Source organism: Diuraphis noxia, unplaced genomic scaffold (assembly GCF_037042655.1).
Source record: "Diuraphis noxia isolate RWA-SAM2 unplaced genomic scaffold, SU_Dnox_SAM2 contig0002, whole genome shotgun sequence".
NCBI lineage: Eukaryota > Metazoa > Arthropoda > Insecta > Hemiptera > Aphididae > Diuraphis > Diuraphis noxia.
Genome location: NW_028301712.1, coordinates 66,782,118 through 66,911,339, shown reverse-complemented (window position 1 = coordinate 66,911,339; position 129,222 = coordinate 66,782,118). Strand labels below are relative to the sequence as shown.

General features: G+C 30.7%; 2 protein-coding genes and 2 long non-coding RNA genes across 5 annotated transcripts; 1 reads left to right on the top strand and 3 right to left on the bottom strand.

Moving 5' to 3' along the window:
• Positions 1-8,408: 8,408 nt before the first annotated feature.
• LOC149058818 (uncharacterized) lies at positions 8,409-16,228 on the bottom strand. The gene is made up of 3 exons (XM_089218480.1): positions 16,223-16,228; positions 13,307-13,513; positions 8,409-8,544 (listed from the first exon to the last, which is right to left on the bottom strand). The coding sequence occupies exons 1-3, from the start codon at positions 16,226-16,228 to the stop codon at positions 8,431-8,433; spliced, it is 327 nt and encodes a 108-aa protein (XP_089074606.1). The 3' UTR covers positions 8,409-8,430.
• Positions 16,229-49,932: 33,704 nt separating this feature from the next.
• Positions 49,933-101,925, bottom strand: LOC149058816 (uncharacterized). Of its 2 annotated transcripts, XR_016190109.1 has the most exons (3): positions 101,408-101,892; positions 81,964-82,049; positions 49,949-51,750 (listed from the first exon to the last, which is right to left on the bottom strand). It is a non-coding gene; the product is annotated as an uncharacterized LOC149058816 (long non-coding RNA). The 2 variants fall into 2 exon arrangements; XR_016190108.1 differs by lacking the exon at positions 81,964-82,049 and having other exon boundaries at positions 49,933-51,750; positions 101,408-101,925.
• LOC149058817 (uncharacterized) lies at positions 65,879-70,876 on the top strand. Its single transcript, XM_089220046.1, has 11 exons — positions 65,879-66,325; positions 67,568-67,636; positions 68,017-68,208; positions 68,330-68,404; positions 68,544-68,672; positions 68,779-68,967; positions 69,176-69,376; positions 69,523-69,683; positions 69,844-70,009; positions 70,178-70,335; positions 70,454-70,876. Exons 2-11 carry the CDS (start codon positions 67,570-67,572, stop codon positions 70,787-70,789), a joined length of 1,674 nt encoding a protein of 557 aa, XP_089076172.1. The 5' UTR covers positions 65,879-66,325; positions 67,568-67,569; the 3' UTR covers positions 70,790-70,876.
• Positions 101,926-108,508: 6,583 nt separating the features above from the next.
• Positions 108,509-114,028, bottom strand: LOC107162303 (uncharacterized). Its single transcript, XR_001505980.2, has 3 exons — positions 113,876-114,028; positions 110,336-110,603; positions 108,509-108,659 (listed from the first exon to the last, which is right to left on the bottom strand). It is a non-coding gene; the product is annotated as an uncharacterized LOC107162303 (long non-coding RNA).
• Between the last annotated feature and the right edge of the window lie 15,194 nt (positions 114,029-129,222).

Below are 129,222 nucleotides of genomic sequence, written 5' to 3'. Positions count from 1 at the left end.
TAATATTTTAGCCTTTAGGTTTTTTCTACCATTTAAGAAACGTTCTGTAGATATCATAAACATATAAACTGGTTACTAGTATATAGGTCTGCGGTAGACCAGTATAAAGATGCAAAATACTGTTTTTAAAACCAAAAAAATCGTAATTTTTACTGTAAATTATTTAGTGGATAATTTTTTTGAAAATATTGAACGTATCTAAACCGAAATTAGAACGAGTAGATTTGAGTAACATAACTTTAAATAGGTACTAAGGATAACGGGCCCGTGATAATCTGGGTTTAAAAAGATACTAGATAGGTTATAGTCAATTACTAGGCTATGATGAATTGTAAATTTTAGTAATTAATATAATTTATCAACGTTTATAATTTGTGAAAAATATGATCCCAATAGTATAAAAATAACCATTATAGAACTAAATATCTTATGTTAAAAAGTTAAAGTTATAAAACCGTTTTTAAAATCTTTAATCCTTAGTATATTATTTAAACATTTTAATAGCTAAAAGACCAACCGTTCAAATTTTCAATGTGGTAGGTAGGAGATATTAAAATCTAAATATTTAAAAAAGTTATCCACTGAATAATGTACAGTTAAATTACGACATTCTCATTTGGAAACAGAAGTTTGTAACTCCACAAGACTTTATTTTAAAGTAGATGAAAAATCTAAAAATTTTGAAAACATGGTTAGAACATTTGAATAAGAATGTTATTAAACGACAAAATTTGCATGTGTTTGGTGAATCACTCTATCTGACATAACTTATCTTGAGTCAACAATATTTTTTCTCAGACGTATAAAGTAAAAAAAAAAACAATATTAACATCAAATCTAAAAATATTTAACTTCTACGCGTATAATATATTCTAATATTTAAATTATTAATGATGTTTAAATTATACCTTGCATATATTGACAACTTGTGATAGAAGTTTTGTGTATTATACGAAATTAGTTCCTCACTTCAATTAATACTTGTTGCGTGAACATTTGATTTTTTCGCTAACTCCATCACTGGGTTTATAATATAAAACGGACTAAACACTTAACAATGGTCTTGTGATTTTGGTGAAAAAAATAGATTCTTTAACGCAAAGCTAACTTAATAAATCAACACATATATTATTTTCGTTTCGCTATACGCAATTTTCTCGATAATCGATAATTGATTGATTGAAAAACGTTTTTCTTTCAAAATAAATTTCGTTGAATTCTCAAGCTATAGGTGGTGGGTATAAATATGGTATATATAATGTATTATAGACATAATAATTTCATTTATTACTTTTGCAAAAAAATGACAAACTTTAGCGACCCTCGTTTACACAGTGGGCCTAACCCGTTTTAAAACATGCAACAATAAAAGTCGGCACCGCTAAAAACATAATATTATATTGTCCAATGCTTTTTAGGGGTGTGTTAGCGACGTCAACCACATAGTGTAAATACTACCCTTCAGCCGAATCAATCGCAATCCCTGATCCCTACGCGATAAATATAATGCTCGGTTCACCTCCAATGAACATATAGCGTCCTCTATCGACACGTTGAATGCATTGAACGCCGCCACGAGAACCTTAGCCTAGATGGCGTTGCGGTCGGATCAGGACGACCGTTTTTTTTTTTCTCCGCGGTCGTCAGGACCGTACACTGTTCTCCTTTCATTCAATCTCACTCGGTCACTCTCTCTCTCTCTCCCTTTATCGTCTTTTCCTTGCTCTTCGAGGAATATCATTCCGTTTTATTATTTTTTTTTTCACGTCCATCGTTTTTCTATATGGCTGCGGCATCTATCGGTCGACGACGATAGTTACCAATTCCGGACCGATTAATTACAGATTAAAACGCTAGGCATTACTCCTGTTCTATGATTTTTAAATATTTCAATTAAATAGGCGGGCAGGTATCTGTTTAGAACTACACTAAGTTACGTTTATCTTTAAGCGGTGATAAAGACGATATTTCACGTCGGTTTTTGGTCTTTCCGGACTTTAGACATTTTCCGATCGATAAATGATTACCAAAACGCATTTCAAAGGCTCCATGTAGAAAAAAAAAAGTAAAACATAATTTTGTATTCCAACCATAGTTAAAGATCATGGGATATAAAATAGATTCTTATAAATTTTATTCTTACTACAATACGCTTACGTTTTCATTTCGAGTTGATATTTTCAAAGGAAATTATTTGATTTTCTATTCAAGTGTATAAAGTTAAACACATTATATACGCAAGTGATCGATTGTTCATTGAAGTTATGTAAATATTTTCATTGTGATTGTGTTAGCTCATGTTTTCATATTATTTAGCTCAATACAAATAGTTTTTCATTCGTACGAAATATTATTAGTTTTGTTTTTTTGAATTTCTATTAATTGCATAACCGTTGGGCGTTGAGTATTTATTTCACATATTATTATACAATACCTACTCAATGGTACAACGAATTAACTATTTTATAACATCAAAAGTCGCGATCGTCTGAACTGTTCGTATAATCTGCTCAAACCGTTAAGTTTATATCATCATTTATAAATATAATTGTACTATAGTCTATACATGGCCATACACGTATTATGCCTAAGAGCTATAGCTATTACTTAATCGAAAACGCTTCTAAAAACAATCTATATCGGTAACAACACTGTATATTATATAGTTATTTACAATTTACCTATCTATTGGTATATCAGTAGTCGTCTTATTGACGTCAATCTACAGGATGTATAGTCGTATGAGGAACTTACCGAGAAAAAAATATGTAAAGCTATTATATTGAAGGCGTCATACGCACAACATCATGATCCGTATAGGTATTTTTGGGAGAGTAAACGAACGAGTTTGACACAAAATTCAAAATGTTATAATTTCCATCTTTTACGTATAGCATAATATTATAGTGGTGCAAGTTTTGTGTGGTTTTTCGAAGCGTTTTCACGCGCTCAGTCTATGCTATATTACATTATTATTATTATAGTATTGATTATAATTCGTCGTCTCGCCAGCACGACAACAGACCGTTACGCTGTACACCATTATGCAGGTTGTACTGTTATAGACATATTATAGCATACAACGTGACCGTATAGCATAGTATATTATAAACACTCGTCTATTTTATTATTATTATTATTATTATTATTTACTAGCTATTATAATATTATTGAAACGCGTGGCGGTAAATATATACTTTTGGCGGCTCATTTTTCAGGCTCACGGAATTCCGTCGCCACACGTAAGCTGCAGTGCATAATATTATTATTATTGTAAATTACCATTATAATATTTAGAACCGACGCTCGCACACACACAAAGTTTATATTTTATGACGTTTCACGTGCTGGAGTATTATGCCTATCTGGACGTTTAATGATAATAATAATATACAATATTATAATAATTATTAATAATCTCATGGCACCGCGCCGGATCGTCGGCTTATAAACACTGAACTGAACACATGGAATGCGTATTGTGCATAATTCTAACGTATGTAAAATGATCCTATACCGTGGTAGCCGCCATATGTATTCCGATTTGATTTTTAACATGAATAATGACGACTACTGTAAAAATTTTCGTTGATAACGTAATATTTAATTATGTTTTCCAATACAATTCGTGATGCACGTGGCGACTTCTTATGTGCAGGCTTGGTGGCGGATGTCTTTTCGTTTGCTTTTGAAAAAAATATTTTGTATTACCGCGCAGTGTTGGATCTGCACAGATATGTTAGAAATGTGTAGTCGTCGAACGTCGTTTTTTTGGGGTTTCTAAAATAATATGTTTTCTCCTCTCTTAATTGGCACAAACGTTAATTGGGACGACGGCCGCGCGAGTGATGGTCGCGGTGATTTATGCTTGTATATTTTAATATATATGTATTATAAATATATATATATAAACAGTTTTAGAAATGAAACTTTTCGAACACGTCAACCTTCGCTGTGACGACAACTCTCGGTATATTATGTACGTGTAATATATGGATCTCATATATTTTATCGCTAATGCGCGCATATGTATTAATAGCCACACACACATGCGCGAGTCAAATATTTTACCGCCTTGTGATGCGCACGAAAAATAACCGAAATGGTTGCCAGTTCTTATGAAGAAAAAATTTTAAAGAATACGCAGCCGAGAGGCTATACAGCGCAGGATGACGAGGCGAAACTAAATCATTAAAAAGCGGAACAACACATGTCGTCGTGTGTTCTGTCGCTCACATATTATTATAATATTATGAGCGTCGTTGCAGCCGCGGTGTACAATATTTTAATGTGTGCAGCGCAGTTGAAAACGGAAAAATAATCGTTTAATATTATAACACTGTCGTTTGCTGTAGAACCTTCGGCGGCAATGATATTTTGCGCGAAAATTCGACAAAAATAAACGTCGTTCGCATACGACGGGCGATCGTAATTTTCATCTAAATATTCTTAAAAGGTTTTTTACGCGTCGAAATTGACACCTGCCGAGGGTGGTGATCTCAAAAGACTGTGCATAAAAAAAAATGTCACTCATCTGATATCGAGCCGTTATCCGCAGTATTGCTGTTATTACCGATAAATTTATTATAAACCTCTACATAAATAATATAATATTATATACATATACCTAACATAGGTACTTACAGCAATTTGAAAATGGGGAAAACTTGTCGGTTCGGTGGCTGGTCTTGGAAGCCCCCCCCCCCCACACACACACTCCCAAGTCCCAGGAGTCGAGTAAAAAAATAATAACATCAGGATAATATATTGTACTGTATTATAATATATTATATTATGGCATATTGTACACGTCATAGCTAGAGCAGCGCGCGGAAGTCCGTTTTTAGCAGTCTTCCGCGGGAAAAAAATTGGCGGCGCTCGCGGATCAACAATGTAATAATATTATGCAAGCAGGTACCCATACAATAATACCGGAGATTCTTATAATATAATGTATAGACGTACAATGTAAGCATATGTAGTATTATTATTTTATTATCACCTTTATTGTGTCATATTATTATTATGGTGCATATGGTCGCGGGACACGGTGCACCAGACTTTGCGACGACGCGGAAGTTTATGATCGTATAAACGGACATAACGCATATTATATTATACATATACATATAGTACCTATAAACATATATATATATATATATATATATATACACATCATACAGCCGTATAAAACGACGATACCATATAATACATTGCCGGGATGCGTTATTTTTACGCGATGGTCGACCGCGCGGTTATAACGGTTTCGACCGCACATACCTACCCTGCTGCAGCGGTGAAAGAATGCGCCTCCTATTTATATACTATAATATGGAGATATAAATATATACAAATAATATAGTATGATGTTTTGTGCACGTCTTTATATGGTTTTTCGATTTTTTTATTACGACGTATTTATTTATTTCGTATATAATATTATAATAATATACGGAGAGTGTAATATAAATAATATATTATAATGTACAATAATGATATGTTTATAATGACGTGTATTATTATAATATAATAAAGTATAGGTATTAATATAGATTTATTTCGACGTATATAGTTATTTTAAAATAAATAATTTTATAGTAGTAAACCCACGAAAATATTGTGAACAGAGTTCTGCAACCGCACGCGTGACGTCTCTTTTGGCTGTAAAACCATATAAGACGGAGGTATGCCAGCAGACATAAAATTATACAGCGTATATTTGCAAAGGGTCGTTTTTGGCGAATCGGTGACTTATTATATTATAGGCGGATGCAACCGCCGCGATTTAAATCTTTAAAAGTACATAGGGTCGTACATAATAATAATATACTCAAACCAAGTTTATATAATATATATACACGATTTTGCTTATTGTATTCCCGTTTTCTGCAGCGTTTGAAAACGTTGTGAAGACAAAAATATAAGTGATTATAGTTATTGCAGACAGTGGCTCAACCAGGCTTAGGTTTAAAAAATAATACATAAACAAAAGTTTTTTACACGCTTGTTGTACGTAACTGCAGAACAATTGGATGCCATATCATAATATCATATTAATCTATAGTCGTATACAGAATGATACAATAAACACTTAACATTTGTCACATAATGTTGTCAGTTCTTCACTGATTTATTATTAAAATATTAATAAAATATTAACTTGAAAAAGTATTACGAAATATCTGTATATCGACTGTTCCGGTTATAATTATTGTTCTAAAAAATAATGCTTTTCATTCCTCAATAGCTGGTAATCTTAATTATATGTATATATATATATATTTAAACAATGAAGTACTGCCACTGGACGCCCCTTTCCATCAGGTCATGGAGCCATTATTATAATTATCACGCACTGATTTACTCATTGTTTTTGTGTTCTTTTTTATATAAATAATTGTAAATTATTTGCAATTAGTACTTCATTTTTGTTTTTGGTTTATTAACTTTATTAATGTTGATACTTGATACCATAATAGTCAATTTTTTTTCGTTCCATCTTTAAACAGTATTAAACGGTGTTTAGGGAACTGTACAGTGTCATGCGAAAGGCTAGAGTAAAAAAAATGATCATAGATAGTATAATAAATGATGAAGACTTTTATATGTGCTTTAGGGATTTAATAATTTAAGACGGTCTTATTAATTGTTTACGACAACAGAGTAGATGTTACGTTTCTCTTCGATAACATTTTGACCGTAGAAGGTTAAGAAAAATATTTTATGTCAGTACAGAAGTCACCAACTTCAATGTTTTAAGTGTTGTAATATGTAATATGTTGTATTACTATAACAAAATATATCGATATCATTTGGTGGGTTATTCTGTTCAATTTGATCGTTCAAAAGTTTGGCGTATTTCTCGTATTTAACATTTATTGTTCGAAAAAAATACTACAGTATAAAAATAAATATTTTAACGTTAGATTTGAATTTATTATCTGACAAAATCGACGCGCAACGGCCATAGTGGATGTTGATAGATCTATGGGCACATAGGTGTTACTCGCGGTCTCTGAATTCAAGAGTGCTATATACGACGTTGGTACCGGACTGGTGGGAGCCACGTGCATTTAATGTTTAAAGACCGTCGCACGTAACAGGTTTCACGACCGATCGCTCGAGATGAAACCGAATGACAATAATTAATGTAAATACGACAGTCATCATTAGGCGGAGCCAATGGGATGGATGAGAGACGTGTGTCGAATCAAAGATTATAAAAATATCTTAATATTACGTTAATTGTTAGCCAACGGGGTTTCATCGCCGTGATGAGATAATAAACATAATTCATTATTAATCTCGTAGTATACCTGTATACCTACATAACAATAAAATACAATGATTATAGCGACAATAACATTGCATATTTTTCAAACTTTAAAGTTTGAAGTTTGAAGTTCGAAATTTTCATATTTTAATCATTATTGAACATTTTTTACGTATTTATCAAAAAATAAACTTTCACATTGTATATAATTGTATAAAGGTATCAAGTAGTTACAATTGATATACATAATATTATTAGTTTTAATTATTAACATTATTAAGATTTTTGTAGAAGTTTTAGAAAATAAAATATATAGATGTACGTACACTTCATACTGATTGGTGGATCTAAGATATTATTTAATTGTGAAGGAAGGGTTCTATACTAGATGTTATTCGTCGTACTTATAATGTCCTTTTTCATACTAAAATAATTTGTATTTATTTATTTTTGTAATATTCTGATTAGACGATAATGAGAATATATACCTAGTTAAATAAAAATGATCAACATGCATGTATCCTTCCCCATACCAAATAGGTGATATAATAATATCAATGATATTTACGTAGATAATTACCCCCTTCAAAATTAATATTGTGGGTGGTTAGAAAATAATTTATAAATTATATTGGTCATGGATTAAACAAATAAAAATTTAAATTATTATACAACTTATGAGTTATATTGAGATAAAAACTAATATATATATATAGGAATATTGAAATTATAATATACCTATTCAAGCAAAAATCCTATTTTCAAGTAATAAATTATTACTTATAATCATTCATAATTTATTATGATATTAAAAGGACCTAGCATTAATGTTTCCGTCTTACAAGTGCGTTAAATAGTATACCCAGTGCTCGAATTGGAAATATAATAGAAGGGGTGCTAAAGGACTTATAAAAATGTAGCGTTCCACTCAATGATTTAAACCAAACTAACCCGTGGGGGGCTTCGCCCCCCACACCCCCCATGTAGTATTTTCAACACAAGTCAAACAATCATTAAAATTAAACAAAGGTTACACTACAACAATAAATAAATGTTATTAAATTACAAACAAATCTTTTATTTTATTTTAACATATTTTATACATTATTTAAATTTTTAAATTTTTAATATATTCCATAGCTCTACATATGAATGGTTCACTTCAATATTTTGTCGTTTAGGGCAGTTAACTTCATCAGCACATCGTTTGCCTTTCTGTATCCATGATGCTGCAACATAAGGCTCAGGTACAAACATGTGCACTGGTGGCCCTACACAATTAATCAACATGAGAGAAGAAATACTTGTCGGGTTCAAAGCATTTCTTTTAGTAGTAACTATATTGTTCATTGAACTGAAAGCTCTTTCGCATTCACTGGATGATATTGCTACAGTTTTAATTGCAGTTAATAATGGTCTTAAATCTAAAACTGTTGAACTATCCTTGAGATCTTTAAACTCCCGAAATCCATTTATCGCAGATCTTTCATCAACTTGAAACACATTGGCTAATCTTCTTACTGCAGAGTCGCCATACTGTATATCAAATTGATCTGGCCAATTTTTTGGGTCCAATACATCTAAGTCATTAAGTAATTGAGTGTATATATTTTTAAACTCATTACCTTGCATAGATACGTTTGATGATTGTGTTGTGAACAATCTACTTCGTAAGTTATTAGATAGACTTCTAAAAAACTGCAATGGATTTATCTTTGGTATAGCTTTGTTAGTAATGAGTGGAATGTCTTTAAATAATTACTTTAAAATAAGAGTAAATACCGGATTTGCAAAGCTTTTTTGGTTTAGAAGCCATTTTTACTTTTTACTTATTAGTTACTAGTAAGTATACAGTATACTATAGTAAGTACAATAATTTATTAAACACATGTCATAAATTAACCAACGTTTATTATCTTGTGGATGGCAGTGCAGTCATAGATTTTATCATGAATACAAGAATATTCTAGTCTTCGTAGATCTTATATATTATACAATTGATAAGCAGTACTGCAGTAGTGTACAAAAAGAAATGTTATAATTAAACAATAATCGATAAACACCGACCTCAACTCATGAGCATAACAATAATGCTATAATTATTATTAGACATAGATATTATGAACTACATAGGTACTGTTTACAGTGTTACCGACCATCCGATAACATGAATTTTTAATCTTAATCTCGATATATTATACATTATTTATACACATTATTAGTATATCAGTATATGTAAGCCTGTATTATAATAACTGACTAAGATTTATAGTCTGTGGTCCGTGATTATAATAATAAATTATCTTTTTTTTTTGATTTTTATCATTAATGAATTTTACAATTTATCGCATATTTTTTTCAAATTGATAATACAAGTTTTTCAATAATAATTTACACGGGAGACGTACCGTCCCCCCGTTCAAATTAAAAATATAAGAAGGGGTACGCTAAAAAAAATTAAAATTTGAAGGGGAGCTCCGTCCCCCTGCGTCCCCCCCAATTCGAGCACTGAGTATACCTAAATTTATTTTTACGCTCAGCGCATCACCGCGTGTAACTTCGTTAGTTTAAAAATTAGAATCAATTGACTTCTCAAGAACCTTAAAAGAAAGAACATTATCTGTGTTTAAATGCGTGTTTTTTACAATAATCCCGTTTTTGGCGTTTTTAAGTGTGTTATGAGCTTTTTTAATTTCCAATACATTTTATACGTAAAACTTACTAAAAAATTGAACTATCGTAAAAACCAATATAAGCACAGATATTTTTTTTATACCATATCAAGTTTTATAATTGGTTGATTAATTCTAATTTTTAAACTAACCCATTTGTAAGACGAAGACAACAAATTTCAGTGTAACGTCCTATTGCAGAAATATATTACAATAATTATAATCATAATTAAAAAGCCGTTCTTAGAATATATTAATCCATATTATTGTTTTAACGATGTATCAAATAGATAAATTTTTTATTGATATAATCAAAACACAATATTTCCTACTTTTAATAAACGAAATTAAGCCATTATATAGGATACAATATTATGTATTATATTTAATATTATTTATGTATATATATGACGTACTAAAGTGTTGCATAATGATTATAACATTTAGTTAACATTTGTATTTTTTTCAGTGATAATAAATTAAGAACATCATTATACATCATTATATTATGATCAAAGAAATAATGTCTGGAAATATTACGTTGATATTATTATAATATAATGTGTTCTCCATTATCGTTATAACTTCTAATTTAAATAAAAAACAATGACCTTACAAATAAATGATAATAATTACTATAATGATAAGCCGGTAAAAAAGTTACTTGATTTCACGCACGACGCGCATTTTGTATATCATAGCTATGCTTATTAATTTCGGGGTCCGTTTGTATAGTATTTGTCCTATTTTCCTGCATAGGTATAGTTTAGGTATTTTCGTATAGTTTAGAGATCTCTAAATGTCAAAAAATGGAGAGCGCTATTATTACTGTCATTAATATTAATATTAAAATTAATATTACTGTCATTAATACTAACACTGAACTAACACTCGTTAACTATATTAAAATTGATTATTAATTATATGACTGTGCTCGGGTACAAGAGAGAACCATAACTCACAATACGCATAATAATATGGAACTTTGGGGGTAAAATGTCGTAAAAAAAACGACAGGGATGATTTTTTCGAGATATGGAAGTGGTTTTTTCCTTATCAAAACAAACTCATCACGCTTTTAAATGTCTAAACCGGATGCCATATAGCTAAATACTATATTGTATAGTTTATCTTTCGAAGTTAATTAAATCGTTTTAGAGAAGGGTTCAAGGAAAACGGTTAAAAACGCCGTTTTGTTGTACGTCACTTACAATTTATACGGACACTAATCACATAACTCGATATATATATACAAGGTGCAGTAACAGATAGAACTGACTTTTGGGATAACTTTTTTTCACATTAATATTTTTGTTCATTAAGTGAACTTAACATACTACATGTTACTAAATGTTACTACATGCATAAAACATTTTTTTATGTTTTTATTTTTTAGTACTGAAAATAAAAATAATAATTTATATAATAATGAAATAAATGTTGGATAAATTCAAAATAGCCTATTTAAAAAGCTGATTATAAAAACGATTTTGATGGTAAAAAGATTTATCTAAGTCAAGTAGTTTATTTTTTAATTATAATTTTTTTTTAAATTCAATATTTTTTTGGTTAAATTAATTTGGAACGCAATAACTTTAAAAAAAAATATGATTTTTGAGAATTTGCTGACACGAGTGAGTATAATATTATTCTTAAATTATTTATTTATCATATAATATTAAAAATGTTTGTCATACGATGAATAGGCATAATTTTTATTTTTTTTTTATCAGGTCTTTTTGTTACACCCTGTATATATAATAAATGCGATTCGACATAGCGTTGTTAATTAAGCAGGCACATCTCATATGAAAAACCCACGCCACCGAAATGCTGTGCGCGCGTACGTAGGAACAGTGTGTTAACCTCCGATGAATAAATTAACCGTGGTTACCTACTGGAAAATCTAGTCGTAATATATTATTAGGACTCAGATACATAATTATATGTTTATACCCATACGAAATAAATCTAAATACCGCTGCACAGTTTCTCTTCCCGATAAAATATATATATATATATATATGATTTCGGCCTAAGGTACGAAGAGTTTTTTTTTATGGTGACGATATTTCTGTCATCGTCGTCCTCGTAGTCGTCGTCGAATTACCAACTATAGTCGTTATGTTATATATTATTATTATTATTATTATTATTATTATTATCATCATTATCATATTAGGTGCTGAACAAACCGGAGACGGTAATAATTATTTCGTTCATTCGTCCTGCTCCGCTGTCGAGGAGTGCATTATTTTATTATTATAAACATTCGATTTCGACAGGCCGCGTGTGGTCATCTCCACGCACACGCCTACCTATATGGGCAGCTCATATGCACGTTGCACCTAACAATATGTATTTTATATTATTATACTCATTAGATATATGTATGGTTGGAAACCGAAACTCAAATGCAAATGATGCGTCGCAATGGATGCGCATCATTTGGGAATTATTTAACATTCCGTCAAGTGAAACTAGTTTGGAGAGAAAAAAAAACAAGATTAGATTCAAAACTATACAACACGCTGCAGCTCATAATAACCGATATAGATACGGATTGTAAAATACATTATATTATTATGTGTACGCCGTTCACGGACTCGGGCGATATCCGAGTAGATGGCTATCAACAAAGATAAAGTCATATGGGATTTCTACACGACATATAATTATAATAACTCGTATTACTTCTTCTCCGTTTATACCTACCTATATTATAATGTCTCTTATATAAGTAGACGAGCAGTACTCATATACCTACTTATTATAAGTATCTGTTTACGCGTGCTAAGACGATTAGATAATTATGATTAGAGGCGGGCACCCTGGGTGACCAACAGGTGGTCAAGGGGCAAAACGATGTCCCCCTAAAATCAAAACAAGTTACAGTATTAGTCGAGCCTCAACATACACTTGTGTATTTTATCCATCGAGAACAAAATATACGGTTTATAGGTACCTATCAATATAATATTATATAATATTATTATTTGTTACATTGTAAACAATTTATAATTATATACGGTTATAAAATTACATTTGTGATTTTTAATTTAAAATTAATTTCGCGATCACCTACACTGCAGTTTTTATCTTTCATTTCCGGGATTATATTTTAATTACCAACGTACCGCCTGTTCATATATACATTATAAACCTTTACTTCAAATGCACGTCCTATACACATTATTGTTGAGTAACCGATAGAGCTTCTCGCTGAAAATTACATGGTGCGATCACCTTCCCTTCACTACCACCACAACCACGACGTAAGCACCATTTTAACGGCCGTCATTTCGATCAGCATAGTTATATTTAAACAATGATATCATAGTATAGGTATACAACGACTTACTTGGTGTGTTCGATTTTTAAACACCTGATTGAGGCACGTCGGTGACAATATGGGTGCACACGGACGTGATGTATCCTGCAGGAATGCATCCTCGTGTCCTCGACCTTCACTGGACACGGTGCGAGCGGCGAGGTCGACGTTTGTCCTTCTACGTGTAAATGAAATCACCGCATCATGCTGCGGACGACCGGACGACTGACCATTACCCTTTTGCCACGATCGAAAAGGGTATATTTACACTTTTGCTCTCGTTTTTGGTTCGGGGGTGGGGAAAATGAATATAATGTCAGACGAAAACGTTTTATTTTTTATCTCCTCAGTTTTTTTTCATGCATTTCTTATTTATTTTTTTACAAACTGTCAGTTTTTTCGTAGACGTCGATCGTGGCGGTGCGACGCATTGTGTATTATTGCAGTGTCGACCGTCCCGTGTTTTTTTTTTTTTGTCAGTGAAGTGTTTTTACTCCTTTCCGCCCGGATCGAAATGCACTTTATACCCACTACCCATAAGTATAGTGCGAGTGATTTATATAATATTATGCACTTCATCATTACATCGGCGTTTAATTACGTATAGTTATACTCATCGAAAATAATCATCTCCTCCAAACGAACCCTGCATAGTGTTTACGTGTTATATTGTTCTGTTCGTACACGCTTTTCCCACAGTACATAATAATATATCTAACCGTCGTCCTTGTATCGTTTATATCGCGGCTGCAGCAAACGTTTCTCGCACTATTATTACGCTATAATATATTATGTGCGCTCAAAGTAACAATATATTATTATAGTGTACGATTTAAATAATATAAAGGTGAGTGTTTTTGTGTATGTATAGAAACATTAATCTAATGGAACGAATCACATTTACTGCAATGTATATAATATTATTATATTAATATGCCTATTAGAATAATGCTCGTTTACTCGGTCATATATTATATCATTATAAAATAGTATATGTTACACGGCTTCAGTTGAGTGTAAACAAACGATGATTATGATGATGGCGACAATACATATATATATATATAATATCATTGTCATCGTCATTACAACAGACATAATGTAAGTACACATAATCATAATATAATATTTTTGTCGCGGTACGAAAAGCGAAACGGTTTTTTTCCACCTTTTCCGCTGGGGGAAATCAAATTCTCAGGATGATAAACGCACAAACGGGTAACGCTCTCACTGCATATAATATAAACATTGGGGGATACTTATAACATTATATATATTGCGGTTTGAGAAGTTCGCACAATAGACGCAATATAATAATGTGTGCTCGGCAAATATGGCCGACTTCCGATGAGTTCGTTATATTATTCGGTTACATACATTTAAAATGAACGCGAGTCTTCGTATCGTATCATAATGTATTATAAAAAAAAATATTAAACAATAATATAATATTATGTGTATATGGCGATGACGATCAAAATAAAATATCTAATCGTCACAATAATTAGCGAAGTCCCGCTGCGTAATTGTTCGACGTTTGTGTTATTATGACTGCTGCGATATTATACATATACATATAGGTACGTGCGGACCGCGACGAAACGGAAATAGGTTAATTCGAATTTCACCCGTTCGTATATTATAATATTATCATAATAACATGCAAATGTTATTTATGAACGTATAATATTATATATATATATATATATAAATATATTATATGCGAGTGTAGCACGGCGAAAGCTGATGGTCGGTATAAGACGATAAATCGCTGCAGCAGGGTCTCTCGTTCGTGGAACGAATTAAATCCGAGGGATCGTGTATATATGTATATGTAAGAAATACTTTCTCGCGTCCGGAAAATGCACTCAGAGACGACAAACACATATATTGTTATTGTTATTATTATCTATACGGCTGACGGGGCAATCGCGTAGAAGCAGCGCAGAGGCACCAGTCTTATTGTAATCCACCTACTTATATACTATATACATACATTATATTATACAGATTATACAGTTTTTAATCCCAGTTACAGACCGTTATATTATGCACGCGCCATTCCCTTTAATTCATCCGATCCAATGAACAAAAACGAGATAACGAACAATAATATGCCATTCGTTATATAATTAACCGACATGTTAATAGTATTTCGGGAAAAACTACGGCTATAGTATCCGTACAGATACTCTTGATTTTAATTGACCTTCCTCTATAGTAACTTAGAGTTTCCTATAATCATGGCCCATGGCGCTCCATATATTTCCAGTTTTACGTATACTGTTATCCAAAATAAGGAGTAAAAAGAAATCGTGTTGGGCCGCTCTGTATATGTTTATAACATAATAATATATCATACAATATGCCCAGTTTAAAAAATCTTATAATTACATATTAAAGTTGTATTAATGTTAAATTTTCGTTTGGTCTTACATATAACAACGTTGTCGGTTTATAAATTACGATAATAGAGACGTTAGCGGACTACATTATGTTATTATAATTTCACCAATAATATGAACATGTGGCGATAAGATAAGGCTTAAACAAAAACTTTTAATGATACCCTATAAGATTATTCATATTATATGAAATAGTTACTTTTTATTCGTAATTAATCATTAATGATATCATATAATACGTCTCAATATTATCTGAGGTTAGGACCACAAGTAAAACTATATTGTGCTGGTTTAGAACCTATCAACTATAATATCTATAATATACCGTGGAATATTGATTGTATTAAATTTCCACAGTTATTCTGAGATAAAAAATTTAAAAGTACAATATTATATTATTATTATTATTATTATTATTTTAATGATTATTATTAGTGTCAATAATGATACAGCTAATGCGCCTAGTCTATATGTATATAAATTATTTGTTTATTATTTAGGTACTTAATGTTTCTACATTAAATACTGGAACACCATTTACCGACATAACTATTTAACCATCATAGGTATACCGTTTCTCGTGCAGTTACATTTGTACGCATAGTCTAATACTTTGAAAACTAGTTGGAAATTATAGGAAAATCCTGCAGAATAAATTGAAATCTTTTTGAACGTGATACCAAAAACAACTGAAACCCACGATGTTATTTTATGCTGTTTTTGGCTATATAATATATTATTGAAGTCCAATTTATCCGGTTAACTTTACATTGTTATAATGTCATATATAATACATTACCATTTGAACAACACATTAATGCGTATATTATATAAACTGATGTAGCTAGAGATATTACAAGATGTCCTGGAAAATTATGCGGAAAATCTTAATTGTGGTATTACTTTTAGTAGGGCTGACGCAAAATAAAATTCGGCGATGGTCCAACGTTACGCTCAGAATGTTTTATACATATAGAATGTATTTATTTAAAAAAATTATTACGATACATTTTAATCGTCTTCCTACGTATATAATATATATTAATATATTATACACATTACACATACGTCGAGATGATATTATACAACCAATGAAAACGTAAAAAAAAATCATTATTAACGTTTAGGGATTTAATATCTTCATGCAAATACTAGCTATATAGTTAATAGTTATAATAATATAATATTTATAATTCATTATAATATGACTATCGCCAACTACCAAAAATATAATATATAGTAAGTATACCTACCTCCGACAGGGGGCCGTTTAAATATTTTATAACTCGCTTTACCGGGTATACACACATGTGCTCACGCATCTGTTGAAAATCCATACGTGGATATCAACAAAAAAAAACATAATTTGTGTGCAATTTATGATAATAATATACACAGTTTGGTGTAATTATGCCCAAAAAGACGTTTTGCGCGATCAGCATTTCCGTAATATATCCATTATATTATATGTATTATGTAGGTATAATAATTATTTAGAGTCGAATAGTTATTTATTTACGTCGGCAATATGCTGTTGTGCAGTGGCTGTAGATATCTAATAAATAAATATACATAGGTACATATATCCTGCTTGACATCAGAGTCGATTAAACATGCCAATTACAATTCTACAGATATATTAATTTTGTATAATATTATATAAAGTGCCTCATACGATATTATTATAGGTAATACAAATGATAAATATGATAAATACAAAATAAAATATTTATTGTGTAGGGAATACGTTTGGATGAATTTACCTAAAAACAGAATACTTTATAGAACGTAAATTCATACAAAGCTCAGACGTATTTTTACGTATGAGCACATAATATTTATTTGCAAATATTACCATATTCTGTACTAAATTTGAGCCTATTAATGTGAACCAAAAGACATCCCGATATTGTTTATGATAAAAATGTATCGAATATTTTTTTTTCAACTACTATAGAACACAATTTATTTATAAAAACTATTTGTATTAAAAATTTAAAACCACTAACGATAAAAACATATATGATGTACCTATCAATCTATCTAGCTATAAAAAAAATATCTGTATTTTAATGTTCATTACACGCCTTTATATAATATATAGGAAAATGGAAAAAACTGTGGCTTGGTTATGCTTTGGCTAAATATTTTTCTCCTTATTACTTTAAGCAGACTATTTTACTGTTTTGAATTTCTAATATCAACATGAAATAACAATCATCGATAGCACATAATGTGCATTGTAGGTACTTGTGTATTATTGAACATCAATAAATGTAATTATTATATATTCATATCAGAATTAAGTCATTTCCTTGATTTGGTAATAGCTAGGTCCGTTGCATTATCCAATAATCGCTCGTCATAAACGTGAAAACGGAAAACATATTGGTAGTTATATAATATGATCGTCGTGTCAAAATATACTGCTGAATATTATATTTTTTGTTTCGGGTACAATTTATTATAACATTATTAATAATAATGACGTTAAAAATTTATGGATTTTATGAAATAAACGAATTTCGAGAAAAATAATACGAATATGTATTTATCCGACGTACGCCATCGTCGCACAGCGTATACGAAAATATTTCTAATAATATTATGTAAAATGCGCACAACGGGGATCGTATAATATATTGTTTTTAATTATATCTCTCCCGTATATTATATGTATATATAATATTATACTCGCAGGTACCTAAAAATAAAATATGTAACCAACCGGTTCGTTGATTTTTCAAGATGTCAGCGAACGAATACATATAATACGTTCGTATACAGACTTGGATGAGATTCCCATTATTTACGAATGTTTTAAGATTAAATTAATAACGTCAAATTGAGAAAATAATAATTTTATATCTATATAATAAATTTATCATCCTAGGTTAAGACATAATATATATAGTAAGTAATATACTATACGGACGCGACGACAGAGTTGACGTTTTTTAGTTATAAGTACCTATTTATATACAATGTAGATATAATAGATGATTATAATTATAAAAATGACATTATACATAATAAACATATATCATATGACTATCGAGTGGTTTCATTGTGAATATAATCTGAAATCCGAAATAAGAAAAAACTAATAAACATTTTAATCGAATATCAAAAATAATAAACACTTTTTCGTGGTTATTACTTATTATAAAAACATAACACTAGATGTTGTGTTTTATCGATAAAATAGTTAACAGTACATACATTATAATATCATATTCGTCGATAATTTATAAATTGTGACTAATACAAATTGATTTATGTTTTTCAGGAGGTACGTTTATTGAAATTTAAAAATTTATACTAACAAAAACAAATTCAAAAAAATATAAATAAATGTGAAAAGTCGACGAAAAGTGAGTACCTAAATACTTAATGACATAATTTTATAATTACATAATTATATACATCCATAATGTATGTAGGATGTACACGTACAATAGTGAGTAAACCTATTTGATTGGGTAAATTGACTTTTATTTATAACTCATAAAATGTAATTTACGGTAATAATTTTTCAATTAATTATTGATGAATCGTTGTTTAAACATCGTTGCATAATGGTGAACTATAATTATTATTAAATCTGCTGTTATTAAAATATTATGATTCGTGTGTGGACGCTGGTTTGCGGGTCGGGTCAGGTCGGGTCCAATCATATCATTCGTATAGGAATATAATATAATATTTATTTATTTCATAAAAACAAAAAAGACTGTTTAAAAACCAAGATAATATTGTTATATTGTAACGATTGGTAATCGACGTGTTTGAGCATGCACGTGCTCTTTTGGACGGACTGATTTCGTTTCTCTTCGGGACTTATTACAGCGTAACAACTGCAGCGGTCTGCATAAAACGCGTTTATATAACGTATAATGTACGTCACATCGAACAGTTATTCTGTACATCATATACAATACCTACTATGATATATATAATATATATACACAATATAATATACATATCGTGACTTATCTCGTTGTGCTTTTATTCGACTTTGGTATGAACAAAACAAAACACTCTTATATTATTCTTATTATCGCCACAGCACGTGTACAGTGTATGATATAATATTGTACTATATTGTACTGTATAAATATGATATTATGTGCATAACGTTCGTCCGACACAAAGAAAACTTTTCTCCAGTTATATTATGCGCAGATCTAAATCGTCGCTCGTCCACAACAATATATAATATGATCATCATAATACATATTTATGTATATATATATATGTACATAAAAATGGTGGTTTTATCTAGGAAAATATATTATTATTATGGTCATACAAGTATATATATTGTGACGCTCTGTATATTATTATACATACTGCTGCAGTGTATTCACGTCATCATTGATTTAGTCGAAATCCATCATAAACGACCATATAGTGTGTATAATATATAACAATATATATATGTATAAAGTATATAGTCTATGCGTGTGAGTGAGCGTGTGTGTGTTCTCACAAAACTTCCATGTGCATAATATATCTATTAAACGTGCTAGTCGTCGAGCATACTGCGTATATAATATTATATGCATCTCTGTTATGGTAAACAGAAAAAGACCGTGGGCATAATATTGTATAATACGATAGCCCGATGGTGAGGTTAGCGTTTTGCCAACAAATAGTGCAATACGTATGATAACGCGTTTCGGACGTGGTCAATAATTCTATATTATGTACACAGATATATTATATATATGCACATACATACGCATATATATACACATATATGTGTGTATGTGTGTGTGAGTGTATTATATACTGTATGATGGTACAGTAATATATTATATATATTCCTCGTCTGGACGTGCAGATGTAGATATATTGTATAGAAAATTACGGAGCGGTTGGAGTTCTGATCGATTTCCGTTTTTCTCGGGCCAAATTGGTTTCCGCTCGCGACAAACGTCTCCCCGGACGCCAAGTGAAGCACACGTCCCGAAACGCCTAGCCCGCCAAGCCGCCATCATAATCGGTCCGATACAGTGGTATATATATATATAGTAAGTTCAACTGAAAATCGCCTGGGACCTATACATATATATATGCAATCGGTATATATATTATTGAGCGGAAAACGGCCAAACGCTCTTATGATTATTAAAAACCACCAGACGTCCGGTATATATATGTATATATAGCCATATAGGTAAAGTACGACGGTAATGCGTGGTCTATACCACACTGCATCTCAATGAACAAATACAACATGTATAGGTATATAATAATGGTATGTATGATCTTGAGCGGTATTACAGTATTCCTTATACCATATATGATATATATTATATCAATAGATGCTTGAATAGCCCTCTCTCGTCTGCAGTAATAATAATATCTATATTTGACGGTACAAAATTCATTTACGACTTATGTATGTGTGTGTGTAGACTTTATTATTATTTATTAATCTCGCCGACTTATTCTTCTCAGAACCAAAATATAATATAATATACAGGGCGAGTCGCGGTGAATTTCTGTGTTAACTTAACGGTAAAACAGCGACCCACCCTGTATCCGTCATGCATATAATGATGCATTATTGCTGCAGTTCGTCTGACGTGAGCTCGCTCGGATACTATAGTATAGTAGGTATATATATATTATACCTACCATTACGATTTATGAGATCCTATCTTCGCGTACTCAATCGGCACACGTACAAATACTATTCGAAAAACACGCACAATAAATAGTCATGAGCAGTTCGCATGTGGGGAGTATATATATATATAATATATAAATGTCGAACCAGCACCATTTTTCCTACATTGGTAAGGGGGGGTGGATGAATGGGTGGAGCGACCACCCGTGATTAATGAATATTTTATGTATACTTCTGTATATGAATTCAACTTTCGTACACCAATCGTCTTCATTCGTCTTTTGATATGGTACGACTTTCAGGAGGTTTTAATAAGTTATTTTCTCTGTCACTATACAGCTGCAGTTTTGTTGGCCGATCCTGAGGAAATAATATCGTTTGGAACAAACTAAAGTAATTGGCAACGATATAGTTTAATTTTAATTAAATTCATGTTTGTCCATTTTTCTGTTTGCAAACCATTTGTTTATTATTTTACTAATATTTTAAACGCTGTTGAGTTGTTGAAATTTGAAGTCCTTCATTTCGAAATAAATTGGTTCAATTGTACATTTTGTTTAAATATTTATACGAAGAAAGTCCCATATTTGTATACAATATATATGCGCGTGTATGAAATACCACACACTTTGAATTAATATACTAAACGTTTTGCTCTAAATCAATGCCATAAACAGTAAGCAGTTGCGGACGAGATTACGAGAATAAACATTTTACTGCATGCTTTTTATGTTAACGCACAAAAACTGTCAATTGAAAATAATATTTTGCGATAACTGAACATATAGACAAATAATACGTTCAATCAATGTCCTATATATTACATTATTTTTATGTTATAGTCCTTGGAAATAGAGTATGTATAACTCAATAACATCACATGTATACACGGCACCATGAAAATTGAGTTTATTAAAAGTACCTAAACCTAATTTTATATTGGTATATAATATATATACCTATAGTAATTCTTTTATCATGGATTTTACAACTTAAGCACATATTATTTCACATTATATATCTTTATACATGATCATATAAATCAGTACTAAATTATTGTATTCTAATAACTAAAAATCAATTTTTTATTCCTCGTTTCTTTCTATTGATGTCTCGTCTGCAATAAAATATCTATCCCGCTGATAATAATATGTCAAATTTAATATAATTATTGCTCTACGAGTGTTTACGATTTAAACATAAATATTATTAATTCAGATGTCAGAAATTAAGATATATATATTATTATCATTATTAATATCCATAATTCAACTATATAACAATACGGAAATATCTGTATACAAAAACATTTGATATATTTGTCAATTTATGATGGTAAATAATGTTTAAACAATATGTGCTCAAACATAAACTCGCGATCATCGATCAATATAATAAGTACTTCATATTATTATGCATTTATATGCTATTTTCACTGACTTTATGGCGTCTGTGACACGTTAGGTTCGGAAGACACGGTTGTGTGTAACGAATGGGTGTAAAATGTAAATGTGTACCCACCTTTATATACGTTAAGCAGTAATAGCTCTGGATTAAACGAAGACCCGTTTGTCTTATATTGAAATATTTTTTGTTTGATGGGCTTGGTCGATGGTTTTGGGGTAAAATAAGGGGCTTGCCATGAGGTGAACGCATATATTACTTTATAATATTTATCGTTTCAAACACGCACATAATAATATATATTATATTGCAGTAATGACGTAATAACACATAGGGGACTGGATGAGGTAAAAAATGTTTAGAATACACATGCGTACAAAAGTCTACGACAAAATAGGGAAAACGCCCCGCTCTCATGTATGATCTAAATTAAAAAACAAAAAACGAACGTAATATTTTTGAATTTTCAGGTATACGCTATAGGCAAAAGCACATATAATTTGTGATATGTAGCCATGTAGGTATAGGTATGTACAATATTTCCACTCGTCGAAAACAAAATATCATATTATATTATATTAAATAATACCGATGTATAATATTCATTAGTCATAATTAGGTATACAATAATAGGGTTATGATGTATTACGACTAGTGTATATAATATACAAAAATGTTGTTTAAAACATAGAACACTTTAAATATTATACAAGTTATACTGTAACACGTTTTGATGCTGATCAATATCTGATCATACCATTATACTCCTGGCGATTAATCGGAAATTTATGTGATTATAGCATGATGACATTATAGTTACTATCTATAGATAGGTACGTGATCTTATTGCAAGCGAAATCAATATATCGCGTCACTGTCAAAAAATACTGTTACAAAAAATATTATTTTCAACTATACTGAATAGATTAAACTTAAAACGAATTAAAACATAGGATAGGGCAGTACCTCATTAATATTTAATCAGTAATATAGATTTTTCACATTTCCTCAGGACGAAATCCAATATTTCACCATCTCATCTTAATGCTTAAATCCACAACTCAGAATATGTTACAATTATTTTCTATACATACGCTACGAGTTGCATCAACTATATTTACTTGCACAAAAGCTGGATGATTTATAAAAAAAATCGTGAAAAAGCCGAATGATAATAATATTTATTTAAAGTAGATAGCTTTTTATCGGAACGCGTTTTCCCGAATCAAAAAGATTTATCTGGCGTAACACCAGCGTATATAAAATCTGTAAATGGATGAATTCTGCAGTCTTCGAAAACAATTTTATCGTTCGAATAAAGTTTCTATGTTATATGCGAACGTGAGACGAAGGCAAATTGAACTTGTGTTTGCTGCATATACGCACATATTACGAACGTGGCCCGCAGCTTATAAACTAATTTCAAGTTTGACAAGAACCGTTTGTGTTTTATGCATATAACACAATACATATCCACTGGAAACAAACAAAAAAATAAATCCATATTACACCCGCGCCATTGTTCGGTTCCTGATCGGAATAACGCCAACAATATCATCACCTGCTGCGTTTGTAAATATATATGTATTATTTATATTCACATATATCGATATATCTAAATGCATATACATATTATGTATGTGTGTGTGTGTACGATATTGAATGCTGGTTGAAATTGCTCTTCCCGTCGCGTCTTTTGCGGAAATAGAAAATGGAAAAAACACATACATATATATCATAATATTATTATGCGTGCGTGCATTTCCGTAACGCGATCAATTCAATTCTAAGGGTGCTTGCATGTGCGCGTATATGTACACAAGTTGTCTGTTCCCGGTAAATGACTCTTGGAATAATAACAATAATAATAGGAAAAGTCAGTATTGCAGTATTCGGTTCGCCGAAAACCCGACGGGAAATAAAAGAAAACGATATCGTATATCTTATGTATTATCAGACATCTCTCTTCTGTACTTTCTCCTCTCAGCGCACGGGCGCGCCTGAGTGTGTGTGTGTCTGTGTGTGCGTAGCGTAATACGGTTTTCGATTTCGTATATTATCAAATATCTTCTATCTCTGTACACCGAAAACGGTCGGGAACACCATATGCACGTGTTTGACCTAGAATCATTTTACACAATACACCAATTCATGTTTATATATTTTCCAGCTGTATATTATATATATACATCATATACCAACTAATATAAGTCATTAAATTATTATCTCGACGTATAATACATATGATATTTTCTGGGCATAGAGTTTTCATTTTAAACCGATTCTTTACGAGTTGTATTTATGTTTGAATCTCTTATACGTATAATGCATATGTCATTATTTAACCGATTAGTTTTGAATATTAAATAGTTTTTGGTACCATAAAAAATGCTCGATGAAAATAGAAAATGAAAATAATAGAATCGAATGAAAATATAAATGGTTTGTACACTATATATTATAGTTATTATATTATAATTTCAGTCATGAGTCATCTATAGTTATGTACCATAAGTAGTAGATCGGGTGTGGTAATAAGGAATATAATAATCGTAGCTCGCGATACCGGGCCATGCACCAGGCACAGTGTTCTACAGCCCGGTAGCCACTAGCCGGTACCGAGATATAAATACCGGGGAGTTTTCCAACCAGAATTGTACATCACGCGCGTTTGGTGTCAATGATGAGTGGTGAGTGGGCGTGTGAGTGACTGCAGACGGCAGTTGTATATACTACATATATACCTAAGCTATATCATATGGTATAGGTAACACAACGAATTGGCATTTAGAGCTTTAGAATTAAATTTTTATTTTATTTTAGGGGGGGGGGGTGGAAACTCAACATTTATTACATATAATGGTACAATAGCCCCAAGGTAGTCGTATACATTGACTCGATTTGTATTATAATATATTATATACCGAATAACACGCGCGCATGAATATTTGAAAAAACTACCAATATGTGTATAGACGCGTTTTATGGCGTGGACGAATCGCTGCATATGATTCATTCTCTCCTTGGTGAATGTGTGTGTGAGTGTGTGACGTTACCTATGTTTAGACTACATCTACCTAGGTATCAATTATAATATCGTTGATATGTCGTGGACTTTGAATCGATTCTCTAGTATTAATCGTATACACATTAATTATTTATAAATAAATATTTACTTCTATTAAAGTTTTTTTAATTTTTTAATTTAAGACCCTCGGCAAAATAGACTATTGCGCTTGACACAAAATGAAACTATTGAAAGGTTAGGTTTTGCTTATTTTATTATTGCAGCTTATTCTAGATTTTTTGACTAGTTAGTCTTCTGATGAGGACATGCTTTGAAAAATGAGGTTGGCTAATTTAGTGGATTTAGCTTTTATTCTTCTATAATAGCATAGTTGCTTTATGTTTACTTACACTATCTATATAAATACAATTTTTCGTAAACGTGTAAAACTTATTTGAACATAGGTACTGATGCAATTTTTTTTAAATTAATGTAGTGCGATATTTATAATCGTTTTTTTATTTTGTTTTTCAATTGTCGACGAAATTTCACGTGCACATTTGCATAGATACATAGGAGTACAGATATTACAATAGCGAAACCCATCTACGCTTTACTATGACTTAGTCTCATACGAAATTAATGAGAAATAATATAAAAGTATTCTATAGCGAATATAGATTCATTCGAAAGCTGTATCTAGCAAGTCAGTCATCGCCGGTGTAAATCGATACCACCTGATTAATAAAAATATAATAAAAATAATAATTATTATTATTATTATACCTACTGCCCGTTCGGTTGCTAATACATAATATTAGTGTACATTCACAAATGGCATATATATGTATTATCATTATTATTATTTATAACATAACCTACAATATAATATATATCATACTTGATTAAAAAACCAATAATTTTGTTGAGTATCATAATATATGTACGCACGCATAATGTAATAATAAACATTGGAATGAAATTGAATTTAAAATACCTATATAAAAATATAATATATTTTATAGCCGTAAGTTAATTTGTGTAAATTTATAATATACGATATACCTACAATGGCTATAATATATATGCCTGTAAATAAAGAAAAACTCGTTAAGACAAGAAAAGAAAAATATATCTACCGTTCTTGCAAAGGTAATGTTATGATAAAATTATAATATTCAGCCCGAGGAGATTGCGCCAAGTCGGAGCATTATAAAAAAAAAAAATTCTCGTAAAACATTACACCATGGCTGCTTTTAATCAAATATAATCAAAACATATATTTAAAAATAATATTATATAATGGCGCTGAAGCTTCTGTGATAACGCACCGATATACCTATACTACCGAGTAGAGGCAATTCGGCTCTATAGCTCTTTCAGTATAATATTATACATATACATATAGAAGGGCAGTTCCGAACGAAAGACAATCCCTCAGGTGCGACTTGCATACGATGTGTTAACGGGTCCGGATCTTGCCTTTGAGTGGGTGATTGAGAGAGGGGGGAGAGATGGGGTCGCTGTGAATGAAATTAACTCGCCTGTATAAATCGTCACGGCGTTTCCGGTATTAAAAAAAAAAAAAAAAATAGTATTAATAATATACACAACAACGGCGCCGACGACGATAGCAAGTATACACAATACACATAATATCATATTATATACACGCGATGGTGCGCAGTGTCTGTATATGTATATTACACTCGGCGTCGCTTTTATTACGTCGCTCAATTTCCGTCCACGCTTTAGCAGCGACCCGCTGGCATATACGCTTTTAATGAAAATCCGTCGGCGGCGTAGCCGGTTTAAGACGCTTCCGGCCGCGAAATCTATGCTGCTGTTGTTGCCTGCTGCAGGTACGCCCAACGAGCTTTTCTCCATTTCCTCCCCGGGGGATGTAATATATATTATGTATATGTATATAAATACGCCGCCGTGGTGCAATGGACTCCTCACCATATATATATATTTATTTATACAAGCGGATCGTTGGTTTTCCCACCGCCTCGTCGTTTTCTTTATTGCATATATATGCACCATTATTAGTTGCGTGTTTGTTTTTCCGCGCAGCAAATAATATACGCCGCACGACTGTATAGGTATAAAATGTGTGTTATATACATATATATTATATAGGAAGACAGTTGTTGCTCGTCTACCGCTATGAGAAATACGAGTAATATAATACGCAATGCACATTGCACAGTATATACGTATACATAAATACCCATGTGCCTACATCACTATAGGCGCGTACCCGACTTTATCTCCGGATTTTATTGGCCCCGAATCCGAGTGAAAACGTAGGTACATGTTAACGCACACAATAACGACGTACCGTAGTTCGGCAAAAACGATCTTAATATTGAGTGATAGAAATTACAACATATCTATTGTCTACATAACACGTACATAAATATTTAAAACGTAGTTCTACCGTTGATGAAATACATCAAATTCATTTTAATATAAACATGTTAAACATACAAGTATGTCAATGTTCACACGAATACATGATAGAAAATAAAATCATTTTTGTCGTGAATCTAGGTAATATTATTTTTACTATTATATTTTCTCCCGATTCACCGAATATAATATGATAATAAACCTTATTATCTTCGACATTCGTGGTGTATGTACCCAATAATACATCTCCCACTACCGTTAAAAACTTGTACCTAATATATTTATTTAATTCCATATATAGATACCATTTTGACATATATGTACCTACTACCCCTAGACATTTAAAACAGTCCTGTTTTTATTCATTAGGAAAACTATCTGATCAGTAATAAACATAAATGGTACTCGTGTAAAACACAGTTTGGAAACCTCTAGCAAGTAGCAATAGTTTGATTTTCTGTTAACGTACGCATACATTACCAACTTTTAATAGTTTATTAGTATTATGTATATATAAAACCATATGAATACGTATAATTTATAAATGCATATAAGCGATTTCAGTGAACCATACAATTATCAATATGTCTATGAAATAGGTACAGATAATAAAATAAGAACGCAGTACATTCTTCCTTAATATAAACTCAAACTATCTATTGTAAATTTGTAAATAATAATAAACATTTTGTAAAATTCACACCAAAATGTAATGTACCTATATATATTTGCTTTATCTTGTTTAACTTTTGATCAAATTTAGACTAAACATTTTTGTCGTTAAAGTCTTAATAAACTTAAATATACATATGAACGATCTGATTGTAAATGTCTTTGAATTATCATCAAATAATAATTATATATAGTAACTATAGCTACTTATATTATAATATATAAATTAAACTTACATAATAGTATAACACATAAGACATATAATAATTTATAAATACGTATGTAATGTATATATAATATAATATGATACGAAATATTGAGTTAGAATAAATAATAAATGGTAAATAGTAATAGTATATTATAGATATATAATTAAATCGTTTAGCAGTTTTCAACGAAAACAATATGTAATTTTTGCATGAATTAAAACCTAAAACAGTTTAAATTTATTCAAATCAAGGGTTGAAAATATTTTCGATTGGTTGTACATTATAGAAGTTGGATTTTTGTGCGTCGCAACGCAGTTTATATACTTTTTATACCAAATATTTTTTACAGTGTTTATAGGTTTATTCCTCTTTATTTAAAACTGAACTCATTTTTACAAGGCAAAATCCTATACATGTCATACGGTTATAAAATATATAAGAATAAAGCCCTATATTTAAGCTTCAAGAATATATATATATATATATATATATATGTATATGTGTGCACAATTGTATAAGTCATCCATTTTTGTCAAATAATAATACATTATTGACCAAGATGAATTCAAAAAGTTTATTATATATATAAATATATATTTTCAAAACTTACAAATTATCATATTTAAATAGTAAAATGTATACTAGGAAAACAAATACAAAAAATCGATACCCGTTCAACATGTAAATTGAGAATTCATATTATGTACGTCAAATGTATAATAAAATACTGTATAAGGTATTATAAATTTATGTAAATTTAATTCAAAACAAAACTTACGTCGAATCAGCATATAATAATCAACATTTTATAATAAGATGGAACCAATTTCTCATGTAATATATGCTTTTAAAAATGAACACAAAAGTAAATAACATAGAACGCGCGTGGATAATACGACGATATATGTAATAACAAGTGAGGAGAAAAAACGAAAGTGTCAAAAAAAATAAACGTCTTAAAAGAATCATTATAATATATTAGACATCGCCGAGGTCAAGTCCCTTCCGTAAACAATGGTTGAAAAAATGACTGAAAAAAGGTTCAAGGTTAGTTCCGTCGACAAAAGAACGCATGGACGCCAGTCGTAATTTATTATATTCCAAGACCTCTCGCAGTGGTTTTGTTAAGTGTGGGCCCTTTTGTCGTCTTCCGACTAGATATGTGCTGTACATTGTTATTATAAATTATACGAAACCCGAACGACTAATATTTACAATGTGCAGCGCTATATGACCAGTGAAAAAAGTTTTTTTCTTATACTAACTGAATACTATATGACAGTATTATACGCACCTATATATTATTATAATAATATTTATAAATAACACTCTCGTGTTACACATAATAGGTATCTATGTAGTCACACGCGTATTTCATAGGACAGACATAATGGACGAGAGGCGAAGTGAGTGAGTAATTCAATATAATAACGTCTTCGATATTTTTAATAATATAATACCTATGCGTGTATGAACACTTCGTTAAAAGGCGACAATGATGTTCGCTGTTCTATAAAACGCTCATATGAAATAACGAAAATATCGATATAAATATTGTAATATTATTTTATTATTGGTAGGCATTACATAAAACATACTATGATAATAATAATATTAGGTAGTACACTTATGTTTAACAGCATATTCCACTATGCCCTTCCCTTTTCAGAATTAGTATAAGCTGCGATTGTATTATGCTTAGCTATGGCGATGGCAGGGCTGTCAGTGCACGTTCATTTTTGTAATTAAATATTAGAAAAGTAGTATATTTTCTGATGACGTTTTTTATAAAATACTTGATCATCATCAGCTTATATATAACAGCTTGCCAAATAAATAATAATATCAGTGAATTCTTGTTTGATCGATACGGAGTATATAGGCTATTACTTGTGTACCTATACCTACTATATGTCTATATTACTATACTAAAATACCCAGATCACCAGATCTATTCCATACAAGTTACATTATCCTACAATATGTGATAAAAACAGTCATATGTATCTCTTCTGCGCGCGAATATCGACATGACATGACATAACACACATGGATGCTTTATTGAATGGTAGAGGGCAAAGCACTTCACTGTTTGCATTTCAAATCCAAAACATTTTCACATTTTGAGTACCCAAAATTGAATAACTAAATCACCTCAAGCTATAAATATACATTAGACTGAATTCGCACTTATGCTTTTCGTCTGTTTTATGCTTAACACGAAAAATAAGAATATTATAATGTTTGTCGATGACGATTATCAGTTTTCCACTTTTATAATATTTTGAAATGCACAATTTTATTTTTTTATGTATAGAAATATGTTTAAATTTTCTTTTGTTTATTATATAAAACTATACTAAGATTTATTGTACACAGCAAGATAGGCCGGGTAGGTTAGGTCACTTAGATATATCCTATAACTAAGTATACCTACCAATAAACTGTATAAAGATACGATTGGAATGACATTCAAATATTATTAAATGTGTTTAGAACATTGATTAACATAAATTGTTCAATACATTATAAATATCAGGGTTTCAATCTAAAGTATAAAAAGCTATATGTGAAATTATTTACGGTGATAAATAAACAAAACTATGTTTCTACGAGCTAATGGACGATAATGATGTGTCATCATAGGCAATATACAACCGTATATTATGATAATCATTCGACCGGTCAGACACGTGATCAGTGTTTTTGTAAAAAAGCATTTTTAAGATTAAATATATTTTAATGCGAGATTAATCCCGCTTATTTCGTAATTAAATATGCATCTATGTAATATGTCTACTAAAATTTGAACTAACCATAGAAACTTGAGTAAAAATTTTAAAGACATTAATTTTGATTAAGAATGATCAGAACATTCGTAAAATTATGATCATTGTACCTATATTGAATAATTATGTAATTCAAACGACTCTTCTATACGTTATAGTATGAAACACACTAGAATATTATGTAGGTAGTAAGATAGTTACCTTACGATAGGTGCTTTCAAATTCAATAAATATATAGGTAGGTTCTTTGTAATTTATTTAATCATAATTTAAGTACTTAAAACTCAAAAACGATTAACTTAAATAGAATCTGGATGAAGTAAAATGAGCAATTTATGATAGGTATTTAAAATAACGTCAACAATTTGATTTAATTGCTTATTATAAGTAATAAAGTAAAATAAATTATAGTCGTTTAAATTTGTAACCCGTGCTTGTATATTGTATTAATATAGGTACTTATACAGGGTGATTCTTTTAAGTGGGTACACTAATTATCTCGAAAAGCATTTACTTTTTTCAAAATATTTTTTTACATGGTTTCAAGTTGTTAAAAAACCAATGTTTTTATTAAAAATTTATATTTTTTAAATATTTTTAATCCTTATCATTTTTTAAGTTTTTACTTTTTTGAATGACAACATAGAGTTTTAATTTCATATTGCAAAGCAGAATATTTTTCTAAGTATTTTGATTGATAAAAATCGAATTTAGGGCTAGTAGTTTTTGAGTTATAAGTATTTAAAGTTTAGATTGGCAGAGTGGTGTGGTACGGGGTTACCCCGCAAAATGTTTGTCCGCTACTCTGCTTGTCTAAACTTTAAATACATAACTCATAAACTACTTGTCCTAAATTCGATTTTTATGAATCAAAATAATTAGAAAAATATTTTGCTTTGGAATATGAAATTAAAACACTATGTTGTCATTCAAAAAAGTAAAAAACTTGAAAAACTATAAGGATAAAAAATATTTAAAAATATATTTTTTTAATAAAAACGTTGGTTTTTTAACAACTTGAAACCATGTAAAAAAAAATATTTTGAAAAAAGTAAATACTTTTCGAGATAATTAGTGTACCCATCTAAAAGAATCACCTTGTATAATACCTTCCTATACCTATACATGGGCAACATTTCGTTTTGCAGAATTATTCAATTATATAAATCATAACCATGTTATATTATACGCGCAGTTACAATAAAATTTAATTTACGACGTTAACCCCGCATAATGCATATACAATTTACTTTGCATATTAAACAGTCGCGAGATTTTTGTAAAATATACCGAATAATTAATTTCAAATAATATATCGCTGATAAAATAGTGATTTGTAATATATAATATATATGTATATACATATGTGTGAATATTTAATAAATATGTATATTATATTTATGTATAATGTTAAGGCATGCATCGTTTAAAGTATACACCTCTATAATTATATAGACACATAATTTTCATTAATAACAGTATAATAAACTTATAATTTCCGCAGAAGTTGTAACGATATAGAAATATTGTCTGTGTCTAGACTCTAGATGATACTATATGTATCTACCATACATTATAATTCAGTTGGATTTGGTTAGGTTTAACTCAAAATTCTAGGGATCGGGAAAAAATTTAAGGTCTCGATAATTTCGTGTTGACCAATAGTCGACTATATAAGTACAACAGTGACTATAATAAAATTGGTTTTTGAGAATGCGAGTTTCCAAATTTATTTTGTACGCTCCTTCTAAACAAAAATTGAATAATTTTATATAATATTTATGTTGGACCGCATGTAACAGAATTATTAATTATCATGCATATAATATGGTAAAAACCTTATACGATGTACATAAATCTCACTAATATCCTTTAATCCTTATATTGCTTGATGCAGTCTGGACGGTAGTCGGACTCATTCGTGTTCGTTTGCAATGGAAAAATATTTTTATTTTTAAATTTTATCCACAATCTATTTGCTCAAGAAGTATAGGTAAGTCAAAAATGATACAAAGACCACGGACAATGGAGATGATGGGATTATATATATATATATATAGCTACAGGCAATTCTAAAATGAGAATATAATATAAGGTTAGGTATATATATTCAAAGAGACAGAAATATGCGATATCTACCCCAGTTTCATTTCATATCCTTATTATAGGTACCTGTATAGATTTAAGTGATTGCTTAATCCTTTGTGAAATTTTTCTTACAAGTGTGAAAATCGTATATGTCAAGTGTTTATATAATTTTTCTTACAAGTGTGAAATGCGTATTATGGTCTTTGTGTTCGAAGGCTTAGCCGAGTCGAATACCGTATAGTGCCTATCACATAATATTACATACGGGTGACCCATAATGGGACTTAGAAGAGCCGTGTTGATTTTTTTTTCTAAATACCGCAGCGGAAGTTGAAAATCTTAACGGATGATCGACAAACGGACGCGTATTGGATGTCGCGGTGATTTCGAGTATGTAATACTATAATACACACACGTACATCTGGATATTGTGTTGGCGGCCATCTTAAATATCATCACGCATATATATTAGACGCCGTTCATAAGGCGGTGGGTATGGTGCCACGACGGTGGGGTCGGAGGATCGATGAACTGATGGAGACTGGATCGTTGTCGCACGTCGAATTACGTGGTAGGTATGCACCGTGGGGGAATTTATATTAGGTACATTGATGTATATTATAATCCGTTTAAATCGTTTCGACTCTTTAAACTATTCCTACATTGTACACGTTTACGTCTATACAAACTATCAATTTCATTTTTAATTAGTTATTGAATTACAAAAAAAAAAAATATTTCCAACAAGTGGCATTTAAAAATAATTTATGTAACATTTGCATATAAGAGCCGGCAAAACTTAAGTTTGCTTAGGTGTGTTTAAACGCTTGAGCCGTGCCATGCATATATTATTTAACTTTCTATAAACATTGGTGGTATAACAGAAAATTGTTTGATTACATTTTTATTGATTGGCATTGCATACAAGTATAATAGGTAAATCGAGTCAACGACATTGACTAAACGATACAAAACTATGTTCACCTGAATGCGGAATTATCGATTTAAGAGTTTAAGACTCGGAAAACGAAATCGAATCTTATGATTCATTAAGCCGATTAAATTGCACGTTAAGATGTAAAGTACATTGGCACTGCTACAATAACACGATTGAATAGGTGTACGGTCTAGACTGTTTATTAAGGCCAATAAAAAGTACCTATGCACTCCATTCATATTAATCGCGGGACACGAAGGTTTATAATATCTACAAATAACGGGTTTACACAATATAATAAATAATAATCGACATATACCTATAAAACATACTCTAAGTACAGAACACAATAAATAGGTATAAGTATCTATAGAGTATAGGCATATACATAATATATATATATGTATAATTTACCTACATTATTGGATTATCAGAGTATTAGACGGTGGTAGTTTTATATGCCGTCGACAAACGGCATATGCTTTTGTTGTACCCAAATATACATTCATTATATTTTATAATATTATCATCATCATCATAGTCTGCCATAGTCCATATAATAATAAAAAAATAAATAGTAATAATATAAGAATACACCCAATAAATATATATTATTATTGACGATACGTACGTCCTTGACCCCTCGCCGCAACGAAAATAATAAAAACGATGAGTAAGTTATTCCGCACGTTTGATATATATATATATATATATATATTATACGCACAGCTGATTGTTACGCACATAATAGTGATAATATATAAAACAAGGCAAATAAAAATGACTGGACCCGCGACACTATATTATCGATGATAAACGAGTCTTTTACACCACAGACGGCACACAATGTAAAACATTTTATGCACATTGAAGCACTCGTATATAGGTATCTAACATAATAGTCTGAGATCGACGCGACGATGAAGGTGTGATAACAACCAGCGAGTTTTATGGGTCGTCGAGTTTACCTATATCATACTCACACACAACTTGCATAAAAAAGAAGATTATATTTTTACGACTGCCACTGTGTCCCCTATATAACACAACTTATACGTAGTCGAATGGGGCTCGCACTCTCAAACCAGTTTCGAATATTTATTCGGATTATTATTATATTCTGTTCATGCGAAGCACGTCAAAATTAAAATCTACAAAATATGTGGTATAATTTTTGGATAATGTTTTTACGAGATTTGTTCGGGAAAACGTCATCATAGGATTAATTTTAGCGACGATCACAAAATATAACTTAATAATATTAGGCAAATTACACTGAATGCCAAAAAACGTGTATATTATACGCACAGCTGATTATTATGCACATAATAATATAATTTGTAGATCTGTAGGAAAAGTATCAAAACATCAAGAGTTGAATAAGGGAAATAAAAAAAGAGAATGTTACAAAACGTATGTGAGAAAAGTTAGGTACAATTTAAGGAAGAAAACGAAATCAACATGCAGCAGGACACTTGTTTAGACATAATGGCACCTACTTATAAGGAATATCTCGATGGAAGATTTTGGAGAAAAGAACTAGAAGATACCCAAAAGTGTCATACTTGAAAAAACTCAAAGAACTTACGGATTCGACATCCTTTCTATAACCGAGCAATGTGACAGATCATAGAGATATACCGTAGGTATATGTCCCAAAAATATGGTATATATACACTCTATAACTATTAGTTACTTATGATACTAGCTCTGCAGTACCCCATACATATATATTTGAATTATGTTTACGGAACGTGTAATTAGACTGCTGGATCATAAATACCTATAAATTAAAGATTTTTAACTCTTGTATTTTGTGTAACAACTAGTCATTTTTTATGAACTCTGTTTTCGAGGACACGCGGCAAATGGCTGTAATAACAAGTGGCAGAATTTAAACGATACTCATAATGAATATAATAAATAATATTATATTATAAAAGAAAGCAAATAAAAGCGACCCGATCTGCGACGTTATATTATATTATGGACACTAAACGTCAGTAATGTCTTTGACACCGCAAATGGCATAATGTTGAATATATATCATTGTAAATATGCATATTGCACTCGTATATATAATAGTCCGCGGTTGATACGACAGTGATGGGGTGATAACGACAGCGCGACCGGTCATATCGGTCGTCGCGTTTACCCATAATATATTCACACACAACTTCCGTGTAAAAAGAAGATTATATTTTTTACGACCACCACTGTGTCCCCTATAATATGGTATTCGGACGAGGCTCGTACGCTCTAACTAGATTGGTTTATTTGCTTCACTATACTTAGTTAAAATAATATTATAATATTCGGTACACACGAAGCGTTTAAAAATTAAAATACAAGAATAATATATATTATTATTGGTTACAATTTATTTCCATAATTATTCAAGAAAACGTCATGTTATGTTAATTTTATCGACAAACGCAAAATATTACTCAATATTACACCCGAAAATATACCTGTGCAAACTTTTTTTTCATCAATTTTATGCTTTAAATTAAATTATTCATACCGTAGTTTTTGGAACAATATATATTACGAGTTTAGAATACGTTTTTATAATATGCGATCAACCCCTCTTTCAAATAAAAAACACCTCACCCTATATCATAAATCTAAAATAATACGACATGTAATGCGTATACTTTTATCTACATTTGGTAACGCGAAAATTCTTTAAAGACGTACGGCATTGGTCAAGACGTACATCATAATGGAGGTTGGCCACATTATAGGCACAGAGGTCATATCAATATACCACAACATATATATATACACAATATACTATAATTCATTATGCAATTTAATATATTATAATAATATATGATACGTAGGTGGTCTGATCGAACGGGCGCGTATATTGGTTGGTATAAAACTATTATTGTTGCTATTATCGTTATTATAATAGGTACCATATCGATATACTCTTAGCATCAGTTAGTAGGTATAGGTAATATTATATACGTGTATTATAGTGAACCTATATATATGATGGACGGATCCGCCATGTTTTTGACCCATGCAAGCAACAGCTGCCGCAGTAGGCGACCATCATATAATTATTATATATGACATTATACTATAATAATAATGATGCGTGTAACGTGTGTGAATGTTCATCTTTATAATAATAATATCATCACATGACTCCATTTAGAGTTGTGAAACTTAATATTATTGTGTAAGGTTAGAGGAGGGATTTTTTTTTTTTTTGGAATATCGATTTTGATTTTAAAAATAAATAATAATAAATATAGTTTATATAGTAGGTATTATGTGTGTAATGTATTATTGTAATATATATTGCAATTTTTTTCGAAAACGTCTTAAATTAAAAATGTGCAGTGCAGTTATATTAACTTTATATTTTAAAGTTCCACGATTAGTAGTCATTCAGGCCACAAAGAGAAAGAGCTAGGTGAACGTTCGGATTATTTTCTATTAAAAAAATTTATGTTAATAAATCGGAGCTATTAAAACACGATATTATGATATTATTATTGTAATAATGGCGTTTAATTGCCATAAATAATTCAGCTGTGTAAAACCACCGCGATCGGCCACCGATGACGACGTAAGATGATCATCATAATATATTAGACACCATAGGACATTATTTTATATTATCCCTTATCATCTCCTCGCCTGCCTTACATAATTTTCATCTCGTTTGCACTTAAATTATTCAGTTTATTTTTAATTTTTATATGAAATATAACCGCGCCTCACCAAGTCACATATAGCCTAGTATTATAAGTACCAATAATATAGATACTTCTAAGTTCGAATTCTCTACTACATTATAGAATCTACAATAATTGTTTAAGCGCGAGTATTCTATTCCAGATGACTGATACCTGCAGTCGACAACAATTTTGACGGTCAAATGCGCATAGACTAAGATGACGAAACGAAATATAAATTATAATAATTTGATTATACCTAGCATATATACATGTATAAAAATGTATTAGTATATCATGATATAGGATCGATCACTTTACCGGATATTGTAGGACAATTAGAAAGTAGAAAACATATCCGCGATGATGGTGTTGTACGCTGTATAGTATCGCGCCTATACTTATTTATATATTATATACATAAAATACAATATATGTATATAATATGTTACCTTTGACGTAAATACGTATAAACCTAATAGTTTAAAAACTTATTTAATATCAGTTTATCTGGCATCTGTTATATATACAAATTATATGTTATTGTATAATAATACGCCGAATAACTATAGCTCGATATGACTCTGGCCCCCTGGGCCACGTTTTTAATGAGCTGTTTTCCGATGTGGATATAATATTATTCGTTAACATGTAATACCTATACCTAATACACCTAATATAACAGTGAGCACGTGCAGGTTGACCCTGCGCAGTATATAATATTATAATGTAATAAACCAAAAAATAAGCTTTGTTTTTTGTAACGAAATTTCGATCGCGTGCAGCAATATACTACAATATAGTATAGTAATATACGCACCGTATTTCGTATTCGATATTATTATTATTATCAAAGGTACCAGCCGTTTTCACGTAAGCATTTCACGAATTTCACCGATCGTTTTTCATTAAGAATTATGGCCCGTTCGAATTCGTAGGATATATTCTATTATTATATTAAGCACGCCTCGCCGACTACGTTATGTATAATAAATTAATATACTGACTATGTAGTTGTATATATATGTATTATTTATAGGTTAGATATATATAAATAAAAGAGCGATTCGTTTATATCATGAAACGGGAATTGTTTCTGCAGGAAATGAAAAGATTTTTTTATTGTGAAAATTAATAGGTACCTTTAGTGACAATTAAATACAAACAACAAACTACATAATATAATCGATGTATAGCTTTCACATACCTAACCTAACCATATTCAAAAACGTTAGCAAAATAATGTAAAAATTAGGCATGAGTGGGAAAAAGAGAACAGTTGCCTATAATAGAGTGGCAAATATATTTAGGATGCCCTATCTTTAAAAGTGTGTTTAAAAAAAAAAATCATCTTGGATCTATACAAAATGATTCACCAAGCATGCTCACCCCTTTTGTTCCTTTAATAATACAACTATTCAAAATATGGTTTTTATAATCTTTAAAGACCATATTTTCGAATTTTTACTACAATACGATGTAAAAAGATTAATTTGTAACAAAAGATGATTAATTACGAAAACATTTCCCAATCATCTTATATTTTAAATAACAGCTGGCAGTATGTTTTAGTTAAATCTAAACCATCTGTATCAACTGTATACGTTATTTAAAATTATATTACACACTACGGTGTGATTTTTGTACAGTGATATCTACTACAGTAGTAGTAGGCCTAATTCAAATTTTAATTATATTTACAATAATGTAATATATTATTCAAACATAATATACATGTATTACCTATTCGCTTAATTAACTTTGAAAATAATTGAATTTTTAATACTATATCATTAAAACGACATATGCCCTTTTTTCTTTGCTACCACCATTGCACCCCAGAAACGGATCATTTCCCTAAGTTGATTATATTATTATGGTCAGTGATTATTCGTACACGCTGCAACTCTATGACGCCAACTGTTTCTTTGATGTCCAAATCCAGCTTGAGGGATTTGATGTTGATGAGAGTGAGGCTGCAGCTTCATCAGTCGTCTAAATTCTGATAATTGGCATCTTTCAAGCTACAACTTAACCAGGAGAGGCCCAGACGTCAAGGAACACGTCTTTATAATATATATATATAAAACACATATTACGTGGATATTGTAAAATGGTTTTACCGACGATATGCTATAAATCTGCAGGGACTGGGCCTGAACTGAAAAAAACCGAAACCTAACAGGAACTAAATTAAAAATATTTTCAAATTACCGAAACCAAAACTGCAGGTTCTCGTAATTTTAAACAAAAAAAAAATCCGGTCTTACAATGATGATGATGTTGTGTTAATCACCATTTACTGTTCTCATTTATCTTTTCTAAGTAATAAACCGAGTACAAAAGTATATTATTCATAATATTATATTTACAAAATTTAAAGAGTTAAAAAAAAATCGTTCCATGACCTATACATGCACAGGTGCTTTTTAATATTATAGATTAATAGCGTATGCATTGCACGTATGTAATAATTATTACTGTCATAATAGTATAAATAAGTACTTCGATAAAAAATAAATAAATAGATAATTGTGTTTAATTAATTTGTTCATATTTTTTCTCGATCGTTAACTATTTCATTACTTATCATAAATACATATTATTAAACCCACTATTTAACATCTAATAAAAAAACGTATATACTCTTATTAACATATTTATAATGTCTTTAACACGCGTCTTTATAGCGTCATAAAGGCCAAGTCGCTCGTCAGCTGCCTTATGTATATGAATACTGAATAGTGCGCGAAGTCTTTTACTATACAGTCATCATATTATATGATCATTATATATATTATACACATTAACACATTTATTATAGTATAATATTATAATACACCCATTGATTGCTATTTTGCGGTACATAATGATAGTACCTAAATATAATAGCTATATAAACGGTTTTTGTTTTCCAACAACTTTGTAGTTGCTGTTCAGTGTTCGCTTCCGGATAGTAGATGATAATTTTTGCATTGTGCCTATATATAATATATTATTATGAGTGAATCAATCTAATGATTCGTTATTAATAAAATAATACACACATGATATTACTATATATATGATTATATTATAAAGATTGTGCTATTATTATCATTAAATGTATATTATATTGTAACCTTTGTTTTTGAAGTTTAATTTTAAAAAAAAATGTTATTTTACAGTTTTTTCGATTCAGATAATTATATAAAGCAGCGGACCGCGTAAACGCCTATCTATATATTATATATATAGGTATAAATATACTATAACAATATATAACGTTTATGAGGTATATGTTATATAGGTATACATGAGTGTACCTATAGATATATGTTACATATAACATATAGGTATATATTCGTTTGAAAGGTCAGTGCACGTTTTACTCTTCAACCATAAATGCTTATTACACGAATGACTGGTAAGAAATATCTAAAAAGTAACAAATCGACCTCGTCGCCTGGCACAATACTCGCTACGCTGCTGCAACGAGTTTTATCTTAAACGCGCGCGTGCATGCGCAAACATAATATATTATACATTTTAATGGTGTGCGGCTGCAGCGGCGGCGTCCTTGAGCCTCGTTTTGGAATGTGCAAATGACAGGCACACAACACGTTTACAATATTCCTACCTATACAGAGTATAATATTCTACTGATTTATGACGTAAATTTTGTGTAAATTTTTTTCTAAAAAATTTCTATGGAAACGCAAAACTTTTATTATTCGTTTTTATAAATTTTAAATTAAGTGTACTTCTATAACCTAATCTGAAATGTTAATAACTACTCATACTTAGTTAAGAAATTATAATGTTTTTATTATTGTAATACACAAATAGTCGAGTTGATACATTAAGAAATATTACTAGTGACACTAAATTTTATGCTACGAGTTACTTTTAATGGTTATTATTCTTTAAAATATTGACATTTAAAACGCATCAGATACTGCCGCGTTTATTCATTAGTAGGTATAGGACATAGGTTAGGTTAGGTATAGGCATATGATAATTAAGATTTTGATGTACCTACTAAATTTCTATGCAATATCTAAAAATATATTGGTAGGTACCTATATAATATATTTATCGATATTTCAAAGGTTTTTGTTAACTCAAGTGGAGTAAGTAAACTACTATATAATATTAAATAAGGTAAACAAATCTTAATTTTTAAAATATATAATAATGGCCTTGTAGATGCAGGACCTTGGAAGAGGTGGAGGCCAATGGTGGTAGGTACCTATACCTATTTATCAATTCTCGTTGCACTGACAGAGCATCGTTTTTGAATTAGGTTTTTGTATCTGAAAATCCGAATAATTTGAAACATTGATTCTCAACTTATTAATACTTTCTGGATAAAATAAAAATGAAATTTTAATTAATAAATAGTTTAGAAATGTTATTGGTATATTTCTGACTGAATGATATTTTATATTGTCTTCATTAACATGTTTTCAGTAAAAAACATGACGAGAAGACACATGCAGTGTGTAGAAATCTGAGGTAGTGACTTGACACAACATATAGCCATTTGGTTTAATATATATATAACAGTATGTATTTTATTATTGTAGTCTCGTTTACAGTGTGATTGAATAAAAATATACAATAAAAAACATGTTCATGAAAGTCACACCGTTATTATATATATTACTATAATAGCTGGTCAACCTGCAGCTTCAGTTGATATCAAAATAACAAAGGAATTTGAACCTATATACAGTGTTCGGATTAGATAAGTATTTTTCTATCTAGATAAAGATAAAGATGATGCAACTGAAAAGTATCTAAATAGAGATGAAAGATGACTAAACTCATATTCATCTAGATAAAGATAAAGATAGATATTTTTTTATCTAGATAAAAAAAAGATACATTTTTTTTAAAATTATTTTAAAATAGGTGTACCATAATCTGAAATAACAATATAGTTATTTTTTGTTCATTTTATTTTTTTTAGTGTGTAAAAAATATTATTATATGTTAATGGATTAACATATATAGAACAAGTAAATCACATTTTTAAATTAAATGTTAATATTAATTATGCTTTGTTATAATAATAATAATTATCATTTAACAACCGTCGATAATAACCAGACAACGGCAAGCATCTATTCCTAAAATAGACGAATTGTACATTTTTAATTTCTACAGGCTACGATATCGATATGAGTTTAACACAGTCGTTATTTTACGTTATTTGTACATATTATTATAAATTGTATTATTTATAAATAATACATTTAATAAAAATTAAAAAAAATCGTTTGACCAATTCTTACGATTTTCATCAATAAAAAAAGTATCTAGATGAATTTATTTAGATTAGTAAATTATTTATCTAAGATAAACGTTTAGATACCTTATAACTATTTATCTAGATAAGATAAAAGATGAACAAAAAACTATCTAGATAAATATCTAGATAAATTTATCTAGATAAGTCCGAACACTGCCTATATAATAGGTAACTGTTTCCTGGTTACACGCCCATAAATATATATAAGTACCTAGTACATGCCTATACACGCATTTATGTACACATCGAATATATAATTTAAATGATCACTCAAATAATATTTTTGTACTATGGTTAATGTAGATAATGTTCGGATTGTAACAACAAGGTGATAGTAAATTAACACCTAGCTATAACTTACTATATAATAGGTAATATCTGTTATGCATTGCTGTATCTCGGGGGTTGGTTTTGGGCTTAAGTCCCCCCCTCCCGAAATCTCAGGTGAGATATTTTTTTAGTAATGCGTAATGGGTTCATATCATATAGTAATAATACCTATAACGTTGACGGGTGAGCTTTTAGATTTAAAATTGTGATAATTTACATTAAATATTATGCGTAGGTATATGTTTTTAAATTATTTTCTATTTTCTTATATAGAGTTAAGTACCTATGAATCTTTAAGCCCCCCTCCTCTGAAAATAAACCCTGGATACAGCACTGCTATTGCATTATATTAGTTATTATATATTATTATAATGCATTTACGGAAAATGCGTACAATATTTCATCGGTCTGTAAAGTCTATTGCAAATGATTCAGCCGCAACTCATACACATATAATGAGTGGAATTAAATGAAAACAATTCGATAGATTCGCCGAACACTACCTATATACAGTCGTCAGAAATCGGAAGTTTTTAGGAGGACAGACGAAACAGAATCCGTCGTCCTGGCTGCAGTATATAGGTACACATATTATGACGTAATACCTAAAATTATGTATTGTTATCAATAATAAATTGCAGTGTAAAAAAATCGGGTAAAAATCAACATCACAGTCGAATTGAGCGTCGCGCGCACACAGCTCGAACAGCGTTCATTGTTGTCGTAATAATAATAATAATAATAATAATACGAGTTACCATCAAAATCATTATTATTGTTATCGCAAACGTTGTAACATCGATCCGCCTCCGGCGGGGAGGAAACATGGTCGCGAGCCCGTTGCCAGTGACGACCGGTAGCGAACATTCGCGGAGCGCGTCGGACCCGGCGCCCGGCTGTCGGAGGAGTGGCCGTCGCCACGGTTACCGCGGTAATGGCCGCCACGAGTGGGGGTCGGTGGTGGATCAGTGGTTACCAAAATGTGAGTAGAACCACGTCCATGGTTTGGTCCCGTGGCGGCGGCGGCGGCTTCGGCGGCGGCAGTATCATTGTTGCTATATTGATATAAATCCAGTCCACCGGTGGCACCACGCCCGCCTCGTCGAACCGTCGCCGTGTCCGACAGATACCGCCACTGCCACTACCAGATGCGGTGCGATCGTATTTTTTTACGGTTTCTATCGATTTCCGCCGACCTTTGCCGGCTCGCTGTTTTTTCAACGCTACTGCGCTGGTAGGAATTCGCACCGGCGGAATCGGTCGGCGGCTCCTGAAGACATCACTTCCAGTTATGCGGGTGCGAAAGAAAAATCGGAACTTATTACCTCCCCAAATGTATTCTAACCTACGGTTTTGAATAGATAGGTACTTGTGATCGAAATAAAAGCATTATTCAAAAAATTACCCCATGACATAGGATATAGGTATATAAACGCCGCAAATAAACGTACATGATATAATCATTATTACACAAAATAAAATGTCTATAATGTTTCATTACTACTGTCGGTGGGTATTAGAAAAAGAATATTAATATAAATTATCAAAATCTAATTATAAAATGTTTTAAAATTTAACTACAGTGCAGTTTAAATTGGTAATAAGGTATGTATATATGCACGTCCCTCGCAAGTGGCGGGGGAGGTCAAAAGAACCTATGGTACTGGCCATTGGGGCTCGGTGTTCATGCAAATAATTACTTCAATATATATTAGAAAAATGTTTCAAAATTAATTGTTATTTAAGAGGGACTGGGATTTAGTTCTGTACCAGGGCAAAAATATGATGTGCGCGGCTTGTATGTAGTTAATAATCGATAATTGTATAATAAATTGATAGATTAACTAAGCAATGCTGTAGAAAATGTTGTTCAATGTGCCCGTTTGTCTTATATTCATAAATATGTAGGTATATTGTTACACATGTCGCTATGTATTTTTAGTTATTCTATAACTGTTGGTACCCCGTGAACGAAATAATATCTACAATAATATTTTAAAATGATCTGTTTAATTGAGTTATAATACTTTATTATAGTATATAATATTAGTTAATTTAAAGGTAATTTATTTGACCTATTATTTAGAGTATGAGAATACTATATATATTATGAGCAATATAATATCATATACATATATCATATTTTTTAATAGCTGTTAGATATATAGGTACCATCAAAATTGACAAAATTATGTTTTTTGCTCATAAGTGTTGTAACTTACAAGTCTATAAATTGAAGGTGGTACACATATACCTAATGTAACGTGCAGGATAACTACACTTTTACCATGGGGTAGCGGCCACTGATCGTACCTGTTATATGTATTTATAGCATTCGACAAGTTTAAGTAGGTAAAAATTGTACAGTGAGCAAGCTGTATGTAATGTATACACCGGTGCATACTATTTGCGGTCAAAATCAAAAATTACGTTCTAGTTGTGTTCGCCCAACAAAAAGGTTAGGTTAGGGACGCTCGCTCAACTGCTCCACTGCCTTACGTTTAACACTGTTACTAACCTTTTGCCGTACCATTGATTAAAGAAAGTGGTCATCTGGTTCGTGATTATGTGTTGTATTCTGTTCACAAATGACACTTTTAACATCATATTTTTAGTCGAATTACATATGTTTTTTTATAACATACCCATTGTTGCACGTCATTTGCTAGAGTCCGATAAAACCAAAATTTATGATCTTTTACTACTGTTAATGTTTTTAATTTTTCACTTAACATTACTGAGCAAACTAATTTTTACCACAAACTAATTGAGGCGTAGGCACACCAAATGCAATATTCAAAATTTCACCAGCCTACACAATTTAATCTATTTTATATATAAACTTTACAGGTAAGTAGTGGTTTTTCCACATTATATTGTATACTGTGTGTATAATAAATCGAAAAATATGTTTATCGTAAAATAAAATATTCAAAACTACTATCGGACTAAACAATTTTATTTATTTTATAAATAAAGTTTACAGATAAGTAATAGGTATAATATATAGCCGCAACTAGGACATTAGCTACGATTCACGTGATCACGGCTGTGTTATAAGTGCTTATCTCAAAAATCGTCTCTGACCGCAACTCGGGTGCAGCTGTATACGACACACCATTCAAACCCAAAAATCGTCACGTCATCGGTAATCGTATAATGAACGAATGTGTAGGTTAAATTGCTGTCTGCTTGTAGGTACTTAACATGATAACGTATTACACATTTTATATATTATTATAACGCCATATAGGTTTAGATATAACGTCATGGCGGGCAGTTAATATCGACACAATAACAGCGGTTGCAGTAGATTACTATAGGTAGTATAATTATTATAAAAGCGAAAACACGTTTGGGAAACGTCTCGATGACGACGATAATAATAATAGAAGTATGTATATTATTGTATACGCACAATATGTTGAAACGAAAAATGTGTACTACAGTATTATTATACTTATAAATCGTTCTGGTTGTTCGGCGGCGACCAGTACGATACGCGATAATGTATTATAATAATTTATTATAGTAAATATCCCATTTATTCCATTTCCATCATGTCTCTCAAGAAAATAATTTAAACTCGTCTCGTTAATGGACGTTTTGGCCCGCACACTTGCGCGTAAATATATATATATATAATATCGTATATGAGTGTAGGTACATATACATAATATTTTATACACTCTTGTGTGCGTTATATAGAAGACGTCTGCGAGCCGAAGCTGCGAATGTTTACGATAATATATATTATATTATTATTATAATTATGTAACAAGAAGGAAATTCTAAAATTAAAATGCAGCGAATATTCCGCCGCCTTGTCGACAACAGACATTTTTTCTGTCCCGCTGCTCTTATTTTCTTATTTTTATTGCTCGGACCACACACCTCACAGTGAATCCTGCACGGGATTGTCTAAAATTAATCTAGGAGACGCTTATACTAAAATACTTGTTTTATTTCGTGGCAGGGAGATGGTCATAGTTATAATATACTCGTATGGCATACACGCATAGTTGGTAAGTAGGTACCTTCCTTGCGGCACACAACGGCCTCATTACAAAGTCCATAAACACGTCTGCGATACATAAAATATTTCATTAGAGCTTGATGGGTATACTTGTATCAATATACTGCAAGTCCGCAATACATGCATTCCAATGGGCCTTCACACTTCACTACATTATAATATATACATTACAATGATGGAGGCGATCGCGATATCTTATAATTAATAATAACTAATGTACCTCGTAACAGCGTTAATTCCGATCGAAATAAGTCGTTTATCAATTTTTTTTTATCATCCCGCAGTCCCCACGTATTGTCCGATCCCCGGAAATTGTATTCGTGATGTTATATTATATTATACTAACAACATACATACATAGTATATTATAATTTTTTTCTCAAAATTGATTCCCGCGCAGATGCCGAAACAACCAAACAGTTTGGTTGCATCGCTGCAACTCGACGGGTCATTTCAGCCGGATGTTATATGTTATTCATAATGTTCATAATACAAAAAATAATATGATACAATAACAAATAATAACATAGTATTTTGTAATGAATGGACCCGTACGTAAAGCTAAATTATATTCTTTAAACGTAATATAATATATTAGGGCTGACACAAAAGTCGAATCAGATATTATTTTCCACACACTGAACCGTATACGCATAAAATATAACATATAATATAATAGCTTGTACAATAAAATATTGTCAGCAATCGTTTTATTGGTTTTAAATTGAATTGACAAAGATTTTTGAAAAAGAAACAAATTATAGAATTATTATCATTAATTATTAATCGTACAGATGTGCATAATGTGACTGCTGCAATGTAGACCTAGCTATTTTCTTACTGCGTTGACATTGAGTTTAATTAAAAGTTTAAAAATTATGCCATTGAAATATGCATTTCCGCATAAGCTTAATAATATGTACGACTGTAAACGATTTCGTTTGTTTTATTTGTATATATATATATATATATATGTATAATATACATTGTAAATAGTGACTATAGCGAGAAATTTTGTTAAAATACAAGTTTTTTATGGTGGCTGTTAACGCAACTTATATAAAAAGTAAAACGTCTGATAAGAATATACATTTTAGGAAAATTGCTAAATATTTTATACTCGATTTTAAGACTTCTGCACGTTTACCGTTGCTTATTCAAAGTTTTTGAAGTTTAATTCTAATTATTCGAAAAATGCGTCAGGATTTTTCTTGGATAATATATACCTATACCTATACACACCGTATTTTATCCTAAATACAGAAGTGTAAAAATCTTATAAATAATACACCTATTATAGGACAATATAATTATCCGCATTGATGAAGTATAGTTTTATATACTTATATACATATACCTAATTGCTTTTATGAAAGTCAACTTCATAACGAATATAATCGTCCATCATAAATAAATTTGAAAAACAATTCTTCAACCAATTTTGATGTTATACCTACGTACATTTTTAGTGTATATTACACCTATATTTCAATTAGTGAATTATTGAACATTTCTTATGAAGTCAAATTTATAACTTTAGTTAAGTTTTATATTTTGATGATCACCTATAATAATTTTAGAATTGAATGTTCATATTATTTTTACTGCAAATTGCAATATTTAAATGTACTAGTAAGACGTTCCATAACACGTCATGTCATCTGGAAGAATTGCTAGTGAATCAAACTAAAAAAAAAACCACTTTACCCAACCCTGTTAGGTATTTACATATTTTAGTCTGTATGTATTCCGATCAGTATAAGCTATTGAACAATTATTATTTTTATAAAATGTGGTTTTACACTTTCATGGCATAATATATGCGTTATATATAGTGTGTTAAATATTTTTACATATTATAATAATCATAAAAAATATAAAATAATAAAATAAATAAAATAATAATATATACCTAAGTTATTGTGATTCGTGCTATTGTATTTATTCTAGACATACTATTATAATAAATTATTACGTACTGTGTTCTATGATTTTATTTTAAAATATGAAATTTTGTTATTTCATCAAACAAATAATAAATACCAAAGCACGAATCGCGTGTAATACATAAATAAAACTGTAGTTGAATCGTCATTTATTATGTTAAAATACCTATAGGACACCTATACTTTAGACTCCCATTTGTATACAGGTACAAAAAAGCGTCTGAATTGATTCGTTAATACGTGTGAGTGTAACAATTTAAATTTAAATTATGTTTTCTTATATAGACAAACAATAATAATTAGTATTTTGTATACGATGATTTTATAATTTGTAGATAATAAAATTACTGTGGTTATAAAAATATATCTAATTAATGTTTTTTGAATAGTAGTAGCCATGCATGAACAATAAAAATATTATAATGATGAATATAAAAAAATATTTATGAGCAATAAAAAATAAACAGTGGAAATTAATTGGACAAAATAAAAAACGGCAGAAAATAATAAATTAAAAAAAATAATTAATAATAGGTTGACATTTGATAAAAGTCAGATTTAAGTAGATTTCGGCGATCGCAAAACAATTATATATAGGTACCTCTATAATAATTGCTAACTGCATGGTATATTTAATGGTCTAAACCTTAGATCCATATACGCGTACTTATAACTGGAGGATTTATTTTGATACGATATTTTAATAGTAAAATCCATATAAATCAATATCAATCGTTAGTCGTATAAATATTGTTGCGCTTTTATATAATATTATATTGGTCATATTTTGATGTGTGTTTGCGTGTGTGTAGAATATTGTTTCTCGCCGTGTACATAGACGTATTATTATTATACTGTTTTAATACGTATATTATGTACACAGACATAAAAATAAAAACGCAGTAAACCGATAAACCTGTCCGTTTAAAATACAATAAAAAATATATAAAAAAATTAGTCGTATTGAAATCATTGTACGCAGGATTTATGATAGTAGTAAATATAATAATAATAATAATAATAATAAGTGCATACAACCAATAATAAAAATATATAAAAAAAAAAAAAAATATAGTAATAATCTTAAACGGTACGCTGTAAAGAAAATAATAAAGTCTAGAAATAAAAACACACATACATACACACACCAACTATTATATACGTGGTGGTGATATGTATGTGTAATAATATACTATTATGACGTTATGTATGTATGGTACAAAATGGCTCGTAATAACAACCGTTTAAACACTGATAACGCCGTCGTAAACGGGACATTTTAACAGAGCCGTTTGAACCGGTGATTTTAATTTTTATTGCTCATTGTGCGTGGCTGGTGGCTACATTATACTACTATTACTACTACTACTACTACTACTATTATTATTTTTGTTATTATTATTATTATTATAGTGGGAAAGATGACACCTTCGACTTGCAGCAAATCGGTCGCAATAATGATAGTAATAATAATTTTATTGTTATTATATTTTGATGACGATTTCCGTCGCCGTGTCATCGATGCTGCACTAGTATCCATCGTAAAGCTGCAGTTCTTAAAAATCCATGATTTTATATTATTTCTTCATTCCGGTCCAGTGTAGTCCCTGAAATCACATAAATATAATTATTATTATAGATATCTTACAAGCGCAGTACGCAGACACTAATGTGAGCTATAATGTTAAACTCAACCGATGTTGGGTATAATTTTTTTTTAAATCCATAAATAGGCTACTTATTGTATTTTTTGTTACATAAATACACAATACATAAATTTAATTTAAAAAAAAAACCAATTTTTAATTATATGATCAAAAAAGGCAATTACAAAGACAAATGAAACGTATTATAAATATTAAATACAATTAAATATTGAGTATATTATTTATATATTAGTATAATATATAATTAAATATCAGTAATAATGTAGGGAATATACGAAAAATAATATACAAATCTTACGTCGGAGATGACCCAGTAACTAATTGATTTTGGTGATACACAATATATAATTTAAATATAGATAGAATATTATTAAAATATAGATAATACGCAATGCATTTACATAAAATCTTCGTGCTACCAGTAATATTTATAATATACGAAGGTATATATATATACGTAAATATAAATAGGTATATGTTCAAATTTTGAATTTCAAAACACATAACAAGCCATTAATTGTAGGTAGGTACATAGTTTTCTTAGTTTAATTATCTCGTGCACCTAAACATTATGATACCTACCTATTATAGCTATTCTGTGTAGTAAACATATAACATATTATAGAATAAATAAATAATCTTTCGCACCGAACTGACAGTACATCATATCCTCACAGAATGCCGACAATACACAGAAGCACTCGATCAGCTGACCATGCCAACCACCCTAGACGCAGCCCTCGGTCCAAATGCAGACTCCACACTCCAAATCTTGTCTTTTTTAAGAAAATATAAATTGTACGACTTAATTTAATATTATTATATGTAAAATACCCCCCCCCCCAAAAAAAAAAAAAAAAATGTAATCTATAATGTAACGTTTACGACTAATGGCCGTTGTCGCCGATGTCTTTTGTTCAATAAAAAAAAAAAAAAATAATAATAATCTTTCGATTATCATTGTGAAAATTATCTTCTTTTTTTTAGAGTAATACAATTAAATAATAATAAAGAGTTATATAACGAGAAACGTATAAACTATATATTAATATTAGCTTAAATTTTAATTAGTATCATAATGACGATAAAACGAGAGTCCAATCCTGTCTCCCGGAAGAAGACGAATATGCTTGGTATTGGAAGAACAGGTTCTAACATGTGTCGTATATTGTGTCATCGGATAGTTGATTGCAATCAACGCATGCGGTTTCTTGCTTCGAGGTATGCATCACATATGGTAACAATATGAAATAAATATAATTGTCAAACGAGTAGTAAAAACATAATTTACGACCTTTTTTAATATAAAGAGTTTTTTTCTATTATTTGAAAAATCTTTAATTAAATAAAAAGCTCAGTTCACAAGTATACGTCATTTGTCGTGTCGATCGAATCAAATTGTGATCTTAAGTTAATTTGTTCATATCCTGTAATAACCAAGATTATGCAACCAAGTATATCAATATTTGACTACAGTTCAAATTTTAAACTATGTATTGGTTATCAGTTTATAACCATATAGTAACCACGCGTCCATGCCCATGTGCCATGCACATATATACTATATAGGTACGATATGGCACTATACACGATGTATATATATATATAGTCATATAGATGCTTTAATGTGGTTAATATAGTTATTAATAATACAAGCTAATAAAATAAAAATAAATAAATACACTTATACTAACGATTAACTATACATACAAATTATGTGGTATCCAATTCGGACCGCGGTACCTATGCATATTATACATGTATGAATGTATGATATATATTCGGTGTGCATCGTTGTAAATATTATTATATTATTATACTGAAGCATAGGACTACATGACGATTGATAATACGCACTACATATTATAGTTCCGACCGGACGTCCATTTTTACATGTTGTTTTTTTCTTTCAACACCATTTCGAGTTGGGGCACATCACGACGAGTGTGAAGAAAAAATTTTTTTTATAAGACCTAAGCCATATTGATAATATAATAGTATTCCTTGCATATATTATGATGTAGATGCACCTACACTAGTTCGCGTATTTATTTATCTTCAATTTTTATGTGAATATAGGTAATTTATATATATATAGGGTAAACTATACACATTACAACACTCAATCGGGAATCAATATAATATTATGTAGACACTTATCCATTGTCCGGAATCGAACAGTACCTGCATTATAACTTATAAGTATATGTTCCTCGTAAATTTTTAATATAAACTTAGATTTATCGTAATATATTCGATTAATTCGTTTCGCATAAAATGTACATTGCATACTAGCTATGCAATATGCATATATACTGCACAGTATAACTTCGCTCGAATTTCGTATAAGTACCTGCACCTAATTTATAGGAAAAATATCTTGTATTTAATAAATTATATACGCGTCGTTTTTTTAGTTATATCAAAAATTAATAATATTATTATAATTTTTTTATTCTACCGGATACTTGCGGCCGCGGCTGTATAACGGGTCAAAAATAGAATATTATTATACACCTAATGGCTAATATTATAATATATTCGAAAAGATAATTTTACGTCGTCTATATGTGTATACCTACGCGCATATTACCTACTGTGAATATATTTTACGAATAGGTACGTTTGAACAAACTACTATTATAATATATAGGTATTATATGTGAATATCAGTAGTTTCGTGTATAATATATAATACTATGGACGCACCTATATATATATATATATATATATATAATATATTATAAACAGTACCTATATATTATTATAATACTAGTTTCGTGAAAAACAATAACTTATAATATTTTTATTACGCCGTTCGACAGATATAACACCGTAAACCACTCGGGATAAAAATATTTGGTATGCGGAGAAATGAAAAATTCGAGATATTATTATATTTATAAACACGAGGACCTCTGCCGCGCTGCTGCAGCGGCAATAATAATGGCCGCTATATGGGTCCCGAGTCCCGCCCCGTACGCAGACACCGATGGTAATCCTACACTAGCCGCGGTATAGGTACGTATAATATATGATAATATACTCACGCACACGCACAGCTCCAAAGAAATATATAATAATCAGACTATTGTTGTGTCGTGCACGGCACGTATTGTTATTATTATTATCGGTCCTTTGTGGTCAACTCCCTCCTCCCCAACCAACGCCACATTTTAGACCCCGGACTTGTGTGTACTCGAATTGAATTTAGGTCGACTATTGTATAATATGTACCTATGCGAGCTCTTAAATTACAAACCGTCGGCATATTATCATTTAGATAATATTTATAATTCATGTACAATATACATATACAGCCATATAGATATTTCATGTAAAAACTCTTTCGAATAACTCCACGTATGGGTCCGATTTAAACAATTATTATATTATGGTTACAATATAGTAGGGGGTGAAAAATTTATTTCATTTATATTATGTATTAACTAATAAAATATTTCTAAAGAATATTTGGCGATATTGAAGCTATATCGATACTTATGAAAAAAAGGACGAAGTAGCTGTATATTATCATACCGTTTAAATATATTATGCATGTTGATATTTGGTTTTACCTGCATATTATATGTATAACCTATATAGGTATGAACGTCAAATAGCCTAAATATATTTTGAATACACCATATTTTAATCGTAATCCGTTATTACTGCAAGACACACATATATATATGACAGAAAATTATTTTATGGTCTACGAGTCGCTTAAGAATTTTTTTTTTGCTGAACCTAACCTAACGCAATAGTCATAACATACCTATAACAATGTTAAATTCGCTACAGATAAATTTTGATAAAATGTACATATAGATTTCTATATCATTTTTCTTTACAACAATATGATGTGTATATATAGTATAACACAGTAGCTCCCAACTTCATTTGGCGTAAATATATATACACATGTCGTCATCGTCGTCGTCAACGCTGCGAGGGAAACCATTTCCATTTATATATTATATGCTTAAGGCACGCAGCATAATAGGTATATATATATATATATATATATAAAAAGCAATTTTCATTATTAAACGTAGCAAATAGTAGTGCGCCGCAGTGGTGTAATAATAATAACCGTGACGAGAATTGTGCGTATATATATACAACAGGGCATCACCGGTCCTTGCCCACACATATATACACAGCGGCTGAGCTCGGGGGGAAGGGGTAGAGGTCAGAGAACGACCGGCGTCGGCAGGGTGTTGGCGGTGGCAGCGTGGGAAGGATGGGGACCGTGACTCGTGAGTGGCGGCGGCGCGAGTATACGGCGGCGAGTGGGCGCGAACGGCGGAGGGGGCGCAAACTTTGTTCAATTTCCGACGAGAGCTCTTGGGGGAAAATCCATTGGCCGGGCGCTCGCGCGAGGGATACGAGTTAGAGACCGCACATCAGCGTTAAAACCCAACCCGCCGACGCAGCCTCCACGCGAACCGACGGTGGACCATCTGCGTCCCTCTTCCGCTCGCCATACACCGCGGTCTCTCACCCCGTCTCTGCCCACCCACGCCGACGTGAGCCCTTTGAATTCGTCCCCCGAGAAATACTGCCACGCCGCCGTGCGCACATTTCCCGGTGTAGAGTTTTAGTAAATTAAACCAGCCGCGGGCCCGCTGTGTATATACTTGCGCATTTATATTATAAGAGACGGATTTTAAACGGACGCACGCGACAAACCACAACCACGGGGACACGAAACTCCGCGGAATATTTGATTTTATTATAGCCACGCTGTATATAATATAGTGCTGAATAATGTATGTGGGCTATTATAATAAATTGGTACCTGCATTGCAGCTACTGCAGCACCGTCAAATGGCACACTGCTATAGATAAGTTTCTAGTTATGTATACGTATATACATAAAACGTACTTTGCTGCTGCTGCATGTAAATTCCACCGATCGCGACCTTTTTAGAACTTTTTTCATGTACCTAAATTCCACCGGTAAATTTTTTACCTGTAAAAAAAAATGTAAATTCCATGGATACATATTTTTTACCAAAAAAAAAAAAAAAAAAATGTAAATTCCGCTGGTACCTACGTTTTTTTTTAAACTGAAACAAGAGTATCCAAATCTCAACTGATTAACTATAAGATTAGATTAGCTATACATAATATATTTAGATACTCATATCTTCTTCACCCAATATTGAAATAAAAGATATAATAATCAATAGTGATCAATAGTTAGTATATAAGTAAATTATCTGCGGTCGTTAAGATGAAGTTTAGATAAGTCAGTCAAAAGTTGATAACTGATAAGTAGCTATACTAAAAATAGTTGTAATCTATCAATTTTACCATCTGTGGAGTTTATGTTTTCAGGTCAATACGTATCGGTGGAATTTTCAATCGCCCGCTACTGTCAGCTGGCCGAAAAACTTGCCCTGGACGATTTCGTGCGCGCGGGAGTAGAGGGGGTCAAATAAAACGTCAAGTTAACGCGGTCACCACTCCTGCGGCATATCTCGAACGACCGTGAGCTGCAATTATATTGTAGGTTATTCGCCTTAAGTCTCAACGCTATTATGTACTACCACGTCCGAGGGGTAATATTTTTTGTTGATCAAAAGGTCCTCCAGAGGGATGTATTAATATTATGTCTGGGATTGAAGGGACGGTGCACAACATTTTTTCCTCTTCAAAATTAAGTTTTTTTTTTTTAATGCAAATTATTCACATTAAAATATTTTGCGTTGTTTTTAATTTCAGGACAATAACAGCGTACAAAGTCCTCTGAAAGTTTTTATAATAGCGGTGTGTATATGACATAGGTAGCTTATTCATATATATATTACATCATACCGATATAGTTTATACTTTTGTAGATTGTAATATAGTATATAAAAAGTTTTCCAACTAATGAAATATTTTTATTTTTTCAATAGTTAGACAACGATGGCATATTTTTAACTAAAAATTATACATTTTAATATTATATATGACATATTATATTGTATACCAAATGCAGTACAAACAGAAAACGATTTTATATAGTTATTATTTTGTAATTAGTATAAGTATCTGAATCTGTTTGGTGCTTCGTTAAGTCCTCAGTATTTAATAATATTATATGCCTGGTGGCAAAAATACTTATATTTAATACATATAAATGATAAACACTGTACCTACATTTATTAGTAAATAGTAACATAAAGTGTTTGTATATTATATAAAATATAAGCATAAATACAAAGTAAATATTATAAAACTAGCCATTTGTAATATATGACCTGAACAACTTAGTGATAATAATAATCCTTGAACCTATGTTTTAATATCGAACTAAAGCATTGTGTATATCATTATAAAAATATGAAGAACATTATTACGAACAGCAATCGACTGTAAGATTAGGTACTTAATCAAACAAAAAAACGTTTATTACTATCGGTATTGTTGTGTAGCGCAAAACAGTAAAAGCTATAAAACCTTTATGACGTTTTAAGTTTCAGACTTTATTTCGATACAAATAAGATATACAATTCTTAGAATTAAATATAAGTGGGTACGGATTTCTAACAGATCTAATATAATTTATCTTTGATTGAAAAAAGCAAATAACACTATTTATTAACACGAAAAAAAATTATCACATTTTAGTACTAAAATAGTAATGATTTAAAAATGTCGATCCAATTTCGGTGTCTGAAATATTTCAATTTTTTTTTTCATCAAAATAAAACTTAAACTTTTATAACCACATTATTTTTTAAGGCACTTATTATTAACTCTTTGAAAACTTGGTAAGTAGTCGTAGAGATAACAAACCATTGCACGACGACGAGCGTCACCTGCAGCTGTCAATGAGAGATTTTCAAATATTGTGTGATACCGAAATCGTTGTAAACGAGCTAAATAATAATAATAACAAGGAACACTCACTATATACCTATCCATATATAATGTATATTTATTCAGTTTTTTAATATATATATTTGTATATATTTTTTTATGGTTTCCGAGAGAACGAAACAAAAAACATACAGTTTATACGCGTAGGTATATGTAAACGTATTCCATTATTATGGAGGCCGGTACTGCGCGCTGGACGTATACCTACAATAAATTGTCCAGTAACACGACACTTACGCATATAATAATAAAAGAATATATTATAATATTACGGTCGCACGAAATGTAAACAGCGTTCGTCGTCGGTCCGAAAAGTCGAAAAATCGATTTCGGTCGCACTGCACGCTTGTCCCCGTTGCACCGGGAAATCGGATTTTTGTTTTTTTTTTTTTTTTTAATAACCTTAAAACAGTAATCCTGTCAACGTGAATTTATATCCGTGCGGCCGTCACCAATGCCGCTCGTGTGGGTAACGGCTGTTTTTTTTTTTAAGAAAAAATCTATACACGCACTACACCAATAATAAGCGCGCACAAACGCACACGAGCATATTATACACCTATTATATAATGTAATGTACTCTGGGCCGTTTCCAAATGTGCTTTCTGGTCACATCGTATTGCAGTGGGAAAAATAAAACCTCCGATGCACACATATTTTATAATAATATATTTATATACATTATGGGTATAGCAGTACAACCGCAGCGATGGAGACGAGTGTATAACGCGCACGTTTTTATATAACTATATACATATATGATATATATGATATATATATGATATATATGTATGTATAAGTATGCATAGGTATTGTTCTTCGCAGCGGAGGTCGGCGATTGTATGTAAGACGAGGGACTTTCTTTATAAACGCCTTGTTAATGTACTCAACTTTTGAAAGAATAAAATATTAAGTAGTGTATAAAAATGCACAACTTTATAATTGATGAAACACATTCAAAGTAGATTTGCTTATTACGAGATAATATTTGTATAACTTAATATTAAATACTAAAATGATATTTCTAATTACTTTACATACATATTTAAATCATAGTAGTTTCTAATGTTTTTGTGCTCTCGATTAATTCAAATAATCATTATATAGGAGTTTAATATGGTAAATTATTGAAATTTCTTAGAATATAAGACGGTACAATTTTTTTTAATATTATAGATATTTTAAAGAAATGTCAAAATAGATTATATTGTTAACTAATAATTCTATTTGTAAAATATAAAAGTCAATTAAAATTCTAAATTTTTTTACTGTGGAATTAATAAAAGCGACAGCACAGACACAAAAACATCTCTATACCACAATAACTTACAAATCAGTACTAATTATTATGCACATATATTATAATATGCAACTGCAGCGTTAATGTCGTCGGTCAGTCGAACTGATAATTAGGTGCACTTTAATTATATATTAATACATTCAGTATTAAATCATTTATACACAACCAACACAATAGCATAAACAGGTAAAAATTTCCGTTTCACACGCAGTTCGTAATTCTTATCAATTTTAAAATATTTAAAAAATAATTAAAAATATAATTGTTACAGTAATCGTGGAAATTAACATATTATAGCAACATTATCAAGAAATATACCCTAATCTAAAAATTATTAATGAAACAATAAATTATGAACATTTGAGTAACACGCTCATAACTTAATCAATTATTTTTATATATATAGATTATGATGTCTTATATAGAGAGATGGAAAATGTTTCTGTGCCTATAAATGGAATTTTTGAGACAGAAAGTGTTTACTATATTAATTCTGTTTCACCTCGAAATATGGCTGTAGCTATTTTTTAAAGCTTCTACAGGACTGTAAATCCATTTCAAACATTAATATTTATTGTACACCATAGTAAAACTCACACATTTTACTCGACAATTTATAATTAATGATTATATTATATTATAATCTTAGTTAGCATCTACGATGACGTGTTGAGACCAGGAGCATAGGTCGTGATCAACGTATTCCCGTTGTTTGAAACCAAATTTCGTATAACAAGTACCTACTCACAACCCCATTCTTAATCATAATATCATAGACGCACAATAATATTAAACAGATGTCACGTGCTGTATTGTATAATAAAATAATATAAACAATAAGCATATGTTTAAACCCACACAACGTCTTTGAATAAAAGCTGTACATATTTAGTACGTTATTAAATTGTATATTTTCTGTACACCAGATACAAGTTTATAGCTTAGTTGGTAGGTATACGTATAAACTATTATTAATGTAATTTATTGTAATTAAGTACCTAATTGATCCAAGCGAAATAAATAAATGAAATAAAAATATAATGTATTTTAAATTCTAATACGAAATTAATTGTTTTATTATTTTGATAACATTTGTTACTATAGTATTTAAAATATACTCATGAATATATTTTCTTATTTATAAATTATAAATTAATATATATTTTTTTTTATGTATGCGGAACCCTCTGCAACATAGGTTAGGTTAGGTCCTAACCCAATGGGTGTGGAGTGTTACTACGGTAGTGGCTATTTTTTTAGGTTTTTAAGATAGTAGGATTGTAACACATGTTTATGTATTATGTGTGGCAAGGATATTTGCTAAAAATCCCGGGTGGTCACCCATCCGGATGCTAGTAGAGTATAGCAACTTCAGCCGGTACGTAGGCTCAGTGCGTTTCCGTAGATTGAGCGTAAACGACCACGACTCACCAAGCCACAAAAAATGTGTATAAGTTTACAAATAATAATATTGTCGTCCATCAAGTATTAAGTGGCGCAAATATAATATTATACTATAATACATATATATATAGTTATGGACTATGGTTCATGGTTCTATATAAGTACAACTTTTTCAAAGCCGGTTTTAAGAAACGAGAAGTCGCAATCAAATCACTGCTATCAGAACGACGACGTCGGTATGCGACCAGTCTTCATATAATAATATATATTAATATTATTACTGAAAAAGCCACTCTTTCCCGTCGACTCACCTCGTCGTGTGTTTATAACGAGACAGAGTTGAGATCTGTAGTTATAAGCATAGGTATACGCGTATCCATATGCACGCCTCCACCTGCTATAAGTACAATGCGCAAACTGGCTTTTGCCGACAGACATGTCATTGTAAATAAGAATATTATAAATTGTTATGGCAATAATGTAAAATACTTTCAAAGTCTCATCCCATATAATCATATAACATATTATATATTTTTTTAATACTACCATAAGCTTTTAGTAAAATCACTAAAATCGTGTTTGTCGGAAACATGTTGTAGTTGTATTTATATATACGCGCGATGGTCGATGTAGCGTAAAATATAGCGACCGTCTGCAGATACGGTCCGTGTATAAAGTTGGCCATTAGCTGTTATTATAAAATAACGTCCGAAAACGTCCGCTTCTATTACTTAAAATGGAAATGCGCGTAAAAATATTGGTTTTAACGTATAATTTATGTCTCGGCGACGACCGCGTCCAAGGCTATGTATAATATATAATATATAATGCGTGTCCTGACGCGTTGCATTATTCGCGCGAATGTTTATGGGATGAACACCTCCAAAAATCGTTAAATACATAATTTTTCGTCTCGTTTATACACAATAAACATTTGAATATAGGTACATACCACAGCCAATATATTGTATATTATAAATGAGCATAATATGGGCAATCGTGCTTCAACAAGTAATAATTATCAAAAACAACACTACGACGAGAATGTCTATACTATGTATTATTATTATTAGTATTATAAATAATATGTTCATAGTGATAAAAATGGTTGTTTTTTTACACTATAGTCACAAAGTTAACATTTTGGAAGAAAAATATGATATTTTCCGACTTTCCGTTCACTTGTATTCGTGAATTACGTAAACACGAGATCTCGATCGTTTATAGATCTTTTTATTGCCGAACCAAAAAAAAAAAAATCATATTTTATTAGGTTTAGACATAATATTATAATCGTCGATTACTATATATATAAAAAAATAAAAATAATTTAAGGTTTATGACAAAACAAACGGCAATGCACATATTATAATGTATTAAATAAACTAGAATATAATATGATAAATCGTTAACATCCCTCGTATACAACTATTCATCGTTTATAGTGACATCAACACACATAGACAACGGTGCGGTAGCCCCCCCCCCCCCACGGATTTACGTGCCCGTTGTACGTTTTCGTCGTGATGCGAAAAAATTACACTGCAGGTCGTCATCCATCATATGAGATTTATCTGCAAGATATCGGCGGTTTTTCCGCACGGATATGTGATGCGCAAGTATATCTTGGCATAACCTCTCGCGTGCGCGCACACACACACGTATATATATATATATATATTACCTCGTATGTGGAAAAATATCTTTAAAATAAAATAATGAGAAAAGAGAAAAAAGCGAATCCCCTGTGACACAGCTGCGACGCACGAGCTCGCGATATCTGCAGTACACAATCGACGATTCATTATATACATATAGTATCGTCTTGTACGTATAAACACACACACACACACACACACACACACACACACACACACACACACACACACACACACACACACACACACACACACACACACACACACACACACACACACACACACACACACACACACACACACACACACACACACACACACACACACACACACACACACACACACACACACACACACACACACACACACACACACACACACACACACACACACACACACACACACACACATATTGAGCGCTATCGAATTTTTTTTTGCCAAAACTTCCATTGTGTAAATCACGAGCACACCGCACGCTCGCCCGCACACACATCTATAAATAACGCCGAGTGGTCGTCGTTATATTATATTATTATTATATAGTGTTGTGTAGTATTTGTGCTGCGTGAAAAGGCGCGACGGCCGGCGGCGTTTGCGTGCGGAAAACCTACTGTATATATATGTTATTGTTTATTATACATGTTTACTTATCCGGCGGCAGCCGCCTGCTGGGTCGTGCAGTGTGTATATACGCATAATCCGTTTGCAGCCGATTGTCGCCGGGACCCCGATTTTATTTTCCACCCCTCCGCCACGTCGCCGCACATGCCTATCCACCCCTTCATCACCAGTGAACCTTTTTCGAATTTCCCATCGTCAAACGTACCGTCCCACGCATCGGATCCTCCGTGTATAGGTCATATTATACGCATATATATATTATATATATATATATATATATATATATATATATATATATATATATATATATATATATATATATATATATATATATATATGCCTGCAAAACTCGAGCAGACCACTAGCCGACCGTGGGCCCGTGGCGAGTGTGTATCGGTCGAAACGCGCGTGTTTACCACCTAGTACCTACCATACCACGAGTTGGTAATATATATATTATATTAAATAGATCATAACAATTTATTGTGATTGTATAATACAATAGCTGTAGTTACGTCCAACTGCAGCAGTGCACAAAACGTACACATATATTCTATTAAAAAAACGTGTATAAGAAAATATAGTTGTGACTGAAGCGCATATTGTTAATTATATTTCTGCTGTAGTTACAGTGGCCGCGAAATGCAATACTATATTTATAACACAAGTCCTGCTCGTTATCGATAAACACAGTCAATTTGTACCAGTTTAGATTTACACCCGACCTACCTTATATATATTTTTTTCTAGCATCGACTACAAAGGTTATTAGCTTGCATTTGTTCATTATGCAACACGGACACTGTATAGACTATAGGTATATTTAAATTTTTTTAAGATGAGAAATTATGTTTTGGACTTTGCTGAAGTTTGAGCAATATGTAGTGAATAATTGATTTTTTATCACTAATTTTCATTTGAAAATTTAAAACACGGAGAAAAAATCATTAATTATAGAGATATAAATTATATTGGTGCTCGGAGTGGGGACTAATATATAATATATAAGCTGCTACACGTGTAAAGATTATTTCGACAACCGTTTCTTTCGTACACACACACATATGTATATATATGAAGTGTATTCGTGCAACATCAAATGACGGTCTACAATACAGGTATATATTTAATACAATACATACCTACATACACATATATATATATATATATATATATATATATATATATATATATATATGTAGGTATATATATTATATATAAGTACGAAAAAACATCGCGTATAAGAAATAATTCAGAATTTCCCTCAGGAACAGTAATCGGACTCATGAAAGTAAATCGTCGTCAATGAACGGTGTATATTCTGCAGTAAGATACAACAAGAGGGCGGAAAATAGTATTGCCGACCTTTAACGGAATTGCGAACACTGCAAGTCTGTGATAGTACCTATAGTTCACGGAAAAAAAAAATTACTAAAATATTATAGTTAAATAAAATACAGTAATTATAACTATTTACTAGTTTAAATGACTAAAATGATAAAATTAATACAACTATTTAAAAATAGTTGGTTTTTATAGTAATATTTACTATGTTTTATAGTAATTTAAATGGTAAAATGTTTTAATTAACTAAAACAATATAGTTAAAATAGTTTACTAATATTAATAGTTAAAATAACTATAAAATAAGTAAGTATAATTATTTAATAGGTAAAATAACTAAAATAATATAATTATTGTTACCATATGAATATAGTTGGTTTTTAATTTTTTGTATAGTAATCTCTACTACATTTTATAATAGGTATTATTGAATAGGTAGCTTTTAGCTTAAATGTTTGAACTAACTAAAATAACATAGTTAAAATTAGTATACTATAAAAAATATAAGTATATAATACGTACAATAATATTATGTATAATATAATATAAATAATGTAATTTGATGATAATGGATAACATTATCGGGAACAATTTTCGATTTTCGTATTAAAATATTAAATTCATGTCCCGTACAATTGCATGTTATGTTAAGCAATTAGTGGACTATATATATAGGTATAGTCTATATAATATACTTGAAATGTTCATGGTACACGGAAGACATTGATGGTAAATTCTTACAATTTTAACAATTTCAAACTAACTAATAAGCTGTTGCCTGTTAGTCGGTTAAGAATTTTGATCATTACAATCATTATATTTAATTATAGGCCTATCTACGGCAGTTTTCTTTGAAAATGGACAATTTAGATAATGTTCTCCTAGGTATATATTATTATTTATTATAGTGTTAAGCCTATATAATATTATTATGTTTATGTGGTTGGTCAAATTATATTATTATCGTGTGATGTGAAATACTGAAAAATATCGAAAATCGTTTATTAACAACCGTGGTAGAAACCCAAACCACCATCGACAAAGGACACAAAGCACTCAATGCAACATGCGATTCTGTGAAATTTAATCCAGTGAATATCGTGTCCATTGCAATGAACAACGCTTACAACGGGCTCGAATAGTCGTATGATGCTCATTACTCGATCGTCGATCGACTACGGATCTTAATAAAGTTCAGTTATTCGTTACGATTATGAGATTCGCCAGTTAATGATCAATCTCCGACGGTTATAAAGTTATAAAGTGATTTTATTTATTCAACGCGAAAACAAAAGAGAACAGACATCAAACGGTACGTTTATATATTTATTATTTATAATTTTAAATCAAATTTTTTTTATACACAGTTAAATTTTTACTTTTAATTATTTCAAATTAATCAATTAAATACGTAATAAAAATATACCTATTATTAACCTTAACATACATGGCCATAGCAATGCGTATTTATAAATAATTGAAACATTTGAAATATTTTGAACAAATGAGTAAATAATAAATTATCACCATACTGATTATAAAAATAGGAGGCCCTACAGTACGTTGTTTTAATTACGCAGGATTTTTATAAGTTGCGCCGGAGAAACTAATGTTAAAGAATCGTTTTTATAACCAAGCTGTCCCAGAAAAATATATTAGGAGAACAATTATTAGTAAGATATGAATTTATTTGTAGAATATATTATATTCTCCTCCAATTTGGTGTCTCTTCGAATTATTTTAATGTAGTAGTGAATTCGAATCAAGGTGATCTCCCCTAAGGTATTTTAAATTTGTCTAAATATATGCTAATATCCTAATAATAATAATCCTGTAAAATGTAGAGGGAGACTTATATTAATAAATGGTTTTTATAGGTACTGAATAATAGGTAATAACGAAATTATCCATACACAATATTGTATAATCTGTACTGAAGTACGATATTGCTTATTTTATAATTTGTATGGGGGCTTTAACTTCAAATAAATTATCTTCGTTTAGTATTGGAGTGGAAAAACAAATTTTACGAAAAGTAGTATTTTTTAATATATAAGTACCTACCTAGTTTTATTTAGCTAAATAAAAATAATTTTAATAATAATATAATATACCTAATAATTTTTGTATCAAAACAATATTTATCAATTTTTAGAGTAAAATATACATTTTTAATATAATTTTTTAACATTTTTACGTCATTTTATGCAATTTTTTTTATATATATTTGGATCATCAAGTTCCGCGCCCTAATAATAGATAAATTAATTCTAAAACTAAAATTAACATCACACAATTGGTTCTGTTGAATGTAAATTTGATATTTCGTGTGGGGCAGATAGAAAATAAATGGTGTGCTGACGTTTGACAATCTCTTAATGTCAAATACACTTGTAATGTTGAAATTACTACAGTAGTATTACTACCAATTATGAAATAAATCGTTATAATTGTTAGTCAGCGTGGTTTTTTAAAAAATGTTGTATAATAAAAATATCTAATATATCTATGTTGTGATAATAGTTATTTAGGTACCTATTTATTTTATATATAGACATGGATGATTTTATGAAAAAATGGTTACCTGAAATTGGATTCAAACATTTGATTAATAAATTTGAAGGTAACTCTTTTTTAATTTTTAATTTAAAAGACTCAAGTATAAAATAACTGATTTTTAAATAATTTATAAATACAAGATACCTAATAATATAATATACTAACGGTTTCATTAAATACAATATGGAGTTAGGTATAAGGGCTCAGATTAAAATGTTTAACTATTTAACTTTTGAATCTTGTATTTTTAAAGTATTTAAAATGAATGCCTATTTTTGAACAAAAGAACACTTGAAAAAAATATTTGCATAGACTAATATTCAATAGTTTCAAAATTGAACTTTAATAAACTTGATCAATTATATTTAAATGTTCGAATGATATTTTTTCAACAAATAGTTATTGAATTTGTCATTAAATATGATAATTGGTAATATTTTCCAGACCAAGAAATTGATAAAAAAGCATTATTATTGTTGACTGAATCAATGTTAGTTGAATTAATTCCTATAATGGGACAGAGGGCCAATTTTTTAAGTGAATTGGAAAAACTAAAAAATGGTGAAAAAGAGTCACCATTTACATATGAATTGACAGAATCGATAATGGATATGGAGGTTGTTGTAGATGACATAGGTAATTGCATATTTTTAAGAAAATGCATTTTCATACTAATATAATGTAAAAATAGGTTAGGTTAGGTAAGATACATTGCACATTTTGATTAATTACATACCTATTATATATTATATAATAGATATATCATACAATGTAGCCGGACATTCTAAAAATAATACAACTGATCCTGTTGAGAACGCTAAAAGGAATTCAGGTATAGGTAATATACATTATACCTACATTTATAACAATGTTACTTAAAAAAAAAAAACACCGTATAAATTTATGTATATACACTAACAGTATTAGGTACTTAATGAAATTTTTTATTTATGTGTGTATCGTGTATCTAGATAATTTAAATTCAAACAAAAAAATGAAAAATATTTTTGACAATTTATCCGATAATGAAGGTTCCAATAGTAATAACAGTAGTGATCTAACTGCAGATGAAAATTCAAGCAATGTTAAATCCAGTAAAGGTTATATTGTTTAAATCAATAAAATCATTAATTTTTTTTTTTTAAATACCTAATATATTATAATTTATAAGACAAAAAATTAAAATATTAAATTGTACCTATTTAGATAATTTTATTAAACAAATACTGAAAAAATACCAAGACGGTGTTACAGTACTACAGTATTATACTGCAAATGAGACATTAAACCAAAAAATGAGAAACAGGCTCTGTGGAGTATTGATAAAGGATGCTCTACACAATTCTGAAGGTGGAAATAAAATTAATAAATTTCAATTTTCCAAAATTGCAAAAGGTACCCATTTTTGTCATAAATGGATTAAAAATTATGTTGAAACTAGGTACTTCAGTACATTATGTATATACTATATATATAATTAATGATAATTGATTACTACCCAAGTTGTTTTTTAATAGTACAACCATTAATATTAAAAGTTTAAAACTATACAATAATTTATTTAATTATTTTGATTTTTAAATATTAAATGTTTACTTAATAGGTATAGAAGAGTTATTTCCTTCGGAATCGGAATACATTTATTTTATTCCATATTTTAGAGAAGGCAATAAAGTTAGCCCAAATCGGGGTAAACTGTATGATAAATATTGTAACATAAAAAAAGAAATTAATAAAATTAATGCAGCAACAAAACAAAAAAACTCATGTAACAAAGATGATGCAGTTTTTATAAACGAAGAAGGTTATAATTACTTTTTAATAAATAAAATTTTAATGTAACTTTTAACAAATACTTTTTATAAATTCTCCAAAACTGATAATTTAATATACCTAATTTTTTATAACATTACTAATTTAGTATTTCTAACATAATTCTTAATTAAATAGACATTTTGGATTCAATAAATTGGCTAAAGCACAATATTGAACCTGAAGTAACTTTGTACAAACTGTGGGCAGAAACTGCAAGTTATCGCTTGCAAAAACAAAGTATTGACACAAACACACTTAAATACCCAGCTTTAAAAAATTCAAAAGGTCATATACTTGTAAGTTTATCTACCTATATAAATTGATGCATATTGATATGAGTTAATAATATTAATATTACTATTTACTTTTACACTAAATCCCAATTACATTTAATTTTATTATATTTTAAACATTATATTGAAAATAGTTTAGAACTAGACATATTCACTTTTTTAGATTGATATGGATTTTGATAATTTATATCCGCAAAAAAATCAAAATCTAATACAAAAGTTTGATATTTTTAAAGATAAATTAAAAAATTATCTTAAGAACAGAACATTCAACTTTAATTTAACACAACAAAATTTGGTTAAAACAATTTTATCAGCTGATTATTTAGGCAAGTTTATAAATTTAACTGTATAATAATAACTGCATAAAAAAACTAGGTACCTAATGTAATATACACATATATATTCCACACATGTAATGTTTATACACACAATAATAATAAATACCTAACAATATATTGTATTATCTAATATACTAATATTTAAAATTACTTTAGGAGATGATGACTTAGCTGCCATTCAATTATTACCCTACCTATTTAATCCTGTTAACATTAAAGTACCGAAAAAAACCACTGCCAACAATGTTACAAAATATTCAATGCGAAGACCAACGAAATTGGAACAAGCTAGTTCAGTTATAGTTCACATAACTGTAAGTTCCAAACTATAGAACAATAACTAATATATTAAAAAAATAAAATCTAGCATTTGAATACATTTATACATACCTAGTAGCTATAATAATTGTGTTTATATTTATTTTATTTTAGAATATCAATGATCTTAAAACAACACATGAAGAAAAAGTTAACAGGGCATTTAATTGTGGGCTTACTGTTCAACCATATGTTGCCATTGTGGGTAATCTTGAAGAAATTAACACTTCACTCAGCTACTATACAGTTATTAATGATATATATTATAAACTAGAAACTCCCATCAAAGCCTTAGATATATGTTTTAAATCGTTTCATGCATTCAATTTAGAATATCCTCAAGAGGCTGAACAGGTATGGTGGTTCATTCAGGATTATTTTTTTGAAATAAACAATAATTTAAAAAAAAAATTTATAAGTGTCCAAAGCCTAATTAAGGATTTGCAGTAATTACTACTTAGGTTATATGGAGTTTATATAGGATAATAGTCAATAGTACTCATTTGTTTAACTATGTTTTATATTTTATAGTTTGTTGTTTCTACCTAGTTCAAATATTTTCTTTGTTTTGTGTAAACATACTACATACTTGTATAAATTTATTGAAATAATAAATACATTCAATTAATATTTCAAATTTCTTTTCTAAAATATAACTCTAAAATGATAAGCTGCTTTTTATGTAATTACGAGGCCCAGTGCCTCAATCATTTATTTATACATTTTAATATTTACCATGATTTAAAATCAATTGAAAAATTTAATTGCCCATTAGAGGGTTGTTTACGGATTTTTAATAAAGTTGATACTTATAAAAGACATCTGAAACAGCATGAATTTGATTCTAATCCTAAAATGAATTTAAACAAAACAAATACATTTAATTTGTTTGAACAAATTACTGACCAGCCTGACCATGAAAAATATCTTGATGATGAAAATATTGGTGAAAAAAATAATGGTATCCCTCTGGCTGACGATTTAATAAAAATAAGATCAAATGCTATAAGCATGATCTGTAAGTGGTACAGTGATACAGTTATTCCTAGAAACAAAATTGATGTTTTGATTAATGAGGTTCAAGATTTTATTGATTTAATTATATCAGTTTTTAGTTCTAAAATTAATATATGTATAGATAAATGCATAGATACTAATGTTAAGTGTGAATTATCAGTAATACTTAATGAGATGAAAGTTTTGTCAGATCCCTTTGTTAATATGAAAACCGAGTACATGAGATTTGAAACACTTGAAAAATTAGGGGTATTAATCCATCCTAAAGAAATAGTTATTGGTCACAGATTAGGTGACAAATTAGTAAATGGTAGAGTTTCAGTAGAGCCTACAGATGTTAAAATATGCTTAATTCCACTTCGAGATATACTTAAAAAAAATCTTGAGCACTCAAATTTATTAGATGTAATATTAAAATATACAGAAAACATGAAATCCAGTAAATTAACTTACAACTTTATGCAGTCCCAATTGTGGCAAGAAAAATGTTCAAGCAATTCAAATAAACTTATTTTCCCATTATTTTTATATTATGACGATTTTGAAGTCAATAATCCACTCGGAACGCATGCTGGTTCACAAATGTTAGGAGCAGTATATGTATCCTTAGCATGTTTACCTCCAGAATTAGCTTCATCTTTAGATCAAATATTTTTGGTATCCCTTTTTAAAACTAACGACAAAAAATATTTTGGAAATAGTATTATTTTTAAAGACTTAATTTCTGAATTAAATTATTTAGAAAATACTGGTATTTTTGTCACAGTTAATAATAAAGTTCATCATATATTCTTCTCTTTGGGTTTGATTATAGGAGATAATTTAGGCTTACATTCCATATTGGGATTTACTGAAAGTTTTGTTTCTAGATATCCATGCAGGTTTTGTAAAACCATTAAAAATGAATGTCATGTACAAACCACAGCGGTAGATATAAATCTTAGAAACAGTATAAATTATGCTGATGATCTTGAATTAAATGATGTATTATTAACTGGAGTAAAAGAATCATGTGTGTGGAATGAAATAAGTTCTTTTCATGTAACACAGAATTATTGTGTTGACATAATGCACGACATGCTTGAAGGTGTTTGTAATTATGATATAGGTTTGATGCTAAAAATAATGATTTTTGATTTAAAATATTTCACAATTGATAAACTCAATAATAGAATTGAGTTATTTGACTATGGATCAGTAGATATTCAAAATCGACCAACCTTAATTGCTAGCGAAACTTTAAAAAGTAAAGGGAAAAAACTAAAAATGTCAGCTGGTGAAATGCTATGTTTTGTTAAAAACCTGGGACTTATAATTGGAGATTTAGTTCCTCTTAATTCAGAGATTTGGTCAATCTACATTATACTTAATAAAATTTTAAATATAATTTTATCGAAGTGGATTAAAGTTGAAGACTCAATACTCCTTGAAAATCTTATTACCGAACATCACAATACATACCTTAAAATATTTTGTGTCAATTTAAAGCCAAAACATCATCATATGGTTCATTATCCTTTAATCATTCAAAAATCTGGCCCTTTATCGTTATTTTGGGCAATGCGATTTGAAGGTAAGCACAGAGAATTAAAAACTACTGCTCATTCAATAACATCAAGAAAAAATATTCAAAAAACATTATGTCTAAAACAACAATTAAGACTTTCTTATAGATTATTATCAACTAAAATTGATCATTATAGCATTCATATGGAAATAGGGCCAATAATAAAATTAAGTCCAATGGAAATTGAATTATATAATAGATATTCAGGTTATTATGATTTAAATAATGTATCATTTGTTACCTGGGTAAAAATTAAGGGAATTGTGTACAATACCAAAAATATGTCAGTTATTATTAATATATGTGATGAAAATGACATGTTACCTTTATTTGGATTAATTAAATGTATTTTTATCATAGATAATGAACCATTTATTATTTATAATATGTTTAAAACAATTCATTATGATGAACATTTTGGAGCATTTAATGTTATGTTAACTTCTGAATTACAATGTATAAAATTAAATGAATTAGATAATAGTTTTCCTGTTCACCACATAAGTATATCCAATGGAACTATATTTATAAAAATGTATACCTAAATTGGCTAAATTAAAAAAATAAATATTTTATATGTATAAATTGTTTTTTTTTTTAAATTATTATTTGTACAGTTTCAGAAATTTACTGTACCTATAGGTGCATTACACTGAATTCTATAATTTATTATAATACACTATAGGTATTTAATGTATTATGTATAATATTTATAGTAATTTTATTATAAATTATCTCTAATGTTCATATTATATTAAAATTACATTATTATTATAACTTTATATTTTGTATGTGTAATTAATTACATTGTTTATTGTTTTGTAAGATATATTTTGCACTTAATAAATATTCAATCAATTGATAACTGTCATACTTTTCTATAAAAATAGTGTGTATAAATATCCAATTTTAAATGCATCAATAATACTTCAGTTTATAGCTTTGAATGCTATGATGCTTATTACTAATCAGACAAAAAATTGTTATAGTAAACAAGTTTTACTGTAGTAAATTTGACTTGGGTTTAAGTGGTCACATTATAAGTTTTATTTTTATATTACCATAAAATTATGTTCTAATTACTATAAAAATTTTAAAATAACTAAATTTAAAAGTAAACATTTCTATATAACTATGTTACAAGCACTATAAGCATTGTTCAAATGACTAAATTAAAAAGTACAAGTTACCATAAAATTATGTTAAAATTACTATAAACATTATAAAATAACTAAATTAAAAAGTACACATTACTGTATAACTATGTTAAAAATACTATAAGCATTGTTCAAATGACTAAATTAAAAGTACAAGTTACCATAAAATTATGTTAAAAATACTATAAGCATTGTTCAAATGACTAAATTAAAAAGTACAAGTTACCATAAAATTATGTTAAAATTACTATAAACATTGTACAAATAACTGAATTATAAAGCAATGAGTACTAAAAATGTATAGTTCATAATACTATATTTTTGGTCTGGATAACTATAAAATCATAACTACATATTTTTAGTAAATATGACTAACTTTATAGCTATCCCTATAGCAATTGTATAATACAGTCAATCCTACTATTTTTATGGTGAAAATAACTGTTTTGTTTTTTCCGTGTATATATACACACACACACACACACACACACACACACATATATATATATATGGGGGTGTATCAGCATAACGAGATCCTTCATAGTGCTGCTTATATAATATATAGTTAGATATATAATATATATATAGATTGGATGGGGTTTGCCTATCCCATATACATACGCCATGTATTTTGTTTTTGCCCACGTGGTCCAGAAGAATAGTGTCGATTTTTCGCGAGAACGTAAATAAACGATTCGCCAGGGCCATCTACCGGAATAGCTTTTACTCGGAAACTTCGAATTCGTATATAAATGTATAAATATATGGGTGTGTGTGTATACACGAACACATGTGCATAATACAAAATATTCCCATGCGGCTACCAAACAGTAATTTGATCGTCTCACATTGGCAAAACGAAATTCCACGCGTGTTACACTGTAGTACCTCTATAACATATATAGTGTCAATATTGTACCAGTCGCACCGGTATTAAATGTAATAATATTTAGAGCCAATAGTTTGAAGTTCCAAATTTTCCAGAAAAGTGAACGACTATAGACGGATGAGTGCGGTATGCTCTCACAATATTCGAAAAATTTGCTTTGTAATTGGTTAAGTTTTAAGTTTTAAAGTTTATTTTTTTCGTCGATATTTTATCGAATTATTTTACCGTTGAAATAAAAATTACCGTAAAACATTAAAACTTGCAAAAATCAGCAGCTGTATACAAGCATTTAAAATTTAAATATTACAAGTATATAATATGATAGGTGGTAGTGGAATATAACCTAATAATATATTATATTAGCTGGTATATTTTAACCACAATTCGATGAAATATACGTCTATAATAAGCTTGGCAACAAATGAACTTTTCACTGTTTAGCGTGAACAGAGTTTGAACGTGCAGCACGTTTTAAAAGCTACAAGATATATAGAAATTATATATTTATTCAATATCTTAGATGATAAATTCTGATTGGGGTAAACATTTTCTGCGTTTTAATATCGTTTTAGTATCGTTTCAAGCAGATATTAAATTGAAAATCTGAGCACCTATTTAACTGCGCATTGTGTTTTAATAATTATTGAAATTAGCGTGAGACCAAATAATAATATCAAACAAATAAGGTATAATCCATCACGTGGGACTCTATAGCCTCTCTACCACCAACTATAAAAATCTATATTATGTACTGTCATGGCACCTATAATATGTATGTATATGTACTATGTATGTATGAACCACTTCCGCGGAAGTCTATGCATGCGGTAGGTATGCTATGCATGTGAAAACACTATTTATTTCATTATATTCCACGATTTAACGGATTTATACATCGAAAATAGGTATATACCTAATAAGTAATAATATCGTATATGTATGTGTTGTAAATAAGCGTATAACACAATATAATTACAGTATTTGTATTCCTGTGATTTCTGCCTCTATTGAAATAATTCATTTTATTTGTAATAATAATATTTAAAGAAGCCTTATGAAAATATTGTGTTTTTTTCTTCTTCACTAGGCGATAAATTAATCAATAGACGGCCAATGAAAAACCCGTTTGTCCGGATACGTTTGAAATATTAAAAAAATACGGACGGACGCAAGCGATAGCAACGACTCCCCTCCTCGTGCTCTTCACCACGCGCTAACCTATTACGTTTTTTTATTGGTCCTCAACAATGACGGTCGTTGAAGTCGTAAATTACGCAAAGCCTAAGTATTCATAAAACTGTTAAGTATATGTTTTGAATGTCAATCCTAATGAGAAGAGCGCACACTATGTTGCTGCTGCATCGAGCGCATAATATTATAGCTTGCATGCACGGCGTCCCGCTGTAAAACTTTAGAATTGTTTTCACACACCATTTTCGTTTAGTTTTAACCATAGGTATACACATCCATATGAAATCGTCCATGGTGATTATTTTATTTCTATCAACTTCTACAATAGTTTTTTAACGCCTCTACTCTCTAAACCACGAGGATGTGATATAAATAGCACCTATATAGACATAATAATGCACATTTGTTACTATTCCACTATTTCCACAATAGAAAAGAATTTTAAATTTAACGCAACTTCGATTACGTTTCGATTTCAGATTTCAGATTTCCTGAACTGAAAATATTATTAATAACAGCTTAAATAGTTTCGGTGTATTATTGACGATTGCAACTTGTTATAACATTATGACTAGGTATATGTAGTTCTTTGGTTGTGGTGTAGCAAGTATAAAATTAAATATATACCTAGTGCTAATCTCAGAAGTTTCATAAATTAAAACAGATTGTTATAGAGAACAACCGATAAATCTTGTACAATTTGATTTGATTTTGTTTGATGACTACATGCATGTCTATGCTAGATTATTAAATCGTTACCATAAAATCGTTAAAGTCACAAGCTTTTGTTATTAGTACAAAAAAACGATGTCGTTATAACCGACTATAAATTATATTATAGTCTTGAAAACATAGTAACAAAAGATTTTTTCGTTATTTTTTAGTGTACTTTTTTTTTATACCTATAGCGATATATCTGCAGGTCACCATATTGTTAAAGACTACTATCTAGGTTTTCTCGAACGGTCTTAAAAATTACCGTTTGATGTATACCGGTAACAAATATACACGCGTTTCAATTAATCTTTCCCGGGTACGGTGTATTTTGACATTTGGCTCTTTGTCCAAAGGATAATGGTAGTTTTTTGTTCGCGAAAAATTAGTTTTTTACTGCTTCCCGGTAGGGGGAGATATTTCTCACATACGTAGTAAATCCTAAGTCTTTTGTGAGTTTTGTATTTGTGTGGAAGGTACCTCCCATATAATATGTGATACGGACAAAAAATATTAAATTCCCGGCAGCGGCGTTATTGTTATTAAAAATGAGAGAGATTGCTATATATAGATACTATTTTTTCATGCCCCAAACGTCTTATTTTCTATATAAATACCTAAAATTCTACCCTCGGGAAATTAATGTATTTTATTACCGGGGTTGAATGTTTTGACACACATAGGTTGAAAAAAATAATATAATTTATACGTCGTCTGCTCGTTATATAGGTACAAATGTCTTCACCTTCGTACGTTTTTATATTTTTATTTTATTATTAGTGCGTACAAATGATATCCGAGTAGGATTTGATTTATTATATAACTTTTATTGCGAAACAAGAACAAACTTCGTTATAGATTATAATATAATATAATATGCAGTACGAGTATAATTTAAGTTTTTTTTATTCGGCGATCTTAAATACCATAATGGTAGTATTAAAATCAGCTTTTTTCTTATACAATGTGATTATATTATGAAACAAAAAGCACCTACTAAAGTATACTACATAATGTCTAGTGTCTACCCAATTATTAGATGTACAATTTTTGTAACCATCGCACCTACCTAAAGTTTAATTGGTATTATATGGGTACATGATGTACGCAATGAATTAAAATCGTTCGTCGTACGATAATAATATTATTTCATTGAGTAATTAGCGATTATCAACGTCAAACAATGGTCGAACGTTAACTGTTATATTTGATATATTTTAATTATACGTAATATGTATATTTATGGGCGGAATCAAACGCAGATACATACAATTATAAACCTAACATAACGTGTAACCGTGATTTGTTCTCGTGTGAAATATATAAGCGTAATAGTAATATAGTTGGCATTTCGAGAGGTAAAAAATGTTCGTTTATAACTTATTTTACAAATGATTAGTCTTGAGTGAACACTTTTCAGATTGTCGTGAGACGTGTAATTTGCGATCCACGTATTATATTATTATAATATTAATTATTATTAATAATTTATTAAGTATAATTTTATTTACTTTCTGAGAAAAATGTATGCTAATATACATATGATACGCATATTTGAGGCAGTTACTACACAAAATGTAGATACCCAAAACGTCGAAATATCGTAAAATATAATATTACAAATATACAAAGTATAAGTTATAGGGAAAATATTCTAATCGGATTTTCTATCAGCGTACGAGCGCAATAATAAAAAAAAAGCTTAAAAAATCTGACATTTCTATAAAATCTTGTGATATTCATATGTGTATACTAACTGCATAATAAATAATATAATATATGGTATATGTATACCGTGTGCCAACAAAAAATGTCTGAAACACACCCGTTTGTAAAAGAAAAATTGTCTGAATAATTATCGACTTGTTTGAAAAAAAAATATATTCTTACAATCGCATGTGTACCTATAGCGTGTCCTGCAGTGCGCGCATGCTTTAGATATTTTCAAATGTTTTATTGCATTATTTGAATCGATAGAATCTATCTGAAGTCAATCCTAATTTTTTGATTTTTTAATATTATTCTACTTTTTTAATTACAACAATCCTTTTTAATTTCATACTCCGAAGTGGCACATTTTTTGGAATATTCCGGCATACTAAATTCGAATTTTGATCATGAAGTTTAATAGTTAAACATTTACAAATAACAGAAAATTATTATTTAATATATATGTATATATATGTATATATAATATATATAAATATATATATATTTATATTAATCTGGTTCATAACCATTTTGTAGTACAAGTAATACAGTAAAAATGTAACTTTTCTAGGCAAAAAGTATTAACTTGTTAGATAACCTCCCTGTCTATTACATATATTATACACTATTTAAGACTCTTAATATGATATTATTTTCTTAAGATTATTTGGTTTAAGACTTTTTTTCATTGAAATGTTGACAGTGTCCATAAATAAGCATGATGGGGAAAAAGGAGACTATCTTACATAGAATATTTCTCGAGTTAGCATTTCAACTACCACTCACTATAGGTTTTTGAAACTTGGTTTTGAATAGAGGCTTAAGTAGCCCGGAGCCAGGTAAATTTCACGAAAGATAGGGAAATACAATTTGTACTTACTATTAGATTTGGACATAAAAAATCTATTTATACTGACAAAAATAGGGCACGCTATATTGTGTAAGGGAAGGGGCAATTGCCACCCTTAGGTACACCATATCTGCAGAAACTCGCCTTGAAATAAACAAAATATTGATATTTTCTTGGTAAAATTATATGATACATAATACTATAATCATATTATCATATACAATCTAAATTTAATTTCGATACACAAGAATATAAAACGATTCTTTTCATCGCTCTTTGTCATCGTCGCATACATGGGAATAAGTGCTTCGAAAGTGCATTTTAAGTATATAAATACGCACTATTGGAGTATTTCAATCTTATGTATATAGGAGTTACACACCAGACTGAAGTGTGTGCGAATGAAAATAGCCATCGGGTGGCTCGTTTGAAAAAAATAAAAAATAATTTCCGTCAAAAACACTCTGCATACAATGGTTGGGGAGAGGACTCCTCAATACAGAAACATATATACACATATATATATCCCACATGTATCACGTGTCGTAAAATGACGACTCGACTCGCGTTTCCGGTTCATGGATATATACGTGTTCTTATGTATAGTACACGCGTGTTATATATATACACATATATAATAAATGTGTTGTATTTGTATGTATATGGTGTTACGGTGTATCCGCCGCACGTCCTGAATCACCACCATGGTTATACCCTTTTAGGCCTGTTATATTATACGCAAAAAGATATCTTTTGACGCAGATCTATTACTTCGAGTAGTGATATTGTATAACGTGGAAAAACTGTAGTGCGATTCGGGGGTGCAATATTTATTCATATTTATTTTAGCATAATACTTCGTTGCAAATATTATTATTATCATCGCGTAAACGATAACAAGAGTATTATTATATGCTATTATCAGCGTTGGAGATATATATATATATACTGTTATTGTATATAGACTGCAGAGTGCAAGCACTTCGACTATATCTGCACTTATACGTCGTTTGCATTATTTCACCACAATAATGGAACTTTCTGGTCCTGAGGGGGAGAGGGAAATAATAAACGACAAAATACCCAAGTGTATATCAGCGAGTCAAGATACAATATTATTATATATTCGTTTTCGTACTCGTGCAGCTCACTATTTTTGTAAGGAATATATGTATATACATGTGATATATATATATATATATATATACATATATATATATATATATATATATATAATCATCGCGACGTTTGCGTCCGTAATGCTTTATGGCGCACACTCGCTTTTTCAAGTTATTTTCTTTTTTCTTTTAAGTGCGTATACACGTATATATATTTGTGTATGTGTGTGTGCGTATATAAATGCGTTAGAGGGAATAACGTAATGGAATACCGTAATGAGCGTTCTCGAGTCGAGTCGCAGCAGCGCCGCGTGTCGAAAACGACCTCCCGGAACAGCTGCGTAGCCTACCGCCGCCACTTCGTCGACAATGAAAACTTTTCTATAATATACGCGCCCTTCGAAAGTCGAAAATTACTTTGAGTAAAAAAAAAATTGCTCACTCGTGTATCGCAAAAAAAATATATTATTATTACGCGTACTGCGTCGCATCATATACTATTTATATTATATACTTATACCTATGTATTTATATATACATATATATATACGTCTTTTATCAATATATATACAACATAATATGATTAATTGAAGTACCTATGTATTATTATCGAAAAAAAATAATAACTCAATTTCATTGCATTCCTTGTCGCTGGTCGACTTTACACTGAGTTTAAGATTTAAAACGACTATAATATTTGGTATACGTAGATTTCACAACTTTCAGTAGATACCAAGAATGGGTAGGTAGTTAAACGAATAAATAAATATTGTTTATGCGTACGACGTATTTTTACAGTGAATAAATAAACGTAAATACCAAATTATTTGTCATCATATGATCATTTTCTTACTCAATATCTGTACAAGATAAAAAAAAAAAAATGCGACATGTATAACTATACACTCGGACTTTTGCCCTAACCTAACCAATTTCATATTTTTGTGTTAACCTTGCAGGATATCTTTTAAGCAAGTCCAATCAACTTCGAATTAACCATATCTGAGAGTCCAACTATATATTATACTACAGCATACATCTCGATATTTCAACATTTTAATTTTAATTTTTTAAGTTCTAATGTTATTTATCTAATAATTTCTTATTTTTTAATAATATTAATTTTGATGCACATAAACTAAAAATTATAAACAGATCTAAACCCTATTGAACTATATAATAGTTATAATTACTTAAACACTTAAGTTAAATTTTAACATAATATTATAATATGAATAGATTTTCATTAGTTATATATAATATATATGTCCCCGTGCTGCAGTGAGTACCTATATGGTCGTAGAGTTCTCAACACTCTATATAATAATTATTGTTATAACAATGAATTATTTACCAAATGCTCGACATATTGTTAAAATATTGTATGTTTATGTTGTATTATATATTATACCTATTTGTATTTGTCGGATTTTGTCAGTGTCCTTAACGCTTGATGATAACCATTCCTCGGACGATTTCACACTTTTCCGGCGGCATCTGAAAACATATAAATACATTATTATATTAGGTACTCATACTGTATATACTTTGGTAAATACACGACACACACTCAAATATACTTATAGTCTAATATATATGGTATTTATAATATTATCAATATTACTATCCGACAAACACACCCAGCGATCTCATAAATACTGACCCACTCAAAAAATGTCTAACGAATCGAAAATCTAAATATGTTTTTCAAGTGCGTGTTTTTTTTTTCGAAAAACTCAACAATCTCGGTTATACTTATAGGGGTTTAATATTCCCATGTTTTTTTTTTTTAAGCGATTCATTAAAAAAATAAAATACTCTTCTTCTCGACCGAGCTCAGCCTTGGTCGGAATCGTTTTTCCGATACGCCAAATATACGTTTTGACCCCGAACGACATGTCATCGTCCTCTCGCGCGCTGTTATAAATTTATAATATAACAATATATGCATTTATAAGCACTTATATAAGATAGTAAGATCGCTCGATGATTGAATATAATTTGTTTACAAAAAATAAAATGGCCGTCGCTTAAAATGAAACCGGGACTGAAATAAGAACGGAAATTCACATTACTTAGGCTTAAGCAATTCCCTCGGGCAGCAATTGTGAGAGAGACATTTAAAGTATAAAGTCACTGCATTTTCGAGATTTCTGAAACTGCTCCATCATCGTATATACCCGCGTATATAATATTATTATAATATAAACATGATGATGATGCTGTTCTGAGTGTACAGTATATAATATACATATATATGTATATATAGTATATATAGGTACCTATATACTGCACATTGGCTAAAGGCGAACCACCGCTAGTCTACGGGGAATTCACGGGAGGGTACAAAATTTGCATCCAGTAATTGGCTGGGATTCAACGAGTCGGCGGCGGTGGCGAGGAAACGACTACGAATTGCACTCATCCAGCGAAAACGTCTCCGAGCTGATAACGGAATAAGGGCGGTTATTCGGAATACTAATACGGTAATATATAATATACGTCACGTGTGTGCAGTGGTGGTCTCTCGTAAGTCGGTGGTTTCGCGCGTGCATGCTGAAGTACCCCCCGGGGATAATATCTCTATTATGTGCGTACCACGTGATGGATATAACGTCGGAACGTCGCGAGCGGGGTAAACATTATACATATATTATATGGATGGGACTTATTGTGCGCGCGTGCATCATTATTATTCGCTTCTCGCGATCTCGTGCCCGAGGCTACAGTACATAGCAGCGTTTTATTAAACGTGGATCCGAATGTGGTTTTTCTCAACCCCCTCCTACCCCTCCCGCGTGATGTTGTGTAAAAACCAAAGACGTTTTCAGCGTAAAGCTAAACTGCAGCTGTGACACACAAAATTCACACCCTCAGACCCTGAACTTTACATACTATCGCTATATAAACTGACGAATTTGCTGACGAATCCGACATCCGCAGGTTTCTGCAGTATGATTTACTACTGAAACCCTCTTTACACTCGCCTCCTGACGAATCACATTTTACCGCCGTCTACTAGATAGGTCTCCTACACATTTATTATGTTTAAATACTTAACTAAAATCGAAAACACTTAAAACATTCACGCACGTAGAACCAATATATAGGTACCGACTGCATGTCTACGGATTAAAAAACAAGCGATTAGATTTAAAAAAAAAAATTTGAAATGAATTTTATAGACTGCGCGTTGCCTTCTGGGTATAGGTACAGTAGTTATTTTCAAAATTACAAATTTGAAAACAAGTTATCGCGACGAGAACACAAACACTTGTCCTAGACATTTATAAATACATATATAATATTATAAATATTTACGAGTGCAGGCGGTTATTTTGAATATTATAAGAATATTATGCACAGATGATCGTTATCACGTCGTACAATATAATATATATTATTAGCTATAATATGTTGTTTTATTCGATCGTGGTCTGTGGTGTCGATCCGAACGCGGAAATGAATTAAAAACACATTTTGCGTGACGTGATAACAACCCGATATACATGCGTATCATCATAAAAAAACATAAATATATAGGTACCTACATTAAATTTATATTTACAAATGCGGTTGAGAAATCGACGTCGTTCGCTGTGCAACGCATGTGTAGTGCACGCGTAGAATTAATAAATTCAATGAATCGTTTAAACTCACGAGTGTGAGTATTAGCACTGCTACAGTGCACAAAACAGGTGTGTATCATAATAATCTACGAAATCGCTCGCGGGACTTTAGCCGTGCAGTAAATACGTTTAGTAACTTAATATAACAAATACATAATTTGTATTTTATGTGTATATATAAATTAAATAAACAATGCGCACGTGTGCGGTTTATTATATTATCTTGCAGTAGGTACCTACCTATATATACGCTCAGATATAATTAGGTATGTAGTCTGTGGCGTATAAATATATCGAATGCGATTAAAGGTAGGTAAAGTAAGTACGGAAATAAAAAAAACCGTTTCGCACTTCGGACGTATTTGATATATTATTATGATTATTATTATGCATAATATATAATATAGGTGCACGCGTCGTTAACGGGCACATTACAAAATGTATTACTGCCGCGGTGTTACGTACATATAATATTATTGGATATCATATAAAGTTAACGACGGTTTAAAAATGCATAAATATTTACTTAACAACTTTTCAAACATCTATGACCATAAAACGAGATATTTTTAACGACCGACGTCGCAATTATTCCGAGCGCGAGCGCATTACACCACACGAGCGTTAATATATAATAATAATAGGTATATATCAATACACATCTAGGAATTAGGATGTGCCATGTCCACGTAATTATACAAGTTTAAGCGACACAAGTACGCGCGTATCGTCTAAAAGGGGATGGAAAACGCGTACAATATGTGTAAGTGTGTATACGTGATAATAATGACCATCGACTATTATAATATTTTATTATGATACCTATGCCTGCCCAGGCTCCACAGCAGTAAATGATGTGCCGTAAGTCACACATTTGAAAAAACAAAATAATTTGCACCCTCTGTATTACCGCTACACACGTTATGACGATATTCTATACTACTCATCCTTATAATCTTTGACTATTCAAATTTTGCTGCTATAAGTATTAGATATATATTATGTGGTATATAAATAAAATCAGTCACTATTCGTTTCGAATTTCGCGTACCGCCGTGTCAGCTTGCCAGACGAACATTTGTAATTCGTATACCATTAATTACGACGATTTTCCAGACTGTCGGTTCGCGTATGCCACTGTGCTAAATCGTAAATATAAAACCTCTGTTTAGTTTCGTATTGTGCTTATTATTACATTATAATGATTTTATTTTTATTTTTTTTTTGGCGGCTATTTCTTACGCGTGGTCAACGTCTGTTTTTGTCGGTTTGATATTTTACACGTACCGATATACCTATTATCGTTTACCATTTACGCTATATATTATAACCATAAGGTACATCAGCGGCCACATTTTTCGCGTGAAATCTTTAACCGTTCCGACGCGCCGCATTACACCACGCCGTAGAGACAAAATGGTTCCGAACGATATTATTATGCGACGGTGGCGCAGGTGCGGTCAAAATGCGATCGCGACAATACCCCAAACGTTTCCTATAGTAACAATAATATAATAGATAGGTGTGTATAATGGAAGGTAAGAATGAAAATAATACAATTATTACAATACGTTTAAAGAAAACACGTACAAATGTGATACGAATATAATATACAACACGTGAGCATAATATGTTATACATTGCTGCAGCCGTCCTCTACGTAGTATGGGTGACTGCAACAGTTCCTCCCCTAATATAAGACACGGAGTAACGGGGAGGGATCTGAGAAAATAAATCTCGAAATATGTTTTGACGTGCATTGTCACCGTTGGGTCGTAAAACGCGAGATCGAGTTTTCAGCGTCAAAGGGGGGCGCGCGAGGGTGTCGCATATATATAACATACGGCCCATATAGGTAATATAATGATTTTGGAATATTTCAGAAGACATTTTTGTTTTCCCTATCCGAGTACTGAGCGTTATTAAATGATTATCAAGGTGGTGTGTTTATACCTATATAAGATAGTGTAGATATATATTGGTGTTTTGGGGGCTGGGATTTTTGGCACTGCACCAAATACCTAATACCTAAACTTCGAAGGATAAACATAGTTTTTAAGCTACTTGTTCTTATATATTGATATAAATCTATTTATTAGGTATAGACTATAGGTCGTTCATGTAACGAATGTTATAAAATATTGGTAGAAATGACTGTAGAACGATGATAGATCAATTAATCGATTATCGAGTAATTTCAAGTGAGACATAAGTCTTATAAACTGATACTCATAAACACACACAACTAATATTATATAATAATATAGATATAGATGTAATTTATTCCGTCATTTGAGAGGAGTGCTTTCGAAAGGTCAAAATATGCGAAGCGTATAGGTATAAGAAGTGCATTAAAACGACTGGTATCACGGTGAAATTAAACACGTTTATCTATTTAGGTCTACCCCTTCCCATGCGAAAAAAACGAAAATGACCTCCCGAAATGCCATCCCTATAATAATTGTGCCGTGTGTGTTCAGAATGTCCAGATATAGTTGGGTACATGATAATATATTTATAATATAAATAAAGATTATTTGATCGTCTGGCGCCAACAAAAATATACCTACATAAAATTATAGGTTCGTTTTCTTTTACGTTCAACACTCAGTGCCATTATTACTCGGAAATATAAAAGTATGCTTTCGACGCCCCGTCACCATTTAATTATTATTCATAACTCTTATTTTAATTTTATTTTTTTTATGACTTCAAAAATTTATTGCACACATATACAATATTATAAAGTGTCAAATCCGAGACGATTTCAATAAATGTTATTAACATGTTTCTCTGCTATAAAATTTGAAAATATACATACCTTTGTGTTATTTTTATCCAGACGATTTTTCGTGTTTATAATTTTTACATGATTATATGATGTGATGTAATTATATAATAGGGAAATAATGAACACTATATTTTAACATAAATAATATTCAAACTTAATCTGAAAACAGTTGACACTCTTTTATAAAGTAGTATATTTTAATATTTTAATGAGTATATGGTTTGGATTTAAAGGAAAATTATACTTTTTTTGGATTTTAATAAAAATAATTCTTGTACTAAAATATGTTTCATTTATTTCTATTAATGATCAAACATTTTTTTTTTAAATTTGATGTTACACCTTACACTATAAGTTTGTCATAATTGTTTAATTATACGTATTAATGGTACAGTCCCACAAAAGCTTGCAATGCATTCTCTGTTTAAAATTGCCTCAAATTACAAGAAAATACTCACAGGGGCACACATAGCTTTATTATAGTTGATACAGATGAATCCAGTTAAAATATTAAGTTGTCAGCACAGTTGATTATGTGATTATCAAATTTAAATTTAAATTAAATGTTATTTTTAACCTGTTTTTTATGTTAACTTTTAAGTGCTTTTTGTTACTTATATTGCTTCCAAATTAGAACCTTAAAAATGATTTTATTGCATTAATGTTTAATGCGTATTAAGTGTGAAATTATTTAAATTACACAATATCTAATTTTACGAGTATAACATACATAATATGAATCGAGAGTGTATGAGTGTGATTTTTTCCATAAATTATAAATATTAGTTTTTTAATTGAAAAAATTTTAATTACGATTATTATAATAATATATTATAGGTTTTAGTAAATGCTTGATGAATATAACGGTATAAGCGCAATTACAACAATTAGTTAATTGCGAATAAATCAAGTTCGAAATTATTATCGTCTTCAACGAATATTGATGGAAAATTAACTCGAAAAATAATATATGTTTTTTATTGATCTGACCCAAATTCAGCGGTTAAAGTACAATCATTATAAGTACTTGGTTTATATTTATTAAATATTTCTCTTTAAAGCGGTTACAACGTTGTGAACTGTTATTATTACAACTCATGAAGCCATGACAATACCGTATAATATATAATCAATTAAATGTTTATTGAACAATAATATGATATCAATGATGACGCTTAAAATAATAACGGGTTAATAATGTCACAGTATAACAATTATATATATATACTGTACACTCGTATAATATATATATTATAATTTATAAGTACCTATACCTATTTCATATTGTATTATTGCAATGCCGAAAGAAATAATTAAGTTTCGGTATTTTATAGCGTGCTTTATGTTTTATTTTATTGATGAAGACTGGAAGACTTAGGTACACAACTGTCGTAAGTCGTTTGACAAGGCTTTATATAAATATATAATATTATACATTGTGTTAACGTTTTTGAAATATTAAAACACGTGCAGATTTCCGTATATTATGTGTGGATGTTTGTATTTGTATAGTGATGACGTATTGGTTTGGTCCTCAGTGAGTTTTATCATTTGATGACATATAATCAGTACCTATAGCCTATGGTATTGTTTTGTTTATGAAAACGATGAGAAACAGATATTTATTACTATTATTTTGATATTTCAATAAATTTATATCCATTTTAGAAGTCACCGTTTTGGTTCGAAACGAATAGGAAATGTTATTTTATATTGTTGTATGATGCCCTACAATGAGAGTAATGTTTTAATAAATTAATCTGTAAATACCAATATATAAAATATGTCACGTATTATATACGCCGTATAATGCCACACTCAAAATGTAACCATTATTATAGTTGGTGCCTATGATTTTGTGCTATGATATTATACCTATTTAGACGTTCAATATAACGTAGTTATACGTTTACATTTAATAAAAATAAAGTTGAGTACGACGTTTTGAAGTAATCTAATCAAATTTTATGAACGTATTTATAATATTATATACTATTATACTTGTTTAACTAAATACATATTATAAGCTATATGTATCTAAAGTATTATCATCATAATACGTACAAATACGCCTATTTTGATTTTCGAGTGATTGGAAGAACTGAGTTAAAATTTTAAATCAATAATAATAAAAGATATTATTATTGTAGTATCACTCAATTTTTGAAATATAAATTTGCAAAACCATCGTGGGGGCTGTGATTCATTATCATCTGGCGCTGGTAAGTATAAAATTTATTTATCAAGTGATAGATACTAGACTGTCGTCAAAAACCACGGCTATACGTATACGAGAATAAACTGCACTGAATTCTGACTTCTGTCGGTATTACGTAGATAATATAGCTATTCTATACATTATACATATATCACTTACGGTACCCTGCTACTGCTGCGTAATAAGTTTGGTATGTACTATATATTTTAATGAGGAAGCGCAATAGTGTCCCAATATAAATTATAGCATCCTACATACGCGTACTCATATATATGTATGTTTATATATACATTATACATACATACATATATCATTGCATATAGCCGTCGGGTTTGCGCTGTTGCTGCTGCTGCTGCTATCGTTGTAGCAGGCACGTGAAACTCATTTCGTTCCAGTCGAACGACCATCGAAAGTCGTCTAGTCGTCGGACTGGAAAATGGGCCGTGCTTGGCATACGCATGGAGATATATATATATATGTATTACTATCCAAACGCGTGGTGATATAATGATATATGATATATACCTCTCTCTCTTTATATATATATATATATATATTTGAAGTGTATATAAAAGAGCTGCAGGGGCACGTTCAATATATACGTCGGTGACTGTAAGAGGAGAGAGAGATTTGACTATTTGGGGGTGAAAGGGTGCGAGAGGGTGCTCGCGACGAGGGTTAGAACATAATATATATATATAATATATAGACGTGATGCAAAGCGCTCTCCTCTCCCCAAACAACGACATTTCCGAAAACGCCCAGTTTGTTTTTTAACTCCCCTGCATACACACGAGTGTATATATATATATAATATATATATTATACGTTTATATAGACACACAAACACACACACACACACACATATATATATAGATGCAATTTCCTCATGACATATACTCACGTCGTATGATATGATATCAAATGTATATATACCTATATCTATACCTTTATTCCAGTATGCTTGCGAATTTCCGCCGAGGGGAAATCGGTCGACCTTATAAGCTGCACCGAAAGACGACCGAATTTGTCGTGCGCACGCTCTTTCGAGTTATGTTTGTATGTGTGTGTGTTCATGAGAGTGTATGTGTGTGTGAAACGACTTACGATATATATATATATATATATGAGATCGCTTCTACGATTCGATCGCAAAGTTATTTTTTTTAGGGTTTTCGATCTCATATATACATATATTTTGTCGTTTGCGTAAATGGCTTCCTTATTTTTCAGATAGACATCGCGATCGGTGACTCCAAACGATTTTTTTTTATCTCGTCATTCGCCTACACGAGTCAGAGTGTTCACCGCGGGGCCCGGACGAGATTTTTGTTCGAAGTCATTTGTTTGTTTGCTTTTAAAAAAAAAAAATAAAGAAACCCGAGAGAAACACTTTTTATATAAAACGTATATACTTATATATAAGTACAATAGACAGAAAACGAAGAGTTTGTCGTCAACCGTTTTTGATTCGTTGAAAGTATATAAATAATATACTCATATAATACTATATGAATCATAGACCATAGTAATTTTTATACAATATATATTACATCATTCGTACTTACAAATCATAATATACAAAATCTATAAAAATACCACGGCCAGAAATTCTCATATTTATAACTTTCGTTTTAACTAGTTTTCTTTTAATTATATATATACAATATTATACTGATTTAAGCGAACGCATTTCTCAGTTGTTTTGATTATCATAATATACATTGTTAATATTCAAGTCGTTAACAAAAACGTAAAACCACGCACTCGATTTTCATTCATCTCGCCGCTTGTATAAAAATATTTCATATTTTATGTGCGTCACTAAAATGTAAGTTGCTATTCTTTAAGCGTCGAGCTGATAACAACGCGACTGGCTTTGATAGGACCAATGTTGTACGAAAGTATACATATTATATATTAATAATTTTTTTTTAAACATAATAATATATATATATTATAATACACCACGTTATTTCATTTAATCGTGTGTTGCCTGCCTTGTGGAAAAACGGGAAAACATATTGAAATGTCTGAATTAAAATAGATAGGATATAATGTAGATAAGTAGTCGTCGAACGATTGAAACATCTGCGCCGACAATTAAACATTATAATATTATGATGATTTCAAATTTATACGACACTCGATCGTGAACGATAATTATTTAACGCGTCTGTCATGTCTCGTGCTCGGGGAATATTTTAATTCTTAATTTTTTTTTTTTCAAAGAGTCCCTGTCCATTCGTAGCCTTAGTAATTCCTTACATAGTTACATCATACGATAGATAATATATATTTTAATGTTATATGAGTACTATACATGACACATTATAATTACGACAGTAAAATTGTTAAATCAATACAATAACATGAATATGGTAAAACGAAAATCGTTTCAAAATATGAAATAGTGATTATTTTTACACACACGAGGCACATACTGCAGTTTAAAATACCTATTCAATTTAATAAGTCATAACGGCCACCAGCCGCGCACGTATATTTTATCGTTTTGTTTAAGCACGCATAATATTTATATATATATATATATATATATAGCACAGTCTCTGTAGCACATTTGTATATTAACGTATCGTTGCGAAACGGATTTTCTTCAGCTCTGCAAGTAGCTATGCGTTTCGGCTGAATTGATTTACATTATATTATTATTATTATCATAATGTGATTACGACGCGTTTTGAAGTTTCAAAGTTTGTACAATATACGTAGTGTGTGTATAGCATTTGCACGTCGAGGGGATCATATAATAAATAATATACGATAAAGCTGTCGCCGGAGAAACGTTAGTGTATGTAATGACAGTTTGGAGAAATGTATATATTATATTATACGCTACAGTACGCGAATAATGCGGTACGATTTCGTTAGTTTTCTGAGAATTTCTTTGAAATTAAAGTTTCACAAAGTTCGTTTGTATACACGGCGCACCATTATATATAAACTGAAACAGCGACTGTAGTTTGTGTAATATACAAAATATATATATATATTTATGTATAAGAGTGATTTGCGAAAATGTTGATGTGTTTCAATATATTATTATTCCAAGTCAGGCTCATGCTTATAAATATATATGTATATTTCAAAGTGCTGTGTGTGTGTGTGCGCGCGCGCCTTAGACGAGTCGAATAACCTAATGGACTGTGGTGTATATTGATGATTTTCCCGAGTGGTTTATAAATTATATCGGCGCCCGTCTTCGGACAAAGTGTTTTAAATCTGTGTGACTATGTGTAAACGAAAAATTGTTTATTCCGAACATGGTTATTTCGCCACGCCCCAAGTGGAAGTCTCACAGCCAGTAAGATTATTATAATATTGTATTCTATAATATTACATAGAGATACTGTAGATTTCTTCAGGAACGAGACGAATAGTTTTATAAATCAAAACAGAATATAATGCGTCGTTTTATAATACATCAGACGTCATAATCGTCATATACGATAATACTATTCTAGTATATTGATATAGGTATTGAAGTTCAGGGGTTCACCTCCAACTGATATGAATGCAGCCACATTAGGAATTCAGAAACTTTTCGGGGGCCATCGAAACTTAATTTAATTCACCATTAAAAATAAATTTCTTGTTTGCGAGTAATATTAAATTCGTTCACGGGTAACCCATTCGATGACACCCTGGTATAAAACATATTCCACGTAGAGAAGCGTATGTGCACAAGGTTGTAGGTCATAGAGTTTACAGATGTTTATTGAGAAATATAGCATTCTCATCCTTGGTTTAACTATAAACCGTCTAGTACACAGAGTATACCATAACATTTTATCATTAATATTATAAGTAATCATATACGTTTACATATACCATCGAAAATCAAACGAATTCAATTTTGTAATTTTATAACGATCTTTGTAAAAATGAATGCTGTGGTTGTGGCAAAATTACCTATGTAAAATATAGTTGATAGTGATAGATACATAAAAAAAGTTGACATACATGGTCGGATCAAAAACTGGAAAACTGGGAATTCATCATTCCCCATCAAGTAATATTTTCTATATTGTTTTCGCCGTAAACTGTATCGTTTAGAATATTAAATTATAATTAGTACATCATGTATTTTATGTTTGATATTTAAGTGACAGGCTAATATCTTTAAAATATTTTGTAAAATAATAATTAATTAAATATTTTCATACGTTAACCGATGAACGTTAGACGTATTGTAGTATAGAAATCAATCACATCCATACAATCCCCCCCCCCCCTAATATTTCGTCACTTCAATAAGAATAGACAATATTTTCGCGACCGTTCCGACGACGGCCGTTGGCGATAAATATAGCCATATATAAATATTATTAAAGTAGGTACTCAAATGCGAATGCAACCGACTGCAGCCGCGAACCTGACCTACGTCAGGTGCGTATAAAATATAATGGTCGCAATCGGGGCGCATCGTAAAAACCGTTTTTATCGCCTTCGTGACGTCACCGAGTCAGCGCGATTTCGGCGTCAATGCAGCACACATGCCGCGGCAGTATATGAATTTTATATGACATTATGCTGCACACAGACCAATAAAGATCACATGCGTAATATAAATCACACACGCGCCGTTACAGGACATTCACCGCGACGTCGATGTTCGTCCTGCCAATTATTATTATAGTATACTTAATAACACATCATATGACTCACCGAACGTCAAGTACACCAAATTTAAATTAACAATTTAATATTGTTAGATATTATTAACCTTGTAATCGGCCCGACAAATTTTAATTTCTCGTTTTAATCATATTAGATTATTAATATGTGTACTCGGAATCGTAATAAACGTTTCCGATATGTATAATTTTCAGTCGAAGACGTGACGTGTAAAAAAATAGTAATCGTCAATTATATAGAAATGTCGAGATATTAACGGTGATAATCATCACCCATATTATTATCCTGTATTAGTTATGAATTGATTTCCCGTATAAATTATTATGCGAATGTGATTTAACGAGTATATTTTATATTAAATCTGACGTCATAATAATATACGTGAATGCGCGTGTATCTTTCGATCGTAAAAGTGGCACCACAGTGCGAGACTGCACCGGAAAGTCTCGACGGGGCGCGACGCGACGGTGGCGGTGGTGTATCCGTTCAGAAAACCGTCAGACGATGAAAATATTCCGATTTTCGACACCCCACCATCATCGGTCGTACGGCAATAATAATATTGTCCGATGCAGTTTGAGGGGGGTCAAGGCCAAACTCGAAAATATATAAAACCGAGTCGTAAACGACCGACACGAGTGATGTAATATATTTCGCGCATCCTATCCCATCGCATGCGCCACGAGATATTAGAACGTCGGCAACGATTTTCGTGGTAGAAGTGTGCCGAGGTCCTGCACGGAAAAAGATTTAATTTCTTCGAGGAAATAGCTAGAGTTACATCGTCCGGTTGCAGAATAGTATATAGTGTTTAATTTGTGCTGCGCATGCAAGCTGTCTATATCGTATAAAAAATACGTAAGAGATTTCGCTGAGAACGTGCATGATGTGGAGGCACTGATTCGGAATCGCAGCTAAACTTTCGGGCCCGTATCTCCATAGTACCTATCTCTATCATACAGTTTATTATATCGCCTTCGCATAGTTTTAATAAATACGATAAGGAATAAAGATAAGGTCTCGTGTATACAATACCTGCTACATAGGACAGGTATTAGCGTATATTTTGTATACAGAGATGATAAGAGCCGAAGTCTGAAACCGCGTGCCCTCGGAAACGCGAATCTCGTAAAAATATATTTTACGACGCCATTCCTAAGATACGATGATAATTTACTAAATTATGCAACTGTATTATTATATAGACAACCCGTTATTTTATGACGTTTGTACAATTATTATTCGAATACTTTAACTCGTCGCGTCTTTGTATTTGTATAAGTACATCATTTATGTTCTATCGATCTCGTTTAACTGCGTTTGTAAGTCAAAGTCATAATGTAGTACGCCGCGAACTGTATATGTATAATACCTGTTCCGGATATGCAGCCGGACGATATTATCTATAGGGTGATAAAATAAATTTTCCGTGCAGTACAATGATAAAAAGTATATGTATATATGTGTAAACTATACATATAATATGGAGCCTATACCAACAAATATCAACAATTTTAAAAATATAAATACAAAACGCGGGTATAGGTCGTAACTATCAATGGATGTCAAACAACTAACTGTAAATATGTATATAAATTGAAATAGTTTGTTTTTCGAAGCCTGTGAGATTGACATCGATTAATTGACAATATTTAAATTAATTTATAAACATACCTACGTTTCGGAATACTAAGAAAATTTAAATACAAAAAACACGAATTATATTGATCTGTGCCGATAAAATATAGATACCTACTATGTTAATATATCAAGTATACCAAGTCGAAACACTAATCATTAGTGACTAATGGTATAACAAACGAAAATAAAGTAAAAATAATAGATAAAATAATAAAATATTAGTCATCGAGATAGTTGAATTGAGGATTATCCTTTTGTTTAAAACCTTTTAAAGATGATATGGTGATGATATATTTTTCTCCGACATGTGACTAGAGATACAATATAATATAGTTGAAAAATGTATATGTAATAAGTACTTAAATCAAAGTAGCATGCCACTAGAAATGTTTCCTCTAAAAAGAAAATTGAGGAATTATAGTTATGTATTTGGTGCAATAGAAAAATATCTGTTAGGAATATTAGGATACAGAATTTTGTTAGGAATTAAATGAAATTTTGTTAAGTAAATATGTTTTTGGGTTAAATATATGACAAAAAATGTTGACAAACTTTTCATAAAGTTATTGTTGTCATAGTTTTTATTAACAAAAACATATTCAAAATTCATAGATTATTTCATTGTAAAAGAAAGAGAGTACCGTGCTATGGTTTTTGTTTTTATTTTTGATTTGCGTTTATATGACAATAAATAAAGCGTTATGAAAATCGGCTTCGCGAAAATCGGTTAGAAAAAAAAAGTGGTTCCCAGTCCAAAGACATAATATCTATGTTAAAATAATGACATATATATATAAGTAAGTACCTGAACTTAGTATAATTTAAGCAAAAAAAAAAAAAAATTAACATTCGACGTTTTGTCGTTTTATATTAATAATGTTTTAAACGTTTTACGCGATCTTCAAAACGACGCCATTATTATAATCTGTATTATTGCACACGTACCCAAGTTTAATTTACAGTTGCAGAACAAAAATGGGATTATTTCCCCCTTTGTTTATACACTACAATGACTACCTACTGCAACAGCAGCAGCAGCTGTAATCGTATTATACTACTAAACTTTCGGGTAGAGGGGTTTTCGCGTAATGCATAGCGCAGCGGTGAACATGGTTACAATCTAACCGCGATAAGAGCCAGTCCCATTGGCGAGGGACTACGATGGTTCGGGAGCGGTATTAAACTTTATTCCATCTCGTCTATACGCACGTAGATATTATAACACGGAATTACCGCTGCGAACGGATGAAAACCTGTAAAATAAGAAATAACTAAAAAAACATCAACTACAATAATAGAATGATGTTTCGGCATCTGAATAATTTTTTCCCCGTTCAGGAAATTATGAGTAACGATAAATTATACGATAATAGCTTTATAAAGTACAGTCGATAACAAAGCGAAATAATTGAGTTATATCTGTATCTGCATCGCAGGAGTATAAAGTGTTTTAAATGCAATTCAAAAATGACTGGAATATCTAGGAATGATCTGTCATACTTGTGTACAGAGTGTATAGGTATATAATATTTATACATAAAAATAATAATGTGCTTTTTATTATAGAGAGAAATAGATGAATGTTTTTTGTTTTTTTTTTAGTAGATAAATAAACGCAGTTAAAATTCGAATTGCTAGTGAAGCTAGGTATGGAATACAAACGAGAATAGTGAATATAGTTAATTGTTGATATATACTATACAATGCGTATCAAATATTGTTTAATTGATTTTTTATGGGTTTAACAATAATTGGTTACTAATCGAACAGTGTGCAAAGCGCATGTTGGTATGAATGGTACAATACTACAATTCATTATCCAACTACTGCTGTAATGTTGTGACCTGTTTGCGTATAATATTTATTCTACAATGACATTCTTAAGACGATCTGTTTTTCTATCGAAGGTTTTCATTTAATCGATTTTTTCGAATTAATCAGATAGTCTTATACCTACATAATACTATTATATTTATTCTTTAGACTAAGACACTAATATTATCAGATATCGTGTCGTATACAATATAAATTTTATTTTATAAAACTCGATGGAATAGAAAAAAAAACGTGGGAAAAGTAGTAATAACTAATAATACCTTTCTATGTCTATTATTTATGTATTTAGCTATTATATTAATCGTTACTATACATATATCAAACACAAATAATAAGCTAATAATATTTCTTATGAATATTTTCAGGTGATGAGACAAGTTCGGTATGCGAGTACTCGTGAAGTGCGCGATCACGTGTCGGGAGTGAAATATTCTTATCGCCGTATGGTACCGTGAAGTGATGATGTAGTGTCGTGAAGTACCCGGTAATCGAATAGGATTGAACGAATTCATGTCTGCGCCAACACCATTCAGAGTAGCAGGTAAGAAAAAAATTCAAAATTGACTATTTTTGGTATTACAAATCGTGAAAAAGAAAAGTCTTCAAACGATATTAGAATACATGATAATTCAAGTATTATAATATTAATATATCTCCCCTAAGACGTGCGTCTGGTGCAGAACTGCAATTATTGCAGTAGTTGTAAGGATACAATACACAATTATTACAGTGATGCGAATTTTCAAACCGCACGACGGTGCCAATAAAACCGTACTACAGGTGTGTGAGTGTATTGATGACAAGATACTTCAGTAACTGCAGTTGGGTACTAAATTTTCTATAGTTTTATAAAGTCAGGAGTAATTTTAATTTCTTAATTTTTTTTCTTATAGAATATCTATAATACCTATGTCTATTAATCTGGTATAAGACGTCAAAATAGTATTTTAAAATAATTGTAAAAATATTATACTCACAGTTTATATAATACTAGCTATAAAACTATTGAATATCGAGAGAATGGTGTACCTATATATTGCAGGTGGTGATAAATAATAATTACATATTCTTATAACTTATATAAAATGTAATAACTGCATGGTCATAGTTCACTCAATTCTGGTTTAATATATTAAAACCAACAACAGTAAATGAGTGTTCTTCGCACTTCTGCAGTACAGTGATTCGCTAAATATTATATAATGAAGCACTTGGAGACAACAATAATGGTTTTGGGACGTCCTCTTAAAATCCAGCGCATCGACATTACATTCTATAGGTACTTGCACATAACATGTTTTTTCAAATGATATAATGTATATAGGTTCTACTTATAAGTATAAAAAATATATCAACCTGCTGTTATATACGATGCACATTGCAACAATGCAAGTCGAATACGAACTTTGATCGACCGCAATTGCAACGACGTTTACGCTTCATAGACGTATATTATGTTTTATATATTATTATATGTGTATAGTGTATATATAATAATACGTGCATTGACTGCGCGTAAACTACTCTATAAAAACGGTCGTAAAAACGACGATCGACTATTTTATATACGTCTAGTACTGCGCGGACTTTGGAAACATCGTTTATAATATTCAAATGACTATACGTTCTCAGGTCTGGCTATGTAAAACGCGTGTATATACGCACTCGGAACGCATAAAACCGTTTTATACGTGTCATCTTGCAGAAAATTAATGATATGGATTATTAATATTATTAAGTTTATTTTTGTAGAATTTATAACGTATTTTGTGTTATTACACGCGATGTATATTAGGAGACTCGCGTGCTTCGGCCACTATTCATCGTCATCAATTATCAGGTATATACATTGAAATAATATATATTATTATACAGGCACCGTGCGATACAAAAATTACTTCATATTTATTTTATACACCTGCATGATTGTAGGAGTGCATGTACATCCATCAACTCGAATAATATTAAAATGGGTACCGCTAAAATATAGCCATATTAAATAAATCAAAATTTACTTAACGTGATACGAAAATTTTTGAGCCACCCAAAACGAATTAAATATTTCCGTTGTTGGTTAATAATGAATAAATATAAATATCGTAATAAACCACAATACCAAACGATTATTAATTGTTAGGTTATGTATCAAAAAAAAGTTGGACGTGAGGTATATTTTCTATACTGGAAATATAAGTATGTTTTTTTTTTAATTCTATAATGTCACGAATTTCTGTTTAAATAAACTTTTACTATTTTTCAAGGGTTGGCATAGACATTTTTTCTTCCTATATTTTGTTTAAAATTGCCGAGTGAACGTTTTTTTGAAAAAAATTATATATTGAAATAAAATTAAGGATAGGTACTCTGTAGCTTTTGAGTTATTATAATTTATAACTCCAAATCGATAATAGGATAAATTTTATATTATATAGTATATGTAGAATATTGATCATTTAAACATAACACAACAGATTATTAATATAATATACAATATAAAATTTTTAATATTATCAAAGTAATATATTATATTATACATTATAAGTAGATATAAAATCGATATGGACCTGAGTTGCTTAATATAAATACAACATAAAATAGGTATATCGGTCAGTAATATTTATTCAAGTTTATTTCTTTGAAATTATATTTCATCTAAAACTATAGATTCTATAAATTCACCATACATGTCTATAATACCCATATTATATATATTATATATTCAATGTTATAGAATATTACGTCCAGATTATCATCACAATAACCTGCTACCTATAAATACGTAATATATTATTATTATGGTATAGAGACAATGGAAAACTCAAATATCGATTCCAGTAGATACTATCCAGTTTAGGTATACGTACATCAATTTAAATAGTCATTACACAGATACTCCGTATATTAAAGACGTGGCGTAAAAAATTAAGCGTTTGAAAACATGATTTTTAACTAGATATAAACCTAGGTATACGTATAGCCACACTGCGGGTTGAATAAAATTCTTACTTAAGAGTTAAGACATCATGCTAATTACAACAGAATGATTAGATCGTGTGTCTAGCTCTTGTCTAAAAGTGTGTGCGCACAAAGTCAATTTCAACACATATAATGACATAGATATCGCTTAAGAATATATCGCCCAAAAGTCGGATCACTGCGGCAAAAAAACTATTTTTGCACGCGGCGGAATGCCGCGTCATTGGTTTCGTCCACAAAAAAAAAAAATCATGGCGCAGCGGCTGTGGCGGCGGCAGGTCCTTCGATCCTGGTCGCGAAATTTAGGCGACGGTATTGTCATTGTGTAATGATGGTGACGTCGCGACGGCGATGGCCAGGCCGACCGCCACCGGGCGCCATGCCGGATAGGAGGAGTCGCGTGCAGGTCGCGAGGACAATGGTAGCAGATCGGGACCGGCCCTCGACCTGCCGCCGCCGCGGCCGGACGCTGTGTCGCTGCCTTTCCTTTCTCTCGCTCTGTCCGCGAACTACCCTCGGGGATGATGGGATTTCCGATCGTCCAGATGGCGGCAGAGTCGGTCGCGACCGCGACAAGCGGAATTCGCACGAAACCCACATCGCTGCACCCCGGCGAATAAAATATATAAAATAATTTATTTTTATTACCGATAATAATATGTCGTAGAGGTATATTACGGTAGTAATATCGTAGTATATATATATGGTACACGTACAATCGCGTTTATTGAAATCCGCCTGTAGCGTGTCTCCTCGGAGACTTCAGCGCCGATGAGGGACTATAATATGATGAGATTTCCAACACATGGTGGTTCCTATATATCATAATTATTTCAGCCGAAATGAAAACCGATCTATATATAGCCTATATATTTTATATATACATCTTCGTTATACCGATGAGAGTCGAAGGTGCCGGTATCAATTAATATATATATATTATTATTATTATTATTATTTGAGTTCCGCGAGCTGGCCTAATAGTTGGCGAATATTAATATAATATAGATATTGACCTATATCTAATCTAACGCGAGCTTTTGCAATATATTATTATATTAAAATAATCATTGGATATAATAATCGTATACGAAATTTCACTCACCTTGGGTCTTCGGCAGCGGGCTGTGCGGCGATGTGTATGTATAGAGTGCCGTGTGAGTGCAGGTCCAGCGATGATGTTCGGCTACAGTGTCGTACAGGTACGAGAGTTTTAGCGTGTAAAGAGGAGCAAGCAGCGGTCCGATCGAATTCCAAATGCTGAATACGCGACAATAAGTAGTGAGCCGATCGAGAAAGGCTTTGACGCTCGTGAAGAATATGGAATAGGTAATAATGATAACGATAATAATGGTCATCGCGGTCGTCGCAGTCGTCGTTTACCTATACGAAAAATGCGAGACGTTCGACGATTGGTCGACGACGGCGGCGGCGGACTGTCGTTTTCTCATGACCCAGATAATATTAAACTCTTTACACCCAAATTGGTTTTTTTGGAGATGAATTTATTCGTTTTTTCTTTTTAAACGTCTCTCCCTCGTATAATAACGGCCCAGCCGCAATAAACGTTGTGGTGTGGCCCAGTGACCCCTTTCTCACTGAGCACATTACGTGGACAACTGCGGGGTAGGTATACCTGCCAACACGCTATACCTATACATGTCCGATGACTGCATTGTCTTGGTCGACTTTTCAAAAGAATTCTTTAACCCTTTTCGTCTTTGCGTCCGAGTTTTTTGCTCTACGCTCCGAAAACAATACCCGCAGCGCCGCGACGGTGACAAAAAACTGCGCTGCACGTAACGTATTATATTTTAAAATATTACTATCGCTCATGTATTGTTATTGTTATACTCTATGTGTGTGTATTTACCATTTATATAAGTCACTCCGTTACGGTCGTAACGAAATTATATCACGCGTTCAGGTCCAATCACCGGCCTCGTATTGCTGGTGTATAGGTATATATACGCATAAATATATATAATATATATGTGTGTGTGCGTGCGTGTGTTACCACAACACCACAAACACACCCGCGTGCGTATTATACGCCTCGAGTGCTCCGAAAAAACAGCTTTTGTCCGCAAAATAAGGTCATCGCGGTGATAAAGAGAAAATTTCTCCCTACCCCGAACACGATCTGTAACCATCGCGTGGGGGGGTAGGTTTTGATGTTTTGAAAAGCGATGCGCGAGTTTCATGTTATACCAAATTTATTATAGTGCAATGTATTTCGAACGAAATATATTCCTGTTGGTGTAGCTGGACGAGAATGAAATCAAAATGCCATATCATTGTGTAGGTACATCCGTTTTGGATAATCGCTTATCATTGCTGTTATCATATATAGGTACCCCATATTACAATTAATGTTTCACCGCATAACGGTGAAAAAGTATGTGTCGAGAACTAAACATATTTGGAATAATAAATCGTAGAAGCGAATGTGATGTGACAATTTGTAGGATAAATTAAATATCTGTAATACGTTTTACCCACACAATTCCTACTGTGGCGCTCCTAAGTAGTGGACTCTGTATAGTCACCAAATTTAAATGAAATTCTTGATTAGAACCTCTCTATCTTACCCCCTCCCACCACCTATACCTAACACGCAGATATACGATATAAGCATACTGCAGGGTATAGGCGCATGTTTGCACCCAACACGAATTGCACTGTGAAAGATATAAATACGTAAGAAAATATGTAAAAAAATAATTGAGTTATATTTATGTTATTTATACTATATTATTATATACATATATATAAAATATTATTATGCACGTACTACATTTTTACGACTTCTATATATTATATATAATATATATTATGAAAAATAAAACTCATTTCTCGAGCGTGATTGGATTCTTGTTTATTGCTCGGACGAATATGTATGGTAGGTACGTAATATATATATATATATATATAATATAGTTACATAATAATATATCATACATACGTCCAATATATATATAGGTATACCTAACTATATACGCACAGATGCACCGTCGTATCTTTGATGTGCCGGAATCTCTGAAAACCTTAGCCATTTTAATTTTTATAAGTGTTATTATAATTTAAAAAAAAAAAAAAACGAAAGATAAGATACTTCTTATCTTAATAGATAATATACCGCTTGTTCACCATTTTAGTGAACTCTGACTTTCTCGGCCGGATTATTTTGGAATGAATAGATTTTTTTTTACAAGCTAGTGGTATATAAATACAAATTTTCAAATAAATTTCAAATGTTTAACCCTCGCGGTACTCAACATATTTTTTTTTTATAATACATCTTTACTATTCATTATAAAATACATAAAACCATTTGAAATTATTTATTATTGGTTACTTTTTGAATATATTTACGTTTTTTTTTTTTTTATTCGTTTTATAAATAAGATTTACATAATATGGATATAAAATTATTAATTTAAAATTGATTATACAGCTGTATAAGTAAAAATATTCAAAAAGTAACTAAAACTATAAAACCATAACGAAATAATTATAAATAGTGTCATGCATTTTAATTTGTATAATGAATTGTAAAAATATATATCTATTAAAATTTGAATGGCTCTCATTCAGTCAATTTTGGTTTTAGAGCCATGGTTAATTGCTCAAAATGACTTTAAAAAATTCAGTCTATCTGAATTCGATATCAAAAATACCGGTTGCTATTAAAAAAATAAGTTGCGTTACCTATGCACATGCGCCTACCGAAAAAGTTTAAAATTTAAAATTTATCTGAAAATTTGTATTTATATACCACTAGCTTGTAAAAAAAAATTAATTTATTCCAACATAATCCAGCTGAGAAATTCAGTGTTCCCGAAATTGGTAAACAGTGCACGGTATATAATACGAGAACATCTGCAGTAAGATACATATATGACTTTTAATTATATATATATGGAACAAAGTGTTTGAGATGTTTTGGAAATCGCGTAAATACCTAAACTTTATAATAATAATAAAATATACTTTTTTATTGACCTTAAGAATTGGCAACTATATATGGCCATTAGTTTTTTATAATGAGTTTAGGAACACTTATATGTGGGGCGAGTATTCGTTAAAAACCCAGGTGGTCACCTATCCGGGAATTAAGCGGCGCCAGCATTAACCTCAGATCACATATTATAGTGACTGATGCCAATCATCAAGCCATACCAGGTCCATAATAATTATATAATATTTTAATAAGTACCTATATAATTCATATACATACAAATCGACCTCTAAACATAGTAGCATAGTATAAATAAATATATAAATACCTATCTATAATTAAATGTTCCTAATATATGCTACTGTTTTTATTTTTATTTTGATTATTCGTTATTTCTTCATCAGATATCTGTTATTTATTGTAATAAAAATTTCAATCGATTAAAAAAAATATTAATTCTGACCGGTTTTGTGGATAAAAACAATGGTACAGTTGTTTCTTTATGTATTTTAAATTACTAATAATTTTCAGATATAAATTGAATAAAGTTGAATTTTAAGGCGTTTTGACATTTAAGCACAAGGTTGATCATAACATTTCTGAAACCACTGCATATATTATTATTTTTTATATAGGATTAAAAAATACATTTTATTCGTTAGTAAAATATTTTTACGAGCAAATAAGCAACTTTAATTTAATTTAAATAAAATCATACGATAAATGCACTACTTAAATAAGGCATCTAAATCTAATTTTACTCACAATTTATATAGTTATTTATTGAATATTGTAATATGGACCTATATTTAATTTTTACACAATAAGTACAAATATAATATACGTTTCATCAAATCAAAATTATCATTATTCGTTATTATGAATAATTTATGAATATTTATGTATAAGGTGGATTATTTATGATAAAATAAAAAGTACCATAAATAACAACGTATATCATATAATAATATTATAGTCATTTTAAATATATTTTGTTCAAAAATAAAATTTAGTCAGCACACAGTCAATAAATTATTGAAATACGTATTAAATGTATTATTCATTTTTATTATATACAGCTATAGGATAGTACCTATCTATAAATACGCAAATATTATAACTCAATTTTTTTTAAAGTTAAATTATAATTTATATAGTTCTATGGACTGCATTATTAAATGCACAAAAAATTAATGTTTTGTGTATCTTTTATAATTTAACAGCATATAATTTCACATTACCATGAGTGAATCATAATATGTACTATCTACCGTCATAATTTAATATAGGAATGACTGTAATATACTATCTTGCAACCGGCACCGTAGTATTCTAGTATATATCAATTATACAAATAAAATGTACATCATAATATACGACTCCAATGATTCCACATATTATATATACAATAAAAGTTATACGATTTCCTTACTTATTACTATTCTTGAATTAAAAAATCTCATTATTATTAATTACATATTATAATTATAGATTAAAGAGAAGCAAAATCATATTCGTCCAAGAAATAAAGAAATATAATACTCGTATATAGTATCTTAACGGTCTAAGATTAAATCACGTAATACTTATTATGCGTACATTTATGTAAATGCATATAGCATATGCACAACGTGCCCATGTTTTATATATTATATTGAATGGTAATAATATTTTGGTCGTTGGACAGCGTTTAGAACATTTAATTAAATAAATTGATTTATTAATTTGTAATATAGGTATCCGTTATTTATATGTTGTAAATATAATATTTATATTTCATATCTTATTATTCCTAGAAAAAAACCATCCAATACCTACAATATTATTAACATTTTAAAGCGTATAGTCTTCGTATATATTATTAGGCACACGTGTTAAGAAATCCTTAACAGTTATTACGAGTTTATGGAGGCCGCCCGTGTTCAATTTAATTTATTTAATTATTTATACGGAAACACTATACATTATAATTTAAAATAGTGGACGTATTGTAGCTATTATATTATACACACCACTCCGTTCTGTACCAAGATATTATATTATTATAATATTTGTATTTACTGATATTTGTGTATTTACAAAATTGTTATTTGATGTTAAATAATGGATTTTTCTCTCACACTAATAATTTTACAGAAGGTATTTACGAACATAATATTTTTAGAAAACTTGTTTGAATAATTTTTATTATTCTTTATAGTACCCACCAATATAATATACACATATACAATATTAGATACACCTTTAATTTACTTTCAGTATATGCATGCGACATATTTTATTCAATTATCTATAAATTCGATGTCTTCCAAGTGTTTCGAAAAATAATGATTACCTACCTATTTATATTGCCACTACAACACTAAATTCAATGGCTTTAGTCAATTTGCACCAAAATTGATCCAAAATATATACAACATGAGTAATTTGCGTCATTTTTTTTTTTTTTAATACGAAGATATCGAGGAATAATCAAATATTTCAAAATTGAAAATTCGATAATCGAACAGATAAATAATAATTTTGGTGCAAATTACAAATTCTATTTTTGACTACTTGAGAATGGTGAAAATTACATACCCTTATTTTGGTGCTAATTACAAACACTACTGTCGGCTACCTGCAATGGTGCAAATTACAAACCACCAATTCAACTAATGGCATGTAAAATTTTATATTATAGACCTTCACTATATTCTTAATATATTATATTACGCAACAATATAATATCTATCTATGATCTGTAAAATGTTTTTTAATCGTGTGAGCATTTTAATTAATATTTAATAACGTTTTTAGACTTTAATTTTGTATAGTGATCGTACATAAGTTCTATTATGCTTCTTAATAACGATTATTTTACTAAGCACACTAATGAATTACTTTAAGAATTACTCAAACTCATCATTATTACATAGATTCTAATTTTCGAAACACACTCGTTGATCTACGCAGTGACGCCACAAGATTTTTTTGCATATAAAATTATTGTATTGACTTACCCTATAATATGAGTGTATAACATATAGGTACACACAAGTTCTTAGATCAAAGTCGTGACCGATGTAGAACTTGATGTTTTTATCGAAATATAGTTTTAAAAATAAATATATCAAGGGCATATGTGACTAGATATTCTGTTATAACATAAGATCATAATATAATAGGTACTATTTTTCATTTCAGGACTGAAAAAACTTATACACCACCCAAACGTACAATTTTATTTGTAAGCCCGACGCTCATATCGTGATTGAGCGAACACATAAAAAAAAAATTACAAAGCGTTTTTTTCTTTTAAACTGTTAGGTATCTATATAATCAGCAATACGACGCATCACATATATTATTATTATTATAAATTATGCATTTTACGCAATTTAATATGTATTGTATGTAATATTGTAACGCGCCGTTTATAGAAATTTGTGTTTGTTATATGTATAAGACCGCATCACGCAAGCCTACTCTTCGCTATATATATGTACTATGACTGCTACTATATACTTATAATAATGATAATGATAAACCTACACGTTTCTCGTATCGTACAAACATCGTAAACATTATGGATTTACAACTGTCGTGTGATTTCTCATAGGGACAAACGGGTTTCGCGATCGTGTAATGCACAATTTACCTAATATTATAATATAATATAAAATGTACGTATGTCATAGGTTTATGTATATTATTTTGCAGTTCCGATAACAAACTCGCGGCCGATTACAGTCATACAATAGTATAACATAGCTAGAGTATAAAATATATAAATTGTTTCTCTTTTTCAAAATAGAGAATTACACATCATATATAGTGATATAAATAATGTAATAATAAAAAAACTAACAAATGGATCGAGTAGGCTTGCCGAGTAAAACAATATTAACAATAATTTATATTATTATAGAAATCAAGACGTTATATTAGATAATATGTAAGTATATAGATACCTCTCACGATGGTATAATAATAATAATTTTAATCAATTTTAATAAAATACTAAATTTATATACATGAGCAGTGAATAATTTTTTAACAATCTTAATATGTTGCATGTATTTACGGTAACACCCGACAAATATTATAACAATATAGATTAATTGTATACGCGAAAAGGCGACTTCGTAGTGAATAGTGATGCTGCACAGGCCGCGTGACGGGACAACTTCTGGACGATCGGTATGGCACCCTGTTACGTATACTGAAGGTATACCGGACAGTTTTATAATGCACTCAGGATACATTTAGTATACGTACAGGGTGCCACGCATTATTCGTCGAGTAGACATTTGCAGCTCTGCGTCGGATGAGAACGGACGAGGCAGACAGGCGGACGGACGAAGCTGCAGCTTGCAGTATGTCATCATCGTATCTGCAGCGGTCCGACACACATCTGGAAACGGAAAGACAATATTATTATTGTGATATTATAATGATGACGGTATCGTATGCACGACGTGATGTGTGTGTGTGTGTGTGTGTAATAATACGGAAAAATAATATTATATTGCAACAAAACGAATGAAAAAAAGTAAAAAACCTCTCGGCCGGACGTCGCGAACAATAGTTGGTGTGGCGGGCCACGGTGCATATGGTCGGACTGTAGTAGTCACCGTGGCGGCATAGCGGGAGAGAGAGAAAACGAGTGCGATGCGCGTGCAGCTACACAAAAGATTATTTTTATTTATCATCGCATCGAGGGTGATATTATACAACGCACGAAACGGCGTACCATATACTGTATACCGTATATGTAGTACACGATCGCATCATTATATATATTATAATATGTACATACAAAAGGGTTAGAAATGTTTAATAAAAAGAGGCCATGTTTGTTATATTAGCGGCCATTCGGCCTCGGCGGGGGGGCGAAAAATATAAGCTACGGCGTTCATTTAAAAACGAAAAAAAAAAACGTCCGTATCAAACGCGATTACCTTTTTAGACGAAGAGGACGATTATTGGCTGACGAAATTTTCTCTCGCGAGTCGCTCGCTGCAGTCTTCGCAATAATATCGTCGCGATGTGTGTTCGGCGGCGACGACGCACGGCCACCGTCGACGGCTGCGGCATGATGACGATGCGGTCGGTCGCGCAAAAGACAGTCGGCGGTGGCATTTTCCGCAGCCCGGCGCGCTGCAAAGTCACCGCCGCGGCGCCTGCGCTGGCCGTCCGCCGCGGGCTTTTGCCGGGCCAACGGCGGCGGGTGGACGAGCGTCCCGCCCCGCCGATCGATACGCAACGAAGGAGTGGCTTTTCACCCAACGCCCACCCCCACCCTCCCACAACGCCACCGCCGCCGCCGAAGCGATAAAACTTTTACGCGCACGCGACCCGAAAGGCTGCGCATCAAGAAGACGCGTCATTCGCCGCAGCAATCCTATATAGGTACTCTGCAGGGTAACTGGAAATTCTCGATGCGTCTCGAAACGACTGTAAAAAAAAAAGCCCTTTTTCAAGCCATCGTATATGATATTTAATATCGTACGACGCTTTTATGTTTTTCGTCGACTCGAAATTCGCGAGCGATAATATTATTCGATTCACATTCACGTACAAACCTGCACCTCGAGCTTGCAAACACTGCAGGTGTACCTATGCATATTATACTCAATCAGACGTTTATTGCAATATTCGTCTATATGATACATTAATATTATCTATCGAAGTCGCGGGTATTAGGACGGGTAGGCTATACGGCCCATAAATAATGTGCAACGTTGCAGCGTATAATATGGTGTATTATAAACGCGGTACATGGTCGCGTAACCGTGACCTGGTAACGTGCGTGGCTTCCACGAGAGCACGCAACGATAGGAAAACACCGTACGGAAAACAATAAGCCTAATAAACATACACGCGTATGAGCCGAACAGTGCTGTTCAGAAAGAAAAAAAAAAGCTATAGTTTCACGACGGTGGGGGTGGAGGTATAATATTATATTATTATCCGACTTAGCTGGGAAACACACGCGCTCGCCACGTTATAATACAAACTACAATATATTATGCGTATACGTGTTAAAATTATTATAATACTATGATATAGGCATGGAAAAATCGTCACCTTTATTATTGTTTTTCATTTCCTCTTCACTCCCGCGATGCAGTATCTCTGCACCATTACGCAGTTATATTGTGTTGAAATAATATTTTATGCAGTACGCGACGTTTGTTCGTGTGTGTACATCGAGGGCATAATCCGTTGATTCGAATTCTCCAGACGTAGGTAAATCCCGCGGGTCTCGTCGCACACGCATTACGCGTGTACACAATATTATAATATAATGGCCGTTGCTGCTATACATCTGCAGGCAGCGATTTCATATGAATACCTGTGGAGGGAAAAAACAAACACGGTACAATACAACGACAAATATTACCTATGTGATAACAATAATAATAATATATCATTTATAATAATGTAACGCGATGTCTAATGCGTTTCGCAATAATATTATACGGTATTGCGTGATACTGTAGCCGAGTGGGTACGATTATAAATACAATAATAATATTAATAATAACAACAATATAATATAGGTAAACGTGCATGTCTAATGGGCGGTGAGTAAACAACATGCAGTGATAACGTACGTACGGGATTCGACGACGACAAAGGGTCGTCGCGACACCTATATACCTACAAATCGTCGTTGGCAGGATTTCCGTTGTGTAAACACAAGGACGAGACGAAGACGATAAAAAAAAAACAAACAAACAAACGAAGATAAATCGCGATCTTCGGCTGCGGCGCTCGCGACGGACGACGGAAGTCCGCCGCAGTGTGCAAATACTTCGGGCTCCGGTGCGGTACTGTGAGGGGTTTTTGCGGGGGCTGGCTTATATATTGGGATATCGAAAACGGGGAACGGGAAATAAGAGGCGAAACGAAATAAAAAAACAAACCCCCGGCTCTTTTTTTTTTTTGGTCGTCGACCCTCCGCTACGTACGCTCGAACACACACGCCGCTGCAGCCTGCAGTTCGCCTACTCTATACATTATTATTATATGCGCATACTCTTTGCGTATTGTGTGGAGGAGAATCATGGCTTGCAGAGGGTTGTTAAATTATCGAACGGGAAGCGGTTTCGCATCGTCAGCGGCGGTGGCGGAGGTGAAGGCAGCGGCGGTGGTGGAGGTGATGGCGGGGAGTAGCTGATGTCACATACATATATATATATATATATACACAGCAGTAATGGCGTGCGCGATGGAATCGTATATATTATAATGGAGAGGGTCACCGCCGCAGAGAGAGCTGTAATGGATTCCGCGCCCTCGCACAGTGTAATATATACGTGTTAAATTTATAAAATATAATATGATTTATATATATTAAGTACATGTGTGGTACTCGGACGTTTTGATGGCGAAAGAGCTCGTCGTAGTTGTGTATAATGTGCGTGTATAGGGTTAAAACGATATAGGGGCAAGGGAATGGATATGATATAATATATATATGAATATATGATATAATATTTTTAATGCATATCCGGACAGCAGTCGTGGTTATCAGATGACAATAACTAGTTAGTATGCAATCATTGGTTAAGATTTTATCATATGTCGGGATGGGACGCGAAAAAATAATTTAAGGTACGCATTGGCTGTTTTTTTGTTTTCATTTATCTATAACCACACAATTATGTTGAAACGTAATTATATTAATTACAAAAAATAAATCTTATCAATACAATGATTGCAATTATTATAATATTATTGGTCTATAACCATGTATTGCAACAGAAGTGAAAAACTGACACAAACGCATCATATTATTAATAATAATTAAGCTTATGTAATGTTTTATTAACGTGTAAGAATCTATTTAAATATATTTTTAATGTGACAAGATTTGGTAAAATTATAAAAGTTAAGTATAATATTATAATATGTAAGTATGTATTTGTATAAGTTAAGTGTGTTTAGTTTATCACAATCATAACAATACTACGGACTGTACTTATATTATCTTTATATTTAAAAAAATTATAATTATAATATATATATATATATATATGAGTTTTCAAAGACTCGAATTCAATTTAAATTAAAACATTTACTATTTTATTACTATACCATGAGATTAATGTTTTTTTTTTTTTTTAATTGAACTTAAAAATATCAACAGCAAAGGTTATTAGTTTTTTGTTTAATACATATTGAATGATTTCTAGAACAAAATTATACAATTAATGTGGCGTTAATTATGTCTGATTTCCACTAAAATTAATATTATGTTTATCTTTAGCAGAAGGTTTAAATTGTATTGTATAGGTCGATTTTTCTTAGGAAAGCTAACATATTTGCGATTTTTTCGAAATTAATGTTAAAGTGTTTGATTAATGATTATTTTACTTTATTATATTTTTATCTTTATTTTACAGAATTATACATGTAAATATGTAATATAGATAGAGTATATCAAATATAGATTACTTATAAGCACACAAAATAATTTCGTTTTTCGACCGATATTGAAAAAACGCATGTTAAATATCTAAATATGTAATAATATGTATATTAACATATAATGTGTAAATAGTAGACAGACTAAATAGAAATATACAATTACAGTTATGGTCTACATTAATAATACGAATCTGTTGGTGATAGTTATATTGTGCGTTATAAATGCGCAGCTGAAGCCGAGGTCGATTAACATTCTATAAATTAGCATCATCAAGATATAATAATATTTTTAATTCATAACGACTGAGAAAATCGGTTTCGAGCAATTGTAGCACAAATCATAATATTGTCGAAATAAATATATTTGAATTGACGGCGATTAACTTATCTGGTGTCTAATGATATTGTAATCGAAAAAACACGAATTTATTGTGGATCACTTGAAAAATAAACTGGCTAAATAAAAAATAAAAATAAAAATATTCTGCAGAGTCTAATAATTAAAATGACGGCATATCATTATATGCATCACTCAGCGGACAATGCAGATTATGACACAAACGTAAGTGAAAATAGAAAATAGTATTAGGAATTAGGACTAGTCATATTTATCATTTAATGATCAATATGAAAATAAAATATTAATACAAAATTAGTTTTTACCGACATTAGGTCAGACAGTGGTTAAGCCTTTGGATTCAAAAACGGAGAAAATAAAAATATCGTTCAACCATTATAATTTGATGATACTATATATGTATTATATTATTATAAACTGCGAGGTGAGGCGTACAATGGGAACGCATTCGATCAAACGTTTCACGGGCCAATACGACGTGCTCGCGTTAAAGTCGGTTTAATATTATGTTATATTAATGTGTGTATTATAATATGTACTATGTACGCATACACGATTCGCCCGTAAAACAAACTAAAAAGCAATAACACGATTATACGTATATGCACATACCGGTATCGTACACGAAAAACTAAATAATATTTGTAAATACATTGTATCCTTTTTATTTTATTCCTCACACATATTTTCGCACATGTAGCTCTCGGCGGCGGCACCGAGTACGTTTATTTTTTATTATAATATTATGAAAACGATTTCGGTCGGGCAAAGGAAAAAAGATTTGATTTTTTTGTTCGAGCGTTGGAAAAAAAATATTGTTCAAAAGTACTCACCGCCGCCGTGGTCGTGGTCGTCTGAGGTCTTGCAAATATCGTCGCCGTGGAGTCGTCTTCAATCTTGCAGGTCGTCGTCTTCGTCTTCATCGCGTCTCTGTGGTCGCTGTGGACTTCTCATGTCTTGACAGATGCGATCGACTATTGCCGGTACGTACGGTCAGCGGCTATTTAAGCCACTGGTCCCGGGCGGCCTTTACCGTTTAATCGGTCGATAAGTAAATAATTGTTGTCCGATTATAGTTTCGGCGGGGCTTATCTCATCGCATGTGTCGTCCGTCCGCCGCCGCCGCCGTTGATTATAATATTATTATTTCCACACCGCGCAGTTGACGCACACAATATTTAACGATGTCGCTTTAATCTATTTTTTTTTCTTTAATTAAATAATTACTTTTATAGTTTGCCCCGACAACAATATTATAATTACCCGACGTGGTGAATTAAAATATATTATTTTATTATGCTCTGGCGGCCGCAGATAAAAATTATATACTGTTATACACCTATTGGATACAAATAACCACGTGTCCAATTTTTATCGTTCTCTTTCGTCATCTGCGGGTAGCCCTTTAATTTTTTTTTCCTACAATATTGAATCAAATTATCTTGTTATAACTTAAGTACCTTCAACATTAATAATACTGTTGCATGATTTATGTCGTTATACACTGCAATATAGCGTTATCGCCACTTATGACCTAAATTTAGTGTTCGGTACACAATATAACGCTCTCCAACAACAGTTTAATTCCAGTCTTGACGTACAGAACGCAACTCTTAAGACGTTTAGATTTTAAATGTGTCGTCTTTTATTTATTATTACTTTGATGTTAATCTACGAAAAGAGAATTCAATAGTATATATTATAGTTCGTTAAATTTATTTTAATTTCTTCTCCAGATTTCGTATCCGTTTATGCATATGTTGTTATTATCTACTACTGAGTACTGACATTTAGATATTGGATTTTTTAATTTAATGACAATTTATATTGGTTTTAACTTTTTTATAGGACATTAGATATCTTCTATTGACGTGTAATCATTTTTAAATGACATATAAAATATTTGTTTACGGCTTAACATGCATTTAGGATCTGATGGTCGTAATAAAAACGATATAAAACACTTTTAAAGCACTTACAACTATCTATAAGTCATTCGAAACTGAAGACATTTATCACTGCAGGCTCCACATTGACATATTATATTGTAAATGACTTATGAATTTTGATTATTGACGACCGTCATTCTTATTCGAATGAGATAAATTATTTGATCATTAGTTGCATGCTATATAATTATATATAATGAATATATATAGTTAATTTTAATTAACATTTATAACATTTATTTGATTGAAATATTTTTAAGTGTTTCTAACGTTACTTATGATATGTGTGTTAAATATATGTAATGTTAAGATTATAAGATTTTAATTTATAAATTATAATGATTCCAGTCATTTGAAACAGTTTATTTTTTTCAAAAAAAATTACAATACAATTTATTGACAATTAAGGCATTGGTTGGTCTTAAAAAATTCAAAGATAAATTTAAAATTCACAAAGTATGAAAAAAAATGTACCTAATACACAAACACATGTTGGAAAATTTTCATTTAATAACGATGGACAGTGTAAGTAAGTTAGGACGGCAATGTTTTTGAGTATAATTTACGGTATAGGTACATGGTACATTCTCTATGAAAAGTAAAAGATACATTTTCCAAAATTTAATTGAGATAATCAGGAAAATATTATTTATAGTTTTATAGAAGAAAAAATATTGTTAAAATAACTGACTAACTTACAATGTAAATCAGAAATAAATAGCAGCTTAATGTTCTTTGGAGTGATAAAATTGAGTTTTACTGACGATTTTAATGGTATATGTGACATAAATATTATGTTTTAAAAAATTAAATAATAAAAACCCGATATATTTTATGATATTATTCTCAATGTATAATTCAAAAGTCTAATGAACGCTTTTTGATTTTAATGTCTTTAATTTTATTATTTTACGTTCACATATTTGTCAACATAACCCCAATCATTATGAATTGGAAATTATATATTGTATTGTAATTTTTATTATATTATTATTATATATAATTTTATATAATATAGATAGATGTTTGCAAGGGCTGTGCAAGAGTACAAGAATTGAAGAATCGGAGAATTTATAATAATATATATTGTATAATTTTATTACCTCGCGCGTTAACCTTTATCGTTAGCAGCGTCCATATTTATTAATTCATATTTTGTTAGAATAAGTAGACAAATAATATTGTAGAGTTACATAATCGAACAATTGTGCGATCGTTATACATGCATCATTATAGAAAACACGCCAAACACTTATATTACGCCTATTATAACTATATCATTATAGTGATAATATATAATGTACCTACTATATAGTATATATTTTGTGTATTTAAATGTACCTATAATAGTATAATACATTTAAATACGTATATACTTAATACTTTTGTACACATATTATACAGGAGTATAAATAAAATCAACCTTTGTCGCTTTTAAACAATTTCAATATGTATTAGTGAAGAAAAAATTGATATGTCAGATTTTTTTTAACGATTAATATAATTATTACGATTAAAGACATATGGAGCGTCCAATTAACTATACCGTATTGGATATTATAATTATGTTATATACTAAATTACTAAAGTATTATGATTTATGACGTACATATATAATATATGCTCGGATTTTGGTTCGTAAACATCTCTGCATGTATATTAGAATATATATCTATACAGCTGATTATAGAGACTCAGTTTCAATTATTATATCAATATGTATACCAGATAAAAAATCGTTTGCGACAATAATTATTTATTAATGTGTAGATGATACCTACTGCATTTTTATTTTTACATCATCTCAAAATAAATTCGTTCATCGTCAAATAAAACAAAAACTTTTACGATCCACTCTTCGGTGTACACTATTATATTAGTACTTATGATGCTATTGAAATCTATAGTCCAAATATCACGCCGTATAATGTCACCCACCGTCGCAGTCGAGGTCGTTCGCGAACCGAATTCACAATGGTAAACCTACATAAGATTAATATTATAAAAAACGAATAATCACGCTGTGATATAAATGAATATAATATTATGTATAATAATATAGTTCCGCGGCAAGAACGTACAAAATATTATTATCAAGCATAATATATACCTTGTACAAGGCATAAGCCATCCGATTTTCCCGGCTCGGCTGAATATACTCGAAAAAATAAAAACTTTCTTCTTCCCCGCGGTTTTTAGTTTTTACGACCCTTGGATTTTTCCTATCTCGCACTCACTCTCTATCTATCTATCTCTCTCTCTCTCTCTCTCTCTTACACACACACACACATTTTTTTTTAATTTATCAGCTAACTATACTCGTATACGCGCTTGGCCCAGAACAGCAGTTAAATTACAGTTTTTACGACCGCCTCGCCGGCTTGTCAAGCTCTCCGGAACGTTATTATATATATAATATATATACACACACACACAATATACATGTGTGTGTGTGTGTGTGTGTGTGTGTGTGTACAGTGTACGCAGCACCCCGTCCTCCCACTGTGCGTCGCAGGATCACCGCCTCCCGGCCATGCATTAGTTTTATTTTTTTATATTACACATCGGAGAGAAAAAAATGTACTCACACACACACGCATACACTATACACACATACATACACTATACCGATGCGGCAGACTAAAGAGATATATTTATAGGGACTGATCGTATGCGAGCATTATGTATAAAATATAAATTATAATGAATATAATATAATAACATATTATTATTATACACGTTGTATTATATAATATTCACTCGTGCGTTAAAAGCGTGCGCGATTATAAAAACGAGAAGCGCCGCTAACAAAAAAAAAAAAATCTCTCATAATTATCTGTAGGTACCGATATAATTTTTTTCCTTCTCACACTGTATATATGCTGAACGGGAAACGCGATTGCGACAATATGTATAATATTAAATAATAATGACGCTACTACAAATGTAGATAATTATATGGGTGCGATATGATTTGTCGTTTGACGTAATTGAGACGTGTTTAATTTATTTCTATATTCTATAACTAGGCCGTCCGATTATTGCTATATTATAACTGCTGCGATGTTGTTGGAAATAATTCCCTTTAAACGATTGTATATTAAGCCATCACGCGAAAAACTGTATATTATAATATGTGTAACGTACATTTAATACATAATATACCGTCTCGAAATGGCGGTGTTTTCAGATGACTCATTCGAAGATACTTTACGACGAACGTACCGTTACTAAATATTATAATATTTTATCGAAGACAATATTATATATATATTTACGATTACAACATTATTCATATACAAGACAATCATTATTTTAAACTGTCGGATAAATCATAAACACAATCAATTTTGTGGTATACTCGGAGATCGTAAATTTTCTGCTGCACGATTCTTTGACAAAATAATTGTTATATCATTATGATAACACAATAACAACATTGTAAATACTGCGGCAATCTTGAATATTTTGCACGCTGCGCTCTCAAGCGCGTTTCGATTGCTAACTTAGAGTTGCAACATTGTTATTTATCCAACGTTCGACCTGAGAGAGCAACTACTATAATTTGAACTCAATGTCTCATTTTTATAAATATGTACGAGTAATGACAACATAATATTATATTTAAAATAAACATCAATTATTTATCTATTTATCCTCCCCCCACATACAATTTTGGGCCCTGCACTAAATGAGTGAGTCCTAAACTTCTAATAAATTACAACCTATTACAAACGATACGGGTGTCTTACACACGATTTCTTGGCGATCAATGGATAACTCACTGCTTAAAATAACAAAATAACTTAATATATTATAATTTATAAGTATACTCCTATCAAAATTTCAAAAATGACAAATGAATTTCAACAGGTCCCTAAAATAGCTAATTCCTTGTACTCAAGGCCTAAAAGTCCCCTCTTGTTAGAGCCCTGCATACAGTCGAGTTTATATAACTCACATTTTTTTTCTTGCCTCTCGAAGTGTTTTAAGTCGAGTTTGACGTACTTGTACTCAAGGCCTAAAAGTCCCCTCTTGTTAGAGCCCTGCATACAGTCGAGTTTATATAACTCACATTTTTTTTCTTGCCTCTCGAAGTGTTTTAAGTCGAGTTTGACGTATAAAACTAAAAAAAAAAACAGAAATAAATTTATTTTTATTCTCCCTGAGATTCGATTTATCGAGACTTGACTGTACACCTATAATATATATTATTATTGATATTGTTATGCCCATGCGGTCAATGACGTAAACGCGCGTATTAGCCTATTGAATCACTCCTAAATCCATGGCCATACCTATATAATATTTTGTAATCGACACCCATTTTTGGACCATATTCATGCACGCTGTTTGGCCAAGAAATACAGCGTGGAACGAGATGTAAATCACACGGCATAATACAGTCACGAATTCACGATGGTCTTATTTCAATAGCAATATTCATGACGAAACGTGTATGGTATTATCTCGGAATGCGGACCGATTAGACAAACCATGCAGTAAATCTAAACATTTTTGGACATAATTTCAAAAAATCTACAAGTGCAACAAAGTAGATTAATCACAATATTATAATAGTAATATATTATTATCATATATCAATATAATAATTGTCTCCATTACGGTACCTAAATGGCTATATGCATTCGAAACGTCTTATGGTGAGTTGATATACGTGAACACAATGTAATATACCTAATACTTTCAATAAATATAATAATTATAATAATGTTCGTAATAATGACTTTAACTATTTAGTTTTACTAACTAATAATAATAATATACCTATTATTTCGTTACAATATAAACGACATCTTATTTTGTCTGAAAGAGATGGATATAAGATATATTATATACACTATATAAAGTCTGCAATGCATACCTATATGTATACCGTCGGATGGTTTATCGAATAATAATAATCTAATATGTACGACGCGATGGCGTCGGTCATGGACGTAATTCGTTTATAATAATATATTATTATTATTATTATTATTATACACATGAATATCGTTTTAAGACCCAATGAATGTCGGGTCACGTTAACCCGACGGTCGGCGCATTTACGCGCAGACGGGAAAAAAATACCATTGAACAGGTTTAACGGGTATACCCGACTGTACGTTTTCTTTCCCGATTCACAATTGGATATTAATATCGGCCGGATTTCGTATAGGTACGAAGTCGTCTGTGGATAGGCCACATACGTTGTACGTACATTATATTATATTACAAATATATACATTACACACAAACCTTAATATATATATATATATACTTATGAATAGTATAACTATAGCTGATGCAAAAGTACCTGCAGCAGTTTTCATATAGGTAGTGTTTTCGTTTCCCACTAATATAACTAAGTATATAATAATATATACATTATACATACTATCGTGGGATTGCCAATAGATACTTAGATACAAAGGTAAATACAATATAATACAATAAAGACAATAGTTTTAACTAAAATATACGAAAAGTGTAAGTGTTGATGTGATTCACTTTAGAGTTAATTTGTGAGATTATCGGTTAAGTTTAGGCAGTATGACAGTATATTATGTTATTTATACATTATACGTAATATATTAAATTTATTACTTTTATTATCAATTTATTATTTGTGTAAAATAAATGAAATTATACTTGTCGACTGTTCTTCATTAAGAGTATGAAACGATTTGTTGTGACACAACGAATGAATCGTAATTTCAGTCTAAAAATATAGGTATGGGGTAGGTATGTGTGTAATGTAGTAACAACATTTCTAAATACTAGCTAATGTCGTTTACTAAAATGTTGTCCATTTTTCAGAGGGTTATATCTATAAGAATTCTAGGAAGTTTGTCCCCAAAGAAAACGTCCGCTTTTTGGAAATTTCCGTTAATATAAATCCCCCACAGTTTCGCCGTATAAATTATTATATACGCGACAATAAGAATATAAACATGAAAGCATGACGTAATTATTATATTCGTTTTGCTTTTTTTTACCATCAACACATGATAAATTATTAAGTTATTCGCTTGTTCATTATATACAACAATTAATAACTATACAATGTACTATACAATGTATATACATTAAACTAAAATCGATGTTTGAAACTGTTCAATTGTTTATGATGCGTAATATCCTTATAGCGGTCCACATTATTTACAGTACCGTAGAAAAATTATTTGGTTCAAATTCAAACGAAATTTATTTCAACACATCAAGTCTTGTCAACCGTATAATTTTAACCCACAAATTGTATATTTGTTTATCAGTAGTTTTGTAGAAAACGTTTCAATAATAACGACATTTAAGAAACACAATTTTAAAATATTAAAATCGTGAATATAATGTGCAGACTTTAATAATGTATAATAATTACTGATTACTGTCCCTTTCAATAAGTTTTAACTACATTTATATTTATGTATGTTCAACATGCATATTATTTACGTTAACATCGAATAATCGTGATTCGTGATAAACTCACTTATCTATTATTATATCATTTATATCGTTCGTGCAATACGAAATCGGTCGTTAATATATTTACTTTTGTGTAAATTTATGCAAAGTCATTGATAGAAATGCGCACAAAAATTTGTATAAACACAATTTATTCATCTATTTGATTGCAAAAAATTTACTCATTTTTAACGTGCAAAAATGTAATTCACGAGTTTGCTACTGTGCGTATAAATTTACGTACCATTATAACTATAGGTAATCATAATACGCGTGAAATATCTGTATAGTAAAAATATTTGTTTTTTTTTTTGTACATAGGTATTAGGTACACAAACTTGGAGCTGAATAATTTATTTATTTATACAATTAACAAACGAGCGTCGAACAAAAGATAGTGCAGTGGGTAAATATACCTATACCTTGGCGGGATTAGAAATAATAATTCTTCCTCATCGTATACGTATATAGAGATTGGTGTGCGATAAACATTACATGTATGCGTCATGCGTACATACATGTATATATCTACATTTTATTATTATAGTCTTACAATTCAAAGATGTTTATAATATAATTAAATCGTATACTGCAGAGTTATTAAATTTAATTAAGTCTCTCGATCCGACGGTTGTCAGCGCGCCCAACGCGTCCATATAATTACACATGATCGTATATTATTATTGTATCGGTTTTATCGGCGACACATAATTAAGTATAATTTAAATACGCACAATTAAAACCGAAACCGACCAATATTATCTGTACATCATTTACGTTGATAATTATTATTATTAAATGTTATGTGGAATCAAATCGCTAGAAGCGGCAGAAGCACTAAAAAAAAAAAAGAAGAAAATTCGTATATTAAACTATGTTTAGTGTTTCTTTTCTAAAGTGTCTACCTTCGGTTGAATGCAAATAATATTTCTTTCCTTTGTTCATAACCCATTGTTTTCAATAACATTATTTTCACGGTTTTATACGTGGGTTCTCTAAAGTATATTGTTTTCATATTATTTGCGATTGACATTCAGAAGTATTGGACTATTATAGAGCCTAGTTATTAATTTTTTTTTTATTGATCAAATAAAAACTCGGCAGTTATGGTCATTACTTCATTAGTTACGATTTAAGTATGGTATAGGTATTTACAGTATTAATATATATCTATATTATTAGGGTACAAAATAAAAGATTTAAAAAAAAGTTTACATTGTATATACAGATAGTTTACATATTATTAAATTAAATTGTAGAAGCCAGTTGCTTTTAAAAATTGTATCATCTTCCGATTCTCCTCAGTGTTGGATCCCATGTCGATATAATCATTATATGATCAAGTTAACAAACTCGTGTTTTTTTAAAGTTATATTTAAATAAATTAGCCATTTTTATGTTTTAAATGTAATTCAATCAATTTGTACATTAATATATTAATGTATCCTATCACTCGTCATGGTGATGATCAGTAAAAGGTGCAACTATAGTCTTTTAAAACGTGTTGTGCTATAGGTATAGCCTATAAATTGTAAATATCTCACAAAATCATGAATTGTCTTTGCCTTTACACTCTATAACACTAAATGTTCATAACCTTAATATAACTTATAAGTTATAAAATGATCGATGCCTACTTGAAAACTTTTTCATACACATTTTAAGACACTTCATATCAATGATAAAAAATAAATATATATTATGTATACAGAGTGTCCCACAAGGATTTACCCATTGCGATATCTCCCGAAATAGTGGAGATATAAAAATTCTGGTTTTATAATAAGATTCACAGGGAAAATAACTACAATTTTTTCATTTTTTAAATTTATTTTAATGTTTTTGTAAAAATGTAAAAAATATATTGTTTTATTTAATTATTCCAAAAAAAAATAAAGGTAGCCATTCTGTACAGTTTATTTTTCTGAAAATATTAACGTTTCAACATTTTATTTTCATTAATTTCTTTATTTTTAATATTTTTTCTAGTTTTAAGAGATAAAATAAGATTATAACTGCTAGGACACAGAAAGTATTCGGCCGGGTGTATGGGAATGCGCGTGGCGCGGCGGGTCACATGTTTGAAATCATTACGGTGTTAAATAATTCCTAATGTTTCTCGAAACTAAAATAAAAATAAAAAATAAAGAAATTAATGAAAATAAAGTTTGAAACATTAATATTTTCAGAAAAATAAACTCTACAAAATAGGTATCTTTATTTTTTTTGGAATTAGTTACATAAAAAAATATATTTTTTAAAATTTTTACAAAAACATTAAAGTAAATTAAAAAATGAAAATACTGTAGTTCTCATCCCTGTGAATCTTTTTTTTTTTTTTTTTTTTTTAACGTTTATTTAAATATACACAATCTGTAAATGTTGTTTTACAATAAGTGCATGTGATGGAGGTGATATGGTTTTTGAGAGGCTGGAAATAAGAAACCGCCCATTGGAGGCACTTAAGGTTAGGATTTTAGGCTAGGATTTTAGTTTGCTAGTAGGAGAGGGTGTGATTACAAAATTAAGGGAGATAGAGGTATAAACAATTTTAGATTAGTAGGTCACGACACCAGGTACGTTTTAGACGCCTTCTGGGGTCACCAGGAATAGTGTTGGTAGATAGTTCGGAAATCAGGGGATTACGATGGCTGTGGAACTTGGAGTGTGTGCGTTTGTAGAAGGTTTTTGCGACGTTTTGAACTGTTGGAATAGCTAGATCTTTATGTAGAGTGTCGTTAGATATATAATAGGGAGCTTTAGTTATTTGACGGAGACATTTAGATTGGAAGATTTGAATTTTGTTTAAGTTGGACTTTTTGGCTGCACCCCAGAGTTGGATACCGTATGTCCAGATTGGTTTGAGTAGGAGTTTGTATAATAGTAGCTTGTTTTTTAAGTTGACATGATGTGATGTGAGGAGATAACGTAGTTGTCGAGAGCGATTATTTAAGGCAAGTCTTTTGTTGTGGGTGTGGGTTGCCCAAGTTAACCTGCGGTCTAAATGTAGACCTAGGTATCGAACATTTTGGGCGGTTGGGAGAGGTACATTGTTGAGGAAGATGGGCGGGCAGACTATTTGCCTTAGTGTGAACGTACAATGGATGGATTTTGTTTCGTTGATTTTTATTCCCCAGTCTTTATACCAGGTTGATAAGAGATTGAGATGATTTTGTACGAGGTTTGAGGCTATTTCGGGGTCGGAATGGATCGCTAGAAGCGCCTTGTCGTCGGCAAAGTCACAAGTTGTAGTGTTGGGGGTGGTAGGTTGATCTGAGGTGAATAAATTGAAGAGTAGAGGTGCTGTTACGGAACCTTGAGGTACCCCTGCGTGGATTGGTGAAACTTCGGATAAGGAGAAGCCAGATCGAACGGAAAAATGTCTGTTTTCTAAATAGGATTTAAATAATAGAAAATAGTAAGGTGGAAGAGTAGATTTGAGTTTGAAGAGTAAGCCTTCATGCCTGTGAATCTTATTATTAGAAATCCAGAATTTTAATATCTCCATTATTTCGTGAGATATCGCAATGGGTAAATCTCCGCGGGACACCCTGTATAATATCTATAATACTTTTTTACTAATAATATAATATTATAATGTTTGAACGACAAAACGTTAATTATTAATATAAAACCCATGGGAATTGGCCAGTAATTAGTATATATATTACATAGTCCACTATATATACCATGCATCTATGATATAATGCTTTTTGATGTGATCCATTGTCTAAAAAATTGATTGTAAACAATCCATTTCACCATAATGGGTATTTTAATGTTAATTGTATAAAAATTATAGGAATATGTAATAATTTTTAACGAATTAATATTATAACTCAAGTCATAGTTATGACTAAGATTATTTAAAAACTTTTTCCGTAAATATTTTATAATTAAAAAATATAAAATTGTTGGTATTCTCTCGTATAGGTATAACACTATATAATAATAATGTTTAAACGTATAAACTTAATAAAACAAGGAAGGCTAAATTTCTACTTGGGGGTCCTTTTTTGCACCCCTCTCCCCTATCTGTATTCATATAAGACATAAATAATTTATTAAGACAAGATTTGTTTTTTTCTTCAAATCTCATAAATATTAATACAGTTGACTTTTAATGGGAAAAGACTATCGTACTATTATATTATAATATTATATACATCATCCCACGAAAGCTGTAGACTGTTTTTCTCTACTGAATAAACGCGGTGATATCACGAAACGTCGATATTATTAATATTATTCAATAAGAGCCTAATTTCTATCTTTTTAAAAATTCTATGGCGTTATTTAATAATATATTTTTCCAACTGTGTGCGCAACACATTATCTATGTCTGATCTAGTCGCACACTCAGTCAATAACTGCTTTACACGCGTTTCATATTATAATCCTGCTGTGTACGAACAATAATTTATCATGTGTGCAACTATCATTAAACAAATTGACTGAACAGCGATAATTATGTACGTTTATCGCTATTGTCCAATTCAATAAATTGTTTTAAATTGATATAATTGAGTGTTTGAAGCAGAAAAATATTATATTATATTTGTACGTTTTTAAGACATACATCATTATACTATATATTACATAATCCCTATTAAAAAAAAAAATTGAATTATATATTAGAGATTAGACTTATATGTTTAACCAAAGACCGAACCTTATGATAAGAATTCGATATAAATATATAGATACTTGGTAAGTTACTAGATAGCTTTTTTTGTAGCCAATGAAACCCTAAAAACAGTAAACACTAACTAAGCGGACCAATTTATGAAGTAACATAAGACAAAATACCTAATTTCATTTTACCACGATAAATTAGTAGTAGGTAGGTCAAACTTATACTATATCCGAGAGGTATATATTTTTTAGATTTTTCGATATCATTAATATTTTAGTTACCTATTAATAGTATACAGTCTCAATTACATTGTACACGTACTTAATGGCATATTAAATTTTCCTCAGCCCATTTCATTAAAGCCTAAATGTATATAAATGATGGCACATTTAAATTATACTATGTACTTAAAAAAACATACAAAACTGCTATTTACGATGGCTAGCACAAACCGTGAAATCAATGTAACAGAAAAATATCACAGCCGTACGTTAAAATATCGAATATTATGGTATGAGAAAATATATCTGAGCATTATAGGTAGGGTATAATGGTGTCCATTATTGGTATAAATATTAAATTCTATACCTAAATCGTAAACATAAAGCAACATATTATTATGGATCCGACGATTTGACTATGCCTACAATAACATGTATATACGATATAACTGTCGTACACTTTTATTGGTTTTCGGCAGTACACTTATGACCCGCTTTCAATATTCGATCGCGAAAATTATATGATGGCGCGAACTCTAGATACATTGACATAATATAATTGTGTTGAGTAAAATATGTTATGGACAATGTGTATGTGTGTGTGTGTGTGTGTGTGTGTATGTACGGTTGTTTGTACAAAAACAAATTCCCGATTGATCGGTGTGAAAATTTATTGAGTGTCATTATATGCGTATATTATTATTAACGCGAGGTCTTATAACGGGAGCGACGCAATATCAACAAATAACATAAAGCCGTGAAACGTAACATTATAGGTCCGTACCGCATTATAATAATATAATTTAACGGAAAATCCACATACTATACGAAAGACCCTATATAACGACTCCGTTAAGTAAACGAATAGAAGAAAAAACGTCCCTCGTCGTCTATTATCACTGCGCGTCTGGACCTTCGCATTTTCTCGTCCGTCGTAAACAACGATTTATTTATCCGATATTACAGTCGGACAAATAACATTATGTGTGTGTGTGTGTGTTTAGCAGTAGTAGTATAAATACTACTGAAAACAAAACTTATGCGTCAAAGCAGCAGCAGTGTGTGAAAAACATCGTACGGCCATAGTTATTGTCTATATAACGTTACACTCTATAATACGTATATGATATATTATTATAATACATTGTAATATCATCAGACGATAAATTAAACGCGATCGTGTTCGTACCTATATATATTATTATAAAGGAGCGAGCGTGTGTTAACCGTGATGTAGATAGGTAAAATACAGGCGTAAAATACACTACCTAACTACCTACCTGCAATACTGCAAGATAGGATAATATTATTCTATCACTGCATGTTATATTATATACGAGGTGATGGCTTCGCTCCAAACACGCTGCTGGCCGACTGGCGAACATAATTTTAGCCGATTACAGAGATGATATTAATATAAAACGTCGCAGTAGGTAAAAAAATGTAAATGTATCTGTGTGGCGTTGTCAACGTGGAGATATGCGGTTTTTTTGTTAATCGTGAAGAAAGATTAATAGAAAAATAACGTCATAAATAGCATCAGTATCATGTTAGGCATTTGGTACCAAAAATACTGTTTAATTTATTTTTTAACGTGACGTTCTCAATTACAATAAGGACATATCTACTAAAATGTTTTATCGAGTTTGAATTCAAGTTAGGGAAGAGCTATGAAAGTTTTAAAAATATTCCATTATCCTACCTGAGATATGAGATAGGTACCTATAAACTTCAGAAACATTATTGTATAAATATGAGCAAAAATGTAAATAGAAAAAAATTGTATCCTGAAGTACACAACAAACGAATTAAATATCAAGTGTAGAATATTAAATAGGTACGTATTTAATTTATAAATTTTACTTACAATAACGGTTAAAATTCGTAATGATTATAGGTGTATAATATGATGTGTCTGGGAGGGAAAACTCAAAGTAACTAGAGGAATAATTTGTAGAACTCAATATTTTTAAAGCAAAAATGTAAAATCAATAAAACATCGTAAAAGTGGGTATTATATTTTTCAACAGGTAATTTTTCCCAAAAGCACGCTTAAATTTATTTTATAAGTAGTATAAACGGATGTTTTTGCAAATATTATAATATTTAAACAATTAAATGCAATAGGTATATGTTCTCCGATCACGCACCTACACCAACTTTAATAATAATAAAATCCAGAGATATTCAAACTTATTTATAATTTAAGATAGGAAAAAACAAAAATCAAAAACGTCGATGGTGAAAACTACGTCGAACATTTTTTCCTGCTTTAAAATAGTAACCGAAAATAATAGCCAAATTTACTTATTCCTTTTTACTGAGTTCATATATCTATAGGAATTTGCATTCTACAGAAATAACGATAACATTCTTTTTATTCTTAATTATTATTGAAAACCAGAAGTTAAGTGTTTTAGCCACATAATAATATAATATACTGGAAGTCCTTATATTACGGCGATATAGAATATATACTTAAATTATAATATTATATATTCTCGATACGTGCGAGTTGGTATCTATATAATATAAAGTAGTATATTATGTACCTATAACGCATATATGTTGTTGTAACTAATGACATGGATATGTTTAAAAAAAAAATAAAAAAAAAATACCAAACCTATCGAGTAATGTGTGACTCCTGCAGCAGAATACGTATATCAATTATATGTGTCACGTGGGACACGTTAATATCATATTATAATTATCTCCTCTAATAATGACGACAGTGGCGTCGATGCAGGCGGCGCGCGGCGTTTCGGGAGACGTTTCCAAAAGCGTGAAAAACCAGTTATACAATAGTGTTAATAATAATATTATGATCGCGCTCGAACAGACGGACGGACTATGTACACGTTTCGCGCACTAAGAGATTCGGACTAAAACTGATAGGTCCTTTA

Bases quoted from the DNA above. Each gene is read 5' to 3' on its own strand.
- LOC149058818 (XM_089218480.1), bottom strand. The intron at 8,545-13,306 runs GTAAGTCGTTGT...TTAATTGTGTAG, and splicing joins TTAAAAATCGAACACACCAA to GGCCACCAGTGCACATGTTT.
- LOC149058817 (XM_089220046.1), top strand. From the start codon at position 67,570: ATGGATGATTTTATGAAAAAATGGTTACCTGAAATTGGATTCAAACAT. The intron at 68,673-68,778 runs GTTATATTGTTT...GTACCTATTTAG, and splicing joins CAATGTTAAATCCAGTAAAG to ATAATTTTATTAAACAAATA. The intron at 70,336-70,453 runs GTAAGTTCCAAA...ATTTTATTTTAG, and splicing joins CAGTTATAGTTCACATAACT to AATATCAATGATCTTAAAAC.